The sequence below is a fragment of the Hemitrygon akajei genome, chromosome 2 (genome assembly GCF_048418815.1).
Source record: "Hemitrygon akajei chromosome 2, sHemAka1.3, whole genome shotgun sequence".
In the NCBI taxonomy this organism is placed as follows: domain Eukaryota; kingdom Metazoa; phylum Chordata; class Chondrichthyes; order Myliobatiformes; family Dasyatidae; genus Hemitrygon; species Hemitrygon akajei.
In genome coordinates this window covers 152,137,275-152,281,453 of record NC_133125.1, presented here as the reverse complement: position 1 = coordinate 152,281,453, position 144,179 = coordinate 152,137,275, and the positions used below count along the sequence as shown (strand labels likewise).

The window sequence follows — 144,179 nt, the reverse complement described above, 5'->3', positions numbered from 1 at the left end:
GTGGGGTTTGTTCGGTCCTGACCACCGGCATCGTCCGTGTGTGGGGTTTGTTCAATCCCGGCCACCGGCATCGTCCGTGTGGGCGGTTTGTTCAGTCCTGACAACCGGCATCGTCCGTGTGTGGGGTTTGTTCAATCCCGACCACCGGAATCGTCCGTGTGTGGGGTTTGTTCGATCCTGGCCACCGGCATCGTCCGTGTGTGGGGTTTGTTCAATCCCGGCCACCGGCATCATCCGTGTTTGGGGTTTGTACAGTCCTGACCACCGGCATCGTCCGTGTGTGGGGTTTGTTCAATCCTGACCACCGGCATCTTCCGTGTGTGGGGTTTGTTCAATCCTGACCACCGGCATCGTCGTGTGTGGGGTTTGTTCGGTCCAGACCACTGGCATCGTCCGTGTGTGGGGTTTGTTCAATCCCGGCCACCGGCATCATCCGTGTTTGGGGTTTGTACAGTCCTGACCACCGGCATCGTCCGTGTGTGGGGTTTGTTCAATCCCGGCCACCGGCATCATCCGTGTTTGGGGTTTGTACAGTCCTGACCACCGGCATCGTCCGTGTTTGGGGTTTGTACAGTCCTGACCACCGGCATCGTCCGTGTGTGGGGTTTGTTCAATCCTGACCACCGGCATCTTCCGTGTGTGGGGTTTGTTCAATCCTGACCACCGGCATCGTCGTGTGTGGGGTTTGTTCGGTCCAGACCACTGGCATCGTCCGTGTGTGGGGTTTGTTCGATCCTGACCACCGGCATCGTCCGTGTGTGGGGTTTCTACAATCCTGACCACCGGCATCGTCCGTGTGTGGGGTTTGTTCAATCCTGACCACCGGCATCGTCCGTGTGTGGGGTTTGTTCAATCCTGACCACCGGCATCGTCCGTTTGTGGGGTTTGTTCAATCCTGACCACCGGCATCGTCCGTGTGTGGGGTTTGTTTGGTCCTAACCACCGGAATCGTCCGTGTGTTGTGTTTGTTCAATCCTGACCACTGGCATCGTCCGTGTTTGGGGTTTGTACAGTCCTGACCACCGGCATCGTCCGTGTGTGGGGTTTGTTCAATCCTGACCACCGGCATCGTCCGTGTGTGGGGTTTGTTCAATCCTGACCACCGGCATCGTCCGTGTGTTGGGTCTGTTCAATCCTGACCACCGGCATCGTCCGTGTGTGGGGTTTGCTCGATCCAGACCACCGGCATCGTCCGTGTGTGGGGTTTGTTCAATCCTGGCCACCGGCATCGTCCGTGTGTGGGGATTGTTCGATCCTGACCTCTGGCATCTTCCGTGTGTGGGGTTTGCTCAATCCTGACCACAGGCATCGTCCGTGTGTGGTCTATGTTCGACCCTGACCACCGGCATCGTCCGTGTGTGGGGTTTCTTCAATCCTGACCACCGGCATCGTCCGTGTGTGGGGTTTGTTCGATCCTGACCACCTGCATCGTCCGTGTGTGGGGTTTGTTTGGTCCTAACCACCGGCATCGTCCGTGTGTTGTGTTTGTTCAATCCTGACCACCGGCATCGTCCGTGTGTGGGGTTTGTTCAATCCCGGCCACCGGCATCGTCCGTGTTTGGGGTTTGTACAGTCCTGACCACCGGCATCGTCCGTGTGTGGGGTTTGTTCAATCCTGACCACCGGCATCGTCCGTGTGTGGGGTTTGTTCAATACTGACCACCGGCATCGTACGTGTGTGGGGTCTGTTCAATCCTGACCACCGGCATCGTCCGTGTGTGGGGTTTGTTCGGTCCTGACCACCGGCATCGTCCGTGTGTGGGGTTTGTTCGATCCAGACCACCGGCATCGTCCGTGTGTTGGGTTTGTTCGGTCCTGACCTCCGGCATCGTCCGTGTGTGGGGTTTGTTCAATCCTGACCACCGGCATCGTCCGTGTGTGGGGTTTGTTCAATCCCGGCCACCGGCATCGTCCGCGTGTGGGGTTTGTACAGTCCTAACCACTGGCATCGTCCGTGTGTGGGGTTTGTTCAATCCCGACCACCGGCATCGTCCGTGTGTGGGGTTTGTTCGGTCCTGACCACCGGCATCGTCCGTGTGTGGGGTTTGTTCGATCCCGACCACCGGCATCGTCCGTGTGTGGGGTTTGTTCGATCCTGACCACCGGCATCGTCCGTGTGTGGGGTTTGTTCGATACCGACCACCGGCATCGTCCGTGTGTGGGGTTTGTTCGATCCTGACCACCGGCATCGTCCGTGTGTCAGGTTTGTTCGATCCAGACCACCGGCATCGTCCGTGTGTGGGGTTTGTTCGATCCTGACCACCGGCATCGTCCGTGTGTGAGGTTTATTCGATCCTGACCACCGGCATCGTCCGTGTGTGGGGTTTGTTCGATCCTGGCCACCGGCATCGTCTGTGTGTGGGGTTTGTTCGATCCTGACCACCGGCATCGTCCGTGTCTGTGGTGTGTTCGGTCCTGACCACCGGCATCGTCTGTGTGTGGCGTTTGTTCGATCCTGACCACCGGCATCGTCCGTGTCTGTGGTGTGTTCGGTCCTGACCACCGGCATCGTCCCTGTCTGGGGTTTGTTCGATCCTGACCACCGGCATCGTCCGTGTGTGGGGTTTGTTCAATCCTGACCACCGGCATCGTCCATGTGTGGGGTTTGTACAATCCTGACCACTGGCATCGTCCGTGTGTGGGGTTTGTTCGGTCCTGACCACCGGCATCGTCCGTGTGTGGGGTTTGTTCGGTCCTGACCACCGGCATCGTCCGTGTGTTGTGTTTGTTCAATCCTGACCACCGGCATCGTCCGTGTGTGGGGTTTGTTCAATCCCGGCCACCGGCATCGTCCGTGTGGGCGGTTTGTTCAGTCCTGACCACCGGCATCGTCCGTGTGTGGGGTTTGTTCAATCCCGGCCACGGGCATCATCCATGTTTGGGGTTTGTACAGTCCTGACCACCGGCATCGTCCGTGTGTGGGGTTTGTTCAATCCTGACCACCGGCATCGTCCGTGTGTGGGGTTTGTTCAATCCTGACCACCGGCATCGTCGTGTGTGGGGTTTGTTCGGTCAAGACCACTGGCATCGTCCGTGTGTCGGGTTTGTTCGATCCTGACCACCGGCATCGTCCGTGTGTGGGGTTTGTACAATCCTGACCACCGGCATCGTCCGTGTGTGGGGTTTGTTCAATCCTGAACACCAGCATAGTCCGTGTCCGGGGTTTGTTCAATCCTGACCACCGGCATCGTCCGTGTGTGGGGTTTGTTCAATCCTGACCACCGGCATCGTCCGTGTGTGGGGTTTGTTCAATCCTGACCACCGGCATCGTCCGTGTGTGGGGTTTGTTCAATCCTGACCACCGGCATCGTCCGTTTGTGGGGTTTGTTCAATCCTGACCACCGGCATCGTCCGTGTATGGGGTTTGTTTGGTCCTAACCACCGGCATCGTCCGTGTGTTGTGTTTGTTCAATCCTGACCACCGGCATCGTCCGTGTGTGGGGTTTGTTCAATCCCGGCCACCGGCATCGTCCGTGTGTGGGGTCTGTTCAATCCTGACCACCGGCATCGTCCGTGTGTGGGGTTTGTTCGGTCCTGACCACCGGCATCGTCCGTGTGTGGGGTTTGTTCGATCCAGACCACCGGCATCGTCCGTGTGTTGGGTTTGTTCGGTCCTGACCTCCGGCATCGTCCGTGCGTGGGGTTTGTTCAATCGTGACCACCGGCATCGTCCGTGTGTGGGGTTTGTTCAATCCTGACCACCGGCATCGTCCGTTTGTGGGGTTTGTTCAATCCTGACCACCGGCATCGTCCGTGTGTGGGGTTTGTTTGGTCCTAACCACCGGCATCGTCCGTGTGTTGGGTTTGTTCGGTCCTGACCTCCGGCATCGTCCGTGTGTGGGGTTTGTTCAATCCCGGCCACCGGCATCGTCCGTGTGTGGGGTTTGTACAGTCCTAACCACCGGCATCGTCCGTGTGTGGGGTTTGTTCAATCCCGACCACCGGCATCGTCCGTGTGTGGGGTTTGTTCAATCCTGACCACCGGCATCGTCCGTGTGTGGGGTTTTTTCAATCCTGACCACCGGCATCGTCCGTGTGTGGGGTTTGTTCAATCCTGACCACCGGCATCGTCCGTGTGTGGGGTTTGTTCAATCCTGACCACCGGCATCGTCCGTTTGTGGGGTTTGTTCAATCCTGACCACCGGCATCGTCCGTGTGTGGGGTTTGTTTGGTCCTAACCACCGGCATCGTCCGTGTGTTGTGTTTGTTCAATCCTGACCACCGGCATCGTCCGTGTGTGGGGTTTGTTCAATCCCGGCCACCGGCATCGTCCGTGTGTGGGGTCTGTTCAATCCTGACCACCGGCATCGTCCGTGTGTGGGGTTTGTTCGGTCCTGACCACCGGCATCGTCCGTGTGTGCGGTTTGTTCGATCCAGACCACCGGCATCGTCCGTGTGTTGGGTTTGTTCGGTCCTGACCTCCGGCATCGTCCGTGTGTGGGGTTTGTTCAATCCTGACCACCGGCATCGTCCGTGTGTGGGGTTTGTTCAATCCCGGCCACCGGCATCGTCCGTGTGTGGGGTTTGTACAGTCCTAACCACCGGCATCGTCCGTGTGTGGGGTTTGTTCAATCCCGACCACCGGCATCGTCCGTGTGTGGGGTTTGTTCGGTCCTGACCACCGGCATCGTCCGTGTGTGCGGTTTGTTCGATCCAGACCACCGGCATCGTCCGTGTGTTGGGTTTGTTCGGTCCTGACCTCCGGCATCGTCCGTGTGTGGGGTTTGTTCAATCCTGACCACCGGCATCGTCCGTGTGTGGGGTTTGTTCAATCCCGGCCACCGGCATCGTCCGTGTGTGGGGTTTGTACAGTCCTAACCACCGGCATCGTCCGTGTGTGGGGTTTGTTCAATCCCGACCACCGGCATCGTCCGTGTGTGGGGTTTGTTCGGTCCTGACCACCGGCATCGTCCGTGTGTGGGGTTTGTTCGATCCCGACCACCGGCATCGTCCGTGTGTGGGGTGTGTTCGATCCTGACCACCGGCATCGTCCGTGTGTGGGGTTTGTTCGATCCCGACCACCGGCATCGTCCGTGTGTGGGGTTTGTTCGATCCTGACCACCGGCATCGTCCGTGTGTCGGGTTTGTTCGATCCAGACCACCGGCATCGTCCGTGTGTGGGGTTTGTTCAATCCTGACCACCGGCATCGTCGTGTGTGGGGTTTGTTCGGTCCAGACCACTGGCATCGTCCGTGTGTGGGGTTTGTTCAATCCCGGCCACCGGCATCATCCGTGTTTGGGGTTTGTACAGTCCTGACCACCGGCATCGTCCGTGTGTGGGGTTTGTTCAATCCCGGCCACCGGCATCATCCGTGTTTGGGGTTTGTACAGTCCTGACCACCGGCATCGTCCGTGTTTGGGGTTTGTACAGTCCTGACCACCGGCATCGTCCGTGTGTGGGGTTTGTTCAATCCTGACCACCGGCATCTTCCGTGTGTGGGGTTTGTTCAATCCTGACCACCAGCATCGTCGTGTGTGGGGTTTGTTCGGTCCAGACCACTGGCATCGTCCGTGTGTGGGGTTTGTTCGATCCTGACCACCGGCATCGTCCGTGTGTGGGGTTTCTACAATCCTGACCACCGGCATCGTCCGTGTGTGGGGTTTGTTCAATCCTGACCACCGGCATCGTCCGTGTGTGGGGTTTGTTCAATCCTGACCACCGGCATCGTCCGTTTGTGGGGTTTGTTCAATCCTGACCACCGGCATCGTCCGTGTGTGGGGTTTGTTTGGTCCTAACCACCGGAATCGTCCGTGTGTTGTGTTTGTTCAATCCTGACCACTGGCATCGTCCGTGTTTGGGGTTTGTACAGTCCTGACCACCGGCATCGTCCGTGTGTGGGGTTTGTTCAATCCTGACCACCGGCATCGTCCGTGTGTGGGGTTTGTTCAATCCTGACCACCGGCATCGTCCGTGTGTTGGGTCTGTTCAATCCTGACCACCGGCATCGTCCGTGTGTGGGGTTTGCTCGATCCAGACCACCGGCATCGTCCGTGTGTGGGGTTTGTTCAATCCTGGCCACCGGCATCGTCCGTGTGTGGGGTTTGTTCGATCCTGACCTCTGGCATCTTCCGTGTGTGGGGTTTGCTCAATCCTGACCACAGGCATCGTCCGTGTGTGGTCTATGTTCGACCCTGACCACCGGCATCGTCCGTGTGTGGGGTTTGTTCGATCCTGACCACCTGCATCGTCCGTGTGTGGGGTTTGTTTGGTCCTAACCACCGGCATCGTCCGTGTGTTGTGTTTGTTCAATCCTGACCACCGGCATCGTCCGTGTGTGGGGTTTGTTCAATCCCGGCCACCGGCATCGTCCGTGTTTGGGGTTTGTACAGTCCTGACCACCGGCATCGTCCGTGTGTGGGGTTTGTTCAATCCTGACCACCGGCATCGTCCGTGTGTGGGGTTTGTTCAATACTGACCACCGGCATCGTACGTGTGTGGGGTCTGTTCAATCCTGACCACCGGCATCGTCCGTGTGTGGGGTTTGTTCGGTCCTGACCACCGGCATCGTCCGTGTGTGGGGTTTGTTCGATCCAGACCACCGGCATCGTCCGTGTGTGGGGTTTGTTCGATCCCGACCACCGGCATCGTCCGTGTGTGGGGTTTGTTCGATCCTGACCACCGGCATCGTCCGTGTGTGGGGTTTGTTCGATACCGACCACCGGCATCGTCCGTGTGTGGGGTTTGTTCGATCCTGACCACCGGCATCGTCCGTGTGTCAGGTTTGTTCGATCCAGACCACCGGCATCGTCCGTGTGTGGGGTTTGTTCGATCCTGACCACCGGCATCGTCCGTGTGTGAGGTTTATTCGATCCTGACCACCGGCATCGTCCGTGTGTGGGGTTTGTTCGATCCTGGCCACCGGCATCGTCTGTGTGTGGGGTTTGTTCGATCCTGACCACCGGCATCGTCCGTGTCTGTGGTGTGTTCGGTCCTGACCACCGGCATCGTCTGTGTGTGGCGTTTGTTCGATCCTGACCACCGGCATCGTCCGTGTCTGTGGTGTGTTCGGTCCTGACCACCGGCATCGTCCCTGTCTGGGGTTTGTTCGATCCTGACCACCGGCATCGTCCGTGTGTGGGGTTTGTTCAATCCTGACCACCGGCATCGTCCATGTGTGGGGTTTGTACAATCCTGACCACTGGCATCGTCCGTGTGTGGGGTTTGTTCGGTCCTGACCACCGGCATCGTCCGTGTGTGGGGTTTGTTCGGTCCTGACCACCGGCATCGTCCGTGTGTTGTGTTTGTTCAATCCTGACCACCGGCATCGTCCGTGTGTGGGGTTTGTTCAATCCCGGCCACCGGCATCGTCCGTGTGGGCGGTTTGTTCAGTCCTGACCACCGGCATCGTCCGTGTGTGGGGTTTGTTCAATCCCGGCCACGGGCATCATCCATGTTTGGGGTTTGTACAGTCCTGACCACCGGCATCGTCCGTGTGTGGGGTTTGTTCAATCCTGACCACCGGCATCGTCCGTGTGTGGGGTTTGTTCAATCCTGACCACCGGCATCGTCGTGTGTGGGGTTTGTTCGGTCAAGACCACTGGCATCGTCCGTGTGTCGGGTTTGTTCGATCCTGACCACCGGCATCGTCCGTGTGTGGGGTTTGTACAATCCTGACCACCGGCATCGTCCGTGTGTGGGGTTTGTTCAATCCTGAACACCAGCATAGTCCGTGTCCGGGGTTTGTTCAATCCTGACCACCGGCATCGTCCGTGTGTGGGGTTTGTTCAATCCTGACCACCGGCATCGTCCGTGTGTGGGGTTTGTTCAATCCTGACCACCGGCATCGTCCGTGTGTGGGGTTTGTTCAATCCTGACCACCGGCATCGTCCGTTTGTGGGGTTTGTTCAATCCTGACCACCGGCATCGTCCGTGTATGGGGTTTGTTTGGTCCTAACCACCGGCATCGTCCGTGTGTTGTGTTTGTTCAATCCTGACCACCGGCATCGTCCGTGTGTGGGGTTTGTTCAATCCCGGCCACCGGCATCGTCCGTGTGTGGGGTCTGTTCAATCCTGACCACCGGCATCGTCCGTGTGTGGGGTTTGTTCGGTCCTGACCACCGGCATCGTCCGTGTGTGGGGTTTGTTCGATCCAGACCACCGGCATCGTCCGTGTGTTGGGTTTGTTCGGTCCTGACCTCCGGCATCGTCCGTGCGTGGGGTTTGTTCAATCGTGACCACCGGCATCGTCCGTGTGTGGGGTTTGTTCAATCCTGACCACCGGCATCGTCCGTTTGTGGGGTTTGTTCAATCCTGACCACCGGCATCGTCCGTGTGTGGGGTTTGTTTGGTCCTAACCACCGGCATCGTCCGTGTGTTGGGTTTGTTCGGTCCTGACCTCTGGCATCGTCCGTGTGTGGGGTTTGTTCAATCCCGGCCACCGGCATCGTCCGTGTGTGGGGTTTGTACAGTCCTAACCACCGGCATCGTCCGTGTGTGGGGTTTGTTCAATCCCGACCACCGGCATCGTCCGTGTGTGGGGTTTGTTCAATCCTGACCACCGGCATCGTCCGTGTGTGGGGTTTGTTCAATCCTGACCACCGGCATCGTCCGTGTGTGGGGTTTGTTCAATCCTGACCACCGGCATCGTCCGTGTGTGGGGTTTGTTCAATCCTGACCACCGGCATCGTCCGTTTGTGGGGTTTGTTCAATCCTGACCACCGGCATCGTCCGTGTGTGGGGTTTGTTTGGTCCTAACCACCGGCATCGTCCGTGTGTTGTGTTTGTTCAATCCTGACCACCGGCATCGTCCGTGTGTGGGGTTTGTTCAATCCCGGCCACCGGCATCGTCCGTGTGTGGGGTCTGTTCAATCCTGACCACCGGCATCGTCCGTGTGTGGGGTTTGTTCGGTCCTGACCACCGGCATCGTCCGTGTGTGCGGTTTGTTCGATCCAGACCACCGGCATCGTCCGTGTGTTGGGTTTGTTCGGTCCTGACCTCCGGCATCGTCCGTGTGTGGGGTTTGTTCAATCCTGACCACCGGCATCGTCCGTGTGTGGGGTTTGTTCAATCCCGGCCACCGGCATCGTCCGTGTGTGGGGTTTGTACAGTCCTAACCACCGGCATCGTCCGTGTGTGGGGTTTGTTCAATCCCGACCACCGGCATCGTCCGTGTGTGGGGTTTGTTCGGTCCTGACCACCGGCATCGTCCGTGTGTGCGGTTTGTTCGATCCAGACCACCGGCATCGTCCGTGTGTTGGGTTTGTTCGGTCCTGACCTCCGGCATCGTCCGTGTGTGGGGTTTGTTCAATCCTGACCACCGGCATCGTCCGTGTGTGGGGTTTGTTCCATCCCGGCCACCGGCATCGTCCGTGTGTGGGGTTTGTACAGTCCTAACCACCGGCATCGTCTGTGTGTGGGGTTTGTTCAATCCCGACCACCGGCATCGTCCGTGTGTGGGGTTTGTTCGGTCCTGACCACCGGCATCGTCCGTGTGTGGGGTTTGTTCGATCCCGACCACCGGCAACGTCCGTGTGTGGGGTGTGTTCGATCCTGACCACCGGCATCGTCCGTGTGTGGGGTTTGTTCGATCCCGACCACCGGCATCGTCCGTGTGTGGGGTTTGTTCGATCCTGACCACCGGCATCGTCCGTGTGTCGGGTTTGTTCGATCCAGACCACCGGCATCGTCCGTGTGTGGGGTTTGTTCGATCCTGACCACCGGCATCGTCCGTGTGTGAGGTTTATTCGATCCTGACCACCGGCATCGTCCGTGTGTGGGGTTTGTTCGATCCTGGCCACCGGCATCGTCTGTGTGTGGGGTTTGTTCGATCCTGACCACCGGAATCGTCCGTGTCTGTGGTGTGTTCGGTCCTGACCACCGGCATCGTCCCTGTCTGGGGTATGTTCGATCCTGACCACCGGCATCGTCCGTGTGTGGGGTTTGTTCAATCCTGACCACCGGCATCGTCCATGTGTGGGGTTTGTACAATCCTGACCACTGGCATCGTCCGTGTGTGGGGTTTGTTCGGTCCTGACCACCGGCATCGTCCGTGTGTGGGGTTTGTTCGGTCCTGACCACCGGCATCGTCCGTGTGTTGTGTTTTTTCAATCCTGACCACCGGCATCGTCCGTGTGTGGGGTTTGTTCGGTCCTGACCACCGGCATCGTCCGTGTGTGGGGTTTGTTCGGTCCTGACCACCGGCATCGTCCGTGTGTTGTGTTTGTTCAATCCTGACCACCGGCATCGTCCGTGTGTGGGGTTTGTTCGGTCCTGACCACCGGCATCGTCCGTGTGTGGGGTTTGTTCCATCCCGGCCACCGGCATCGTCCGTGTGGGCGGTTTGTTCAGTCCTGACCACCGGCATCGTCCGTGTGTGGGGTTTGTTCAATCCCGGCCACCGGCATCATCCGTGTTTGGGGTTTGTACAGTCCTGACCACCGGCATCGTCCGTGTGTGGGGTTTGTTCAATCCTGACCACCGGCATCGTCCGTGTGTGGGGTTTGTTCAATCCTGACCACCGGAATCGTCGTGTGTGGGGTTTGTTCGGTCCAGACCACTGGCATCGTCCGTGTGTGGGGTTTGTTCGATCCTGACCACCGGCATCGTCCGTGTGTGGGGTTTGTACAATCCTGACCACCGGCATCGTCCGTGTGTGGGGTTTGTTCAATCCTGAACACCAGCATAGTCCGTGTCCGGGGTTTGTTCAATCCTGACCACCGGCATCGTCCGTGTGTGGGGTTTGTTCAATCCTGACCACCGGCATCGTCCGTGTGTGGGGCTTGTTCAATCCTGACCACCGGCATCGTCCGTGTGTGGGGTTTGTTCAATCCTGACCACCGGCATCGTCCGTTTGTGGGGTTTGTTCAATCCTGACCACCGGCATCGTCCGTGTGTGGGGTTTGTTTGGTCCTAACCACCGGCATCGTCCGTGTGTTGTGTTTGTTCAATCCTGACCACCGGCATCGTCCGTGTGTGGGGTTTGTTCAATCCTGACCACCGGCATCGTCCGTGTGTGGGGTTTGTTCAATCCCGACCACCGGCATCGTCCGTGTGTGGGGTTTGTTCGGTCCTGACCACCGGCATCGTCCGTGTGTGGGGTTTGTTCGATCCCGACCACCGGCATCGTCCGTGTGTGGGGTTTGTTCGATCCTGACCACCGGCATCGTCCGTGTGTGGGGTTTGTTCGATCCCGACCACCGGCATCGTCCGTGTGTGGGGTTTGTTCGATCCTGACCACCGGCATCGTCCGTGTCTCGGGTTTGTTCGATCCAGACCACCGGCATCGTCCGTGTGTGGGGTTTGTTCGATCCTGACCACCGGCATCGTCCGTGTGTGAGGTTTATTCGATCCTGACCACCGGCATCGTCCGTGTGTGGGGTTTGTTCGATCCTGGCCACCGGCATCGTCTGTGTGTGGGGTTTGTTCGATCCTGACCACCGGCATCGTCCGTGAGTGGGGTTTGTTCAATCCTGGCCACCGGCATCGTCCGTGTGTGGGGTTTGTTCGATCCTGACCTCTGGCATCTTCCGTGTGTGGGGTTTGCTCAATCCTGACCACAGGCATTGTCCGTGTGTGGTGTTTGTTCGACCCTGACCACCGGCATCGTCCGTGTGTGGGGTTTCTTCAATCCTGACCACCGGCATCGTCCGTGTGTGGGGTTTGTTCGATCCTGACCACCTGCATCGTCCGTGTGTGGGGTTTGTTCGATCCTGACCACCGGCATCGTCCGTGTGTGGGGTTTGTTCAATCCTGACCACCGGCATCGTCCGTGTGTGAGGTTTGTTCAGTCCTGACCACCGGCAACATCCGTGTGTGGGGTTTCTTCGATCCTGACCACCGGCATCGTCCGTGTGTGAGGTTTGTTCAATCCTGACCACCGGCATCGTCCGTGTGTGGTGTTTGTTCGATCCTGGCCACCGGCATCGTCCGTGTGTGGGGTTTGTTCGATCCTGACCACCGGCATCGTCCGTGTCTGTGGTGTGTTCGGTCCTGACCACCGGCATCGTCCGTGTGTGGGGTTTGTTCGATCCTGACCACCGGCATCGTCCGTGTCTGTGGTGTGTTCGGTCCTGACCACCGGCATCGTCCGTGTGTGGGGTTTGTTCGATCCTGACCACCGGCATCGTCCGTGTCTGTGGTGTGTTCGGTCCTGACCACCGGCATCGTCCGTGTGTGGGGTTTGTTCGATCCTGACCACCGGCATCGTCCGTTTCTGTGGTGTGTTCGGTCCTGACCACCGGCATCGTCACTGTGTGGGGTTTGTTCTATCCTGACCACCGGCATCGTCCGTGTGTAGGGTTTGTTCCATCTTGACCACCGGCATCGTCCGTTTGTGGGGTTTGTTCAATCATGACCACCGGCATCGTCCGTGTGTGGGGTTTGTTCAATCCTGACCATCGGCATCGTCCGTGTGTGGGGTTTGTTCGGTCCTGACCACCGGCATCGTCCGTGTGTTGGGTTTGTTCGGTCCTGACCTCCGGCATTGTCCGTGTGTGGGGTTTGTTCAATCCTGACCACCGGCATCGTCCGTGTGTGGGGTTTGTTCAATCCCGGCCACCGGCATCGTCCGTGTGTGCGGTTTGTTCAGTCCTGACCACCGGCATCGTCCGTGTGTGGGGTTTGTTCAATCCCGGCCACCGGTATCGTCCGTGTGTGGGGTTTGTACAGTCCTGACCACCGGCATCGTCCGTGTGTGGGGTTTGTTCGATCCTGACCACCTGCATCGTCCGTGTGTGGGGTTTGTTCGATCCTGACCACCGGCATCGTCCGTGTGTGGGGTTTGTTCGCTTCTGACCACCGGCATCGTCCGTGGGTGAGCTTTGTTCAATCCTGACCACCGGCATCGTCCGTGTGTGAGGTTTGTTCAGTCCTGACCACCGGCAACATCCGTGTGTGGGGTTTCTTCGATCCTGACCACCGGCATCGTCCGTGTGTGAGGTTTGTTCAATCCTGACCACCGGCATCGTCCGTGTGTGGTGTTTGTTCGATCCTGGCCACCGGCATCGTCCGTGTGTGGGGTTTGTTCGATCCTGACCACCGGCATCGTCCGTGTCTGTGGTGTGTTCGGTCCTGACCACCGGCATCGTCCGTGTGTGGGGTTTGTTCGATCCAGACCACCGGCATCGTCCGTGTCTGTGGTGTGTTCGGTCCTGACCACCGGCATCGTCCGTGTGTGGGGTTTGTTCGATCCTGACCACCGGCATCGTCCGTGTCTGTGGTGTGTTCGGTCCTGACCACCGGCATCGTCCGTGTGTGGGGTTTGTTCGATCCTGACCACCGGCATCGTCCGTTTGTGGGGTTTGTTCAATTATGACCACCGGCATCGTCCGTGTGTGGGGTTTGTTCAATCCTGACCATCGGCATCGTCCGTGTGTGGGGTTTGTTCGGTCCTGACCACCGGCATCGTCCGTGTGTTGGGTTTGTTCGGTCCTGACCTCCGGCATCGTCCGTGTGTGGGGTTTGTTCAATCCTGACCACCGGCATCGTCCGTGTGTGGGGTTTGTTCAATCCCGGCCACCGGCATCGTCCGTGTGTGCGGTTTGTTCAGTCCTGACCACCGGCATCGTCCGTGTGTGGGGTTTGTTCAATCCCGGCCACCGGTATCGTCCGTGTGTGGGGTTTGTACAGTCCTGACCACCGGCATCGTCCGTGTGTGGGGTTTGTTCAATCCCGACCACCGGCATCGTCCGTGTGTGGGGTTTGTTCGGTCCTGACCACCGGCATCGTCCGTGTGCGGGGTTTGTTCGGTCCTGACCACAGGCATCGTCCGTGTGTGGGGTTTGTTCGATCCCGACCACCGGCATCGTCCGTGTGTGGGGTTTGTTCAATCCTGACCACCGGCATCGTCCGTGTGTGGGGTTTGTTCGATCCCGACCACCGGCATCGTCCGTGTGTGGGGTTTGTTCGATCCTGACCACCGGCATCGTCTGTGTGTCGGGTTTGTTCGATCCAGACCACCGGCATCGCCCGTGTGTGGGGTTTGTTCGATCCTGACCACCGGCATCATCCGTGTGTGAGGTTTATTCGATCCTGACCACCGGCATCGTCCGTGTGTGGGGTTTGTTCGATCCTGGCCACCGGCATCGTCTGTGTGTGGGGTTTGTTCGATCCTGACCACCGGCATCGTCCGTGTCTGTGGTGTGTTCGGTCCTGACCACCGGCATCGTCTGTGTGTGGCGTTTGTTCGATCCTGACCACCGGCATCGTCCGTGTGTGGGGTTTGTTCAATCCTGACCACCGGCATCATCCATGTGTGGGGTTTGTACAATCCTGACCACTGGCATCGTCCGTGTGTGGGGTTTGTTCGGTCCTGACCACCTGCATCGTCCGTGTGTGGGGTTTGTTTGGTCCTAACCACCGGCATCGTCCGTGTGTTGTGTTTGTTCAATCCTGACCACCGGCATCGTCCGTGTGTGGGGTTTGTTCAATCCAGGCCACCGGCATCGTCCGTGTTTGGGGTTTGTACAGTCCTGACCACCGGCATCGTCCGTGTGTGGGGTTTGTTCAATCCTGACCACCGGCATCGTCCGTGTGTGGGGTTTGTTCAATACTGACCACCGGCATCGTCCGTGTGTGGGGTCTGTTCAATCCTGACCACCGGCATCGTCCGTGTGTGGGGTTTGTTCGGTCCTGACCACCGGCATCGTCCGTGTGTGGGGTTTGTTCGATCCAGACCACCGGCATCGTCCGTGTGTGGGGTTTGTTCAATCCTGGCCACCGGCATCGTCCGTGTGTGGGGTTTGTTCGATCCTGACCTCTGGCATCTTCCGTGTGTGGCGTTTGCTCAATCCTGACCACAGGCATCGTCCGTGTGTGGTGTTTGTTCGACCCTGACCACCGGCATCGTCCGTGTGTGGGGTTTCTTCAATCCTGACCACCGGCATCGTCCGTGTGTGGGGTTTGTTCGATCCTGACCACCTGCATCGTCCGTGTGTGGGGTTTGTTCGATCCTGACCACCGGCATCGTCCGTGTGTGGGGTTTGTTCGATTCTGACCACCGGCATCGTCCGTGGGTGAGCTTTGTTCAATCCTGACCACCGGCATCGTCCGTGTGTGAGGTTTGTTCAGTCCTGACCACCGGCAACATCCGTGTGTGGGGTTTGTTCGATCCTGACCACCGGCATCGTCCGTGTGTGAGGTTTGTTCAATCCTGACCACCGGCATCGTCCGTGTGTGGTGTTTGTTCGATCCTGGCCACCGGCATCGTCCGTGTGTGGGGTTTGTTCGATCATGACCACCGGCATCGTCCGTGTCTGTGGTGTGTTCGGTCCTGACCACCGGCATCGTCCGTGTGTGGGGTTTGTTCGATCCTGACCACCGGCATCGTCCGTTTCTGTGGTGTGTTCGGTCCTGACCACCGGCATCGTCCGTGTGTGGGGTTTGTTCGGTCCTGACCACCGGCATCGTCCGTGTGTTGGGTTTGTTCGGTCCTGACCTCCGGCATCGTCCGTGTGTGGGGTTTGTTCAATCCTGACCACCGGCATCGTCCGTGTGTGGGGTTTGTTCAATCCCGGCCACCGGCATCGTCCGTGTGTGGGGTTTGTTCGATCCTGACCACCGGCATCGTCCGTGTCTGGGGTTTGTTCGATCCCGACCACCGGCATCGTCCGTGTGTGGGGTTTGTTCGATCCTGACCACCGGCATCGTCCGTGTGTCGGGTTTGTTCGATCCAGACCACCGGCATCGTCCGTGTGTGGGGTTTCTTCGATCCTGACCACCGGCATCGTCCGTGTGTGAGGTTTATTCGATCCTGACCACCGGCATCGTCCGTGTGTTGGGTTTGTTCGGTCCTGACCTCCGGCATCGTCCGTGTGTGGGGTTTGTTCAATCCTGACCACCGGCATCGTCCGTGTGTGGGGTTTGTTCAATCCCGGCCACCGGCATCGTCCGTGTGTGCGGTTTGTTCAGTCCTGACCACCGGCATCGTCCGTGTGTGGGGTTTGTTCAATCCCGGCCACCGGTATCGTCCGTGTGTGGGGTTTGTACAGTCCTGACCACCGGCATCGTCCGTGTGTGGGGTTTGTTCAATCCCGACCACCGGCATCGTCCGTGTGTGGGGTTTGTTCGGTCCTGACCACCGGCATCGTCCGTGTGCGGGGTTTGTTCGGTCCTGACCACAGGCATCGTCCGTGTGTGGGGTTTGTTCGATCCCGACCACCGGCATCGTCCGTGTGTGGGGTTTGTTCGATCCTGACCACCGGCATCGTCCGTGTGTGGGGCTTGTTCGATCCCGACCACCGGCATCGTCCGTGTGTGGGGTTTGTTCGATCCTGACCACCGGCATCGTCTGTGTGTCGGGTTTGTTCGATCCAGACCACCGGCATCGTCCGTGTGTGGGGTTTGTTCGATCCTGACCACCGGCATCATCCGTGTGTGAGGTTTATTCGATCCTGACCACCGGCATCGTCCGTGTGTGGGGTTTGTTCGATCCTGGCCACCGGCATCGTCTGTGTGTGGGGTTTGTTCGATCCTGACCACCGGCATCGTCCGTGTCTGTGGTGTGTTCGGTCCTGACCACCGGCATCGTCTGTGTGTGGCGTTTGTTCGATCCTGACCACCGGCATCGTCCGTGTCTGGGGTTTGTTCAATCCTGACCACCGGCATCATCCATGTGTGGGGTTTGTACAATCCTGACCACTGGCATCGTCCGTGTGTGGGGTTTGTTCGGTCCTGACCACCTGCATCGTCCGTGTGTGGGGTTTGTTTGGTCCTAACCACCGGCATCGTCCGTGTGTTGTGTTTGTTCAATCCTGACCACCGGCATCGTCCGTGTGTGGGGTTTGTTCAATCCCGGCCACCGGCATCGTCCGTGTTTGGGGTTTGTACAGTCCTGACCACCGGCATCGTCCGTGTGTGGGGTTTGTTCAATCCTGACCACCGGCATCGTCCGTGTGTGGGGTTTATTCAATACTGACCACCGGCATCGTCCGTGTGTGGGGTCTGTTCAATCCTGACCACCGGCATCGTCCGTGTGTGGGGTTTGTTCGGTCCTGACCACCGGCATCGTCCGTGTGTGGGGTTTGTTCGATCCAGACCACCGGCATCGTCCGTGTGTGGGGTTTGTTCAATCCTGGCCACCGGCATCGTCCGTGTGTGGGGTTTGTTCGATCCTGACCTCTGGCATCTTCCGTGTGTGGCGTTTGCTCAATCCTGACCACAGGCATCGTCCGTGTGTGGTGTTTGTTCGACCCTGACCACCGGCATCGTCCGTGTGTGGGGTTTCTTCAATCCTGACCACCGGCATCGTCCGTGTGTGGGGTTTGTTCGATCCTGACCACCTGCATCGTCCGTGTGTGGGGTTTGTTCGATCCTGACCACCGGCATCGTCCGTGTGTGGGGTTTGTTCGATTCTGACCACCGGCATCGTCCGTGGGTGAGGTTTGTTCAGTCCTGACCACCGGCATCGTCCGTGTGTGAGGTTTGTTCAGTCCTGACCACCGGCAACATCCGTGTGTGGGGTTTGTTCGATCCTGACCACCGGCATCGTCCGTGTGTGAGGTTTGTTCAATCCTGACCACCGGCATCGTCCGTGTGTGGTGTTTGTTCGATCCTGGCCACCGGCATCGTCCGTGTGTGGGGTTTGTTCGATCATGACCACCGGCATCGTCCGTGTCTGTGGTGTGTTCGGTCCTGACCACCGGCATCGTCCGTGTGTGGGGTTTGTTCGATCCTGACCACCGGCATCGTCCGTTTCTGTGGTGTGTTCGGTCCTGACCACCGGCATCGTCCGTGTGTGGGGTTTGTTCGGTCCTGACCACCGGCATCGTCCGTGTGTTGGGTTTGTTCGGTCCTGACCTCCGGCATCGTCCGTGTGTGGGGTTTGTTCAATCCTGACCACCGGCATCGTCCGTGTGTGGGGTTTGTTCAATCCCGGCCACCGGCATCGTCCGTGTGTGGGGTTTGTTCGATCCTGACCACCGGCATCGTCCGTGTCTGGGGTTTGTTCGATCCCGACCACCGGCATCGTCCGTGTGTGGGGTTTGTTCGATCCTGACCACCGGCATCGTCCGTGTGTCGGGTTTGTTCGATCCAGACCACCGGCATCGTCCGTGTGTGGGGTTTCTTCGATCCTGACCACCGGCATCGTCCGTGTGTGAGGTTTATTCGATCCTGACCACCGGCATCGTCCGTGTGTGGGGTTTGTTCGATCCTGGCCACCGGCATCGTCTGTGTGTGGGGTTTGTTCGATCCTGACCACCGGCATCGTCCGTGTCTGTGGTGTGTTCGGTCCTGACCACCGGCATCGTCTGTGTGTGGCGTTTGTTCGATCCTGACCACCGGCATCGTCCGTGTCTGTGGTGTGTTCGTCCTGACCACCGGCATCTTCCCTGTCTGGGGTTTGTTCGATCCTGACCACCGGCATCGTCCGTGTGTGGGGTTTGTTCAATCCTGACCACCGGCATCGTCCATGTGTGGGGTTTGTACAATCCTGACCACTGGCATCGTCCGTGTGTGGGGTTTGTTCGGTCCTGACCACCGGCATCGTCCGTGTGTGGGGTTTGTACAATCCTGACCACCGGCATCGTCCGTGTGTGGGGTTTGTTCAATCCTGAACACCAGCATAGTTCGTGTCCGGGGTTTGTTCAATCCTGACCACCGGCATCGTCCGTGTGTGGGGTTTGTTCAATCCTGACCACCGGCATCGTCCGTATGTGGGGTTTGTTCAATCCTGACCACCGGCATCGTCCGTGTGTGGGGTTTGTTCAATCCTGACCACCGGCATCGTCCGTTTGTGGGGTTTGTTCAATCCTGACCACCGGCATCGTCCGTGTGTGGGGTTTGTTTGGTCCTAACCACCGGCATCGTCCGTGTGTTGTGTTTGTTCAACCCTGACCACCGGCATCGTCCGTGTGTGGGGTTTGTTCAATCCCGGCCACCGGCATCGTCCGTGTTTGGGGTTTGTACAGTCCTGACCACCGGCATCGTCCGTGTGTGGGGTTTGTTCAATCCTGACCACCGGCATCGTCCCTGTGTGGGGTTTGTTCAATACTGACCACCGGCATCGTCCGTGTGTGGGGTCTGTTCAATCCTGACCACCGGCATCGTCCGTGTGTGGGGTTTGTTCGGTCCTGACCACCGGCATCGTCCGTGTGTGGGGTTTGTTCGATCCAGACCACCGGCATCGTCCGTGTGTTGGGTTTGTTCGGTCCTGACCTCCGGCATCGTCCGTGTGTGGGGTTTGTTCAATCCTGACCACCGGCATCGTCCGTGTGTGGGGTTTGTTCAAACCCGGCCACCGGCATCGTCCGTGTGTGGGGTTTCTACAGTCCTAACCACCGGCATCGTCCGTGTGTGGGGTTTGTTCAATCCCGACCACCGGCATCGTCCGTGTGTGGGGTTTGTTCGGTCCTGACCACCGGCATCGTCCGTGTGTGGGGTTTGTTCGATCCCGACCACCGGCATCGTCCGTGTGTGGGGTTTGTTCGATCCTGACCACCGGCATCGTCCGTGTGTGGGGTTTGTTCGATGCCGACCACCGGCATCGTCCGTGTGTGGGGTTTGTTCGATCCTGACCACCGGCATCGTCCGTGTGTCGGGTTTGTTCGATCCAGACCACCGGCATCTTCCGTGTGTGGGGTTTGTTCGATCCTGACCACCGGCATCGTCCGTGTGTGAGGTTTATTCGATCCTGACCACCGGCATCGTCCGTGTGTGGGGTTTGTTCGATCCTGGCCACCGGCATCGTCTGTGTGTGGGGTTTGTTCGATCCTGACCACCGGCATCGTCCGTGTCTGTGGTGTGTTCGGTCCTGACCACCGGCATCGTCTGTGTGTGGCATTTGTTCGATCCTGACCACCGGCATCGTCCTTGTCTGTGGTGTGTTCGGTCCTGACCACCGGCATCGGCCCTGTCTGGGGTTTGTTCGATCCTGACCACCGGCATCGTCCGTGTGTGGGGTTTGTTCAATCCTGACCACCGGCATCGTCCATGTGTGGGGTTTGTAGAATCCTGACCACTGGCATGGTCCGTGTGTGGGGTTTGTTCGGTCCTGACCACCGGCATCGTCCGTGTGTGGGGTTTGTTCGGTCCTGACCACCGGCATCGTCCGTGTGTTGTGTTTGTTCAATCCTGACCACCAGCATCGTCCGTGTGTGGGGTTTGTTCGGTCCTGACCACCGGCATCGTCCGTGTGTGGGGTTTGTTCGGTCCTGACCACCGGCATCGTCCGTGTGTGGGGTTTGTTCAATCCCGGCCACCGGCATCGTCCGTGTGGGCGGTTTGTTCAGTCCTGACCACCGGCATCGTCCGTGTGTGGGGTTTGTTCAATCCCGGCCACCGGCATCATCCGTGTTTGGGGTTTCTACAGTCCTGACCACCGGCATCGTCCGTGTGTGGGGTTTGTTCAATCCTGACCACCGGCATCGTCCGTGTGTGGGGTTTGTTCAATCCTGACCACCGGCATCGTCGTGTGTGGGGTTTGTTCGGTCCAGACCACTGGCATCGTCCGTGTGTGGGGTTTGTTCGATCCTGACCACCGGCATCGTCCGTGTGTGGGGTTTGTACAATCCTGACCACCGGCATCGTCCGTGTGTGGGGTTTGTTCAATCCTGAACACCAGCATAGTCCGTGTCCGGGGTTTGTTCAATCCTGACCACCGGCATCGTCCGTGTGTGGGGTTTCTTCAATCCTGACCACCGGCATCGTCCGTGTGTGGGGTTTGTTCAATCCTGACCACCGGCATCGTCCGTGTGTGGGGTTTGTTCAATCCTGACCACCGGCATCGTCCGTTTGTGGGGTTTGTTCAATCCTGACCACCGGCATCGTCCGTGTGTGGGGTTTGTTTGGTCCTAACCACCGGCATCGTCCGTGTGTTGTGTTTGTTCGATCCTGACCACCGGCATCGTCCGTGTGTGGGGTTTGTTCAATCCCGGCCACCGGCATCGTCCGTGTTTGGGGTTTGTACAGTCCTGACCACCGGCATCGTCCGTGTGTGGGGTTTGTTCAATCCTGACCACCGGCATCGTCCGTGTGTGGGGTTTGTTCAATACGGACCACCGGCATCGTCCGTGTGTGGGGTCTGTTCAATCCTGACCACCGGCATCGTCCGTGTGTGGGGTTTGTTCGGTCCTGACCACCGGCATCGTCCGTGTGTGGGGTTTGTTCGATCCTGACCACCGGCATCGTCCGTGTGTTGTGTTTGTTCAATCCTGACCACCGGCATCGTCCGTGTGTGGGGTTTGTTCGATCCCGGCCACCGGCATCGTCCGTGTTTGGGGTTTGTACAGTCCTGACCACCGGCATCGTCCGTGTGTGGGGTTTGTTCAATCCTGACCACCGGCATCGTCCGTGTGTGGGGTTTGTTCAATCCTGACCACCTGCATCGTCGTGTGTGGGGTTTGTTCGGTCCAGACCACTGGCATCGTCCGTGTGTGGGGTTTGTTCGATCCTGACCACCGGCATCGTCCGTGTGTGGGGTTTGTACAATCCTGAACACCGGCATCGTCCGTGTGTGGGGTTTGTTCAATCCTGAACACCAGCATAGTTCGTGTCCGGGGTTTGTTCAATCCTGACCACCGGCATCGTCCGTGTGTGGGGTTTGTTCAATCCTGACCACCGGCATCGTCCGTTTGTGGGGTTTGTTCAATCCTGACCACCGGCATCGTCCGTGTGTGGGGTTTGTTTGGTCCTAACCACCGGCATCGTCCGTGTGTTGTGTTTGTTCAATCCTGACCACCGGCATCGTCCGTGTGTGGGGTGTGTTCAATCCCGGCCACCCGCATCGTCCGTGTTTGGGGTTTGTACAGTCCTGACCACCGGCATCGTCCGTGTGTGGGGTTTGTTCAATCCTGACCTCCGGCATCGTCCGTGTGTGGGGTTTGTTCAATCCTGACCACCGGCATCGTCCGTGTGTGGGGTTTGTTCAATCCCGGCCACCGGCATCGTCCGTGTGTGGGGTTTCTACAGTCCTAACCACCGGCATCGTCCGTGTGTGGGGTTTGTTCAATCCCGACCACCGGCATCGTCCGTGTGTGGGGTTTGTTCGGTCCTGACCACCGGCATCGTCCGTGTGTGGGGTTTGTTCGATCCCGACCACCGGCATCGTCCGTGTGTGGGGTTTGTTCGATCCTGACCACCGGCATCGTCCGTGTGTGGGGTTTGTTCGATGCCGACCACCGGCATCGTCCGTGTGTGGGGTTTGTTCGATCCTGACCACCGGCATCGTCCGTGTGTCGGGTTTGTTCGATCCAGACCACCGGCATCGTCCGTGTGTGGGGTTTCTTCGATCCTGACCACCGGCATCGTCCGTGTGTGAGGTTTATTCGATCCTGACCACCGGCATCGTCCGTGTCCGGGGTTTGTTCGATCCTGGCCACCGGCATCGTCTGTGTGTGGGGTTTGTTCGATCCTGACCACCGGCATCGTCCGTGTCAGTGGTGTGTTCGGTCCTGACCACCGGCATCGTCTGTGTGTGGCATTTGTTCGATCCTGACCACCGGCATCGTCCGTGTCTGTGGTGTGTTCGGTCCTGACCACCGGCATCGTCCCTGTCTGGGGTTTGTTCGATCCTGACCACCGGCATCGTCCGTGTGTGGGGTTTGTTCAATCCTGACCACCGGCATCGTCCATGTGTGGGGTTTGTAGAATCCTGACCGCTGGCATCGTCCGTGTGTGGGGTTTGTTTGGTCCTGACCACCGGCATCGTCCGTGTGTGGGGTTTGTTCGGTCCTGACCACCGGCATCGTCCGTGTGTTGTGTTTGTTCAATCCTGACCACCAGCATCGTCCGTGTGTGGGGTTTGTTCGGTCCTGACCAACGGCATCGTCCGTGTGTGGGGTTTGTTCGGTCCTGACCACCGGCATCGTCCGTGTGTTGTGTTTGTTCAATCCTGACCACCGGCATCGTCCGTGTGTGGGGTTTGTTCGGTCCTGACCACCGGCATCGTCCGTGTGTGGGGTTTGTTCAATCACGGCCACCGGCATCGTCCGTGTGGGCGGTTTGTTCAGTCCTGACCACCGGCATCGTCCGTGTGTGGGGTTTGTTCAATCCCGGCCACCGGCATCATCCGTGTTTGGGGTTTGTACAGTCCTGACCACCGGCATCGTCCGTGTGTGGGGTTTGTTCAATCCTGACCACCGGCATCGTCCGTGTGTGGGGTTTGTTCAATCCTGACCACCGGCATCGTCGTGTGTGGGGTTTGTTCGGTCCAGACCACTGGCATCGTCCGTGTGTGGGGTTTGTTCGATCCTGACCACCGGCATCGTCCGTGTGTGGGGTTTGTACAATCCTGACCACCGGCATCGTCCGTGTGTGGGGTTTGTTCAATCCTGAACACCAGCATAGTCCGTGTCCGGGGTTTGTTCAATCCTGACCACCGGCATCGTCCGTGTGTGGGGTTTGTTCAATCCTGACCACCGGCATCGTCCGTGTGTGGGGTTTGTTCAATCCTGACCACCGGCATCGTCCGTTTGTGGGGTTTGTTCAATCCTGACCACCGGCATCGTCCGTGTGTGGGGTTTGTTTGGTCCTAACCACCGGCATCGTCCGTGTGTTGTGTTTGTTCAATCCTGACCACCGGCATCGTCCGTGTGTGGGGTTTGTTCAATCCCGGCCACCGGCATCGTCCGTGTTTGGGGTTTGTACAGTCCTGACCACCGGCATCGTCCGTGTGTGGGGTTTGTTCAATCCTGACCACCGGCATCGTCCGTGTGTGGGGTTTGTTCAATCCTGGCCACCGGCATCGTCCGTGTGTGGGGTTTGTTCGATCCTGACCTCTGGCATCTTCCGTGTGTGGGGTTTGCTCAATCCTGACCACAGGCATCGTCCGTGTGTGGTGTTTGTTCGACCCTGACCACCGGCATCGTCCGTGTGTGGGGTTTCTTCAATCCTGACCACCGGCATCGTCCGTGACTGGGGTTTGTTCGATCCTGACCACCTGCATCGTCCGTGTGTGGGGTTTGTTCGATCCTGACCACCGGCATCGTCCGTGTGTGGGGTTTGTTCGATTCTGACCACCGGCATCGTCCGTGGGTGAGCTTTGTTCAATCCTGACCACCGGCATCGTCCGTGTGTGAGGTTTGTTCAGTCCTGACCACCGGCAACATCCGTGTGTGGGGTTTGTTCGATCCTGACCACCGGCATCGTCCGTGTGTGAGGTTTGTTCAATCCTGACCACCGGCATCGTCCGTGTGTGGTGTTTGTTCGATCCTGGCCACCGGCATCGTCCGTGTGTGGGGTTTGTTCGATCCTGACCACCGGCATCGTCCGTGTGTGGGGTTTGTTCGATCCTGACCACCGGCATCGTCCGTTTCTGTGGTGTGTTCGGTCCTGACCACCGGCATCGTCCCTGTGTGGGGTTTGTTCTATCCTGACCACCGGCATCGTCCGTGTGTAGGGTTTGTTCGATCTTGACCACCGGCATCGTCCGTTTGTGGGGTTTGTTCAATCCTGACCACCGGCATCGTCCGTGTGTGGGGTTTGTTCGGTCCTGACCACCGGCATCGTCCGTGTGTTGGGTTTGTTCGGTCCTGACCTCCGGCATCGTCCGTGTGTTGGGTTTGTTCAATCCTGACCACCGGCATCGTCTGTGTGTGGGGTTTGTTCAATCCCGGCCACCGGCATCGTCCGTGTGTGCGGTTTGTTCAGTCCTGACCACCAGCATCGTCCGTGTGTGGGGTTTGTTCAATCCCGGCCACCGGTATCGTCCGTGTGTGGGGTTTGTACAGTCCTGACCACCGGCATCGTCCGTGTGTGGGGTTTGTTCAATCCCGACCACCGGCATCGTCCGTGTGTGGGGTTTGTTCGGTCCTGACCACCGGCATCGTCCGTGTGTGGGGTTTGTTCGGTCCTGACCACCGGCATCGTCCGTGTGTGGGGTTTGTTCGATCCTGACCACCGGCATCGTCCGTGTGTGGGGTTTGTTCGATCCCGACCACCGGCATCGTCCGTGTGTGGGGTTTGTTCGATCCTGACCACCGGCATCGTCCGTGTGTCGGGTTTGTTCGATCCAGACCACCGGCATCGTCCGTGTGTGGGGTTTGTTCGATCCTGACCACCGGCATCGTCCGTGTGTGAGGTTTATTCGATCCTGACCACCGGCATCGTCCGTGTGTGGGGTTTGTTCGATCCTGGCCACCGGCATCGTCTGTGTGTGGGGTTTGTTCGATCCTGACCACCGGCATCGTCCGTGTCTGTGGTGTGTTCGCTCCTGACCACCGGCATCGTCTGTGTGTGGCGTTTGTTCGATCCTGACCACCGGCATCGTCCGTGTCTGTGGTGTGTTCGGTCCTGACCACCGGCATCGTCCCTGTCTGGGGTTTGTTCAATCCTGACCACCGGCATCATCCATGTGTGGGGTTTGTACAATCCTGACCACTGGCATCGTCCGTGTGTGGGGTTTGTTCGGTCCTGACCACCTGCATCGTCCGTGTGTGGGGTTTGTTCGATCCTGACCACCGGCATCGTCCGTGTGTTGTGTTTGTTCGGTCCTGACCTCCGGCATCGTCCGTGTGTGGGGTTTGTTCAATCCTGACCACCGGCATCGTCCGTGTGTGGGGTTTGTTCAATCCCGGCCACCGGCATCGTCCGTGTGTGGGGTTTGTACAGTCCTAACCACCGGCATCGTCCGTGTGTGGGGTTTGTTCAATCCCGACCACCGGCATCGTCCGTGTGTGGGGTTTGTTCGGACCTGACCACCGGCATCGTCCGTGTGTGGGGTTTGTTCGGTCCTGACCACCGGCATCGTCCGTGTGTGGGGTTTGTTCGATCCCGACCACCGGCATCATCCGTGTGTGGGGTTTGTTCGATCCTGACCACCGGCATCGTCCGTGTGTGGGGTTTGTTCGATCCCGACCACCGGCATCGTCCGTGTGTGGGGTGTGTTCAATCCCGGCCACCCGCATCGTCCGTGTTTGGGGTTTGTACAGTCCTGACCACCGGCATCGTCCGTGTGTGGGGTTTGTTCAATCCTGACCTCCGGCATCGTCCGTGTGTGGGGTTTGTTCAATCCTGACCACCGGCATCGTCCGTGTGTGGGGTTTGTTCAATCCCGGCCACCGGCATCGTCCGTGTGTGGGGTTTCTACAGTCCTAACCACCGGCATCGTCCGTGTGTGGGGTTTGTTCAATCCCGACCACCGGCATCGTCCGTGTGTGGGGTTTGTTCGGTCCTGACCACCGGCATCGTCCGTGTGTGGGGTTTGTTCGATCCCGACCACCGGCATCGTCCGTGTGTGGGGTTTGTTCGATCCTGACCACCGGCATCGTCCGTGTGTGGGGTTTGTTCGATGCCGACCACCGGCATCGTCCGTGTGTGGGGTTTGTTCGATCCTGACCACCGGCATCGTCCGTGTGTCGGGTTTGTTCGATCCAGACCACCGGCATCGTCCGTGTGTGGGGTTTCTTCGATCCTGACCACCGGCATCGTCCGTGTGTGAGGTTTATTCGATCCTGACCACCGGCATCGTCCGTGTCCGGGGTTTGTTCGATCCTGGCCACCGGCATCGTCTGTGTGTGGGGTTTGTTCGATCCTGACCACCGGCATCGTCCGTGTCAGTGGTGTGTTCGGTCCTGACCACCGGCATCGTCTGTGTGTGGCATTTGTTCGATCCTGACCACCGGCATCGTCCGTGTCTGTGGTGTGTTCGGTCCTGACCACCGGCATCGTCCCTGTCTGGGGTTTGTTCGATCCTGACCACCGGCATCGTCCGTGTGTGGGGTTTGTTCAATCCTGACCACCGGCATCGTCCATGTGTGGGGTTTGTAGAATCCTGACCGCTGGCATCGTCCGTGTGTGGGGTTTGTTTGGTCCTGACCACCGGCATCGTCCGTGTGTGGGGTTTGTTCGGTCCTGACCACCGGCATCGTCCGTGTGTTGTGTTTGTTCAATCCTGACCACCAGCATCGTCCGTGTGTGGGGTTTGTTCGGTCCTGACCAACGGCATCGTCCGTGTGTGGGGTTTGTTCGGTCCTGACCACCGGCATCGTCCGTGTGTTGTGTTTGTTCAATCCTGACCACCGGCATCGTCCGTGTGTGGGGTTTGTTCGGTCCTGACCACCGGCATCGTCCGTGTGTGGGGTTTGTTCAATCACGGCCACCGGCATCGTCCGTGTGGGCGGTTTGTTCAGTCCTGACCACCGGCATCGTCCGTGTGTGGGGTTTGTTCAATCCCGGCCACCGGCATCATCCGTGTTTGGGGTTTGTACAGTCCTGACCACCGGCATCGTCCGTGTGTGGGGTTTGTTCAATCCTGACCACCGGCATCGTCCGTGTGTGGGGTTTGTTCAATCCTGACCACCGGCATCGTCGTGTGTGGGGTTTGTTCGGTCCAGACCACTGGCATCGTCCGTGTGTGGGGTTTGTTCGATCCTGACCACCGGCATCGTCCGTGTGTGGGGTTTGTACAATCCTGACCACCGGCATCGTCCGTGTGTGGGGTTTGTTCAATCCTGAACACCAGCATAGTCCGTGTCCGGGGTTTGTTCAATCCTGACCACCGGCATCGTCCGTGTGTGGGGTTTGTTCAATCCTGACCACCGGCATCGTCCGTGTGTGGGGTTTGTTCAATCCTGACCACCGGCATCGTCCGTTTGTGGGGTTTGTTCAATCCTGACCACCGGCATCGTCCGTGTGTGGGGTTTGTTTGGTCCTAACCACCGGCATCGTCCGTGTGTTGTGTTTGTTCAATCCTGACCACCGGCATCGTCCGTGTGTGGGGTTTGTTCAATCCCGGCCACCGGCATCGTCCGTGTTTGGGGTTTGTACAGTCCTGACCACCGGCATCGTCCGTGTGTGGGGTTTGTTCAATCCTGACCACCGGCATCGTCCGTGTGTGGGGTTTGTTCAATCCTGGCCACCGGCATCGTCCGTGTGTGGGGTTTGTTCGATCCTGACCTCTGGCATCTTCCGTGTGTGGGGTTTGCTCAATCCTGACCACAGGCATCGTCCGTGTGTGGTGTTTGTTCGACCCTGACCACCGGCATCGTCCGTGTGTGGGGTTTCTTCAATCCTGACCACCGGCATCGTCCGTGACTGGGGTTTGTTCGATCCTGACCACCTGCATCGTCCGTGTGTGGGGTTTGTTCGATCCTGACCACCGGCATCGTCCGTGTGTGGGGTTTGTTCGATTCTGACCACCGGCATCGTCCGTGGGTGAGCTTTGTTCAATCCTGACCACCGGCATCGTCCGTGTGTGAGGTTTGTTCAGTCCTGACCACCGGCAACATCCGTGTGTGGGGTTTGTTCGATCCTGACCACCGGCATCGTCCGTGTGTGAGGTTTGTTCAATCCTGACCACCGGCATCGTCCGTGTGTGGTGTTTGTTCGATCCTGGCCACCGGCATCGTCCGTGTGTGGGGTTTGTTCGATCCTGACCACCGGCATCGTCCGTGTGTGGGGTTTGTTCGATCCTGACCACCGGCATCGTCCGTTTCTGTGGTGTGTTCGGTCCTGACCACCGGCATCGTCCCTGTGTGGGGTTTGTTCTATCCTGACCACCGGCATCGTCCGTGTGTAGGGTTTGTTCGATCTTGACCACCGGCATCGTCCGTTTGTGGGGTTTGTTCAATCCTGACCACCGGCATCGTCCGTGTGTGGGGTTTGTTCGGTCCTGACCACCGGCATCGTCCGTGTGTTGGGTTTGTTCGGTCCTGACCTCCGGCATCGTCCGTGTGTTGGGTTTGTTCAATCCTGACCACCGGCATCGTCTGTGTGTGGGGTTTGTTCAATCCCGGCCACCGGCATCGTCCGTGTGTGCGGTTTGTTCAGTCCTGACCACCAGCATCGTCCGTGTGTGGGGTTTGTTCAATCCCGGCCACCGGTATCGTCCGTGTGTGGGGTTTGTACAGTCCTGACCACCGGCATCGTCCGTGTGTGGGGTTTGTTCAATCCCGACCACCGGCATCGTCCGTGTGTGGGGTTTGTTCGGTCCTGACCACCGGCATCGTCCGTGTGTGGGGTTTGTTCGGTCCTGACCACCGGCATCGTCCGTGTGTGGGGTTTGTTCGATCCTGACCACCGGCATCGTCCGTGTGTGGGGTTTGTTCGATCCCGACCACCGGCATCGTCCGTGTGTGGGGTTTGTTCGATCCTGACCACCGGCATCGTCCGTGTGTCGGGTTTGTTCGATCCAGACCACCGGCATCGTCCGTGTGTGGGGTTTGTTCGATCCTGACCACCGGCATCGTCCGTGTGTGAGGTTTATTCGATCCTGACCACCGGCATCGTCCGTGTGTGGGGTTTGTTCGATCCTGGCCACCGGCATCGTCTGTGTGTGGGGTTTGTTCGATCCTGACCACCGGCATCGTCCGTGTCTGTGGTGTGTTCGCTCCTGACCACCGGCATCGTCTGTGTGTGGCGTTTGTTCGATCCTGACCACCGGCATCGTCCGTGTCTGTGGTGTGTTCGGTCCTGACCACCGGCATCGTCCCTGTCTGGGGTTTGTTCAATCCTGACCACCGGCATCATCCATGTGTGGGGTTTGTACAATCCTGACCACTGGCATCGTCCGTGTGTGGGGTTTGTTCGGTCCTGACCACCTGCATCGTCCGTGTGTGGGGTTTGTTCGATCCTGACCACCGGCATCGTCCGTGTGTTGTGTTTGTTCGGTCCTGACCTCCGGCATCGTCCGTGTGTGGGGTTTGTTCAATCCTGACCACCGGCATCGTCCGTGTGTGGGGTTTGTTCAATCCCGGCCACCGGCATCGTCCGTGTGTGGGGTTTGTACAGTCCTAACCACCGGCATCGTCCGTGTGTGGGGTTTGTTCAATCCCGACCACCGGCATCGTCCGTGTGTGGGGTTTGTTCGGACCTGACCACCGGCATCGTCCGTGTGTGGGGTTTGTTCGGTCCTGACCACCGGCATCGTCCGTGTGTGGGGTTTGTTCGATCCCGACCACCGGCATCATCCGTGTGTGGGGTTTGTTCGATCCTGACCACCGGCATCGTCCGTGTGTGGGGTTTGTTCGATCCCGACCACCGGCATCGTCCGTGTGTGGGGTTTGTTCGATCCCGACCACCGGCATCGTCCGTGTGTGGGGTTTGTTCGATCCTGACCACCGGCATCGTCTGTGTGTGGGGTTTGTTCGATCCTGACCACCGGCATCGTCCGTGTCTGTGGTGAGTTCGGTCCTGACCACCGGCATCGTCTGTGTGTGGCGTTTGTTCGATCCTGACCACCGGCATCGTCCGTGTCTGTGGTGTGTTCGGTCCTGACCACCGGCATCGTCCCTGTCTGGGGTTTGTTCGATCCTGACCACCGGCATCGTCCATGTGTGGGGTTTGTTCAATCCTGACCACCGGCATCGTCCATGTGTGGGGTTTGTACAATCCTGACCACTGGCATCGTCCGTGTCTGTGGTGTGTTCGGTCCTGACCACCGGCATCGTCAGTGTTTGGGGTTTGTTCGATCCTGACCACCGGCATCGTCCGTTTCTGTGGTGTGTTCGGTCCTGACCACCGGCATCGTCCCTGTGTGGGGTTTGTTCTATCCTGACCACCGGCATCGTCCGTGTGTAGGGTTTGTTCGATCTTGACCACCGGCATCGTCCGTTTGTGGGGTTTGTTCAATCCTGACCACCGGCATCGTCCGTGTGTGGGGTTTGTTCAATCCTGACCACCGGCATCGTCCGTGTGTGGGGTTTGTTCGGTCCTGACCACCGGCATCGTCCGTGTGTTGGGTTTGTTCGGTCCTGACCTCCGGCATCGTCCGTGTGTGGGGTTTGTTCAGTCCCGGCCACCGGCATCGTCCGTGTGTGCGGTTTGTTCAGTCCTGACCACCGGCATCGTCCGTGTGTGGGGTTTGTTCAATCCCGGCCACCGGTATCGTCCGTGTGTGGGGTTTGTACAGTCCTGACCACCGGCATCGTCCGTGTGTGGGGTTTGTTCAATCCCGACCACCGGCATCGTCCGTGTGTGGGGTTTGTTCGGTCCTGACCACCGGCATCGTCCGTGTGTGTGGTTTGTTCGGTCCTGACCACCGGCATCCTCCGTGTGTGGGGTTTGTTCGATCCCGACCACCGGCATCGTCCGTGTGTGGGGTTTGTTCGATCCTGACCACAGGCATCGTCCGTGTGTGGGGTTTGTTCGATCCCGACCACCGGCATCGTCCGTGTGTGGGGTTTGTTCGATCCTGACCACCGGCATCGTCCGTGTGTCGGGTTTGTTCGATCCAGACCACCGGCATCGTCCGTGTGTGGGGTTTGTTTGATCCTGACCACCGGCATCGTCCGTGTGTGAGGTTTATTCGATCCTGACCACCGGCATCGTCCGTGTGTGGGGTTTGTTCGATCCTGGCCACCGGCATCGTCCGTGTGTGGGGTTTGTTCGATCCTGACCACCGGCATCGTCCGTGTGTGGGGTTTGTTCAATCCTGACCACCGGCATCATCCATGTGTGGGGTTTGTACAATCCTGACCACCGGCATCATCCGTGTGTGGGGTTTGTTCGATCCTGACCACCGGCATCGTCCGTGTGTCGGGTTTGTTCGATCCAGACCACCGGCATCGTCCGTGTGTGGGGTTTGTTCGATCCTGACCACCGGCATCATCCGTGTGTGAGGTTTATTCGATCCTGACCACCGGCATCGTCCGTGTGTGGGGTTTGTTCGATCCTGGCCACCGGCATCGTCTGTGTGTGGGGTTTGTTCGATCCTGACCACCGGCATCGTCCGTGTCTGTGGTGTGTTCGGTCCTGACCACCGGCATCGTCTGTGTGTGGCGTTTGTTCGATCCTGACCACCGGCATCGTCCGTGTCTGTGGTGTGTTCGGTCCTGACCACCGGCATCGTCCCTGTCTGGGGTTTGTTCGATCCTGACCACCGGCATCGTCCGTGTGTGGGGTTTGTTCAATCCTGACCACCGGCATCGTCCATGTGTGGGGTTTGTACAATCCTGACCACTGGCATCGTCCGTGTGTGGGGTTTGTTCGGTCCTGACCACCGGCATCGTCTGTGTGTGGGGTTTGTTCGATCCTGACCACCGGCATCGTCCGTGGGTTGTGTTTGTTCAATCCTGACCACCGGCATCGTCCGTGTGTGGGGTTTGTTCAATCCCGGCCACCGGCATCGTCCGTGTGGGCGGTTTGTTCAGTCCTGACCACCGAGATCGTCCGTGTGTGGGGTTTGTTCAATCCCGGCCACCGGCATCATCCGTGTTTGTGGTTTGTACAGTCCTGACCACCGGCATCGTCCGTGTGTGGGGTTTGTTCAATCCTGACCACCGGCATCGTCCGTGTGTGGGGTTTGTTCAATCCTGACCACCGGCATCGTCGTGTGTGGGGTTTGTTCGGTCCTGACCACCGGCATCGTCCGTGTGTGGGGTTTGTTCGATCCTGACCACCGGCATCGTCCGTGTGTGGGGTTTGTACAATCCTGACCACCGGCATCGTCCGTGTGTGGGGTTTGTTCAATCCTGAACACCAGCATAGTCCGTGTCCGGGGTTTGTTCAATCCTGACCACCGGCATCGTCCGTGTGTGGGGTTTGTTCAATCCTGACCACCGGCATCGTCCGTGTGTGGGGTTTGTTCAATCCTGACCACCGGCATCGTCCATGTGTGGGGTTTGTTCAATCCTGACCACCGGCATCGTCCGTTTGTGGGGTTTGTTCAATCCTGACCACCGGCATCGTCCGTGTCTGGGGTTTGTTTGGTCCTAACCACCGGCATCGTCCGTGTGTTGTGTTTGTTCAATCCTGACCACCGGCATCGTCCGTGTGTGGGGTTTGTTCAATCCCGGCCACCGGCATCGTCCGTGTTTGGGGTTTGTACAGTCCTGACCACCGGCATCGTCCGTGTGTGGGATTTGTTCAATCCTGAACACCGGCATCGTCCGTGTGTGGGGTTTGTTCAATACTGACCACCGGCATCGTCCGTGTGTGGGGTCTGTTCAATCCAGACCACCGGCATCGTCCGTGTGTGGGGTTTGTTCGGTCCTGACCACCGGCATCGTCCGTGTGTGGGGTTTGTTCGATCCAGACCACCGGCATCGTCCGTGTGTGGGGTTTGTTCAATCCTGGCCACCGTCATCGTCCGTGTGTGGGGTTTGTTCGATCCTGACCTCTGGCATCTTCCGTGTGTGGGGTTTGCTCAATCCTGACCACAGGCATCGTCCGTGTGTGGTGTTTGTTCGACCCTGTCCACCGGCATCGTCCGTGTGTGGGGTTTCTTCAATCCTGACCACCAGCATCGTCCGTGTGTGGGGTTTGTTCGATCCTGACCACCTGCATCGTCCGTGTGTGGGGTTTGTTCGATCCTGACCACCGGCATCGTCCGTGTGTGGGGTTTGTTCGATTCTGACCACCGGCATCGTCCGTGGGTGAGCTTTGTTCAATCCTGACCACCGGCATCGTCCGTGTGTGAGGTTTGTTCAGTCCTGACCACCGGCAACATCCGTGTGTGGGGTTTGTTCGATCCTGACCACCGGCATCGTCCGTGTGTGAGGTTTGTTCAATCCTGACCACCGGCATCGTCCGTGTGTGGTGTTTGTTCGATCCTGGCCACCGGCATCGTCCGTGTGTGGGGTTTGTTCGATCCTGACCACCGGCATCGTCCGTGTCTGTGGTGTGTTCGGTCCTGACCACCGGCATCGTCCGTTTCTGTGGTGTGTTCGGTCCTGACCACCGGCATCGTCCCTGTGTGGGATTTGTTCTATCCTGACCACCGGCATCGTCCGTGTGTAGGGTTTGTTCGATCTTGACCACCGGCATCGTCCGTTTGTGGGGTTTGTTCAATCCCGGCCACCGGTATCGTCCGTGTGTGGGGTTTGTACAGTCCTGACCACCGGCATCGTCCGTGTGTGGGGTTTGTTCAATCCCGACCACCGGCATCCTCCGTGTGTGGGGTTTGTTCGATCCCGACCACCGGCATCGTCCGTGTGTGGGGTTTGTTCGATCCTGACCACAGGCATCGTCCGTGTGTGGGGTTTGTTCGATCCCGACCACCGGCATCGTCCGTGTGTCGGGTTTGTTCGATCCAGACCACCGGCATCGTCCGTGTGTGGGGTTTGTTCGATCCTGACCACCGGCATCGTCCGTGTGTGAGGTTTATTCGATCCTGACCACCGGCATCGTCCGTGTGTGGGGTTTGTTCGATCCTGGCCACCGGCATCGTCTGTGTGTGGGGTTTGTTCGATCCTGACCACCGGCATCATCCGTGTCTGTGGTGTGTTCGGTCCTGACCACCGGCATCGTCTGTGTGTGTCGTTTGTTCGATCCTGACCACCGGCATCGTCCGTGTCTGTGGTGTGTTCGGTCCTGACCACCGGCATCGTCCCTGTCTGGGGTTTGTTCGATCCTGACCACCGGCATCGTCCGTGTGTGGGGTTTGTTCAATCCTGACCACCGGCATCATCCATGTGTGGGGTTTGTACAATCCTGACCACCGGCATCATCCGTGTGTGGGGTTTGTTCGATCCTGACCACCGGCATCGTCCGTGTGTCGGGTTTGTTCGATCCAGACCACCGGCATCGTCCGTGTGTGGGTTTTGTTCGATCCTGACCACCGGCATCGTCCGTGTGTGAGGTTTATTCGATCCTGACCACCGGCATCGTCCGTGTGTGGGGTTTGTTCGATCCTGGCCACCGGCATCGTCTGTGTGTGGGGTTTGTTCGATCCTGACCACCGGCATCGTCCGTGTCTGTGGTGTGTTCGGTCCTGACCAGCGGCATCGTCTGTGTGTGGCGTTTGTTCGATCCTGACCACCGGCATCGTCCGTGTCTGTGGTGTGTTCGGTCCTGACCACCGGCATCGTCCCTGTCTGGGGTTTGTTCGATCCTGACCACCGGCATCGTCCGTGTGTGGGGTTTGTTCAATCCTGACCACCGGCATCGTCCATGTGTGGGGTTTGTACAATCCTGACCACTGGCATCGTCCGTGTGTGGGGTTTGTTCGGTCCTGACCACCGGCATCGTCCATGTGTGGGGTTTGTACAATCCTGACCACTGGCATCGTCCGTGTGTGGGGTTTGTTCGATCCTGACCACCGGCATCGTCCGTGTGTGGGGTTTGTTCGATTCTGACCACCGGCATCGTCCGTGGGTGAGCTTTGTTCGATCCTGACCACCGGCATCGTCCGTGTGTGAGGTTTGTTCAGTCCTGACCACCGGCAACATCCGTGTGTGGGGTTTGTTCGATCCTGACCACCGGCATCGTCCGTGTGTGAGGTTTGTTCAATCCTGACCACCGGCATCGTCCGTGTGTGGTGTTTGTTCGATCCTGGCCACCGGCATCGTCCGTGTGTGGGGTTTGTTCGATCCTGACCACCGGCATCGTCCGTGTCTGTGGTGTGTTCGGTCCTGACCACCGGCATCGTCCGTTTCTGTGGTGTGTTCGGTCCTGACCACCGGCATCGTCCCTGTGTGGGGTTTGTTCTATCCTGACCACCGGCATCGTCCGTGTGTAGGGTTTGTTCGATCTTGACCACCGGCATCGTCCGTTTGTGGGGTTTGTTCAATCCTGACCACCGGCATCGTCCGTGTGTGGGGTTTGTTCGGTCCTGACCACCGGCATCGTCCGTGTGTTGGGTTTGTTCGGTCCTGACCTCCGGCATCGTCCGTGTGTCGGGTTTGTTCAATCCTGACCACCGGCATCGTCCGTGTGTGAGGTTTATTCGATCCTGACCACCGGCATCGTCCGTGTGTGGGGTTTGTTCGATCCTGGCCACCGGCATCGTCTGTGTGTGGGGTTTGTTCGATCCTGACCACCGGCATCGTCCGTGTCTGTGGTGTGTTCGCTCCTGACCACCGGCATCGTCTGTGTGTGGCGTTTGTTCGATCCTGACCACCGGCATCGTCCGTGTCTGTGGTGTGTTCGGTCCTGACCACCGGCATCGTCCCTGTCTGGGGTTTGTTCAATCCTGACCACCGGCATCATCCATGTGTGGGGTTTGTACAATCCTGACCACTGGCATCGTCCGTGTGTGGGGTTTGTTCGGTCCTGACCACCTGCATCGTCCGTGTGTGGGGTTTGTTCGATCCTGACCACCGGCATCGTCCGTGTGTTGTGTTTGTTCGGTCCTGACCTCCGGCATCGTCCGTGTGTGGGGTTTGTTCAATCCTGACCACCGGCATCGTCCGTGTGTGGGGTTTGTTCAATCCCGGCCACCGGCATCGTCCGTGTGTGGGGTTTGTACAGTCCTAACCACCGGCATCGTCCGTGTGTGGGGTTTGTTCAATCCCGACCACCGGCATCGTCCGTGTGTGGGGTTTGTTCGGACCTGACCACCGGCATCGTCCGTGTGTGGGGTTTGTTCGGTCCTGACCACCGGCATCGTCCGTGTGTGGGGTTTGTTCGATCCCGACCACCGGCATCATCCGTGTGTGGGGTTTGTTCGATCCTGACCACCGGCATCGTCCGTGTGTGGGGTTTGTTCGATCCCGACCACCGGCATCGTCCGTGTGTGGGGTTTGTTCGATCCCGACCACCGGCATCGTCCGTGTGTGGGGTTTGTTCGATCCTGACCACCGGCATCGTCCGTGTGTCGGGTTTGTTCGATCCAGACCACCGGCATCGTCCGTGTGTGGGGTTTGTTCGATCCTGACCACCGGCATCGTCCGTGTGTGAGGTTTATTCGATCCTGACCACCGGCATCGTCCGTGTGTGGGGTTTGTTCGATCCTGGCCACCGGCATCGTCTGTGTGTGGGGTTTGTTCGATCCTGACCACCGGCATCGTCCGTGTCTGTGGTGAGTTCGGTCCTGACCACCGGCATCGTCTGTGTGTGGCGTTTGTTCGATCCTGACCACCGGCATCGTCCGTGTCTGTGGTGTGTTCGGTCCTGACCACCGGCATCGTCCCTGTCTGGGGTTTGTTCGATCCTGACCACCGGCATCGTCCATGTGTGGGGTTTGTTCAATCCTGACCACCGGCATCGTCCATGTGTGGGGTTTGTACAATCCTGACCACTGGCATCGTCCGTGTCTGTGGTGTGTTCGGTCCTGACCACCGGCATCGTCAGTGTTTGGGGTTTGTTCGATCCTGACCACCGGCATCGTCCGTTTCTGTGGTGTGTTCGGTCCTGACCACCGGCATCGTCCCTGTGTGGGGTTTGTTCTATCCTGACCACCGGCATCGTCCGTGTGTAGGGTTTGTTCGATCTTGACCACCGGCATCGTCCGTTTGTGGGGTTTGTTCAATCCTGACCACCGGCATCGTCCGTGTGTGGGGTTTGTTCAATCCTGACCACCGGCATCGTCCGTGTGTGGGGTTTGTTCGGTCCTGACCACCGGCATCGTCCGTGTGTTGGGTTTGTTCGGTCCTGACCTCCGGCATCGTCCGTGTGTGGGGTTTGTTCAATCCCGGCCACCGGCATCGTCCGTGTGTGCGGTTTGTTCAGTCCTGACCACCGGCATCGTCCGTGTGTGGGGTTTGTTCAATCCCGGCCACCGGTATCGTCCGTGTGTGGGGTTTGTACAGTCCTGACCACCGGCATCGTCCGTGTGTGGGGTTTGTTCAATCCCGACCACCGGCATCGTCCGTGTGTGGGGTTTGTTCGGTCCTGACCACCGGCATCGTCCGTGTGTGTGGTTTGTTCGGTCCTGACCACCGGCATCCTCCGTGTGTGGGGTTTGTTCGATCCCGACCACCGGCATCGTCCGTGTGTGGGGTTTGTTCGATCCTGACCACAGGCATCGTCCGTGTGTGGGGTTTGTTCGATCCCGACCACCGGCATCGTCCGTGTGTGGGGTTTGTTCGATCCTGACCACCGGCATCGTCCGTGTGTCGGGTTTGTTCGATCCAGACCACCGGCATCGTCCGTGTGTGGGGTTTGTTTGATCCTGACCACCGGCATCGTCCGTGTGTGAGGTTTATTCGATCCTGACCACCGGCATCGTCCGTGTGTGGGGTTTGTTCGATCCTGGCCACCGGCATCGTCCGTGTGTGGGGTTTGTTCGATCCTGACCACCGGCATCGTCCGTGTGTGGGGTTTGTTCAATCCTGACCACCGGCATCATCCATGTGTGGGGTTTGTACAATCCTGACCACCGGCATCATCCGTGTGTGGGGTTTGTTCGATCCTGACCACCGGCATCGTCCGTGTGTCGGGTTTGTTCGATCCAGACCACCGGCATCGTCCGTGTGTGGGGTTTGTTCGATCCTGACCACCGGCATCATCCGTGTGTGAGGTTTATTCGATCCTGACCACCGGCATCGTCCGTGTGTGGGGTTTGTTCGATCCTGGCCACCGGCATCGTCTGTGTGTGGGGTTTGTTCGATCCTGACCACCGGCATCGTCCGTGTCTGTGGTGTGTTCGGTCCTGACCACCGGCATCGTCTGTGTGTGGCGTTTGTTCGATCCTGACCACCGGCATCGTCCGTGTCTGTGGTGTGTTCGGTCCTGACCACCGGCATCGTCCCTGTCTGGGGTTTGTTCGATCCTGACCACCGGCATCGTCCGTGTGTGGGGTTTGTTCAATCCTGACCACCGGCATCGTCCATGTGTGGGGTTTGTACAATCCTGACCACTGGCATCGTCCGTGTGTGGGGTTTGTTCGGTCCTGACCACCGGCATCGTCTGTGTGTGGGGTTTGTTCGATCCTGACCACCGGCATCGTCCGTGGGTTGTGTTTGTTCAATCCTGACCACCGGCATCGTCCGTGTGTGGGGTTTGTTCAATCCCGGCCACCGGCATCGTCCGTGTGGGCGGTTTGTTCAGTCCTGACCACCGAGATCGTCCGTGTGTGGGGTTTGTTCAATCCCGGCCACCGGCATCATCCGTGTTTGTGGTTTGTACAGTCCTGACCACCGGCATCGTCCGTGTGTGGGGTTTGTTCAATCCTGACCACCGGCATCGTCCGTGTGTGGGGTTTGTTCAATCCTGACCACCGGCATCGTCGTGTGTGGGGTTTGTTCGGTCCTGACCACCGGCATCGTCCGTGTGTGGGGTTTGTTCGATCCTGACCACCGGCATCGTCCGTGTGTGGGGTTTGTACAATCCTGACCACCGGCATCGTCCGTGTGTGGGGTTTGTTCAATCCTGAACACCAGCATAGTCCGTGTCCGGGGTTTGTTCAATCCTGACCACCGGCATCGTCCGTGTGTGGGGTTTGTTCAATCCTGACCACCGGCATCGTCCGTGTGTTGGGTTTGTTCAATCCTGACCACCGGCATCGTCCATGTGTGGGGTTTGTTCAATCCTGACCACCGGCATCGTCCGTTTGTGGGGTTTGTTCAATCCTGACCACCGGCATCGTCCGTGTCTGGGGTTTGTTTGGTCCTAACCACCGGCATCGTCCGTGTGTTGTGTTTGTTCAATCCTGACCACCGGCATCGTCCGTGTGTGGGGTTTGTTCAATCCCGGCCACCGGCATCGTCCGTGTTTGGGGTTTGTACAGTCCTGACCACCGGCATCGTCCGTGTGTGGGATTTGTTCAATCCTGAACACCGGCATCGTCCGTGTGTGGGGTTTGTTCAATACTGACCACCGGCATCGTCCGTGTGTGGGGTCTGTTCAATCCAGACCACCGGCATCGTCCGTGTGTGGGGTTTGTTCGGTCCTGACCACCGGCATCGTCCGTGTGTGGGGTTTGTTCGATCCAGACCACCGGCATCGTCCGTGTGTGGGGTTTGTTCAATCCTGGCCACCGTCATCGTCCGTGTGTGGGGTTTGTTCGATCCTGACCTCTGGCATCTTCCGTGTGTGGGGTTTGCTCAATCCTGACCACAGGCATCGTCCGTGTGTGGTGTTTGTTCGACCCTGTCCACCGGCATCGTCCGTGTGTGGGGTTTCTTCAATCCTGACCACCAGCATCGTCCGTGTGTGGGGTTTGTTCGATCCTGACCACCTGCATCGTCCGTGTGTGGGGTTTGTTCGATCCTGACCACCGGCATCGTCCGTGTGTGGGGTTTGTTCGATTCTGACCACCGGCATCGTCCGTGGGTGAGCTTTGTTCAATCCTGACCACCGGCATCGTCCGTGTGTGAGGTTTGTTCAGTCCTGACCACCGGCAACATCCGTGTGTGGGGTTTGTTCGATCCTGACCACCGGCATCGTCCGTGTGTGAGGTTTGTTCAATCCTGACCACCGGCATCGTCCGTGTGTGGTGTTTGTTCGATCCTGGCCACCGGCATCGTCCGTGTGTGGGGTTTGTTCGATCCTGACCACCGGCATCGTCCGTGTCTGTGGTGTGTTCGGTCCTGACCACCGGCATCGTCCGTTTCTGTGGTGTGTTCGGTCCTGACCACCGGCATCGTCCCTGTGTGGGATTTGTTCTATCCTGACCACCGGCATCGTCCGTGTGTAGGGTTTGTTCGATCTTGACCACCGGCATCGTCCGTTTGTGGGGTTTGTTCAATCCTGACCACCGGCATCGTCCGTGTGTGGGGTTTGTTCGGTCCTGACCACCGGCATCGTCCGTGTGTTGGGTTTGTTCGGTCCTGACCTCCGGCATCGTCCGTGTGTCGGGTTTGTTCGATCCAGACCACCGGCATCGTCCGTGTGTGGGGTTTGTTCGATCCTGACCACCGGCATCGTCCGTGTGTGAGGTTTATTCGATCCTGACCACCGGCATCGTCCGTGTGTGGGGTTTGTTCGATCCTGGCCACCGGCATCGTCTGTGTGTGGGGTTTGTTCGATCCTGACCACCGGCATCGTCCGTGTCTGTGGTGTGTTCGGTCCTGACCACCGGCATCGTCTGTGTGTGGCGTTTGTTCGATCCTGACCACCGGCATCATCCGTGTCTGTGGTGTGTTCGGTCCTGACCACCGGCATCGTCCCTGTCTGGGGTTTGTTCAATCCTGACCACCGGCATCATCCATGTGTGGGGTTTGTACAATCCTGACCACTGGCATCGTCCGTGTGTGGGGTTTGTTCGGTCCTGACCACCTGCATCGTCCGTGTGTGGGGTTTGTTCGATCCTGACCACCGGCATCGTCCGTGTGTTGTGTTTGTTCGGTCCTGACCTCCGGCATCGTCCGTGTGTGGGGTTTGTTCAATCCTGACCACCGGCATCGTCCGTGTGTGGGGTTTGTTCAATCCCGGCCACCGGCATCGTCCGTGTGTGGGGTTTGTACAGTCCTAACCACCGGCATCGTCCGTGTGTGGGGTTTGTTCAATCCCGACCACCGGCATCGTCCGTGTGTGGGGTTTGTTCGGACCTGACCACCGGCATCGTCCGTGTGTGGGGTTTGTTCGGTCCTGACCACCGGCATCGTCCGTGTGTGGGGTTTGTTCGATCCCGACCACCGGCATCATCCGTGTGTGGGGTTTGTTCGTTCCTGACCACCGGCATCGTCCGTGTGTGGGGTTTGTTCGATCCTGACCACCGGCATCGTCCGTGTGTGGGGTTTGTTCGATCCTGACCACCGGCATCGTCCGTGTGTCGGGTTTGTTCGATCCAGACCACCGGCATCGTCCGTGTGTGGGGTTTGTTCGATCCTGACCACCGGCATCGTCCGTGTGTGAGGTTTATTCGATCCTGACCACCGGCATCGTCCGTGTGTGGGGTTTGTTCGATCCTGGCCACCGGCATCGTCTGTGTGTGGGGTTTGTTCGATCCTGACCACCGGCATCGTCCGTGTCTGTGGTGTGTTCGGTCCTGACCACCGGCATCGTCAGTGTTTGGGGTTTGTTCAATCCTGACCACCGGCATCGTCCGTTTCTGTGGTGTGTTCGGTCCTGACCACCGGCATCGTCCCTGTGTGGGGTTTGTTCGATCCTGACCACCGGCATCGTCCGTGTGTAGGGTTTGTTCGATCTTGACCACCGGCATCGTCCGTTTGTGGGGTTTGTTCAATCCTGACCACCGGCATCGTCCGTGTGTGGGGTTTGTTCAATCCTGACAACCGGCATCGTCCGTGTGTGGGGTTTGTTCGGTCCTGACCACCGGCATCGTCCGTGTGTTGGGTTTGTTCGGTCCTGACCTCCGGCATCGTCCGTGTGTGGGGTTTGTTCAATCCTGACCACCGGCATCGTCCATGTGTGGGCTTTGTTCAATCCCGGCCACCGGCATCGTCCGTGTGTGCGGTTTGTTCAGTCCTGACCACCGGCATCGTCCGTGTGTGGGGTTTGTTCAATCCCGGCCACCGGTATCGTCCGTGTGTGGGGTTTGTACAGTCCTGACCACCGGCATCGTCCGTGTGTGGGGTTTGTTCAATCCCGACCACCGGCATCGTCCGTGTGTGGGGTTTGTTCGGTCCTGACCACCGGCATCCTCCGTGTGTGGGGTTTGTTCGATCCCGACCACCGGCATCGTCCGTGTGTGGGGTTTGTTCGATCCTGACCACAGGCATCGTCCGTGTGTGGGGTTTGTTCGATCCCGACCACCGGCATCGTCCGTGTGTCGGGTTTGTTCGATCCAGACCACCGGCATCGTCCGTGTGTGGGGTTTGTTCGATCCTGACCACCGGCATCGTCCGTGTGTGAGGTTTATTCGATCCTGACCACCGGCATCGTCCGTGTGTGGGGTTTGTTCGATCCTGGCCACCGGCATCGTCTGTGTGTGGGGTTTGTTCGATCCTGACCACCGGCATCATCCGTGTCTGTGGTGTGTTCGGTCCTGACCACCGGCATCGTCTGTGTGTGTCGTTTGTTCGATCCTGACCACCGGCATCGTCCGTGTCTGTGGTGTGTTCGGTCCTGACCACCGGCATCGTCCCTGTCTGGGGTTTGTTCGATCCTGACCACCGGCATCGTCCGTGTGTGGGGTTTGTTCAATCCTGACCACCGGCATCATCCATGTGTGGGGTTTGTACAATCCTGACCACCGGCATCATCCGTGTGTGGGGTTTGTTCGATCCTGACCACCGGCATCGTCCGTGTGTCGGGTTTGTTCGATCCAGACCACCGGCATCGTCCGTGTGTGGGGTTTGTTCGATCCTGACCACCGGCATCGTCCGTGTGTGAGGTTTATTCGATCCTGACCACCGGCATCGTCCGTGTGTGGGGTTTGTTCGATCCTGGCCACCGGCATCGTCTGTGTGTGGGGTTTGTTCGATCCTGACCACCGGCATCGTCCGTGTCTGTGGTGTGTTCGGTCCTGACCAGCGGCATCGTCTGTGTGTGGCGTTTGTTCGATCCTGACCACCGGCATCGTCCGTGTCTGTGGTGTGTTCGGTCCTGACCACCGGCATCGTCCCTGTCTGGGGTTTGTTCGATCCTGACCACCGGCATCGTCCGTGTGTGGGGTTTGTTCAATCCTGACCACCGGCATCGTCCATGTGTGGGGTTTGTACAATCCTGACCACTGGCATCGTCCGTGTGTGGGGTTTGTTCGGTCCTGACCACCGGCATCGTCCATGTGTGGGGTTTGTACAATCCTGACCACTGGCATCGTCCGTGTGTGGGGTTTGTTCGATCCTGACCACCGGCATCGTCCGTGTGTGGGGTTTGTTCGATTCTGACCACCGGCATCGTCCGTGGGTGAGCTTTGTTCGATCCTGACCACCGGCATCGTCCGTGTGTGAGGTTTGTTCAGTCCTGACCACCGGCAACATCCGTGTGTGGGGTTTGTTCGATCCTGACCACCGGCATCGTCCGTGTGTGAGGTTTGTTCAATCCTGACCACCGGCATCGTCCGTGTGTGGTGTTTGTTCGATCCTGGCCACCGGCATCGTCCGTGTGTGGGGTTTGTTCGATCCTGACCACCGGCATCGTCCGTGTCTGTGGTGTGTTCGGTCCTGACCACCGGCATCGTCCGTTTCTGTGGTGTGTTCGGTCCTGACCACCGGCATCGTCCCTGTGTGGGGTTTGTTCTATCCTGACCACCGGCATCGTCCGTGTGTAGGGTTTGTTCGATCTTGACCACCGGCATCGTCCGTTTGTGGGGTTTGTTCAATCCTGACCACCGGCATCGTCCGTGTGTGGGGTTTGTTCGGTCCTGACCACCGGCATCGTCCGTGTGTTGGGTTTGTTCGGTCCTGACCTCCGGCATCGTCCGTGTGTCGGGTTTGTTCAATCCTGACCACCGGCATCGTCCGTGTGTGGGGTTTGTTCAATCCCGGCCACCGGCATCGTCCGTGTGTGCGGTTTGTTCAGTCCTGACCACCGGCATCGTCCGTGTGTGGGGTTTGTTCAATCCCGGCCACCGGTATCGTCCGTGTGTGGGGTTTGTACAGTCCTGACCACCGGCATCCTCCGTGTGTGGGGTTTGTTCAATCCCGACCACCGGCATCGTCCGTGTGTGGGGTTTGTTCGGTCCTGACCACCGGCATCGTCCGTGTGTGGTGTTTGTTCGGTCCTGACCACCGGCATCCTCCGTGTGTGGGGTTTGTTCGATCCCGACCACCGGCATCGTCCGTGTGTGGGGTTTGTTCGATCCTGACCACCGGCATCGTCCGTGTGTGGGGTTTGTTCGATCCCGACCACCGGCATCGTCCGTGTGTGGGGTTTGTTCGATCCTGACCACCGGCATCGTCCGTGTGTCGGGTTTGTTCGATCCAGACCACCGGCATCGTCCGTGTGTGGGGTTTGTTCGATCCTGACCACCGGCATCGTCCCTGTGTGAGGTTTATTCGATCCTGACCACCGGCATCGTCCGTGTGTGGGGTTTGTTCGATCCTGGCCACCGGCATCGTCTGTGTGTGGGGTTTGTTCGATCCTGACCACCGGCATCGTCCGTGTCTGTGGTGTGTTCGGTCCTGACCACTGGCATCGTCTGTGTGTGGCGTTTGTTCGATCCTGACCACCGGCATCGTCCGTGTCTGTGGTGTGTTCGGTGCTGACCACCGGCATCGTCCCTGTCTGGGGTTTGTTCGATCCTGACCACCGGCATCGTCCGTGTGTGGGGTTTGTTCAATCCTGACCACCGGCATCATCCATGTGTGGGGTTTGTACAATCCTGACCACTGGCATCGTCCGTGTGTGGGGTTTGTTCGGTCCTGACCACCTGCATCGTCCGTGTGTGGGGTTTGTTCGATCCTGACCACCGGCATCGTCCGTGTGTTGTGTTTGTTCAATCCTGACCACCGGCATCGTCCGTGTGTGGGGTTTGTTCGATCCTGACCACCGGCATCGTCCGTGTGTGGGGTTTGTTCGATCCTGACCACCGGCATCGTCCGTGTGTGGGGTTTGTTCGATCCTGACCACCGGCATCGTCCGTGTGTGGGGTTTGTTCGATCCTGACCACCGGCATCGTCCGTGTGTGGGGTTTGTTCGATTCTGACCACCGGCATCGTCCGTGGGTGAGCTTTGTTCAATCCTGACCACCGGCATCGTCCGTGTGTGAGGTTTGTTCAGTCCTGACCACAGGCAACATCCGTGTGTGGGGTTTGTTCGATCCTGACCACCGGCATCGTCCGTGTGTGAGGTTTGTTCAATCCTGACCACCGGCATCGTCCGTGTGTGGTGTTTGTTCGATCCTGGCCACCGGCATCGTCCGTGTGTGGGGTTTGTTCGATCCTGACCACCGGCATCGTCCGTGTCTGTGGTGTGTTCGGTCCTGACCACCGGCATCGTCCGTTTCTGTGGTGTGTTCGGTCCTGACCACCGGCATCGTCCCTGTGTGGGGTTTGTTCTATCCTGACCACCGGCATCGTCCGTGTGTAGGGTTTGTTCGATCTTGACCACCGGCATCGTCCGTTTGTGGGGTTTGTTCAATCCTGACCACCGGCATCGTCCGTGTGTGGGGTTTGTTCGGTCCTGACCACCGGCATCGTCCGTGTGTTGGGTTTGTTCGGTCCTGACCTCCGGCATCGTCCGTGTGTCGGGTTTGTTCAATCCTGACCACCGGCATCGTCCGTGTGTGGGGTTTGTTCAATCCCGGCCACCGGCATCGTCCGTGTGTGCGGTTTGTTCAGTCCTGACCACCGGCATCGTCCGTGTGTGGGGTTTGTTCAATCCCGGCCACCGGTATCGTCCGTGTGTGGGGTTTGTACAGTCCTGACCACCGGCATCGTCCGTGTGTGGGGTTTGTTCAATCCCGACCACCGGCATCGTCCGTGTGTGGGGTTTGTTCGGTCCTGACCACCGGCATCGTCCGTGTGTGGTGTTTGTTCGGTCCTGACCACCGGCATCCTCCGTGTGTGGGGTTTGTTCGATCCCGACCACCGGCATCGTCCGTGTGTGGGGTTTGTTCGATCCTGACCACCGGCATCGTCCGTGTGTGGGGTTTGTTCGATCCCGACCACCGGCATCGTCCGTGTGTGGGGTTTGTTCGATCCTGACCACCGGCATCGTCCGTGTGTCGGGTTTGTTCGATCCAGACCACCGGCATCGTCCGTGTGTGGGGTTTGTTCGATCCTGACCACCGGCATCGTCCCTGTGTGAGGTTTATTCGATCCTGACCACCGGCATCGTCCGTGTGTGGGGTTTGTTCGATCCTGGCCACCGGCATCGTCTGTGTGTGGGGTTTGTTCGATCCTGACCACCGGCATCGTCCGTGTCTGTGGTGTGTTCGGTCCTGACCACTGGCATCGTCTGTGTGTGGCGTTTGTTCGATCCTGACCACAGGCATCGTCCGTGTCTGTGGTGTGTTCGGTGCTGACCACCGGCATCGTCCCTGTCTGGGGTTTGTTCGATCCTGACCACCGGCATCGTCCGTGTGTGGGGTTTGTTCAATCCTGACCACCGGCATCATCCATGTGTGGGGTTTGTACAATCCTGACCACTGGCATCGTCCGTGTGTGGGGTTTGTTCGGTCCTGACCACCTGCATCGTCCGTGTGTGGGGTTTGTTCGATCCTGACCACCGGCATCGTCCGTGTGTTGTGTTTGTTCAATCCTGACCACCGGCATCGTCCGTGTGTGGGGTTTGTTCAATCCCGGCCACCGGCATCGTCCGTGTGGGCGGTTTGTTCAGTCCTGACCACCGGCATCGTCCGTGTGTGGGGTTTGTTCAATCCCGGCCACCGGCATCATCCGTGTTTGGGGTTTGTACAGTCCTGACCACCGGCATCGTCCGTGTGTGGGGTTTGTTCAATCCTGACCACCGGCATCGTCCGTGTGTGGGGTTTATTCGGTCCTGACCACCGGCATCGTCCGTGTGTGGGGTTTGTTCGGTCCAGACCACCGGCATCGTCCTTGTGTGGGGTTTGTTCGATCCTGACCACCGGCATCGTCCGTGTGTGGGGTTTGTTCGATCCTGACCACCGGCATCGTCCGTGTGTGGGGTTTGTTCGATCCTGACCACCGGCATCGTCCGTGTGTGGGGTTTGTTCGATCCTGGCCACCGGCATCGTCCGTGTGTGGGGTTTCTTCAATCCTGACCACCGGCATCGTCCGTGTGTGGGGTTTGTTCCATCCTGACCACCGGCATCGCCCGTGTGTGGGTTTGTTCGATCCTGACCACCGGCATCGTCCGTGTGTGGGGTTTGTTCGGTCCTGACCACCGGCATCGTCCGTGTGTGGGGTTTGTTCGGTCCTGACCACCGGCATCGTCCGTGTGTGGGGTTTGTTCCATCCTGACCACCGGCATCGTCCGTGTGTTTGTGTTTGTTCGATCCTGACCACCGGCATAGTCCGTGTGTGGGGTTTGTTCCATCCTGACCACTGGCATCGTTCGTGTGCGGGGTTTGTTCAATCCTGACCACCGGCATCGTCCGTGCGTGGGGTTTGTTCGGTCCTGACCACCGGCATCTTCCGTGCGTGGGGTTTGTTCAATCCTGACCACCGGCATCGTCCTTGTGTGGGGTTTGTTCGGTCCTGACCACGGCATCGTCCGTGTGTGGGGTTTGTTCGGTCCTGGCCACCGGCATCTTCCGTGTGTGGGGTTTGTTCGATACTGACCACCGGCATCGTCCGTGTGTGGGGTTTGTTCGATCCTGACCACCGGCATCGTCCGTGTGTGGGGTTTGTTCGATCCTGACCACCGGCATCATCCGTGTGTGGGGTTTGTTCGATCCTGACCACCGGCATCGTCCGTGTGTCGGGTTTGTTCGCTCCTGGCCACCGGCATCGTCCGTGTGTGGGGTTTGTTCAATCCTGACAACCGGCATCGTCCGTGTGTGTGGTGTGTTCGGTCCTGACCACTGGCATCGTCCGTGTGTGGGGTTTGTTCGATCCTGACCACCGGCATCGTCCGTGTGTGGGGTTTGTTCGATCCTGACCACCGGCATCGTCCGTGTGTGGGGTTTGTTCGATCCTGACCACCGGCATCGTCCGTGTGTGGATTGTTCGATCCTGACCACCGGCATCGTCCGTGTGTGGGGTTTGTTCGGTCCTGACCACCGGCATCGTCCGTGTGTGGGGTTTGTTCCATCCTGACCACCGGCATCGTCCGTGTGTTTGTGTTTGTTCGATCCTGACAACCGGCATCGTCCGTGTGTGGGTTTGTTCGATCCTGACCACCGGCATCGTCCGTGTGTGGGGTTTGTTCGGTCCTGACCACCGGCATCGTCCGTGTGTGGGCTTTGTTCATTCCGGACCACCGGCATTGTCCGTGTGTTGGGTTTGTTCGATCCTGACCACCGGCATCGTCCGTGTGTGGGGTTTGTTCAATCCTGACCACCGGCATCGTCCGTCTGTGGGGTTTGTCCAATCCTGACCACCGGCATCGTCCGTGTATGGGGTTTGTTCAATCCTGACCATTCGCATCGTCCGTGTGTGGTGTTTTGTTCAATCCTGACCACCGGCATCGTCCGTGTGAGGGGTTTGTTCGATCCAGACCACCGGCTTCGTCCGTGTGTGGGGTTTGTTCGATCCTGACCACCGGCATCGTCCGTGTGTGGGGTTTGTTCGATCCTGACCACCGGCATCGTCCGTGTGTGGGGTTTGTTCCATCCTGACCACCGGCATCGTCCGTCTGTGGGGTTTGTTCAATCCTGACCACCGGCATCGTCCGTGTGTGGGGTTTTTTCAATCCTGACCACCGGCATCGGCCGCGTGTGTGGTTTGTTCAATCCTGACCATTCGCATCGTCCGTGTGTGGGGTTTGTTGAATCCTGACCACCGGCATCGTCCGTGTGTGGGGTTTGTTCCATCCTGACCACCGGCATCGTCCGTGTGTGGGTTGTTCGATCCTGACCACCGGCATCGTCCGTGTGTGGGGTTTGTTCGGTCCTGACCACCGGCATCGTCCGTGTGTGGGTTTGTTCGATCCTGACCACCGGCATCGTCCGTGTGTGGGGTTTGTTCGGTCCTGACCACCGGCATCGTCCGTGTGTGGGGTTTGTTCCATCCTGACCACCGGCATCGTCCGTGTGTTTGTGTTTGTTCGATCCTGACAACCGGCATCGTCCGTGTGTGGGGTTTGTTCAATCCTGACCTCCGGCCTCGTCCGTGTGTGGGTTTGTTCGATCCTGACCACCGGCATCGTCCGTGTGTGGGGTTTGTGCGGTCCTGACCACCGGCATCGTCCGTGTGTGGGGTTTGTTCGGTCCTGACCACCGGCATCGTCCGTGTGTGGGTTTGTTCGATCCTGACCACCGGCATCGTCCGTGTGTGGGGTTTGTTCGGTCCTGACCACCGGCATCGTCCGTGTGTGGGGTTTGTTCCATCCTGACCACCGGCATCGTCCGTGTGTTTGTGTTTGTTCGATCCTGACAACCGGCATCATCCGTGTGTGGGGTTTGTTCAATCCTGACCTCCGGCATCGTCCGTGTGTGGGTTTGTTCGATCCTGACCACCGGCATCGTCCGTGTGTGGGGTTTGTTCGGTCCTGACCACCGGCATCGTCCGTGTGTGGGCTTTGTTCATTCCGGACCACCGGCATTGTCCGTGTGTTGGGTTTGTTCGATCCTGACCACCGGCATCGTCCGTGTGTGGGGTTTGTTCAATCCTGACCACCGGCATCGTCCGTCTGTGGGGTTTGTCCAATCCTGACCACCGGCATCGTCCGTGTATGGGGTTTGTTCAATCCTGACCATTCGCATCGTCCGTGTGTGGGGTCTGTTCAATCCTGACCACCGGCATCATCCGTGTGTGGTGTTTTGTTCAATCCTGACCACCGGCATCGTCCGTGTGAGGGGTTTGTTCGATCCAGACCACCGGCTTCGTCCGTGTGTGGGGTTTGTTCGATCCTGACCACCGGCATCGTCCGTGTGTGGGGTTTGTTCGATCCTGACCACCGGCATCGTCCGTGTGTGGGGTTTGTTCCATCCTGACCACCGGCATCGTCCGTCTGTGGGGTTTGTTCAATCCTGACCACCGGCATCGTCCGTGTGTGGGGTTTTTTCAATCCTGACCACTGGCATCGGCCGCGTGTGTGGTTTGTTCAATCCTGACCATTCGCATCGTCCATGTGTGGGGTTTGTTCAATCCTGACCACCGGCATCGTCCGTCTGTGGGATTTATTCGATCCTGACCACCGGCATCGTCCGTGTGTGGGGTTTGTTAAATCCTGACCACCTGCATCGTCCGTGTGTGTGGTGTGTTCGGTCCTGACCACCGGCATCGTCCGTGTGTGGGGTTTGTTCAATCCTGACCACCGGCATCGTCCGTGTGTGGGGTTTGTTCGATCCTGACCACCGGCATCGTCCGTGTGTGGGGTTTGTTCCATCCTGACCACCGGCATCGTAAGATGCCATAAGATATAAGAGCAGAGGTAGGCCACTTAGCCCATCGAGTCTGGTCCGTCATTCAATCATGGGCTGATCCAATTCTTCCAATCATCCCCACTCCCCTGCCTTCTCACAATACCCTTTGATGCCCTAGCTAATCAAGAACCTATCTATCTCTGCCTTGAATACAGCCAATGATTGGGCCTCTGCAGCAGCTCATGGCAACAAATTCAATAGATTTACCACCCTCTGACTAAAGTAATTTCCCCGCATCCTGGAATCATTCTTGTGAACCTTCTATGAACCCTCTCCAATCTCAGTATATCCTTTCTAAAATAAGGAGCCCAAACCTGCACACAATACTCCAAGTGTGGTCTCACAAGTAGCTCTCAACATCACATCCCTGCACATATTCTATACCTCTAGAAATGAATGCCAACATTACATTCACCTTCTTCACAAGCAACTCAACCTGGAGGTTAACCTTTAGGGTATCCTGCACAAGGACTCTCAAGTCCCTTTGCATCTCTGTATTTTGAATTCTCACCCCATCTAAATAATAGTCTGCCTGCTTAGGTGCTTGACCATACGCTTTCCAACATTGTATTTCATTTGCCACTTCTTTGTCCATTCCCCTAAACTATCTAAGTCTCTCTGCAGGCTTGCTGCTTCCTCAACACTACCCACTCATCCACCTATCTTTGTATCATCAGCAAATTTAGCCATCAATCCATTAATCCCATGCTCCAAATCATTGACATACATCGTAAAAAGCAGCAGTTCCAACACCAACCCCTGTGGAACTCCACAGGTAACTGGCAGCCAGCCAGAATAGGATCCCTTTATTCCCACTCTCTGTTTTCTGCCGATCAGCCAATGCTCCACCCATGCTGGTATCTCCCCTGTAATCCCATGGGCTCTTATCTTGCTAAGAAGCCTCATGAGTGGCACCTTGTCAAAGGCCTTCTGAAAATCCAAGTACACCACATCTACTGCATCTCCTTTGTCTACTCTGCTTGTAATTTCCTCAAAACATTGCAGTAGGTTAGTCAGTCAGGATTTTCCTTTCAGGAAACCATGCTGGCTTTGGCCAAACCTGTCATGTGCCTCCAGGTACTCCCTAATCTCATCCTAAACAATCAATTCCAACATCTTCCCAACCACTGATGTCAGGTCTATAGTTTCCTTTCTGCTGCCTCCCACCTATCTTAAATAGTGGAGTAACATTTGTAATTTTCCAGTCATCCGGTACAATGCCAGAATCTATCAATACTTGAAAGATCATTGTTAATGCCTCCGCAATCTCTCCAGCTAATTCCTTCAGAACCCAAGGGTGCATTCCATTAGGTCCAGGAGATTTATTCACCCTTAGACCATTAAGCTTCCTGAGCACCTTCCAGTCATAATTTTCACTGCATATACTTCACTTCCCTGACACTCTTCAATGTCCAGTATACTGCAGATGTCTTCCACTGTGAAGACTGAAGCAAAATATGCATTCAGTTCCTCTGCCAGCTCAGTGTCTTTCATTACAATATCTCCAGCTTAATTTTCTATTGGTCCTATATCTACCCACGACTCTCTTTTACCCTTTATATACTTAAAAAAGCTTTTAGTATCTTTTTTGATATTAGTCGCCAACTTCCTTTCATAATTCATCTTTTCCTTCCTAATGATTTTCTTAGTTTCCTTCCGCAAGTTTTTGAAAGCTTCCCAATCCTCTATCTTCCCCCTAGCTTTGGCTTCCTTGTATGCCCTCTCTTTTGCTTTTACTTCGGCTCTGACTTCACTTGTCAGCCACAGTAGTGTCCTTCTTCCATTCAAAAATTTCTTATTTGGAATACATCTGTCTTGCACTTCCCTTATTTTTCACAGAAACTCCAGCCATTACTGCTCTGCTGTCCTTCCTGCTCGTGTTCCTTTGCAGTCAACCTTGGCCAGTTCCCCTCTCATGCCATTGTAATTTCCTTTATTCCACTGAAATACCAACACATTGGAATTTAGTTTCTCCTTCTCAAATTTCAGAGTGAACTCGATCATATTGTGATCACTGTTCCCTAAGGGTTCCTTAACATGAAGCTCTCTTATCACGTTCAGATCATTACACAACACCCAATCCAGCACAGCTGATCCCTTAGTGGGTTCAACAACAAGCCGTTCTGAGAAGCCGTCACTTAGACATTCTACAAATTCTCTCTCTTGAGGTCCAGTACTGGCCTGATGTTCCCAATCCACTTTCATGTTAAAATCCCCAACAATCATGACCTTGCCTTTCTGACACGCCTTTTCTATCTCCTGCTGTAATTTGTGATCCACATCCCGGCTGCTGTTTGGAGGCCTGTATACAACTGCCATTAGGGTCCTTTTACCCTTGCCATTTCTTAATTCAACCCATAGAGACCCTACACCTTCCAATCCTATGTCATCCCTTTCTAATGATTTAATATTATTTCTTATACACAGGACCACACCTCTCTTAATATTATTTCTTATATACAGTCCTACTAACTTATCTTACCTATACACCGTATATCCTTGGATGTTCAGCTCCCAATGACAGCCGTCCTTTAGCCAAGTTTCAGAGATGGCCACAACGTCATACTTGCCAATCTGAAGCTGAATTTCAAGATCGTCCATTTTATTTCTTATGTTGTGAGCATTCAAATATAACATTTTCAGTCCAGTATTTGTTGCTTTCTGTTTCAACTGCACCATGCCTCTATTGTCCAGTAAATCATCCCACTGGCTGTGATTATGCCTCATCTCCTGCCTGTCCTTTCTGACATCTCTGTTGCCCGCTATCTTTGATTTATTTCTGTTTTCCCCTTCCTCAGCCCTATCACTCCGGTTCCCATCCCCCTGCCAAATTAGTTTAACCCTCCCTAACAGCTCTATTAAATTTGCCTGCTAGAATATTGAACCCCTTTGGGTTCAGGTGTAACCTTTTTGTACAGGTCGTACCTGCCCCAGAAGAGGCCCCAATGATCCAGGAATCTGAAGCCCTGCCCCCTACACCAGTCTCTTAGCCACACATTAATACACCTGATCATGCTATTCTTGCACTATTTAGCACGTGGCACAGGCAGCAATCCTGAGATCACTACCCTGGAGGTCCTGCTTTTCAGCTTCCTACCCAACTCCCTGAATTCTCTCATCAGGACCTCCTCCCTTTTTCTACCTATGTCATTGATACCCACATGTACCAGGACTTCTGGCTGTTCACCCTCACTTCAGAATACTCTGCACCCAATATTAGACATCCTGTACCCTTCTCCCTGGGAGGGAACACACCATGCAGGTATCTCTGTCAGGCTGACATAACCTCCTGTCTGTTCCCTTCACTCTGGAATGCCCTATGACTACCACATTCCTCATCTTCCTCTTTCCCTTCTGCACTATGGAACCAGGCTCAGTGCCAAAGACCCGATCGACATGGTTGCCCTCTGTCAGGTCAACCCCTCAACAACATTCTAAACAAGATAACAATTACTGAGGGGCATGGCCACAGGGGTGCTCTTCCCTTCCCTGACAGTCACCCACTTATCTAACTCCTGCAGCCTCTGGGTGACTAACTCCCTGTAGTTCTTATCTATCTCCTGCTTACTTTCCCTGATAAGCTGTAGGTCATCAAGCCACAGCTCCAGATCCCTAACACGGTCTCTCAGGAGCTGCATCTCGGTGCACCTGGTGCAGATGTGGCCATCTGGGAGACTGGAAGATTCCCAGGATTCCCACATCTGACACCCAGAGCAAAGTACTAACCCTACAGACATGCTCTCTATTCCTCAAGAAATGCAAGGAAAAACAAATTCCACTTACCCACTTCCCTCACCAAAGCCCGCTTTTACGGAAACTCAAATGAGCCAAAGCCCTACCACTCTGACTCGGACCACTCCGACGATGACCGCTCCACTAGGCAGTGTCTCCCTTTTATGCCGGAACCTTCCCTGCTCTCCAACACATGACTGGTGCTCCAATTATAGCTGAGTTCCCACACAGCTTTCCCCTTTCAAACTTCGCTCCTGGACCTGTGCGTCACCTCCTCTGTCGTAGCTCTCCAACTCACAAGTTTCCTACCCTTGTTATCATTATCATTCAATCTGACAGGCACATACAAGCGCTGTACCCTCAATTGTTCACTTTAGAAGGCCTCCCACTTACCAAGTACACCTTTGCCAGAAAACAGCCTATCACAATCCACACCTGCCAGAACACTTCCGAAACCATCAAAGTTGGCATTTCTCCAATTTAGAATCTCAGTGTCTTTCTATATTTATTTTGAAACTAATGGCACTGTGATCATGGGATGCAAAATGTTCCCCTAGATAAACTTACGCTGACCGCCCTGTCTCATTCTTTAATAGCAGATCAAGCATAGCATGCTCTGTCATTGGGACTTCGATGTACCGATTCAGGAAAGTTTCCTGAACACATTTGACAAACTGTATCCCATCTAGTTCTTTTACAATACGGGAGTCCCAGTCAATATGTGGGAAGTTAAAATCACCTACTCTATCAACCTGGAAGAACTCAGCAGTCCAGGCAGCATCTGTGGAAAAGACTAAACCATTGCTGTTTCAGCTGAGACTCTTCATGAAGGGTCTTAGCCTGAAATGTCAACTGTTTAATATTTTTCACAAGTGCTGCCTGGCTCACTGAAATCCTCCAGCATTTTGTATGTTGTTGGGATTTCCAGCATCTGCAGAATTTCTCTTGCTTGTACTATAAGAATCTTATGTTTCCTGCAATCTCTCTACAAATTTGTTCCTCTAAATCCCTTGAACCATTGGGTGGTCTGTAATGTAGCCCCATTAACATGGTCAAACATTTCTTATTTCTCAGTACCACTCATAACGCCTCACTAGACGGGTTTGCCAGTCTGTCCCGACAGAGCAGTGCTGTGACATTTTCCCTGACTAGTCAGCCACCCCTCTTTCTTTAATCCCTCCCACTCTGTCATGTCTAAAACAAGACCCTGGAATATTGATCTGCCAGTCCTGCCCCTCCTGCAATCAAGTCTCAGTAATGACTGCAATGTCATAATTCCACATGTTGATGCATGCCCTGAGCTCATCTGTCTTTCCTATGATACTTCCTGCATTGAAATATACACAGCTCGGGACATTAATCACATCATCATCAACCTTTTAATTCCTGACCTTGTCAAAGTCACTTAGATCGCATTGTTTCCCCATTTGATCTGAACAATAACCAAAGCTCTTGACCATGTCTGTATGCTTTTATGATTGGCTGATTAGATATTTGCGTGCCTGATAAAATGGCCATTGAGGGAAGGAGCAGACAACCCAGCCCAGTGTGAGGTGCTGTACTCTGGAAGATCCAATGTAAAGTGACAGAATAGAATTTATGTCAAGACTCCGAACAGTGTTGCAGGACCCTCTCGTGGGTCTGAGTCCACAGGTTCCTGCAAGGCTGCACAAATTGACAGGGTAGTGAAAAAGGCAAATAGTATGCTTCCCTTTATCATTTAAAGCACTGAGTTCAAAAGTCAAGGAACTGTTTTAAGCAACAACAAAATGCTGAAGGAACTCAGCAGGGAGACAGCAAACAGCTGACATATCAGGTTGATGAAGGGTCTTGGCCCGATACATAGATCAGGGTGTAGAATATAGAGATTTACAGCATGTTACAGGCCCTTCGGCCCACAATGTTGTGCTGATCATGTAACCTGCTCTAGAGACTGCCTAGAGTTTCCCTAGTGCAGAGCCCTCTATTTTTCTAACCTCCATGTACCTATCTGAGAGGCTCTTAAAAGACCCTATTGTAGATATGTTGACTGTTTACTCTTTTCCACAGGTGCTGACTTCCTCCAGCATTTTGTGCAGATTGCTTTGGACTTCCAGCAAGAAGATATTTTGCTGCTTTATAAAACTGGTTTGGCCACATCAGGAGCATTGTATCCAATTGTGGTTACACCCTTGTGGGAAGAAGGTAGAGGCACAGACAGAATCAACGGTAAGTATTTTTTCCCCAGAATCGAAAGTAAAAGGCATGCATTTAAGGTGAGAGGCATTAAGTTCAAAGGAGATTGGTCAGGTAAGATTTTTTTTACACAGAGTGCTGGATGCCTGGAATGTGCTTCCTGATGTGGTGGTGGAAGCAAATATGATCAATAGAGATGTTTATGAGGCTCCTAAATAGACCAATGAATGTGCTGAGAATGGATCTTGCAGGCAGAAGTGATTGGTTTAGTTTGGTGTCTAAAATGAAGAAGGTTACCAAACAACCAAAAGTGACCCTAGTAAAGGTTATTTTAATGGACTCAAGAGACTCTGGCGGGGAGAAGGAGGAATAGATTCAGTTGCAGTGCAGAGAAAGAGCTGGATAAAAAATCTGGAAGAACTTGCAGGTTACCAAAAGTCATTAAAAAAAAAAGCACCAAAGACAAATAATGGGGTAGTGCTTATGGGTTCATGGACTCTTTAGGAATCTGGTGGCAAAGGAGAAAAGCTGTTCCTGAATTTCTGAGTGTGGGTCTTCAGTCTCCTGCATCATTAATGTGTGTTGGCTTGGTTTGTGTCGACTTGTCTGTGCTACTGTATAAGCCACAATAGTCTGTTCGGATCAGAACTAGGTTTATCATCACTGACATATAAACTAAGTAGTGCAAAAAAGAGCCTTCTGAGGCTAGGTGGCAACTCTCAGACACTTCATCATAACTATTCCTTGACAATCGCCGTACCATCAGAAATCTGACCCCAACATCATCACCGACCTCTTAACACTGGAGAACTCCCATCCACTGCCACCAAATTCATAGTTCCCTTACCCCACACTGCTTATTTCTACCTCCTACCCAGGATCCACAAACCTGTCTGTCCCGGTAGATCCATCATCTCTGCCTGCTCCTATCCCACTGAACTTGTGTCTTCATACCTCAACTCTATTCTGTCGTCTTTGGTTCAGTCCCTTACTACCGACATCGGCAACACTTCTCATGTCCTCGATCTCCTCAGTAATTGCCTGGTTCTCATTTTCACTATGGATGTCTCGCCCCTGTACACTTACATCCCCCAACAAGAAAGTCTTAAAGCTCTCTGCTTCTTAATAAGGAGCAGGTGCATTCCTCTACCTCCACCCTCCTCCAAAAGGCAGAACTGACCCTCACCCTCCTCCCACTTTCTCCAGACTCGAGGGGTAGCCATGGGCACCACATGAGCCCTGTGATGTCTGCCTCTTCGTTAGCTATGTAGAACAGTCCATGTTCCAAGCCATCCCCGGTAATGCTCCCTAACTCTTCCTCTGCTACACTGCCAACTGCATTAGTGCTATTTCATACACCCATGCTGAGCTCGTCAATTTCAAAACCTTTGTCTCCAATTTCCACCCTGCCCTTAAATTCACTTGATTCATCGCTGACACCTCCTTTCCCTTTTTCATTCTCTCTGTCTCTATATCTAGAGACAAACTGTTGACCGGCATCTTTTACAAACCTACCGATTCCCGTGTTTATCTAGACTATACCTCTTCTCACCCTGCCTCCTGTAAAAAAAGCTGTTCCCTTTTCTCAGTTCCTTTGCCCCCACCACATTTGCTCCCAGGATGTGGCTTTCCATTCCAGGACGTCAGCGATGTTCTCCTTCAAGGAATGGGGCTTCCTTTCCTCCACCATTGCTGGTGCATCCGCATCTCCTCCATTTCTTGAACATCTGCACTCACCCCATCTATCCGCTGCTTTAACAGTGATAGAGTTCCTCTTGTCCTTACCTACCGCCCCGTGAGACTTTGCATCCAACATATCACCCTCCACAACTTCTGCCACCTCAAAGGGATCCTACCACCAATCATGTCTTTGCCTCCCGCCATCCTCCACTTTCCTCAGGATTACCCTGTCCATTCGGCCCCCCCCCACTTAATCTCCCTCCTGGCACCTTATCCCTGCCAGTGGCCAGAACGCTACACCTGCACCTGCCCATTCCCCTCCTCCCTCACCTCCATTCAGGGCCCCAAACAGTCCTTCTGGATGAGGCAACACTCCACCTGCAAATCCACTGCTGTTGTTTACCATGTCGGGTGCTCCTGATGCAGCCTCCTCTACACCGCCATAAATTGGGGGACTGTTTCATCGGGCACCTCCGCACCATCTCTGAGTTTCCCATCGGCCATTTTCATTTTGCATTCCATTCCCATTTGTGGGTTCATGGCTTCCTCTTGTGCCAAGGTGAGGCCACCGTCAGTGTGAAGGAGCAACACTTTATATTCCATCTGGGTAGCCTCCAACCTGATGGTATGAATATCAAGTTCTCCTTTTGGTAAAATAAATTTTCCCTTCCCCCTCCTCTTTTCTTCTATTCCCCACTCTTACCTGCCTACCACGTCCTCCTGGGTCCCCTCCTCCTTCTATGATCCACTCTCCTCTCCTTTCAGATTCCTTCCCTTCCAGCCTTTACCTTTCCCACCCGCCTGGATTCACCCATCACCTTCTAGCTACCCTCATTTCCCCCTCCCCGTTTTTATTCGGCAGTCCTCCTTCGTTTCCAGTCCTGAAGAAGGGTCTCAGCCTGAAACATTGACCGTTTATTCATTTCTATCGATGCTGCCCGACCTGCTGAGTCCCTCCAGTATTTTGTTTTAGGTGGTGGATATGGGTTCAGTGTCTGTCGGAACTGCAGCAAGCGCCCCGTCACCGGCCGGCCTACACCTGCTCAGAGTAAATGATGCGACTGACACCGGCTCGGCTGTGCCCCTCCCATTCGATCAGTTTCCTTTTCCCAGCGCGGTTGAGTTTCAATGTGCACCCCACACCCCCGCCAACGCGGTAGTTTCGTTTCCACCGCGCTGGTGAGTTTCACAGCTTTCGTTCCCTCTTTTCTCAGCCCAACCCCTTTCCTCAGAGCCGAAACGGTCGCAGAACCCGGCCTGCAGCAGTCCGGCGTTTTATCTCTCTCTCTCTGCGCCAACATATCGCTCTTCCTTCTGTCTCTACCGCTTATTGTTTCAAGTCTGTTCCATTCACACCATATTCAATCGCAGTCGAGGGCCTTCAGCCCATCGAGTCAATGCCAGCTCACAAAGCAAACCCATTTCCCCAATAATTTCCCCAGTAATATATACTGCGCTCCTCCCCCATTCCCATCACTTCCCGCCAGAGCTAAAGAGATGGTCGCCCTGCTATAAGAAACGTTATTAAACTGCAAAGAGGCCAGAAAAGATTTACAAGATATCAGCATCAGAATCAGTTTTATTTTCACTGTCTTAATGGCGTGAAATGTGTTGCTTTGTGGCAAGCACTACCGTGCTAGGATATGTAATTGCCAAAACCCGAGATTGCCTGTTGCCTCTTTGTCTGAAGGCCTGTGACTGGTGGAGCGCTGCAGGGATGGGCACTGGGTTCATTCACGTTGGACATTTATATCAACGATCTGGATGATAATATGGTTACCTGGAACAGCAAATTTCCAGATGTGACAAAGATTGGGGGTGTAGTGGACAGTGAGGAAAACTATCAGAGCTTGAAGCAAGATCTGGACCAACTGGAAACCTGGACTAAAAAATGGCAGATGGAACTTAATGCATATAAGAGTGAGGTGTTGCATTTCTGTGGGACCAGCCAGGGTAGGTCCAACACAGTGCACAGTAGGGATTTAGGATTGCTGTAGAACAAAGTAATCTGGGTTTACAGGTCTCTAATTCATTGAAAGTGGGTGTCACAGGTAGATAGAGTCATAAAGAAAGCTTTTGGCACTTTGGCCTTCATTAATCAAAGTATTGGGTACAGGAGGTGGGTGGTTATGTTGAAGCTGTAGAAGACATTGGTGAGGCCTAATAAGGATATTGTGTACAGTTTTGGTCAGCTACAGAGAAGGAATATGTAAAGACGGTTGGAGTACAGAGAAAATTTACAAGTATGCCACCGGGTCTGGAGACCTGGGTCACAAGAAAAGATTGAAAAGGTTGTGACTTTGATCCTTGGAATGTTGAAGAATGAGGGGATATTTGATAGAGGTACAAAATTATGAGGGTTATAGGTTATGTAAATTCAATAAGGCTCTTTCCACTGATTGGGTGGGACTACAACTCGAGGTCATGGGCTAATGGTGAAAGGTGAACAGTTTAAGAAGAACATGAGGGGAAATTTCTTCACTCGGAGGGTTGTGAGAGTATGGAGTGAACTGACAGCGCAAGTGATGCATGCAATGTCTATTTAGATGTTAAGGAGATGTTTGGATGGGTATATGGATGGTAGTGGTATGGAAGGCTATGGTCCCGGTGCAAGTTGATGGGAGTAGGCAGTTTGATTGGCTCGGCATGGATTAGATGGGCTGAAGGGCCAGTTTCTTTTCTGTGACTCTGTGTGATATATGTAATGAGTTTTGCGCCTTGGTCCCAGAGGAACATTGTTTTGAATGCCAATACACTTGAACTTGCTCTGTAGAGTGGGTCTCAGTGAGGGAGAGGGAGAGGGAAAAGTCAGGGGAAAGTAGAAAACAGGAACTATAGGGAAGTTGATTTGAAACCAGCTGTGGGGAATTTATTGCTAAGGCAGAATAAGAAGAATAAGAGGAGCAAGAAGCATGCAACAGGTCAGGCAGCAGGTGAGGTAAACAAATTGGGTCAGGGATCATACATCAAAACGAAACAAGTGGAGGCCAGTAACAAGGAAAGTGACGAGGGACATCCGTGGATGTTAGACTATCTGAAGTCGGTGGGTCCCAGGATCAGATGTCTGTGTGAGCAGGAGGCAGGAGGGTCGGTGGGTCTGTGAACTCAGAGTCTGAGGCCTGGATACCAGGGTCCCTTCGTCAGGTAGTTCAGGGGTGATGACAAAGATCAAAGCCTGAAGGCTGTTCATACGTTTGGAGGTCGTAGTCTGATGGATGAAACCTGGGGACTGAAGAGCCGGAGGGTTGTCCTCGGACTGGAGGATTGTCCGTGTGTGGTGGGTGGAAGGTTTGCAGTCGGCATTTTGTTGCTCGTTGTGTTTACATGACTGCCATTGGAGAGAAAGTACAGGAGCTGAAAGACCAACACTCAGTGTTTTAAGAACAGCTTCTTCCTTCCTACTTTGATGAATATTCGCTTTTCAGGCCCTAAAGTGCTTATTACTAACCTCGGTATTTTTTAGCACAGCAGAACAAATTGGCTAACATTCAAGATGTCTGTTGTCTAGTGACCATTAGACTATAAAATGGAGCTGCAAAATCAGGCCATTTAGTCCACTGAGTTTGCTCCTCTATTCCATCATAACTGATTTATTATCCCTCTCAACCCCATTCTCCTGCCTTCTCCCTGTAACCTTTGACACCTTATCAATCAAGTACCTGCCAACATCTGCTTTAAATATACCCAATTACTGGGGCTCCATAGCCATCAGTGGCAATTAATTCCACAGATTCACCACCGCCTGGTTGAAGAAATAACTCCTCATTTCTGCTCTAAATATTATTCTGAGGCTGTGCTCTCTGCTCCTAGATGACTCCATTATAGGAAACATCCTAGTCTGTCTCAGCCTTTAAATATTCACTAGTTGTCAAAAGAACACGTTCAAAAACAGCGCCACCTGCAGCTTCCCCTCCACCACTGCAGAACATTCTGACTTTGCTTATTGTCCCTGGTTTTAAATCCCAGAATTACCTCTCCAACAGTAACACGAGACTGTCTTCAGCAGATGGATTGGATTGAGCAGGAAGGTGACTCACTGCTGCCTTCTCAGGGGCAATAAACACTGGCCTTTCCTGTAACTCCACATTCTGTAAGTAAATGAAACAAAACTGCAAGAACGTTAATGACGTTTTTAAAGAAAGTTTGTTTTAATGCCCAATTCTGTGCAGAATTTGCAGAGGTCACAAGATTTTGCATCAGTGTAAATTGATGTCACAACTGCAGTAGTTTAAGAAAGATTATTTTGAAAATGGACAGAAATGACTCAAATTCTTGCTTGATGCCACATTAAGCAGTTTACCATTAACATTATTTACCCTTGAACTTGTGAACAGAAAGGGTTCAACCCATTCCATTTTTTATTTAAATAAAATTTCCTTATGCCAAGTGCTTGCGGGAACCCGCTTTGTGGAATTGACCCAAAGCCAATGAAGTGTTTGTGTTTGTTTTGTGTTGTAATGCTGAGTTTACACCAACTTTATGTGGGACACTGAAGCAACAGGTATCTGTCTGCACGAATACAGGTGAGAGGGGTACAGCCCGCATAATCAAGGGCCTCACGCACATTGGACATGACATTCTCTTCTCTCCTGTCCCATCAGGCAGAAGATACTAAAAGTGGAAAATGTGTCATCAGGCCAAAGGATACCTTATCCCCACTGTTATTAGACTTGTAAACTATTTCCTAATATGATAAAATGGACGCTTGACCTCTCAATTTTGAGGGGTGGAGCTACGATGGCATTTAACAGTGATTCCTTTGAGCTCATCTGCAGAAACAACTTAACTTCTACGTTTAATGTTTCTTTTTTTCCATTTCAAGGTGGATGGGGTTCTGTCAGAGACCCTGACGTAGAGTAACAGTCAGACTTTGGGTTATTGCGCTGGTGGGACCTGTTGGTAGGGGCTTACGACTAGCCATTTTCTGATATCGCAAGGACATGGCTTACAAGATGACCACACTTTTGGGGGTGTCTCTGTCTTCTCTATTTTCTCCCCACCTCCCCCTCCCCTGCCTCCTTTGTGATAATCTTGCCCTTTATTGTCTACCTGCACTGCACTTTCTCTGTAGCTGTTACACTTTATACTGCAGTCTTTTACTCTCATTGGCCACTTTATTAGGTATACCTGGACACCTGCTCTTTAGTGCAAGTATCTAATCAGCCAGTCATCTGGCAGCAACTCAATGCATAGAAGTATTCAGACATGGTCAATAGGTTCCTTTGCTGCTCAGACTGAACATGGGAATGGGGAAGATATGTGACTTTGATCAGGAAGCACACACAAAATGCTGGTGGAACACAGCAGACCAGGCAGCAACTATAGGAAGGAGTACAGTCGACATTTCCGGCTGAGACTCTTCATCAGGACACAGGACTGTCAGCCGGAAATGTCGACTGTACAACTTCCTATAGATGCTGCCTGGCCTGCTGCGTTCCACCAGCATTTTGTGAGTGTTGCTTGAATTTCCAGCATCTGCAGATTTCCTCGTGTTTGCGTTTTTGATCAGGAAATGTTTGATCATGCTAGATGGTGTGGTTTGAGCGTTTCAGAAACAGCTGATCTCCAGGATTTTCACACACAGCAGTCTCTAGTGTTTACACAGAATGGTGTGAAAAACAGGAAAAAAAAACATCCAGTAAATGGCAATTCTGTGGGCACAAAAGCCTTGTTAATGAGAGAGGTCAAAGGAGAAAGACCAGATTGAAAAAGCCAGCGTGGCCTGTCAGGACTTATCTGCAGAGTGCAAGATTGTTTGGGCTAATATTGACTAGGGATTATTAGCCAGGGTCAATAAAAGGAAGTGGGATGTGAGTGGAGCGGCTATTGTGTGAATGGACAATGTTAGACTGGTCAGGCTTTGGCTCCACAGGCTAGGGTGAGGACAGACACAAACTAGAACTTATGTTTGAGAAGTCAGAGGCATAACAAGTGTAGGCAGGATGGTAGTTCAGGCAGTGGAAAGCTCCTCCAGTGGGATGTAGGATTCCAGGGTACCTAACAGTTTTCACAATGACTACATCTGCAGGAAGTGCACCCACCTTCGGCTCCTGACTGATGAGGTCAGTAAACTGAAGCTGGAGCTGGGTGCAGTCAGGACTCTCTGGGAGGCTGAAAACTTCATAGATGAGTTACTGAGATGATCATACCCAGAGTGCAGGCTTCGGATTGTGAATGGGTAACCACCAGGAGAAGTAAGGAGAGCAGCAGTCAGTGCAGGCTTCCCCTCAGCAACAAGTATACCCCTTTGGATATGCTGGAAGGAGGATGACAATTCAGGGCACAGCAGCAACAGCCAGGCCCGCAGCCCTTGGGCTGGCTCTGAGACTCAGAAGGGAAGGTTAAAGTCAGGCAGACTGATCGCGATAGGAGGTGAACTGGAGATTCTCCGGCCACAAAAGAGACACCACGATGGTGTGTTGCCTGCCAGGGTGTCTCAGAGCAGCTGCAGAAGATTCTCAAGAGGGAGGGTGAGCAGTCAGAGGACATGGAGTATTTTAGCACCAATTGCATAGGTAGAAATGGGAAAAGATCCTGTGTGGTGACTATATGTAGTTAGGAAGGAGGCTGAAGAACAGGACCTCCAAAGTACTAAACCCTGGATTACTCCCAGTGCCACGTGCAAGTCAGGGCAGGAATATGGATGATGGTCCAGATGAATGAGTGGCTGAGGAAGTGGGGGCAGGGTTTCAGATTTCTAGATCATTGGAATCTTATCTGGGGAAGGTATGACCTGTGACCTGTACAAAGAGTGGACAGGTCACACCTGAACTCCAGGGGGGGACCAATATCCTTGAAGGCATGTTTGCTGTGCACTGAATTACTCTGTTTGGTTGCTTGTGGTTCCAGATTCCAGCCTCAGCTGTCTCCCGTGACTGTGCATTTATTTCACTCTTTCCATTTGCTACTTCACAGTATAATCAATTTTCCAGTAATGCCGGTGAGATTAAAGGGGATGGAAAATATGTAACATGTGTAATTTTTGTTTACCCTGTGAATGTTGTGTATCTGATGCAATGATGCTGCAAGTAAGTTTCTCATTGTTATACTGCATATATGTGCTGGTGCATATGACATTAAACTAGACTTTGATGGGGGTTTTTTTTTGATAACTACACCATCCAAAAGATGAGAATCACTAGAGCCCCAGGGGAGGTCACACAGACTGTCAGAAGGAGGCCCAGATCACTCACCATCAACATCGATTGCTAATTCCTTCAATGTCTGGAGGAAATGAATCAGAATCAGGTTTAATGTTACCGGCATATGTTGTGATGCCAATGATGCCGACATTTGATGAACGCTTTGCAATAGCTGCAAACGCATTCAGGCTTCCCACCCCTGGTGCTTTCGATCCAGCCCCAGCTCTGGCTCCACGCCCCAGTGGCACCCAGGACCCCCAGTCCACATGCTCCACGTCATTGTGTAGTGAGCCATTGGAGCTTTATATGCTTGCATGAAGCATGCCTGTCTTCACTCCTGGGAGCACAGAGGATAAGAGTCAGGAAGCTATGCTGGAGCTGCTTAAAATTTTTTATTAGTACACACTTGGAGAATTGCGTGCAGTTCTAGTTGCGTCATTGTAGGAAAAATGTGGATGATTTGGAGAGGTTCATCAGGAATGTTTATTCAGTGAAACATTGGGGTTGGCCCTAACTGCCCTTCAAACCGACAAACCTAATTAAGGGCCAATGTATCTACTCGACACATCATTGGATTGTGCGAAGAGGGGAGTGTAGGACAAGAGGGCACAACTTCAGGATTGAATGACGTCCATTTAGAACAGAGATGTGGAAAAATTACTTTAGTCAGAGGGTGGTAAATCTGTGGAATTTGTTGCCACAAGAGGCAGTCAATTGGCGTTATTTAAGGCAGAGGCAGATAGGTTCTTGATCAGTCAGAGCAGGTATGGGAGAGTGGGGATGACTGGAAAAATTGCCATGATTGAATGGCAGAGCAGACTTGATGGGCCAAATGGCCTACTTCTGCTCCTATATCTTATGGTCTTATGGAAAATGGAGGACCTGAAGAAAGCCTGTGCATTTCAGGGGGAAGACATACAGCGATCAGCACCATTATTTAACTCTGGAACGCCCTGAGCTATAATAGCTAACTGCTATGCCACCATGGTGCCTGGGTGCTGCTGGATTAGAGGGCATGAGCCATGAGGAGATTTGGGAAGGTGCAGAAGTTTATCAGAGGCACAAATAGTGTAGACAACCAGAATCTTTCCCCCAGGTAGAAACGTTGAACACAAAAGGGCATAATGTTAAGATGAGAGGGGGAGGTTTAAAGAGTACATACAGGGCACCTTTGTTTTTCACACAGGGAATGGTAGGTGCCTGAGATGCAGGAGTGGTGGTGGAAGAAGATGAGTATGTGGTGTCAAAAGGCCTTTACATAGACACATGAATGGAGAGATATGCACCATTTGCAGGCAGAGGAAATAAGTTTAATTTAGTATCATGTTTGGCACAGGATATTGTGGGGCAAAAGTCCTGCTCCTGATCCGTACTGTTCCATGTTCTTGAATCACGGAAGTAGTTCTTGCAGTAAATCACAAGCACTACTGTGGATTCAGAAGACGAGGAGCTGCCGGTGTTGATGAGGGATCAGTGATCTGTGCTCAAGTCAGTTTGGTGTTTAGCTTAGAGAGGATCCTGCCTGAGGTGGTGTTCACTGCATCTGCTGCCCTCTCCCTTCATTATGGTGAAGGTCATGGGTTTGGGAGGTGCTGTTGGAGGAGCCAGGGCAAGGAATCAGTGCATTTTGTAGACAGTGCACATTGCGCACAGCCACTGTGAGCTGGCGGTAGACAGGTGCAAGTCACAAAAGCATGTTACACCAAGCTCAGCAGGAGCTGCTGTCTCTCTGATATAAGATTATTGAGTTGTGTCCCACCACAATGAAATGGACTCTTGACCTCACAATCTACCGCATTATGATCCTGTACAATATTGTTTGCCTCTGTAGCTGTTACACTTTATTTTGCATTGTTATTGTTTTACCCTCCACTATTTCAATGTTTGATCTGCACGTATGCAAGACTTCACTCCATCTCAGTGCATACAACAATAACAAACCAATTCCAATTCAAGCTCTCCTGGCTGGATCAAACTTCTAGAGAGTTGTGGGAGTTGGTCCCATCCAGACCAGTAGAGTGTACTGCATCACCCTTCTGACTTGTGTCCTACAAATGGCAGGTGTTCTTTCTGGAGTCAGATGAGTCACTTGATCCGGACACCTAACCTCCGACCAGCCTTTGCAGTCACGAGGTTTGAGTAGGTGGTCCAGTTGAGATTCTGCTCAGTAGTTAAGAGGTCTAGAGCACAAAATAAGCCCTTCAGCCCATCATACCCACATCAATCATCTAATCACCCATTTACACTAATTCTACAATAATTATAGTATTTTTATTCTCCCCACATTCCCATCAACTCCCCCCAGCTTCTACCATTCACAGGGGCAATTTACAGTGGCTAATGGACCCATCAAACCTACACTGGAGCACCTATGGGAAACCCACACAGTCACAGGGAGAACAAACAAACTCCACACTGAGACAAGAGGTCACAATTGAATCAGTTCCTTGAGGGCATTGAGACCATGCCCTCTACTCACTCCGTGGCTAGTGAATGTCTAGAGTGGTCATTGAACTGTCTATCTAGTTGGAGATGGCTAATGCCTGACGCTTTGGTGAATACGACGTTACTTGTGACTTGTCAGTCCATGTCTTGCTGCTTCATTTGCTGAGAAGCTATGAATAATTCAGTGTAAGCACTGGTGAATGTCCCCATGTCTGAACATCTGATGAAGCTGGGATACTATTTTGGGGAACTCCTACTGTCCTGAGCTCTAATGATTGATCTCTAACCACTACAACCATGCATGGACCAATGCAGACATAAGAGAGTCTTCCTCTCAATTCCTCAGGTTGATTGTTTTGCTAAAGTGCATCAAATAGGATCAAGAATAAACCTTGAGCAACCTTTGCTGCCCCTCCCATTTCCCAAATCCCACATCCCCATCGACCACATAACAACTACTGGTATTTATCTAGATTGGCCATACCTTCTTCGGCTAGAATTCCAGATATTTGTGGCCATCAGAGTGAACGTGTTCCCAAATCCCAACTGAGTTCCAGACAGCTGGCACCTGGTCCTCAAGAGTAACCTCCAGTTTTGGCTCAGCAGCCGGTTGCTCAGAGATGCAATGAAGAAGAAGGCACACTGGTGCCTCGGCTTCTGAAGGAGGTTCGGCTTGACACCAAACACACTAACAAGCTTCTCCTGCTGGAAGTATTCTGACGGTTACATTGTTGTCTGGAGCAGTAATTCCGATGCACAGGAATACAAAGCTGCAGAGAGTTCTCAATACAGTCCTCACCACCACTGACAGCATCTACAGGAGGTGCTGCCACAAGAAGAGTCATGCCCTCTTCTCAATGCTACAGTCAAGCAGGAGGTACAGAAGACCAAAGTCCCACACACGAGGTTCAAGAACAGCAATTTTCCTACAACCATCAACATCCTGCACAATCCTGACTCTACTTCATCAATAGAACACTACAGGCACCTCTTACACCCCCATGGATGTCCTGGGGTGTGTCATTGCTTGGCCTGCGGCCTTGTTTTGCACACAGTCTGTCTGTCTCTCACTTCATTTTGTGTAACTTAATATGCATTTACCATGTGTTGTCCAGACCTACTTGCCTGTGATGCAGCTGCTGCAATTTTTCATTATTCCTATACCTCAACCTACTTATGCACATGACAATAATCTTGACTTGACCTTCTTGAAGCTCTCCAGAGGCAATTTGTCCCTTTGTTGGGCATTCACGTGCCCATTTCTTAACAATGCAATGAAAAGAGTTTTTTTTTTAATGTGAGAGTTAAATCAGAAAGCGAAGAGTTTTCATTGAACGTTCTCTGAAACTGGAAGAATAAATCCTCTCAGGTATCCTTGGCTTGCACAAGGACCCATTTCAGAAAACACCAACTTTATTGCCTGGTTCTCAATAGTCTGAGGAGTCAATTGTTAACCTTAAATAACCCCAAGGCATTCTATAAGTATGTGAAGAGCAAAAGGATGAGCTGTGTGAGAATAGCACCAATCAGGAGCGATAGCGGAAACATGTGCATGGCGTCGGAGGAGGTAGTGGAGGTAATTAATGAATACTTTGCTTCAGTATTCACCAGTGAAAAGGACCTTGGCAATTGTAGGGATGACTTACAGAAGATTGAATCGCTTGAGTGTATAGACATTAAGAAAGAGGATGTGCGGGAGCTTTTGAAAGGTATAAAATTAGGTAAGTAGCTGGGACCAGGCGAGATACACCCCAGGCTGCTGTGGGAAGCAAGGGAGGAGATTGCTGAGCCTCTGACGATGATCTTTGTATCATTATTAGGGATGGGAGAAGGACCAGAGTATTGGAAGGTTGTAAATGTTGTTCCCTTGTTCAAGAAAGGGAGTAGAGATATCCCAGGAAATTATAGACCAGTGAGTCTTTCTTCAGTTGTGGGCAAGTTGTTGAAGAAGATCCTGAAAGGCAGGATTTATCAGCATTTGGAGAGACATAATCTGATTAGGGATAGTCAGCGTGGTTTTGTCAAGGGCAGTTTGTCCCTTACAAGCCTGATTGAATTCTTTGAGGATGTAACAAAGCACATTGGTAAAGGTAGAGTAGTGGATGTAGTGTATATGGATTTCAGTAAGGCATTTGATAAGGTTCCCCAGACAAGGCTCATTCAGAAAGTAACGAGGCATGGGATCCAAGGAGACCTTGCTTTGTAGATCCAGAATTGGTTTGCCCACAGAAGGCAAAGGGTGATGGTAGATGGTTTATATTCTGCATGGAAGACAATGAGTAATTGTGTTTTTCAGGGATCTGTTTTGGGATGCAGCCTCTTTGCAATTTTTATAAATGACCTGGATGAGGATGTGGAGGGATGCATTAGTAAATTTGCTGATGACACAAAGATTGGGGGTGTTGCGGAGAGTTTGGAGACCTGTCAGAGTTTACAGCAGGACATCTATAAGTTGCAGAACTGGGCTGAGAAGTGGCAGATGGAGTCCAACCCAGGTAACTGTGACGTTCATGGTAAGACTCTTGGCAGTGTGGAGGATCAGGGAGGTCTTGGGGTCCACGTCCATAGGACACTCAAAGCTGCTGCACAGGTTGAGAGTGTTGTTAAGAAGGCGAATGGTGTGTTGGCATTCATCAATCGTGGGACTGAGTTCAAGAGCCGTGAGGTAATGTTGCAGTTACATAAGACCTTAGTTAGACCCCATTTGGAGTACTGTGTTCAGTTCTGGCCACCTCACTACAGGAAGGATGTGAATACTATAGAGAGAGTGCAGAGGAGACTTACACAGATGTTGCCTGGATTGGAGGGCGTAATTTATGAGAATAGATTGAGTGAGCTTGACCTTTTCTCCTTGGAGCGACAGAGAATGAGAGGTGACCTGATAGAGGTGTATAAGATGATGAGAAGCATTGATCGTGTGGATAGCCAGAGGCTTTTTCCCAGGGCTGAAATGGCTAATATGAGGTGATATAGTTTTAAGGTGCATTGAAGTAGGTGCAGACGGGAAGTCAGGGGTAAGTTCTTTTACACAGAGAGTGGTGCATGCATGGAATGCACTGCTGACAACAGTGGTAGAGGTGTATAAAAAAGGGTCTTTTAAGAGACTCTTAGACAGGTAAACAGAGCTTAGAAAAGTAGAGGGCTATGCGGTAGGTAAATTCTAGACCGTTTCTAGAGTATGTGACATAATGGGCACAATTTTGTGGGATGAAGGGCCTGTAATGTGCTGTAGATTTCTATGTTCTAAAACAGCAATGTTGACATTGTGCTCAACTGGACCAACTTAACAAAGTTGACACTGCAGTTATGCTGGTTCCCTCTTCAACAATAGAAGTTGCAATGTTTGTCTCACACTTGAGGATCATTTCCTCCACACACTGTGTTTTGCAATGTTGGGATCTGGTCCAGCATTGGACACTCATCACATTGCCCCAAGGAGACTGGCTCACACAAGCACTTTAGATGGCTACTTTGATTCAAACTGGATGTGGTCGAGTCACCAGAATTGGAAAACGGGTCTCAATCTCTCAAAGTTCAGTAAATCAGTTTGGACTCAACAATTTTGACACCAGATTTATCAATCCTGTTTTTACTTGTCAACATACATAGAAGGCTGTTTGGTCCATGGAATCTATGCTAGTTCTCAAAATAATCTCATCAATCCGCACCTTCACGACTATTATCGCAAATGCCCACCACTATCCTGATCAACTCATCAACTCTCCCACTACCCCAGTTAACCCTTTGAGTGGATAACTTCTACTACTTATTCCCACAGTAATGCTGGTCTCACCCTAATTCAGATATTACTTCTGATATTTTTATACCTTCCCCCAACCACATTTTCTGCAACTTAAAACTAACTTCTTTACTTCCCCAGTTCTGATGAAAGATCTTTGGAGCTTTAACTCTTTGATTCTCTCCCCACAGATGCTGACAGACCTGCTAAGTGTTTCCACCTTTTACCTGAAACATTAAATCTTCTTCTCTCTCCTCAGACCTTGATTGACCTGCTGGAACTTTGATGCTGATTCCTCACTCACAGATGTTGACTGGCCTGCTGTGTTTCCAGCATCTTCTTCTTTTATTTAAGAATTCTGGCATCTCCATTTTCTGTGTTCCTTTTATTTCCAACTCTCCACACTGGAACCAAATTTAGAGTAACTATCGAATCTACTAACCAATATGTCTCTGGGATGTGGAAGGAAACTGGAGCACCCGGGGAAAGCATTGTGGTCATGGGAAAACATGTGTAAACTCCAGAGTACAGGATCAAACTGGGGTCACTGGCATCTATGAGCCAGCAGTACCGCTTTCATTTCTCCACAGAACCACAACCTCAAACCATAGAGTTACGAAGCAACTTGGACTCCAGCCTGGCAATGAACTGTTGCACTAACATTTCCCTTGGTGTTAACAGGCCTTTCCAGCCATGCCACCTTGCTCTATCAGTGCATAGGAGAGGGCTGGACAGTCCCTGATTGTCATTGGAGTTGTAGCCAATACTAATTCAGCTTTGATTCCATCCAATACCTTCAAAAACAAGAGCAAATAGCTGCCTGCCAGCAATAATGCCGATTCCCTTGACTTTAAACAAAAATGCAACATAAAAATCCCGCTTCTGTTGCACTTTTCCTGGTACATTTTCTGTCACTCATTCATCCACAGAAAATTTATTATACATCCTTGGAAAGGTTTCTTTCTTGAACCTCACCATCCTTCTGGTGAAGATGCTGTTGGGGAGAGAGTCCCAGGATTAGACCCAGCTGCTGTGAAGTGACAGTGATATGTTGGCAACACATGACCTGCTGGAGGAACTCAGTAGGCCAGGCAGCATCTGCGGAAAAGAGTGAACAGTCAATGTTTCGGGCTGAGACACTTCATCAGTCCTAAACGTTGAAACGTTGGCCCGAAATGTTGACTGTTTATTCTTTTCCACAGATGCTGCCTGTTCGCTGAGCTCCTCCAGCATTTTCTGTGTGTTGCATGGATTTACAGCATCTGCAGATTTTCGCTTGTTTGTGCTGAGGAACTCGGCAGATTGACCAGTATCTGTGGGAGGAAAATAATTGTCAAGATTTTGGGTTGAAGCCCTACATCAGGACCAGTCGACCGACAGAGAGTTTTGGACGTTTTCTAATTCCTTTTCCTGCACAGGTACTGCTCGACTCACTGAGTTCCTCCAGCAGATCATTTGTTGCTCCAGATTCTAGTGACTGCAGTCTCTGATATCTCTATCATACGTTAGTGATTCATTATGGTTTATAACCATCCAGGGAATCTATAATGCTCTCGGTTTTAATTTGACATCAAAGTAGCAAAGTTTTTTTTCAAAAACTAATCAGTCTCAGCTCAGAGTTTGAAGAATATTTATTTTTTACTCAGCTGACTCACCAACACATTAAGAAGAACTTGATATTAATGTCACTGTCATTTGAAAGTCACAGAGGGCTGTCAGGGAACTAAACAGATGGTCGTCGTGATGACATGGCACCGAATTGACTACCGCAGTTTGGATAAGGAATTCACTCCCTTCGATGGGCTGTGTTCCCGTCGTCATTTATCTTAACCATCAGCGGTTTTGCAACGCATAGCTCTTAAAATGTAAAAGAAAATATCAGTAAGTTCTCCTTAGGGAAACATACTTAAAAACAATTTAAGATTCTCAAATGACTTTCAGAAAATAATCTAATCCCTCTGACTTTAATCATTTAATCTGAATCACTTACACTGTGGTGAAATACGATCAATTGGAATGTTTTCTAATTGCCTCTTGGAGTCATACAGGACACAAACAGGCCCTTCAGCCCCACTGAGTGTGTGCTGGCAACCAAGTATCCATTCAAACTAATCTCATTTTACTCTCCCGTCGTAAAGGGAGGTGGGGTGGTGAAGAAGGAATTTAGCTGCTGGCCTTCATCAGTCAGCAAGCACAGGAGTTAGGACTGCAGCTGCGCAGATATCGGTGAGGCCACAGTGTACAGCTTCAGTCGTCCTGTTGTAGGAGGTGCATGATTAAACTGGAAAGGGAAAGGGTATGAAGATTTAGGAAGACACTAGCGGCAGTCAAGAGCTTGTTATAGGGAGAGGTTGGGCTGACTACGACTTTTCCTTGGCATGTAGGAGACTAAGGACTGACCTTATACATGTGTATAAAATGACGAGGGAGAATGCACATATTCTCTTCCCCGGGGTTGGAAAATCAAGAGCTGCGGGGCATAGGTTTCAGGTGAGAGGGGAAAGCTCTAAAGGGGGTCAGGGAGAAGCTTCTTCCTGCAGAGGTCAGTGTGTATACAAGCTGCCAGAGGAAACAGGTACAATGACAAATACAAAAGACATGTGAAAACATTGGATAGGAAGGTTTTAGAAGATTATGTGCTAAATGAGAGCAGGGTCAACGTGGATGGGTTGGGCATGTTGCATTACTCGATTATGCTTAGAGTCTATAACTCCCCACGCCCCAGACTTTACAACTCATCTACACACAGAGCAGTTTACAGTGGTCCGTCAACGCACCTCTCCTCTGCTATTTTATCCTACCCTAACCCATAGTGAGTCTGATTTATAACCACTGGGGTTTAAGTGAATGAGAAGGGATCTGATTTGAGACTCTGAGAGGCTGTCTCCTTGGACTGAAAGTCCACAGCTGGAGTTTCTCAACTCAGGATAAGGGGTTGATGACTCCAGATTGGAGAGAATGCTGCACAGAGGCTGTAGATGTTGGGAATTTAGACCCAGATGGTGCAGATGTGCAGTCAACGAGCACTTTCAAGTCTGGGCAGCTGTGTTGCCCATATTGGGTAGGCTGTAATTGTTTTGCTAGGAAGGAGGCTGAGGGAAGACGTCATTTATGAGAGGCTGCCTACACACTAGGAATTGTTACAGGAAGAGGTTGGGTAGACTAGGACCTTTTCCTTGGAAAGTAGGAGATTGAGGAGTGACTTTATAAAAGCGTATAAAACTATGAGGGTATGGATGGGATGACTGCATATATCGTTTTTCCCAAGGTTGGGAACTCAAGAGCTAGAGGACATAGGGTTAAGGTGAGGTTTTAGGTTTAAGTTGATAAGAGTATGAGAGGGATCAATAAAGTAGGTGTTGAAAACCTTTTAGCAAAGACAGGAGGATCAAAAAAACAGGTTTAAGATGGGAAGAAGGATGCAGCATCAATCTAGAAGTAATAGAGCCTGCAGGGATGATATTGAACAAGTGGTGACCAATATTAATGCCACACAGCTCCAGTGAACCTAGTTCAATCTTGACATCTGGTGCTGTTTGTGTGGAGTTTACACATGCTCCCTGCGACCACGTAGATTTCAACCGGACACTCCAGTTTCCGTGCACGATGTTAAGAGAAGATGTGCATCAATTGACTGGTAAATTTTACCCCTCCCCACTGTGTGTAGGTGAGGGGTAGAATATGAGGGGAATGTAGGAAGTATAAATGAGATTACAGTAGGTTTAGCATGGCCGATAGTTGGCTACTCTCATTGGGCCAAGGAGCCTTCTACCATACTAACTCTCCATGGCTCTATGAAATAGAGAAATAGCAGAGATTCATGGTAGAAAACACAAAAGAAACAGCAACAATATTTTTTTTAAAAGGGACTGCAGCAATAAAGGAATTCAAGTTACTTTCTATCTTATATATTGCAAATAGCATAAATTGAGATGAACTTCTGGGACCTACATCCCAGTCTTTTAAAGGAATTGGTTGCAGAGACAGTGCATATGTTGGTTGCAATGTTCAAACATTCCCTAGGTTGTGGAGAGGTCCCAGAGGGTTGAGAAACTGTAGATGCAACACCAGAGCTGAGAAAAGGAGGTGATCAGAAGGCAGGGAATTTAGATAAGTTAATCCAATGTCAGCTGATGGGAACCCTTTGTAGTGAAGGTAATGACGTGTCATTTAGCGAATCATAAGAGGATCAGAGTCAGTATGGTTTTGTGGCAGAAACTTTGTGGAATAAATTTAGTGGAGCTCACTGAGGATGGGTCAGACAAGGTGCATTAAAGTGATAAGCGCAAAGAGCCGCAAAGAGCATTCAATAACGGTGTAGCTGATTCCATTCCTGAATGCAGATGCTCTTACACAGTCTGGACAAGCACTTAGCTCTGAAAGATGATGGACCAGAAGTTGGTAAAGGAGCTTGAAAGCTGGAATATAAAGGGGCTGAATTGACTGACAGGAGATCATTCCACTTCATTGAACTGATTAGAGACAGGTGAGAACTTTTTAAATATTTTAGAAAATATTTAAACCATCCTTTAAATACACATAGATAAATAGATGTCAAGGCACTACTAGGTGTGGCTGGGCATTGAGGGGTCAGGTGTGAAGCGCATCCTTCTCTGGCTTCGGCATCCTTTACAGTGTCCATGGACTACGTACTCATGGGCAGGAGGAGAGCCAGTCGGGCTTTCCCGACTCGTGCTTCTCCATCTCCTGCTTCTGTGTGGATGGCTTCCATGTGTTCTGCAGTTGGCTGGCAGGCCCTTACAGTCCCACCACATTCCCATCCACGCAGTTCAGGAGCTCCCCAGAATGCAAACTAGGAACATCAGAGACCTTAAGCCAAGTGAAAAGGATCACACACATACACATTCCCCCCAATGCTCTTCCCGAGCAAGAATGGCTGAACTCAAAGTTATCAAAAGGTCATTTTCTGACACAAAATACTTACCCCCGTCTTCTAGAATACTAAATGCAGAAATTTCCCACAACTTTGGTAAATTGATATCCAATGTTAATCTGCAGGGAGAGAGAAACAGATTGTAATATTCCATTCATATTTTATCTGTCCTGGAGACCATATTTCCACAAAAATATCTGTACTGTGTATTTTCCCATAAATGCACAGACATGAGTGCTTTGTTTCTGGCTTCCCTGTGAAGCTGCAAATGACTCACTAAGCAATTCCAGGTGGGAATACAGGAGAAATTATCTCTCCCATTGGAACGTCGGACTCAGCCCATGGAAGAAGGGAATGATCAATCAAAGGAGGAACAGAAGTGTCAGACCCTAAAGCTCTTCCTTCTGTGACACTATCATCCAGTAGGTCACACAGAATTATATTATCATTCATTTGTTCTAACACAGAGGCTGGTGCTGCGTGAGATTAACCCCTTGCCAGCTTCCAGTAGTGCAATCTGGAATTTCCCCTCCTCCACACCTTTCCCACAACCCTTGCTCCCACCCTTAAGCAATTCCATTTTAGAACCTAGAGTCCGAGAGTACAACACAGAAGGAGGCCGGGCAGACTTTCTGCTCCACGGTAACCTGATCTTCTGCCTAGTTCCATCTACCTGCAGCTGGATAATATCCCATCCATCCATATACGTATCCAAACTTCTCTTAAATGTTACAATAGATCCCTCATCTACCACTTTACTGCCAGTTAATTCCATACATTCACCACCCTCCGAGTAACAAAGTTTCCCCTCCTCAGATTGCCCTTAAATATTTCACCTTTCACCATAAACCTATGACCTCTAATTCTAGTCTCACCACAACCTCAGGTGAAAATGCCTGCATGCACACATCCTATCCCTCATAATTTTATATACCTCTGTAAGATCTTCCCTGATTTCCTTCTGTTCCAGAGAATATGGTACAAATCTATTCAACATGTTTCTATAACTCAGGTCCTCAAGTCCAGGCAACATCCTTGTAATTTTTCTCTGTACTCACTTTCAAGATTATTGATACCTGTCATGTAGGCATTTTGTACTCTAGGTATGAATGCTATGCCTTTCATCCTGAAACCAACTTTCCCTTCCAATTGTCAGTCCAAACCTGAAACAATCTTTTAAGCCAAATCACTTCCCAAGTGTTCCAATGAGAATGACCTGAACTACTTTAGTACGTGATCCCAAATAATCCTTTAAGAGTGAATGAGAATGAAAGGGTCAATGTGTGAGAAGCATTTGATGTCTCTGGCCCTGCACCCAGTTGACAAAAGGGATTCTCACTGAAGTCCACTGGATACTGAAGGGATTGGATAGAGTGCTCATTGAGAGGGTGTTTCCATCAATAGGAGAGTTCAGTGGGATATTCTTTAGGGATGATATGAGGAGCAATTTCTTCAGCCAGAGGGTGGTGGATCTGTGGAATGGTTTGCCATGCAGTACTGTGGAGTCCAAGTTACTGGGTGTATGTAAGGCAGAGATTGATTGGTAAGGGTGTTAAAAATTATGGGAAGTAGGTGGGGGAAATGAGGTTGAGAGAGAAAAACAAATCAGCCAACTTTGATTGATGGAGCAGACTTGATGGGCCAAATGGCCTAATTATGCTCCTACATCTTATGGCATATGGCATATAATTGTAGCTTCCAGTTTCAAGGCATGTACCACCACCATCATTACCGAAATGTGTTTGTCCCTGTAGTTTCTTGTATCTCCCACATCCAAGCCTGCTTGAACAAAGGCTGTAGTCTAGGAAATGTGCTTGTGACTGTAATATCTATACGCAAAGAGGAAAGCACAAGACACATTATCAGCAAATGTCCAGCAATTATCTGTTACAATTGGCCTCTTGAGGTGTGCAGAGGAAGCCTGGTTTGGCCGAGTTGGTGTGCATTGCCCTTGGCATATCACTGTTGACCCACTCAGCAAAATCAATCTGCACAACGGATTATGCTGAAACCATCTTTGGAAAACTAAATATTGCAAAGGAACCAGTTGTTGCATATCACAAGTCCTGGTTATGTGACCACTGACGCCAGGCAGTCTCTGACGGGTATTGATAATGGCTGGAGTCACCCGTCTTGGAAAGACACGGCTCAGAAGAAGGTGATGGCAAACCACTTCCACAGAAACCTTTGCCAAGAACAAGCATGGTCATAGAAAGACCACGATTGCCCACATCATTCAGCACGGCACATAATGGACAAAGGAAGCAGTTGTTCCTATGGTATGGATGGTGTAATCATGGGATGCTTAAAGACAAGATGGATATTTGAGAACGATTGGGAGGTTGGGAGCCGTGGGGAACAGCACAGTGGAGGAATGAGGCCTATGACAGACTATATTGAACAATGAGGTAGGCTGGAAGGGCAGAGTGGCATTCTCCTATTCCTACTAAACCCGATTCTGAGTCTGTTGTTCTCCTGCCTTTGGACAGCTAGACGTTCTAAACGCAAGAGGTTACAGTGTTAGTGACTGTTCTGGATCATAGCGTGGTACGGCACGAAAGCAGTGACCCAGTGAGTGTGTTGATCCTATTTTATCCTCCTCACATTGCAATCAACTCCAGCCAGGTTGTATCCCACACCTACGGTGCCATGATGGCATAGCAGTTACTGGGACGCTATTACAGCTCGGGGCGTCGGAGTTCAAAGTTCAAGTGCGCCGTTCCTCATAATGAAGTTTGTGCGTTCCTCTCTGGCTTCCTTCCACAGTCCGAAGTAGGTTAGCTGGGCATTGTAAATTGTCTGGTGATTAGGCTCAGGCTGGTGCGCAGCACAGCTCAGTAGGCCAGAAAGCCTGTTCCACACTGCATCTCCTAATAAAATCCAGTTAATCATTTATTGAGATACACCACAGAACAGGCCCTGCTGGCCCTTCGAGCCACAGCAGCAAGCAACCCTCCAATTTAATCCGAGCCTAATGAGGTCACAGGGAGGATGTGCAGACTCCTCACTGACAACACCAGAGGTCGGGATTGAAGCCAGTCTCTGAAGCTGTGATGTGGCAACTATTTATACAATAAAATACAATAAGAATAATTTTAAATAAGAAATATCGACTTACAAGGATGTTGACTGGATTGGAGAGCATGCCTTATGAGAATAGGTTAGAGTGAACTTGGCCTTTTCTCCTTGCAGCGATAGAGGAGAGGTGAGCTGATAGAGTGTATAAGGTGATGAGAGGCATTGATCATGTGGATAGTCAGAGGCTTTTTCCCCAGGGCTGAAATACCTAGCATGAGGGGACATAGTTTTAAGGTGCTTGGAACTAGGTACAAGGGGAATGTCAGAGGTCAATTTTTTTACACAGTGGTGGGTGTGTGGAATGCGCTTGCAGCGAAGGTGGTAAGGGTGGATACAATAGGGTCTTTTAAGAGATTCTCAGGTACACGAAGCTTAGAAAAATAAAGGGTTATGCGATAAGGTAATTCTAGGCAGTTTCTAGAGTAGGTTATACGGGTGGCATAATATTGTGGGCCGAAGGGCCTGGAATGTGCTGTAGATTGCTATGACTCTATAGGTATTTTGAATTATAACACAATAAAATACTATCAAGTAATTTAAAAAAATAATGCCACTGCCTCACGGTTGCAGATCTCCGGCACTGTCTGTGTGTGTGGAATTTGCATGTTCTCACTGTGACTGTGGGGGTTTTGCCCGAGCTCTCCAGGCTCCAGGTTCCTCCCACATCCCAAACATGTGCCGGTCTGTGGGTTAAGTGACTGCTGCAAATTGCCCGTCATGTGAAGTTGAAGAGTAAAATCTAGAGGGAGGGGGAATTGGAACAAATTGAAATGGGATCAGTATAGTGTTAGTGCGTGCCAGCACACACTTGATGGGCTGAAGGTCCATTTCTCCTGCTCCCTGGCTCTTGTGCGTTTCTCACCCTTCCTGGTGGATTGCATTATCGTGCCACTCATTGGCGTTGCACTTTCCCTCATCCGTCCGGTAGCTGCTCGTTTGATGCCATGTGCCTGTGATGTTGCAAGTTTTTCATTGCATACACGTGGCTTTCAACTTAACTTTAACTTTGTTGTGCTCGTTCATGCCTTGTAGCGCATCAGGTGGCATTCTTGCCGTTTCTGCATTTTCTGACGGTTTTTTTATGAGGCCGAGTTGTTACCTCAATCCCAGCGCAGATGGAAAGCGTGCAAGGAGCCAGCTGGATTCGAACTCGGGACTACTTGTCTCGAAGCCTGGTGCTGATGCCATTACACCACCCGCCAACAAATTTTGACATTGATTTGATTTTTTAAGACGTGTGGAAGTTATTTCTTACCATTTCTCTGTGGCTGCAACGGACTCCTCTGCCATGGAATGGTTGCCGGCTCTGCAAACAATTCAATCATTTCATTCAATTAGTTTGTTGCAGGCAACTCTCAGAGATGGGCTGAAGGATGAGGAGCGTTAGCAACCTGCATTTCCGGAGCATCACATTAAATATCAACCATATTATTCTGGCAACAGCTCTCTGAATGGCCCTGATTTACAGCAGCTCAGCTCAATCCACAAGGAAAAGAGGCCTCCCCTTCACTGACTTTGCCTACACTTCCCGCTGCCTCAGGAAACTTTACTGCCCATTATGCCACCGGTGTTTAGGGCAGCAATGAAGTTCCTTCAGTGTTCAGGGTGTCTTTCATCATGTCAGTAGCTTCCGCTTGGTTTTCAGTACTGTCAATCAAGCAAGTCCCAGGTGGGGACTCAGAGATAACATTGCACTCAGATGTTGAAGTTCATTGTTGTTTCCATAACAACTTTGTTTTACCGGTCAGGATTGTTGGCCTTGAGCTGAACCCCCGAACATGGAGGAATGGTGGATCACTCTTGGCCTGGCCTCTACCTTTTGACCTGTTTGGCCTGGGTGACCCTACCGGGAACCAAAGAATAAAGCCCTGACTCCAGCCAACTTAGCTCTCCAGGTCACTGAAGCATGCAAGCCTCCAAACCCAACGACAAGTTTGTGATCCTCTTGGAGGTCTTGGGAAAAACAGCCAACATAATCAAAGGCCCCACCCACCCCAGACATTCTCTCTGTTCTCCTTCTATTTGGCAGAAGATACAAAAAGTTTGAGAAGACGTAGCCCAAAGACTGATCTATCCCACTGTTATAAGACATTTGTATGGTTAAGTTGAACTCTTTTTCTCCCAATGCTTACCTGCATTGTCCAGCTGCACGTTCTCTGTAACTGTAAAACTACATTCTCCATTCTATTACTGACTTTTCTTTTTGTACCATGATGTACTGATGTATGGAGTGATCTGTCTACCCGGCATGCAAATCGGAATCAGAGTCAGCTTGACTATCACCAGCATATGTCGTGAAATTTGTTGTTTTACGGCAGCAGTACATTACAATACATAATAATTTTTAAAAACTAAATTACAATAATATAAAAATTAAATTAAATAAGTAGGACAAGCAGGAGCAAAAAAAAAGGTAGTGAGGTACATGGGTTCATTGTCCATTCAGAAATCTCATGGTGGAGGGTAAGAAGCTGTTTCTAACACATTGAGTATGTGTCCTCAGGCTCATGTAGCTCCTCCTTGATGGTAGCAATGAGAAGAGAACATGTTCAGAACAATGTCTGTGTCAAACACAATGCTAAATTAAACTAAACTTCTGTCTCACTATGCACATTCACATGCGACCTAAAAGGCTCTTAATTGAGACTATTGCATATGCTCCAACAAAACCTCTGGCAGCTTGTTCCAGCCACCCACAGTCCTCCACATAAGAACAGCTTTGCTACATGTCTCCTTTAAACTTTCAAAGTTACGAAGTTTAAAGTTTACCATTTTAAAGTTATGTTCTCCAGTACTTGAGATTTCTACCGGGAAAAAGATTCTGACTTCCTGCCCTATCTGCACCTCACATAATTTCATAAACTTCTATTATGTCTCTCCTCAGTTTCTGGTGCTCCAGTGAAAACAACCCAAGTTTATCCAACCTCTCCTTATAGTTCATGCCCACTAATATAGGTAATATCCTAGAGAACCTCTTCTGCACCCTTTCTAAAACCTCCACATACTTCCTGTAAATGGGCTGACTGGAAAAGCATCTCAGGATCCTCTGTTTCATTCAATTCCTCTCTTCCGCTTCTCCACTGACACAGAGTCAGGAATACCAAAGAAGTGATGTGAACTTCAGAAAGTTGGGAAAACACACAACAGTCCACACTGAGGAGTCAGCGGTGGAAAGGGTGAGCAGCTTTAAGTTTCTGGTCATAAATATTTCAAAGGATCTACCCTGGGCTCAACACACTGATGCAATCATGACAAACGTACATCAGCAGCTCCACTTCATTAGGTGTTTGAGGAGATGTGGTATGCCTCAAAAGTCTCTTGTTGCAAATTTCTACAAGTGTATGGTGCGAGCGTCGCAGCATGGTATGGAAGCTCTAATGCAAAGGATCACAAGAGGTTACAGAGGGTGGTGGATTCAACTAGCTCCATTATGGGCACAATCCTCCCCACCATTGAAGACGTCTTCAAAAGCTGGTGCCTAAAGAATGCAGCATCCATCCTCACCATTGAGAAATGCCCTCTTCTCATTACAACTATCAGGGAGGAGGTACAGGAGCATGAAGACCCACACTCAACATTTCACAAACAGTTTCTTCCCCTCCACCATCAGATATTTCAACAGTCCATAAACCTGTGAACATTATATCGGTATTCCTCTTTTCCTCTATCGATTTAGTTTTGTTTTTCATTAGTTATACAAACTACTGGTACTTTTTTATATCTTTCACCATACTATAACTGTAAAAAAAAACAAATTTTGTGATATTTGTTATTGGCAGTAAACCTGAACACAAGAGATTTTGCAACACACACAAAATGCTGGAGGAGCTCAGCAGGCCAGGCGGGATCTATGGAAAAGAGCACAGTCGAGGATTTGGGCTGAAACCCTTTAGCAGGACTGGAGTAAAAAAGCTGAACGGTGCAGGGAGGGGAGAGAGAAACACCAGATGATAGGCAAAACCTGAAGGGGAAGGGATGAAGTAAAGAGCTGGGAAGTAAATTGGTAAAAGAGACAGAAGGTCCCCTACACCTCCTCCCTCACTATCATTCAGGGCTGGGGGCGTCACGTGATGACGTAGGGTCGAGACGTTGGGAATCCAGCTCCCTCGTAAAAAGTAATGAAATAGGGTTTAAATGAAGAAGAGTTAACAAATATCTACTAGAAACTATTTATAAGCAAAATTGATAATTTTCCTGGATAACGAAGAAAGAAGATTTTTCGTTGACTACCGGAAAGCGGAGAAATTTGTACAAAAATTACCTGATGTCCACGAAGAGGAGTAAAGAATTATAGAAATGAAATGGACTAATGATGAAGACTGAAACAAGGTTGGACTTGACGGACATTTATAAGAAGAAAAAAATAGTCGAGGAGTATTAATTGGGAGTAGAGACATTAATTATTTTCTTTTTTTTTCTTCACTAATATATTTTCTTTTTTTTTTGCTTTTGCGGGGGAGCTGGAGGAGCTCCTGATCAATGGCTGCGAGTTTCACATGTACAATCATGGCGATTGCCATGACCCGTAAAATGGGGGGGGGGGGGGGTAATGTTGTGTTCTTTTTATTCACAACATCAGTGGGGGGGTATTTTGTTTTTTTTTCTTATATATTAGTTATCTTTTTTATATTTTTCTTCTTTTTTGCCTGGATGGTTGGGGAGAGACTCATAGCAAAATGGAGAATTTTAAAGAGTTCCCAAGGTACTATGAATGATTAATTTGCTTAATTTATTAAGTTTTAATGTTAATGGAATTAATGGACTTGTGAAAAGAAAAAGGGTTTTAACATATATTAAGAAAATGAAAGGAGACATAGCTTTTTTACAAGAAACGCATTTAACAGAAACAGAACATAAGAAATTAAAGAGAGATTGGGTTGGAAATGTTATTGCAGCTTCATTTAATTCAAAATCGAGAGGGGTTGCAATTTTGGTTAATAAATCTTTACCAATTAAAATACAAAATGTAATAATTGATTCTGGGGGGAGATATGTAATTATACATTGTCAAATTTTTTCAGAATTATGGACTTTTATAAACATTTATGCACCAAATGAAAATGATGCAAAATTCATACAAGAAGGTTTTTTGAAATTGGCTGATGCACATGATAAAATATTAATAGGTGGAGATTTTAATTTTTATTTGGATCCAGTTTTGGATAGGTCAACTAAAGTTGCTACAAAATCAAAAGTAACAAAATTAACTTTATCATTAATGAAAGATTTAAACCTGATTGATATATGGAGAAAAATTAATCCAAGAGAAAGAGATTATTCATTTTATTCAAATAGACATAAAACTTACTCAAGGATTGATTTTTTTTTACTGTCAAAAAATATTCAAGATAGAGTGAAAAGTGTGGAATATAAAGCAAGAATACTGTCAGATCATTCTCCCTTGATAATGACAATGATAATGATGGATAAGGAGGAATCGATTTATAGATGGAGATTTAATTCAATTCTATTAAAACATCAAGATTTTTGTGATTTTATGAAAAAACAAATTCAATTTTTTTTGGATACAAATTTACATTCAGTAGAGGATAAAATTGTATTATGGGAAGCGATGAAAGCATATTTAAGGGGTCAGATTATAAGTTATACATCTAAAATTAAGAAGGAATACACAGCAGAAATAGATCAGTTGGAAAAAGATATTATAAAGTTAGAAAAAGAATCTCAAAGACACATGACAGAAGAAAAACGAAGACAACTTGTTAACAAAAAACTACAATATAATACACTCCAGACATATCGTACAGAAAAAGTAATTATGAGAATTAAACAGAAATATTATGAATTAGGTGAAAGATCACATAAAATTCTTGCTTGGCAGTTGAAAACAGAACAGGTTTCTAAAACAATAAATGCAATTAGAACAAGTGTAAATAAGGTTACTTATAAGCCTTTAGAAATTAATGAAACTTTTAAAAAATTTTACACTGAACTATATCAATCAGAATCAAAGAATAAGATTGCTGAGATAGATAAATTTTTATCACAAATAACCCTTCCAAAATTAAATTTGGAAGAACAGAAAGGATTAGATATGCCCTTTACATTAAAAGAGGTTGAAGAAGCTTTAGGATCACTTCAGAGTAATAAATCTCCAGGAGAAGATGGTTTTCCTCCTGAGTTTTATAAAAAATTTAAAGATTTATTAATTCCTCCTTTTATGGAATTAATATATCAAGTGGAAAGAATGCATAAACTCCCACAATCTTTTTTAACAGCGATCATAACTGTACTGCCAAAAAAAGATAGAGATCCTTTAAAACCAGCATCATATAGGCCTATTTCTTTGTCGAATGCAGATTATAAAATAATAGCAAAAATTTTATCTAATAGAATATCTAAATATTTACCAAAATTAATACATATGGACCAAACAGGTTTTATTAAAAATAGACAATCAATGGATAATATAACCCGGTTAATTAGTATAATTCATTTGGCACAAAAAAGAGAGGAAATGAGTGTGGCAGTTGCTTTGGATGCAGAAAAAGCATTTGATAGATTGGAATGGGATTTTTTATTTAAGGTATTAGAAAAATATGAATTAGGAAAATCTTTTATACAATGGATTAAAATTTTAAATACTAATCCTCAAGCTAAAGTAGTTACAAATGGTCAGATTTCAACACCATTTTGTTTAACGAGGTCAACTAGACAAGGCTGCCCATTATCACCTGCTTTATTTGTATTGGCAATAGAACTATTAGCTGAATTAATTAGAACAGATTCAGATATTGGGGGCTTTAGAGTTAATCAAGAAGAATATAAGATTAACTTATTTGCTGATGATGTTTTGATTTACTTAACAAACCCATTGCAATCTTTGCAAAGATTATCTTTTAGATTGGAAGAATATGGGGAAGTATCGGGTTATAAAGTAAACTGGGATAAAAGTGAAATTTTACCCCTTACCAAAGGAAATTATAATCAATGTCGAATAGCAACTCAATTTCGATGGTCAATAAATGGGATAAAATATTTAGGTATTAGAGTTAATAATGATGTAAAAAAATTATATAAACAAAATTATTTGCCATTATTAAAAAAAAATAAAAGAGGATCTTGATAAATGGATGATGTTACCAATAACATTAATAGGTAGAGTTAATGTTGTAAAAATGAATATATTTCCTAGATTGCAATATTTATTTCAAACTTTACCAATACAATTACCTCAGAAGTTTTTTCAAGAACTGAATAAATATGTAAGGAAATTTCTTTGGAAAGAAAAGATGTCAAGAATATCATTGGAAAAATTGACATGTAAATTTGATTTAGGAGGGTTACAACTTCCAAACTTTAAGAATTATTATAAAGCAAATCAACTTAGATTTATTGTGTCTTTTTTTGATGAAGAAAAACCGGCATGGATTAGAATAGAATTAGATAAGATAGGAGAAAATACACCAGAAGATTTTATATATAAATGGGAATCCAAATGGATACGGGAAAAAAAAGAATCTCCTGTATTAAGACATTTGATTGTTTTATGGAATAAGGTAAATATGGACGATGAGATAAAGAAATCTTTATTAGCAAAAAGGACTTTAATTCAAAATAGGCTTACTCCTTTTAAAATGGATAATAAACTTTTACATAATTGGTTTCAAAAGGGGATTAAATATATAGGTGACTGTCTTGAAGGAGGTATATTGATGTTGTTTGATCAATTAAAAAATAAATATCAAATATCAAATAACACTCTTTTCTGTTATTTTCAATTAAAAGCTTATTTACGAGAAAAGCTGGGACAAACAATGTTGATACCAAAACCTAGTGAAATAGAAATATTAATTCAGAAAGGAAAAATTAAAAAATTTACATCTTGTATGTATAATTTGATTCAAAAGCAGACAATTAAATTAGGAATTCATAAATCAAGACAAAAATGGGAATCTGTTCTGAATGTTAAAATTGATGGAAAAAATTGGTCAAGATTATGTTCTGATAGTATGAGAAATACAATAAATGTTTGACTTAGATTAATGCAATATAATTTTTTACATCAATTATATATAACACCACAGAAAATAAATAGATTAAATTCAAATATGTCTGACCAATGTTTTCGATGTAAACAAGAAATTGGTACTTTTTTACATTCTACTTGGTCTTGTTTTAAAATTCAACCATTTTGGATTAATTTAAGACTTTTATTGGAACAAATTATTGGAGTACAACTCCCACATAGTCCATTATTATTTTTATTAGGAGACATTGAAGGGACAATAACAAAATTTAAATTGAATAAGTATCAGAAAAATTTATAAAAATTGCATTGGCAGTAGCCAAAAAAGTTATCGCAGTTACTTGGAAATCTGATTTAAATTTAACTATGGATCGTTGGAATAATGAAATACATAGTTGTATTCCACTTGAAAAAATTACGTATAATCTAAGAAATGAATATGATATATTTTTGAAAATTTGGTCCCCATACTTACAAAAGATAGGATTAGATACATAGGTCCTTTGAAGATAAAATTATAGTAATTGGGGAAAGTGAAAATAAATATTAAAATTATTTTGAACTCCATGGAGCATGTGGGGATCCTCCGATATCCAGGCAATCTTTCTTTTCTTTCTTTAGATAAGGGTTAAGGGGAGGGGAGAGGGTTAACATCATTTTTCTTACTATTTTATCACCACATTTATTCTTTGTAATCTCTAAAATTTAATAAATAAATAATATTTAAAAACTATCATTCAGGGCCCTAAACAGTCCTTTCAGGTGAGGCAACACTTCACCTGTGAATCTGTTGAACCTATTCTGTGTCCAGTGCATCCAGTGTGGCCTTCTGTATATCAGTGAGACCCAACATAGATTAGGAGACCAGTTCGCCAAGCACCTACCTTCCGCCTGCCTGAAAAAGCAGGATCTCCCAGGGGCCACTCATTTTAATTCCCCTTCCCATTCCCATTCCAATATGTCTATCCATGGCCTTTTCCATAGTTGTGATGAAGCCACACTTAAGTTGGAGGGACAACACCTTGTATTCTGTTTGTGTAACCTCTAACCTGATGGCATGAATGTCGATTTCTCGAACTTACAGTAATGCCTCCCTTCATCAATTCCCATCCCTTTGTCCCTCTCTCATCTTATCTCCTTGCCCGCTGGTCTCCCCCCTTTTTGGCCTGCTGTCTCTTTTACCAATTTACTTCCCAACTTTTTACTTTATCCCTCCCTCTTCAGGTTTCACCTATCACCTTGTGTTTCTCTCTCTCCTCCATTTACCTCTTAAATCTACTCTTCAGTTTTTGTACTCCAGTCCTGTCAAAGGGTTTCAGCCCAAATCATTGACTGTACTCTTTTCCATAGATGCTGCTTGACCTGCTGAGTTTCTCCGGCAGTTTGTGTGAGTAGCTCGGATTTCCAGCGCCGGAGGGTTTTCTCTGGTTTGTGACAAGAGATTCTGTGGTCGCTGGAAATTCGGAGCATCAAACCCACATAAGATGCAGGAGGAAATCAACAGGCAGATAGCAGCCATGCAGAGGAATAAATAGTCGACATTTTAGGCTGAGACACTTCATCAGGATTAGAAAGGAAGAGCGAAGAAGCCAAAAGCAGGATACTATCCACTTTCCTGTTCTGAAGGGTCTTGACCCAAAACTTTTACTATTTCCCTCTATAAGTGCTGCCTGACTTGTTAATTTTCGCCAGCATCGTGTGCATGATTTTGTCCAACTGTTTTAGATAATTCAGGGATCCATCAAGTAAGATCTGTGTGGTAGATAATTTTGAATATAAGGTTAAAAGAGCTGTAACTATTGCTAAAGGCTTGGTGTCCTTGAGAACATGCTGTTTTTATAATTAAAATTTCTAGACTACGTAACTAAGATTACAGTTCTGGCCAAATCCCTCATTAAAGTGATAAGACAGCTGTAGAAATAGCAGGCAGATAAAGCCCAGATTAACTCTTTATCTTGCTGATTGGAGTTGGTTTTGCTCATTTGTCTGATACTAGATATAAAGACAAGCTTTTCCTTTGTACCTCAGAGTTCACATTGAACTCTCCATGATATGATGCTAAAATAAAAGATTCTCCACTTGAAGTCTAGCATTGAGCTTTGTGTTAAAAATTCCCTGACCCTGTGTCTCTTCTACTTCTATTTTTGGCCTTCCTTGAACAAGCACTAGTCACAATACTCCAGATGTGGTCTCACCAATACCATATATAACTAAATTACTCAGCTGTTTCTGTACTCAGCTCCCACAAACAGTAAATGACAAGACCGTGGAGACTGTCAAAAGGCACTGGACAACTAAGCTGGTGTAGTTCAGGGGTCTCAACATGAAGTGGTGATTGTCCGTTTCCCTCCACAGACACTGCAAGACCCTGAGTTCCTCTGTGTTTTTGTGCGTTCCAGCATCTGTAGTCTCCTGTGTCTCAATGGTATCATTCCGTCAGCTTTCCAGATTACTTCTGCTACTTGCACACAAGCCTTTTCCAAACTGTGCATGGGGATGCTGGATTCCTTTGTACCACAGTGCCCTCAGTGTCTGGATAATCTGCTTCTGCAATAAAGTGGAGATGTTTGTTATCCCCCCCACCCCCCATTACTTGTCTGGTCTTTACTCACTTACCTGTCATCAGTTGTAACTCTGGCATCAGATCAGAGATGAATCGCAGCCCAGAATCCTTGAAGACCTCAGCCGTGTTTCGGCCCCCGCCATAGGAGCTGCCAAAATCATACAAGTCCTTTCTGTAGAACACCTGCACGGTCAGAAGAAAAAGCCATCACTTTCAACAGACTTGGCCTCTGTTAAAGGGGGTTGGACCATCTCTACACTCACAATACCACCATAGGTCAACTACATTGAGGTAGAGCATTAGATTAGCAATTAATGCTGCTTCCAATTTACACTCCTCCCAGTACCCATTCCCTCTAAAGTCAAAGAATAGAGGACAGGAGAACAGAAAACGACTAAAAAGTACATTACAGGGACCAGCTCATTGGTCCACAGTGTCTGTACTGAACGTAATGAACTTACCATATTAGATCGATTGCGAGAATACAGCGAGTGTGCATGCGGCCAATCTATTGTGCCTTCTACATGTAGGAGTAGGTGTGAGCTTTCTGGTGTGCATGCTTTCATCTTGGCGTGCCTGTTTTGTACCTCTTACATTGTAAGTGTCTGTGTCTACTGTTACTAATGTGACTCAGTAAAAATGTTTAATCCTATTACTCCATGGTTGTTCTTGCTCCATGTATATAGAACACCAACTAGTTCCATGTGCCCATATATGATCCAAATCCCTCCATTCCATGCCTGTTCAAATTCCTTGTAAATGCTTTCCTCACAAATCTCCTTGAAACCTTTCCCTTTCCACCTTCAAACTATACCTGTGGAGTATGCAAGGAGGAGTCAAGGTTTTTTGATCTGTTCATCACTCTCGGCCAACTGTGATGTCTACCTGGGGGAGAGAGGATGACCATTCAGCCTGGAAAGGCCAAGGAGGTTATCTGGGAATTGGAGGGGCGTTCAGGTCTGGGTGTTAGACGTGATATCGAGCAGGTCACTGTGAAGTGATGACTGAATGGTGGTGGGAAGCTCCTACTCCCAGTTGAGGCATCGGGATTTAGGATGGTGGCACCAGATCTAGTAAGCCCCTTGAACCCATTCTGCCATTCATCAGTAAAATGGCAGGTCATCTGTCTCAGCTCCACCTTCTTGAACTGTCTGCACACCGGGAATAAGTCTGCTCCCTTCCTTGACCGAATCCACTGGTGTGGCAGCAAAGTCTAAAGCTTCACAGCCCTCCTGGCAAAGGGGTTTCCACTCGCTTCATTCCCTCCCATCTTTGGGGCTGAAATTCCACCACCTCACGCTGGTCACTGGATCGCTCAAGGAAAATCAGGGTTCCTGGGGCAACTGCTGGGAGGAGGCATGGCTACAGTGTCAAACCTGGGTAAAGGCATGGGCTTTGATTCATTGGTGAGGACCAAACTGTACCCAGAGCAGAGCCGAAGAATATTATTATCCCAGAGCTCTCACTGGGGAAAAAAATTTCACAAGTGCACAACCCTCTGGCAGAAGAAATTCCTCCTCATCTCAGTTATAAAGTAACATCCTTTTAATCTGAGGCTGTGCTCTCCCACTAATCCTTTCTATGTTCACCCTATCTGGGTCTTCCAGATCCGGTAGATTTCAGTAAGACCGTACACCAGCCCTTTTGCATGAACATTGCCCAGTGGAGCTTCTCACCTGCTGGTAGGTGCCAAGGCCCACGTGAGCTCTCGAGAGCTGCCCATCCACCGCCTTCACGTGGACGCTCGCCGTACTGTTGGTGAAAACGGACAGCAGCAGGTCTTTCTGGTCCTTCTCCTCCAGAAACCTGGGCACCATCTGGAACTGTAAAGGGTCGGAATGAATGCCAGCACTTCAGTCCCTGTCCCCGACTCATCGCCCAGTCCCCAATGGCCGGTTTACATCAGACAGCTCTTGATAGAGACCAAGGTCAAAAACAAACTAACATCCATATCTAAAAACACAAAATGCCGGCAGAACTCAGCATCTATGGGAGGAGGTAGTGATGACGTTTCGGGCCGAAACCCTTCATCAGGAGTGAAGTAACATGGGATGGTCGAAGGGGGATAAGAAGTGGGGGGAGGGATGAAGTAGAGAGCTGGGAAGTGATAGGCTGGAGGGAAATGGGCTGGGGGAAGGTGGAGAAATATGGGAAATAAAATAGAAAGAAAGGTAAAGCCAGGGGGAGATTGTAGTAGGGGGGAAAGAGAAAGAGAACCAGACCAAAATTATAGATAGGGATGGGGTAAGGGGGGAGCAGGGGTTTCAATGGAGGTCTGCGAGTTGAATGTCCATGCCAGCAGGCAGGAGGCTATCTAGGTGGGAGATAAGGTATTGCTCCATCGATGATATGAGGAGCAATTTTCTTCAATCAGAGGATAGTCAATCTGTGGAGTTTGTTGCCACAGTTGGCTGTAGACACCAAGTCATTGGGGTATTTAATACAGAGATTGATAGGTTCCTGATTGTTGAGGGGGAGAGGGTTGGATTGGGAGTAACAGGGAGAAAGTCGGACAATGGGGTTGAATAAAAAATAACCATGATTGAATCGCAGAGAAGCTCTCATGGCTAAATGGCATAATTATGCTCTTACGTTCTGTGGCCACAGAAGGATGTCACCCACTCTGTTGAGTCAATGCCGACTCTCGGAGCAATTCATCAGTCGTACTCCCCCACCTCTTAGTATATACAACAGGACATCACAGGAATAGGCTCACCAGTCTACAGTGTTTTACCAAACTACTTAAACTTATGTCTGCTCATGGTCTATGTCTTCCCATTCTCTGCATATTCAGAACCAGAATCAGGTTTAATAAGCTTGTTAACTTTATGGAAGCAGTACCGTGCAATACATAATAATCGATAAAAATCTGTGAATTACAGTATATATAGTTAAATGAAATAAATAGTGCAAAAATAGAAATTTAAAAAAGTAGTGAGGTAGTGTTCATGGGTTCAATGTCCATTCAGAAATCGGACGGCAGAGGGGAAGAAGCTGTCCTGAATCACTGAGTGTGTGCTTTCAGGTTCAGTAACTGATGGTAGCAATGAGAACAGGTCATGCCCTGGGTGAGGGGTGTCCTTAATGATGGATGCCAGCTTTTTGAGGCATTGCTCATTGAAGATGCTACAGAGGCTAGTGTGCATGATGGAGCCGGCTAAGGTTACAACTCTCTGCAGCTTACTTCAGTCCTGTACAGTAGACCCACCACCCGCCCACCCATACCAGACAGGGATGCAGCCAGTTAGAATGTTCTCTATGGTACATCCGGAGAAATTTCCTTAGCTAAGAGCCTCTTAAACAGCCCCATCATACTTCCTCCAGCGCCACCCCTGGCAGTGGATTCCAGACACCCACCTCCCTCCGTGTCAATTATCTAGACTCGAGCATCTCCTTTCAACTTTCCCCCCTCACCTTAACTGGTATTAGACATTTTAACCCTGACACAGAAATACCAGCTGCTTACACTATCTATGCATCTCATAATTTTATAAACTTATGTCAGGTCTCCCGTGCTGCAGAGGAAACAACCCTATTCTATCTCACTTGCCCATAAATGTTCCAACTCTCGTAATGTGGATGTTGGTCCAGCAGCAGTTGCCCCTGACGGAGTTAAAGGCAAATGGACTTCAGGATGGAAACACCAAGAAACCTTAGTGTGTGGTCTTCCAGACATCCAGATCTTCCAGTGATGAACTTCCAAAGTAACCTGACATTTACATCAGATGATAGGCAAGAAGGATATTGTGCCCAATGAGTCTATGCAAAATCTATGCCATCCTATGTCCCCACTAATTTCCCTCAGCATTATTCTCCCCACCTTCCCATCAACTGACCCTTCTACTCCAACCCACACTCTAGCAACAAATTACATGGGCCAGTTAACACTCTGACCCACATGCTGGAGGAATCTGGACCACCAGGGAAACACACCTTGTCACAGGGAGAACATACAAACTCTACACACACACACACACACACACACACACACACACACACACACACACACACACACACACACACACACACACACACACACACACACAGAGATGGAGATCTAGATTGAACACCATGGATTCAGAAGAATGAGGGGTGATCTAATTGAAACCTATCGAGTTGTAAAAGGCCTTGATAGAATGGATGTTGGGAGAATATCTCCTGTGGTGGTAGAGTCTAAGAGCAGAGGACACAGCTTCACAATAGAGAGGCGTCCTTTCAAAATGGAGATGAGGAGGAAATTTTTTTAGCCAGAGAGATGGTGAATCTGTGGAATTCATTGCCACGGGCAGCTGCTGAAGCTGCCTTTATGTATATTTAAGGCAGAGGTGGATAGATTCTTGATTGGTCAGGGGATGAGGGATATGGGGGGGGGAGGAAGGCAGGAGAGTAGGGCTAAGAGGAAAAATGGATCAGCCATGATGAAATGGTGGAACTGACTCGATGGGCCAAATGGCCTAATTCTCTTCCCATATTTTATGGTCTTATAGTCTGTAGGGCTGTGAGGCAGTGGTACTACCTGCTGCATCATTGGGCCATCTTCAATCAGGGCAGGGAACCAAGGCTCCAACACCCAACCCCATCAATTCCCTGAGAGGAAATTAGTGAAATGTTGTCCCCTCAGGATGACTTCAGATGTTCAATAAAAAATAATTTGCATTAATCTAATTCTGATTTGATTTGACACAAATGATGCTTCACTGCATGGTTCAATGTGCAGAGACAGTGACAGCTAATCTCTGTCTTCCTTGAATTCACTATGCTCAAACAACAGCACAAAACCTTTGCAGATTGTGGGGTCTTGCTGTTTGAAAATGGGCTAACATCTTTCCAATGACAGCCATTCCCCAGAAATATTTTGTTGATGCAAATGGAAGTATGGAGCCTGTGATATACCTGTGATGTCTGGCTAACACTGCAAGATCCACAAATAGCAAAATATTTTTTGTCATGTCATTTGAGGGGCAAACATTAGTTAGGACATCATGTCAATAAGTCTGTTTAAACTAGAAAGCATGGTTTCACACAACCAACGATAGGGACACAAACTCGGGGCAATTTGAACCCAGTCCAGACTTTCTGGCAAGGAACTAACATAAAGAGATATTGTTCCATGTCCATCTCCTGTCCCATACCTGTACGTGGGCCCGCCACACTGATGCAATCACAAGGAAGCTGGGCCAGTATCTGCTTTCTTAGAAGGTTTGGGATGTCACTGAACGCTCTAACAAATTTCGGCAGATTTAAAGGATTCTGTGGATGCTGGGAATCTTGAGTGACATATACAAAATGCTAGAGGAACTCAGTAGGTCTGGCAGCATCGAGGGAGGGGACTAAGCTGTCGAGGTTTTGGGCCAAGACCCTTCATCAGGACTTATTCCAAGCTTCTACAGATGTGCCGATGAAAGTATGCTGTCTGACTGCATCATGGCCTGGCACGACAATTCAAATGCACGGGAAAGTAAGGAGCTGCAGAGTAGTGGACTCAGCACCATACATCACCGTGCATCTCTCCCCTCCATCACTAGTACCTCCAGGAGGTGCTGCCTCAAGAAGGGATCGTCTATCCGCAAAGATACCTGACATCTTTTTAGATCTATCATCGGGCAGGAGGCAAAGAAGCCTGAAGTCCAACGCCATCAGGTTCCCTTTAACCATTTAGTTCTTGAACCAACCTTCATAACTTAATCACAATCTCAGTAGAGAGACACTATGGCTACATTGACAATTTCACAATACAATGAACTTCACATGTTCTTATTGTCCGCTTTCTTGCATAATTTGGTATTATTTATGTATAACATGTTTTTCTTGTAAACGTTGTGTATCAGATGCAATATATGATGATTCTGTTGCAAGTAAGTTTTTCACTGCACCTGCGTACATGTGTGTTTATACATAAACCACAGAGATTTGTGGACACAGCCAGCACATCATGAGAAACAACCTCCCCTCTATGAATTTTAACTTCTCTTCTGACTGCTTTGGAAAAGCAGTCATCATTATCAAAGACCCCCTTCTACACCCAACTTCCTCTCTTCTCCGCTCCCCCATTGGGCAGAAGATTCAACACCTGATAGCAGGTACCACCAGGCTCAAGGGTAGCTTGGACCCTGCAGTTATAAAATAATTGGAATGGACCTCTCATACAATGAGATGGACTCTTGACCTCACAATCTAGCTGTCCAATGCCTTCTATCTTACTTTATTCTGCATTCTGTTATTGCTTTGTCCTTGTAATACCTCAGGAGACTGTGTGCTGGCTCATCGCTGTTTTGGTGGCTTGCCGTGCCTGGAGGCCAGGCCTCTGCATTTGAGTGGTGTCCCTCTCTTTTGATGATGTCGGAGGTTGTTACTGAGCTTCTGCGTTTCTGGATTTTTGGACTATGGACTTTTTCCAGAGTTATGGTTTTTATATTCTGTGCCTTCACTCATTCTTTCTCATTTTTTTTGTGGGGGGAGGAAGGTTTGGAGTCAATGTTCTTATGGTTTGTACAGGGGAGGGGGGTTTCCAGGGAGGGGTTTATTTTTTGTGCAGATGCGTAGGTTTGCTGTTTCTCTTTGAACAACTACCATGGTATTCTTTGTTTCATGGCTTTCTGGAGAAGACAAATCTCTGAGATGTGTACTGCATGCATACTTTGATAATAAATGAACCTTTCAACCTTTGAACTGATGTGGTGGAACGCTGCGTATGGATGACATACAAAGTAACATTTGTCATTGTAGCTTATTACCAATTACCAATCTGACAATAAACTCAATTTAACTTGAGGCTGTTAACAACCAATAAAAAAGGTTCAGATGTCTCACATATGGGGTCTGCTTATTAATGCAAGTCTTACACTTGCCAAGCATCAATTAGCAGAGTAATTAACAGACCCTCAAAGTATAAAGAAAACCACCACATACCTTCATGTCACATAGGTCCTCCACCTCCAAACGCACTGAGTCTGAGACCAGCTCTCTAACGCCGTTGATGTCAGCAAAATAATAGGCCACAATGCGGAAGTAAGGTATCATGTCTTGTGTGATGTTAACCAGGAATGAAGAGTTGGTGGACCTCTCAACTGTGTCATACTGTAGCAGATGCCCTTTGTTCAAGATCTAGGAAGAATTAGCATCTTGGATAGGAGCATTGAAAATGTGACTTCAGAAATGGGAAACTCTGGTGTTCTTCCAGAGACCCACTTCAGAAGTAACCTGACATCCAGAGATGAAGTTATACAGTACTTCCTTCCTTTCCTATAACGCAGCCGGTCAGTCACATTCCCCATCGATTCTCCTCCTTAGATCCAACCACAGCACCCAACTGTCTCAGGAGCCGACTGTGCTACCAATCATAATACTGGAAACAGTAAATTGCTTTTCTCTGTTTTAGAAAAGGGTATCACTGAAAGACCCCGTCGCAGTATTGTGGACCAATATAGAAACCAATAAATCTTTTCTGTTAATGTAGCAGATCAACCCACTTATGCATCTAAACTGTATGTGAGTTGTTGGCACTTGTAGCCTTGTCTGCCTTTCTGTCTGTCTATCTATCTGTCTGTGTGTCCACCTGTTCACCTGTCCAGTTTCTCCACCATTTTGGTCTGCCCATCTCACTGTCAGATGTGTTTCTGTCTGCCTGTCCCTTTGTTCATTTGTACAGGCATCCATTTCTCCACCTGTTCATTCTCCTCCTGTATCTCTCTGGTCGGTGTCCCTCTGCACACTTGTACATCCATCCACCTGTCTATCTGTCCGCCTATCTATTCTTGGCCCATTTCTTCCTATTGATCTATACCCCTGTCCCTCTGCTTGCCTGTCCCTCCATCCACATGTCCATCTCCCCCCCGTCCCTCCGTCCATATGTCCATCTCCCCCCCGTCCCTCCATCCACATGTCCATCTCCCCTCATGTCCCTCCGTCCATATGTCCATCTCCCCTCCTGTCCCTCCGTCCACATGTCCATCTCCCCTCCTGTCCCTCCATCCATATGTCCATCTCCCCTCCTGTCCCTCCATCCATATGTCCATGGTTCTATCATATTTTTTATTTATTCATTTCTTTGGGGTCGAGCCACCTTTTTGAACTTCTACAGACCTTCTGGTGAAAGTGCCCCACCCTGCTTTAGCGAAGAGAATTTTCCACATTCCAGTAAATTTGCCAAGGTTGTTGGAGTTGATCCCAGTATCAACAGGCCTCAATCACATTGAAGGACATTGCAAATGCAAGGGGCCTGCTGGCCAATTCCTGCTCCACTTCCTTCTGGTGTGCTTGATACTATGAACCTGTTGTTACTGTACACTCCACCCCTGAGTGCATTAACCCACAGTAAGTGATCATTGACTACTGAGAAGGGGGCAGTACATATGCTCTTGTTTGCATCAACAGTGCTGAGATTCAAAGCATTGAAAGCTGCAAGGAATGAACATCACCAATATCCTGTCCTGCTCCAACCAATGCTTCTACTTCTTCAGGATGCTGTCCAGGGTGACCCTCACCAACTTTTATTGCTGCACCATAAAATGCCTTGTATCTGGATGCATCATGGCTTGGGGTGGCAACTGTTCTCCCATGACTGTGAGAAACTGCAGGGAGTTATGAACACAGCCTAGCACAGCATGGAAACCAACCTCTCCTCTATGGAGTCTGTCTACAACCTCCCCTCTATGGACTCTGTCTACAACCTCCCCTCTGTGGACTCTGTCTACAACCTCTCCTCTATGTCTACAACCTCCCCTCTATGGACTCTGTCTACAACCTCTCCTCTATGGACTCTGTCTACAACCTCCCCTCTATGGAGTCTGTCTAGAACCTCTCCTCTATGGAGTCTGTCTACAACCTCCCCTCTATTGGGTCTGTCTACAACCTCCCCTCTATGGACCCTGTCTACAACCTCCCCTCTATGGACTCTGTCTACAACCTCTCATCTATGGATTCTGTCTACAACCTCCCCTCTATTGGGTCTGTCTACAACCTCCCCTCTATGGAGTCTGTCTACAACCTCCCCTCTATTGGGTCTGTCTACAACCTCCCCTCTATGGACCCTGTCTACAACCTCTCCTCTATGGACTCTGTCTACAACCTCTCCTCTATGGAGTCTGTCTAGAACCTCTCCTCTATGGAGTCTGTCTACAACCTCCCCTCTATGGAGTCTGTCTACAACCTCCCCTCTATTGGGTCTGTCTACAACCTCCCCTCTATGGACCCTGTCTACAACCTCCCCTCTATGGACTCTGTCTACAACCTCTCCTCTATGGAGTCTGTCTAGAACCTCTCCTCTATGGAGTCTGTCTACAACCTCCCCTCTATTGGGTCTGTCTACAACCTCCCCTCTATGGACCCTGTCTACAACCTCTCCTGTATGGAGTCTGTCTACAACCTCTCCTGTAAGGAGTCTGTCTACACATCTCTGTATCTACAATCTCCCAATGGCGTGTGACTCAAATTGCCTCTGAGAACCCAAGTCCAGCTCCTGGTCTTCAGGTATGGCTGATCTACTCAGCCCAGAGGAACTGTTTCTACGGACAGGAAAAGGGGCAAAGGCAAGTTACTGGTACCTTAAAACCAGTCACTTCAGTAGGATGGCAGCTCATCTAAGGGAAGGAAAACTCTGATCTCTAAGCTCTGCTGCCTTGCGGCTATGCCCTCTCATGGGGAAGGCTTCGGGAGTGAACCCCGAGGGAAAAATCCACAGCTGGAGTCCTTAAGGCAGTCTTACGTTGAGTTCAATGCTGACTGGAAACTCCTGCAAAACTGTTGCTACCAAACTGCATCTATCTCTGCCATTCCTTTGGGTTCACCAGATGCGTGGAGAGGGGGAGTTTGCTACATGGGCAACAGCTCCCTCTCCATATTGTACTGCCCCGTCTTGTGTACCTGGACAGCTAGGATGCAACATTCATAATCGACCCTGAACGACAGAGGCCTCATGGTAGTCTACCTGCTCCGTACTTCCCCTGTAGCTGTTACACCTTATTCTGCATTGTCATTGTTTTCCCTATTTCAACCTCAGTGCACTGTGGAATGAACAGTATACTTTGCACAATATGTCAGCGCCTGTGACAATTCCAATTTCAAAGGTAAAATGACGTCGTTAACTCACCATGTAGTAATAGTGATCAACATTGCTGCCGTCAGTCAGACCCAGAGCTGTCAGAGTCACCTCGATGCTGTCACCAGGATAGAGTAGAACGTTGGGTGCTTCGATATACATGAAGGCCTGGCTACTCTGATGGGATTTTATAGCAATCTCACTCTTTCCTTCTGTGCCAGTGGCTTTGGTCCCAGCAGTTACCTGGGGAGAAACAACAAACAAATAGAACGGAAAAAGTACCTGAGCAAGGACAGTCTGTCTATCAGCCCCTTAAATAGCTCAATTGTATCTGTTTCCACCAATCCACCTGGCAGCCTGTTCCAGGCACTTAATGTTCTCTGTGTTAAATAACCTGTACAACACCTCTTTAAAATTCCCCCCTCTTGCTTTAAAAGCAACGTTCTCTGATATCCAATCTTTGTATTTCAGAAAAATTCATTGAGGTTTCAAATGAGCTTATTGAACACGGTTAGGTCTTGGGATGCAAGGGGAGGCTGACAGCAGAGTGAAGCAGCAAGCGGGATGTCTTCAGGGACCTTCATACGGCCATGCGTCCAGCCCACTTTGAACATGCTGACTGTGTTGCCCAGCGAGCCTGTCCCATCTGGCCCATGGACCTCTCCTGTCCATGTACTTATCTCGATGGCTTTTAAATGTTGCTATTGTGTGCACCTCAACCACTATTTCTGGCAGCTCATTCTGTTTCTGTACAAAAAAGGTGCATATGAAGTCCCTTTTAATTCTCCTACCTCTGACTTTAGATCTATGCCTTCTTGTTCTTAGCACCCTCACAGGGTAAATGTCTATATTCTTTCTCCCTGTCTGTGCCCCCTCCTACATTTATACACCTTTTTCAGGCTATCCCTCAATCTTATGTATTCCGGAGAGTTAAGTCCTAGGCTATACAACCTCAGACCCCGGTATTCACTCAACATCTTCTCAGCACTCTTACTAGTGTTGTCATGTTTGTCCGATAACGGGGGGTGACCAAATCTGCACACGTTGTTCCAGTTGAGGCCTCACCAACATGTTATGTAACTGTAAAATAACTTCCCTACCACTATCGACACACACAAGATGCCAGAGGAACTCAGGAGGCCAGGCAGCATCTACAGAAAGGAGTACAGTTGACGTTCCAAGCAGAAACCCTTCGGCAGGACTGGAGAGAAAAAGCTGAGGAGTAGCTTTAAAAGGTGGGGGGGGGGGGGGAGGGGACAGAGAAGCACAAGGTGACGGGTGAAATCTGGAGGGGGAGGGATGAAGTAAAGAGCTGGGAATTTGATTGGTAAAAGAGACAGAAAACCATGGAAGAAAGAAAAAGGAGGAGGAGCATAGAGGGAGGAGATGGGCGAGCAAGGGGGTAAGGTGAGAGAAGGAAAAGGGGGTGGGAAATGGTGAAGGAAAGATGACATGGAGGGGGGCAACGGAAGTTAGAGAAATCCATGTTCATGCCATCAGGTTGGAGGCTACTCAAATGGAATATAAGGTGTTGTTCCTCCAACCTAAGTGTGGCCTCATCACGACAGTGGAGGAGGCCATGGATGGACATATCTGAATGGGAAGTGGAATTAAAATGGGTGACCACTAGGAGATCCTGCTTTATGTGGTGGATGGAACGTAGGTGCTCGATGAAGTAGTCTCCCAATCTATGTCACGTCTCACAGATATACAGGAGGCCACACTGGGAGTACCAGACACAGTATATGACCCCAACAGACTCACAGGTGAAGTGTCACCTCACCTGGAAGGACTGTTTAGGACCCCGAATGGTAGTGAGGGTGGAGATGTAGGGACAGGGGTAACACTTGTTCCACTTGCAAGGATAAGTTCCAGAAGGAGATCAGAAGGGAGACGAATGGACAAGGGAGTCGCATGGGGAGCGATCCCTGCAGAAAGCAGAAAGTGGGGGCCGGGGAAGATGTGCTTGGTGGTGGAATCCCATTGGAAATGGCAGAAGTTTCAGAGAATTATCTGCTGGTGGTGGAGGCTGGTGGGTTGGTAGGTGAAGACAAAAAGAACCCTATGGTAGGGTGGCGGGAGGATGGGGTAAGAACAGACGTGGGTGAAATGGAAGAGATGCGGTTGAGGGCAGCGTTACAGTGCCCTGACTGATGAAAGTAGGAATGCCTTTTTCACCACCTTGTCTACCTGTGATGCCACTTTCTGCAAACTGGGCAGTTGCACCCTTAAGTCCCTCTATTTCCGAGTCACATGCTCTCAGAATATCATATGCTTCAATGAGTTTGTGCCTCACTCTAGTCTTTATCGCTTTCTCTGTTTCTGGAAGCATACACACCGTGACGTATATCTCGCTGGCATCTTCAGGGACATCGAAGATAAGACTCATCTCGCCGATGTTGTCTGTAAATCCTCTCTGAGAAGCCTGTATAGTTTTCGTCTCCTTGATCATTACAGAAATCTCGATGGGTGCCTTCGCAACTGGTGAAAAATCCTGGTATGTCACAATTGCCTGTAACACAGCACAAGTGTATGAGTAAGCTGGTCTCTCTCTACATCAACATGAGAACAGCAAACTTTAGAATCCTTGTATCTCCTGTAATTAAAACTTTCAAGAGAAAAGATAAGTTGGGATGGTCCACATGTCCTAAATGTTATAACAACATAATTGGTTTAGTACTGTCACATGTACTGAAATACAGGGAAAATCTTTGTTTTACATTCTATTCATACAGATAATTTGAAAACAAAAGTACATCTAGTGCAGGGAGAAGTAATCATAGAAGACAGAATGGAGTGTAAAAATTTCAGAGAAATGGTAATGAGGGAGAAAATAAGATGCATAGGCCAGGATGAGGTAGATCATGAGGTCAAGAGGTCATCATTATTGTCAACATTGGGACAGAACTCTCACTGAGCTAGATGGTATGTGTTTTAAAGTCTTTGCATTGGAAGCCTGATTGGATAGAGGAGAAGAGAGAATATCCAGGGTTGGTACAGTCTCACGAGAACTAAGCAGACTGAGAGACTTTGCTTATGTTGGCTGCTTTATTGAGGCAATGAGAAGTGTAGATGGAGAGGAGGCTTGATTCTGTGATGGACCAAGGGGTTTGCAATTTCTTCTGGTCTTGACTGTGACGCATCCAGATAGGATGTTCTCAATAAGAATTAACAAGGATCAGTGGGAGCATGCTGAATTTCTGTAGCCTTCTGAGGAAGGCCCATACTCTCTTGGCCTGGATTCTGTTTCTATGGAAGTGACTAGTTTCCCAGATACCATCTACTGAATCAACGTATTTGCAAAGACTCGAAAGAATGTGCTTGTCCCTCACACTCTCTCACCTACTTGTTTGCAAGGTTAGACTAGGACTGAAAATGGGTCGAATATTTATGTGCAAAGGAAACAGAATTTATGACAGGAGTTACAGTAAGTTCTTCCAGTAAAAGCCAATTAATTTCAGCAGGACAGACAGTGAACAGGAGGTGGCTAGAGTTACTGTAGTATAACTGACAGAGCTAATGCCTCAAAGCTCCATCAATCCGCATCAAAGCTCAAAAGTTCAAAGCAAATTTATTATCAAGTATATATGCAACCCACAGATACATTTTTGTGGGCATACTCGATAAACCTATAGAATAATAGCCTTAACAGGATCAATGAAAGATCGTCCAACTTGGATGTCCAAACTGAGTGGAGAAGACAACAAACTGGGCAAGTAGGAAAAGAAAGAAATAATAATAAATAGATATCAAAAACAGGAGATGAAGAGTCCTTGAAAGTGAGTCCATTGGCTGTGGGAACATTTTTGAGCAAGTGAAGATATGCCGTTCGGTTCAAGAGCCTGATGACTGAAGGGTAACAACTATTCAATCCCAACCTCTGGTGAGTCTATGTGTGGAGTTTGCACTTTCTCCCTCTGAATGTGTGGGTTTCCCCTGGGTATCCAGTTCCCTCCGACAAGACAGGTAGGTTGGTGGATTAATTGGCTGCTGTAAGTTTACTGTGGGCAAGGACGGAAACTGGAGCAAGGGGGTGATGGGAATGTGGGGAGATTTTAAATGGGATAGGTGTAGGATGAGTGTAAGTGAATGCTAAAAGGTCAGTATGATCTCAGTGGATTCAAGGGCCTGCTTCTGTGCTCTAGGATGCCCTGACTTCATTGTACAGTATATCAGGAATTTACCTCCATCACCTTTGCCTGTATGGAACTGGAGTTACACAGTGATCGTCACTTTAACTGAGCAGTATCATTTTATGCAGGTTAAGAACAATGACGTTCAGTTCACTTGAAGTCATTGCAATGATGAGGATGGCATTGACCTTAGGAATAGGTCCCTTGAACTACAGTATCTGTCCGGACCCTGTGTACGTACACTGTCCCCCCGCCCATCCACCATCTCACGCCATCCACACAACTCCTCTATAACCTCATAGCCACCTGAATTCGGAAGGGAGCTCCAGGTATAAAGAAGCGTCTCATCTTTGACAAATTGACAACGTAGGGTCTAACCTCAGTGTTGTTTCTTCGACTTCCTTCCTCACCTGTAAAGGATGAGACAAGGAAACATTACTTTGTTGATTAACGAGGAGAGAACATACCTTGGAATTTTCCTGAGTCGACCATCTCAGGACTTTTAGACGCTGTCATATTCCAAGCTGCTCCAAAAGAAAATACAGAACATAAAACAGAACAAAGATGTCACGTTGTCACGATATAAACCCACTCCATGGAGGAACCTAAAGACCCACACTCAAGTGATTGATGGCAGAATAGTTTCTTCCTCACTGTAATCAGATATCTAAAAAATTCTTGAACTCAGGAACACCACCTCACTATCCCTCTTTTACACTCATAGTAACTTGTTACACCCACACTGTACTGCTGCCACAAAATATCACATTTCAACACTTATGCCAGTGACAAGGAGTCCGATTCTGGTCAATCTAATCCTTCCCTCCCACACATCCCATAACCTTCCATTTTTCTTTCATCTATGTGCCTGTCTAGAAGAGTCTTAAACGTTCCAGATGTATCAACCTCTACCAGTACATCCCAGAAGTGCATTCCAGGCACTTACAGACACTCTGTGTGAAAGTGAAAAACCCACCTTGGGCGTGTCTGCTAAACTTCCCTCCACTCATCTTAAAAGAATGGCTGGTATTAGCCATTTCCGCCCTGAGAAAAAGAGAATTCCAGAGGAAGAGAAGATGTCTCTGGGATCCATCACCCCCTCTTGGGAACCATTGGCCCCTAGAAAATCTATATGCTCAGCAGGATGGAGAATTTTGACATGCTCCATTTGACACCCACAAACTTTCATTGATGCACCGTATCTGGATGCATCCCAGCTTGGTATGTCAAATGCTCTGCGTGTGACCACAGGTAACTGCAGAGAGCTGTGGATACAACTCAACACAACATGGAAACCAGCCTCACCTCCATGGACAATCTCACTGCCATAGTAAAGTAGCTAGCATAGTAAGGAATTAGGGGTTATGGGGAAAAGGTGGGTAGGTGGAGATGTGTTCACGGCCAGATCAGCCATAACCTTATTGAATGGCGGAGCAGGCTCGACAGGCCAGATGGCCAACTCCTGCTCCTATTTCTTCTGTTCTTATTGTAACATGCTGTAAGGTTTCACTGATAATGTAATGGTTTCTCTGTAGCAGCAATGTCTGGGTTATGACTAGAGATAACGGGGTTTGGAATGCTGTTGTTCTTTCTTGTGAGTGGAAGAGAAATTTTTGTGGTCTTTGGTCTGCAAGAGGAGAAGAAGGAAGAAGCGTGTGGAGAGAGCTGGAGACGGAGTGGATCGGGAGCAAGAGTCCGAAGGTCAGCGATGCTGGGAGGAGGTCGATGATTGATGAATGGCCGTATTAGTGAGCTCCAACGTGCACTTCTGACTTTTCTCTCAAAATGGGCCCGTTTTTCTTTTTATTTTCTTTACTAACCCTATATTCAGGTTAAGATTTATAAAGTTCAGTCAGTTAATTGCATCTGGCGTACTGTCTGATATTTTGTGGTGCGGGTTTGTACCCGGGCAACACATCACGCAGCATCCACACAAACGAGATTTCTCAGTTTGGCGGGGCCAGAAGTTGTCTTCCCCTAGACAAACACGTTGCTGGTTGAGCCTGAGGGTTACGTTATAATCAAAGATCCTACAGACGATGGGGGTATAAATACCACCAGACATCATCCCTGATGAAGTTGGCAGAGTTTGTTATCAAAGTGTTGGTTACAATGACATCTGCACCGGCTGGAAGCCCAAGAGGAGTTTATTCATCATATATGCCATGAAAGCACTAGATCCTTTTTCCTGCTAACAGTTCACAAAACTACTTCTTACAAATGTGATTGTATGACTAAGCTGCCTGTGATTGGAACCTGTGGTTTACATTTTGGTGTTGTGATTTGGGGCCGATTGAGTGCCCTGGCGCTTTGCTGTCTCCGAGGGCGTTTGGCGAGGTTTAGTGCAGTGGGTGAGTCCTGAGGGTCTGGAGGCCTGAAGACAGGACACAAGCCTATGATCAACTAAATTGCCTCTCTCTCCAATTGAGGCATCGAGTAAAGCTGAAGCCACCGAGGACTGGTGTGTGCTCAACGCTATCCGCCTGTGTTTGACTAGTCTTACGCGCTCTCACTAGCTGCTGTCGGTGGAATGTGAAGGAGCCTTGGGATCTATGTCCACCCGGATTGATCAGAAAATCTGTGGACTCTGTTGGGGGACTTTGAGGATCATGTCACATATGTTCCTGGATTCTGGTTACCTTTTTTTTCTGCTGATCTTGAGCGGTTTGATCGATGCAGGCTGGGGCGCGTTGATGAAGAATGGCCCTGCGACCTGCATTGGCTAGCGGTGTGGTGCTGAACTGACCTAAACTGAACGTGACTGGAATCCTGGTTTGGTATTTGATATTCCATGTGTTTTTCACTCGCTTTCTGCCGTTTGCGCAAATTGTTCTTTTTTCTCACTCGGTGGGTGTGTGATGGTTTCATGAACAGCTTGAATGGTTGTTCTTTGCTTTGGCTGCCTACCCGGATGACGGATCTCACTGTTGTATCCTGTATACATACTTTGATAATAACTGTACTTTGAATCTTTGGAATCAATTTTGTGTCTGTTGCACAAGATTTTCAGCATCTGCGAAATATTTTCTTTCCCTCAACTTCCTATTCTCGTTTCTGCCTTCTTTCTTTCCAGTCCTGATAAAAAGTTTCAGTTCAAAATACCAATCATTTGTTTCCCTCCGCAGGTGCTGTCTGATCTGCTGACTCCCTTCAGCATTTTGTTTGTGGGCTATCCTTTATTTACTGATCTACTGGGGTCTTAAATACATTCAAAGTCAACAGGAAATACAAACCAGAACCTTAGACCTCTCAGAAACTGGTGTTTCCTATCTGTTCAGTTACAAAGTCATACAATACAAAAACACACCTTTCAGCCCGAGCATCAAGCACCCATCTAGACTAATCCTAGTTGCCAGCACTTGGTCAACGCCCTGGCGATGAGGTGCTCATTCAGATATTTTTCAGAGTCACCTCTAACACCCTGTAAGGCAGGGTGTTCCAACTCCCAGCACCTCTGGGTGAAGGTATTCCTCAAACGGGCCACGGGTAGGTAGGAATAACAACTTTGAAGTTGTACTCACCTGCAGCCTTAAACCGGAACTTCCTGTGACCGTTGTATTCCGCATATTCTTTGGTAACAGCCTGAATTTCAAAGTCTCCAACCCTTTAAACAGAATGAGATCCAATTATAATGCAAGTCAACTTGAGTTTTTTTATAAATTAATATCCCAAGATATTACTACACCTGTAACTACTCTTTGATCTTTCTTGTAACTTGGAAATAGCTTAATCCTTTGATCATTCCTAAAATGTAGAGTGTTCGTTTGTGGTTCTTTCACATTTAACAAATAATTAACCCCTTCACCAGCACCATTGCTTTATACTGCTTTGGTAAGAGCTCGTACCTGGAGCCCTTTCTGTGAGAGAGGGAGAATAGATCAGAAGTACCATCTGTTATGAAGCAGAACATATGGATGAGAACAAATTTCCCATGGATGTAACTTTGTTGCATCTGATGAATGGGTCATAGTCTCATAGAGAGGTACAGCAGGGAAACAGACCCATTGGCCCAACTCTTACATGTTGAACAAGGTTCCAACTGAAGCCAGTCTCATTTGCCTACATTGGGCCAAAGCCTTTCCTAGCCATTTACTTATCCAAATATCTTTTAAATGTTGCTATTGTACCTGCTTCAACCAACTCCTCTGGGAACTTCATCCATATATGGACCACCTTTCTGGTCCCTTTGAAATCCTTCCCCTCTCACCTTTAGCCTCTGCCTTCTAGTTTTTGGTTTCCTTCCCCTAGGACAATAGTCTGAGTACATTCACCATTTCCATGTCCCTCATGATTTCATATGCCTCTATAAGGTCACCACTTAGTCTCCAACACTCCAGGTAGTTTTGGGGAACAGAGGAGATGCTCAGAAGACTTCTTATCCCTCCATCTGCCTTTGCTTTGTATTGCTGGTGTATGTTACAAGAAAAGAAGGGTCACATTGGTACAAGGCAGCAGAACATCCCAAAGTATTTCACAGGCTACCACAGAAAGTGTCTTGCAGCACTGACAAAGTCTGGGATTTGAAACATGAACTGTTCCTCTCTCTCTTCACAGATGCTGTCTGGCCTGCTGAGTGTTTCCAGTATTATCTGGTCACATTTCCCATTCCCAGTCAACCAGGCTAGGCTAAAGATATTTAGGGTCAACATTTGGACTGGAGTCACACAGGAGCCAAGCCTGAGAGCCTTGCACTACAGCCTGGTAGTTACAAGGTCACTGGTAATATCTCAAACTTTTATCTCATTTTTTTTATTGACACACCATAGAAAACAAACTGTGTGTATCACTGATTGGTAAGGCAACTGCTCAGCAAAGGATAAGGAAAGGCACGGAATTTTGGACATGGCCCCACACCCCCTCCATTGACTCTGGCTACTCCATGGAAATATGCACATTGCAATACACAATAATAGAAGAAAAATGTATATTACAATCAGAAATATATATAAATATTAATTTAAGTAATAGTGCAAAAGGAGAGCAAATAATTGTAAGATAGTGTCCATTCAGAAATTTGATGGCAGAGAGGAAAAAAAACTGCTCCCAAAACTTTGAACGTGTGTCTTCCAGCTTCTAGATCTCCTCCTAGATGGTAGCAATGAGAGGAGAGCATGTCCTAGGTGATGACGGATGATGCCACCTTGAGGCCACGCCTTCTGAAGATATCCTCAATGATGGGAAGGCTAGTGACCATGACAGAGCTGGCCGAGTTTGCAAATTTCTGCAGCTTTTTCCGATCCTGTGCAGTGGCCCCCTCCATACCAGACAGTGATGCAACCAGTTGAATGCTCTCCATGGTACATCTGTAGAAATTTGTGAGAGTCTTTGGTGACTTATCAAGTCTTCTCCATCTCCTAATCAAATATAGCTGCGACCGTGCCTTCTTTGTAATTGTATTAATGTGTTAGGCCTAGTATAGGTCTTTACAGATGTTGACACACAGGAACTTGAAACGTCAGCCTTTCCATTGCTGATCCCTTGATGGGGACCAGTGTGGACTTCTCCTTCCTGAAGCCCATAATCAATGGTCTTAGTGATGTTGAGTGCAAGGTTGTTGTTGTGACACCACTCAACCAGCAGATCTATCATACTCCAATATACCTCCTCTTCCTCCTGCTGCCTCAAAAAAGCAGTCAGCATAGTCAAAGATCTCATCCACTGCAGACCTTCTCTCATCTACCTTCTTCCATCAGGCAGAAGATACAAAAGCCTGAAAGCACACACTACCAGGCTAAAGGACAACTTTAACTACAATGTTAAATATTACTGAATGGTTCAATAATAAGACAAAATGGACACTTGACCTCACAATCTACCTCGTTATTATCTTGCACCTTATTGCCTACTTGCACTGCACTTTCTCTGCACTTAATTCTGCATTGTAATTGTTTTACCTTGTTCTACCTCAACGCACTGTGTAATGAGTTGACCTGCACGTACAGCATGCAAGACAAGCTTTTCACTGTTCCACAGTTCATATGACAATGATAAACCAGTTTCAATTCAAATTCCAAATCCCAGGCCACGCTCTCTTCTCGCTGCTGCCATCGGGAAGCAGGCACAGAAGCCAGAGGACTCACACCACCAAGTTCAGGAACAGTTATTACCCCTCAACTGAACCAGAGGGGATAACTTCATTTAACTTCACTTGCCCTATAGCTGAACTATTCCCACAACCAATGGGCTCACTTTCAAGGACTCTTCATCTTATCTGCCTGATATTTATTATTTATTTATTTCCTATTATTATCATCTCTTTTTTCTTTCTTTTTGTATTTGCACAGTTTGTTGTCTTTTGCACACTAATTGTCCATCCTCATCCTTCATTCTATTATGGATATTGGATTTATTGTGTATGCCCGCAAAAACATGAATCTCAGGGTTCTTTACGGTGACATATATACACTTTGGCAATAAATGTGCATTGAATTTTGAAGTCTTCATACTGTCTTCAGTAATATCAATCCAACCTTCTCCACTATCTGCACTGAAGGCCCATTGCAGCACCAAATGTTCAAAAAGTGGTGGTGGTGGGATTTGAATATCGAGCCACAGCTTTTTAATTCACATTTATTTAAATTTCCCAGTTACCACAGTAAGATCTGTGCTCGCATCTCCAGATAATTAGTTAGGGGCTTGGAGAGTGACCACCGTGCTGTGGCGGGTAGAGTCTGAACTCTGATCCTGCCTATGTGTGGAGTTTGCATGTCCTCTCTGTACCCTGTGTCTCCCCCCAGGATACCGTCACATCGCGGAGACTGCATGTCAGTGGTTTAATTGGCCACTAGTGAGTAGGTGTGTGTTAGAAATTATTTTGGTGGGGGGGGGGGTGAATTCAAGATGAAGAATTGGGGAAGACAAACTGGGTGAGGGTAGGATTAGTACCGATTAGTGCTTTGTGGTGGGTATGAACCAATGGGCTGAATGGTCTGTGGCCCTATTACATCCTCCCACAAATGCCCTACCAGACCCACAGTGTTTGGGAGAACCAGACTTACATTGATGGTCTGATACTTATTTCACCTCTGCAGACCTGGCCTGAGCCCTCTCTTTGACTCTCAACTTCCATGAACAAGGCACCTGCTTTCTGGAAGGGAAGAAGACACAACCTTGAGTTATCAACAGCTTCAGCAAGGAGCAGGCGAGTGGGACTGTCAGAACAGTATAACCAAAGAGGCAGTACAGAGCAGAACGGCCTCCATCTGTACCAAATTGACGTGTGAAGTGATACCCTTTAAACGTCTGAACTTGAAGGCAGAATACAGGGTTAATGGTAGCTTTCTTAACAGTGTGCAAGAACAGAGGGATCTCATCCCTCAAAGTTGCCGTGCAAGTTGACAAGGTGGTTAAGAAAGTGTATGGTGTGTTGGCTTTCATTAGTCGGGGTTGTGTTCAAGAGTTGCATTGTAATGTTGCAACTCTGTAACACTCTGGTCCGACCACGGTCAGAAAATTATGTTCATTTCTGCTCATCTCATTATAGAAAGGATGAGGACACTTTAGAGAGGGTGCAGAGGAGATTTACCAGGATGCTGCCGGGATCAGAGAGCATGAATATAAGGAAAGGTTAACCAAGCTAGAGCTTCCCTCTGTAGAGCAAAAGAGGATAAGGGGCAACATGATAGAGGTATTAAAATGATGAGGGGCATATATAGAGCAGGTCACACTTAGTGGCGCAATAATATCAGCGCCAGACTCCGGAGTGAAGGTTCCCGAGTTCAAATCCAAGTTGCGTTGAGCGTCGAGCTAGCAACTCGGCCTCATAAAAACAAGAATAGCTTGCTGCGGAAACACGGTCATGACAGTGCCCCGATAACTCCACTGCTGAGTTAAGGGCTATTCTTTATATATAGAGTAGACCTTTTTCCCAGGCTGGCAATGGCCAATACAAGAGGACACAGTTTTAAGGTGATTGGAGGGAAGCATAGGAGGTAGTTTCTTTTACACAGAGAGCGGTAAGTGTGTGGAATACACTGCCCCGGATGGTGGTAGAGTCAAATATATTAGGTCCCTTTAAAAGACTCATAAACACATGGATGAAAGGAAATAGAGAAATATGTAGAAGGAAGGGTTGGAGTGGTTTAAAAGTTCAGCACAACACTGTGAGCTGAAAGGCCTGTACTGATCCACATTCTATGTAATGTTCCCATTATAGACTGAAGATGTGCCAATGTATCGGATGCTGTGGATTGCAGAAGAGAAATCTCTCTTGGATATGGTGGTAGACCCTTGCAGGGGATTGCTCTGATCTCTCTGCTAGAGGACAGAGGTTCTGATCACCACACACAGTATTGCTGTGGAGAAAATCAGTGGAGGCTGGCAGGAGAGAATTACTTGACCAGAGCAACAGAAATTCTGCTGGAGGAACTCAAATGGTTGCACAGTATCTGTGGGGAGAAAAGGAACTCTCAAAGTATTGGATCAAAAAATGCATCAGGGCTGAGAATGGAGGTAGGAGATTCTACCTGATGAATGGGTGAAGAATAGTGTGACAGGGGCCAGAATATACATCATACAACACAGGAATGGGTCCTTCAGCCCATAGTGTTGTGCTGAACTAAATAACCAAGTAGTTAAATGTTGAGTTAAGCTAATCCATGTGGTTTGTGGTTGTTTGAAGTGAAAAATTCTATATTCCGACTTTCTGACATTGTTGGAATATTTCAAGCTTCTAGTGATGACTGCAAACATAGATCTGGTCTTATAAATTCAATAAAATATAAATCAAGAAACAGACTAGAAGTGGAACATTTGGATAATCTAATGAGGATTTAGACATATCTTCTATCTGGATCTGAAATTAATCTGGACAGTGTTTACAGACAATGGATATCTAATAAAGGCAGATGAGAAAAAGTTTATGAAACATGATATTTTCTTGTTTTACCGTATTTCACTATACCCTTCAATTAATCAATAAAATCAAAAGTACGTGATTTTTCCATTTTCATTCTAAATATTCATGGGAAATTCATGGTGTCTATATATACACACACATAAAAAATGAAAAAAACTTTTGAAATGCTGCAGAGTTTTCAGGTTGTGTTAGAACTTCCTGCTCAGAGCAATGGCTGGTCTGCACAGCTTGGTGGTCAGCATGGATGTGATGAGCCTGTTCCCGCGCTCTGTGATTCGATGCAGAGATCATTAACTCTGTGAGCTATCCAGAGTTACAACAGTGACAATACTACAGTGAAGCAAAGAGATAGTCACTCACCAAGATCTGCAGTCTGGCCTCACAATCTGTGAGCTTCAAATTGTGGTCCAAGGTAAAACTTCGGAAATAGACTGGAAGGGGGAAGTTTGATAATCAGGATGTTAGTTGAGATAGACAAAATGCCATCAATTAATAATGCCTTTTTCTTTTCTCTGATAACTGGCATTGTTAGTAACCCAGCTCATCTTTCCCCACCATTGGTAATATCGACAGGGGGCGCTGCCTCAGGAAGGCAACATCCATCGTCAGAGGTCTCCACCATCCGGCCCATGCCATTCTCTTTGCAGCTACCGTCAGGCAGGAGGTACAGAAGCCTGAAGTCCTACACTACCAGGTTCAAGAACAGCTACTTCCCCTTCAGAATTTTGACTCTTGAATCAACACGCGTAATCTTATTCACTACAATTATCAAAGCCTCTTTGATTACTTTTCACTAAAATGGACTTGTTATTAGACTGTGTTGTAAATATTGTGTGTAATGCATGTTTAATTTATGGTGTTTTTCTTGTGAATGCTGCTTATAGGGGTTATCATGCTGCTGTAAGTTCTTTTTATTGTACCCATGCGTACATTTATTGACACACAGCGTAGAATAGGCCCTTCAGACATGCTGCCCACCAACCCTCTGATTTTAATCCTAGCTCATTCACGGGACAATTTACAATGACCAATTAACCTAACCAATGAACCTACCAACTGGTACGTTTTTGGACTGTGGGAGGAAACCCCCGTGGTCAAGGGGAGAATGAACAAACTCCTTACAAGCAGTGGCGGGTCTCGGGTCGCTGGTATTGTAAAGCATTGCGCTAACTCCTTGGACTTCAGTACATTGCAACAAAGTTGACTCTGACAATGGAAACTTCCTTTGAGAAATTAAAATAGTAGGGCCCCAGGATGCCTGCAAAAGTCATAAGATTGATAGTAAAGTCCCAACTCCCTCACCATCAACAAGGAGTGGCAATTCGCCATCCCGCTAACTGTGCGGACTAACAGCACATGGTCCTTTGAAAGTCTCCCTGTGGTGACAGGAGATTTTGCAGTCAGCACAGAAGCTGCAGGAGTGTAAGAGGCCAAATTTTCTAGCTGCTGCAGTGCCACGCTGGTGCTCTGGGAGGTGGTTACAGAGGATTTTGCTAGCATGCAGGCTACAGTGATGATTGCTGGGTAGCAGGTCATTGTGCTGAGCCAGCAATGTCTCAATCCCTTTCAGTAAAGTTGGGAAAATAAGATAGATAGCCCAAGACTCTTTTCTACACCAATGTTCACTACAGATTTTATCGGACAGAGCGCGCTGCTGAACAAGATTATTTTTAACTAAGCGCTATGAGAGGCTTTAGTTGGTGAACAAGTATAAGTTCTGCGCTGAAAATCCTGACTAATGAAACACTGTTGGTGTAAGTGGTGCCTCAGAGCACCAGAGAATTGGGTTTGATCCCGACCACCGGAGCTCTCACTTTCTCCCTGAGTCTGCGTGGGTTTCCCCCAGGTGACCGGTTTCCTCCCAAACCCACAAAGACATGTGCACAGGGAGGTTAGCTGGCTGTTGTAAATTATCCTCAGTGCATGGGTGAGCGGCAGAGTCAGGGGGAGGAAGTGGGAGTTGATGGGAATGTGAGAAGTATAAAAACTCAGAGTGGGAGACAGTCGATCAGAAGGTGGGAGATAGGTGAAACTGGAAGAGGGTGAGGAGTTGAAGTATAGAGCTGCAAAGCCAATTGGTGAAAGAGTTGGGGGAATCTAACAGGAGAGGGCAGAAGTCCCATAATGAGATGCTAATCTATATAAACCTACTCCACAATCAACCTAGGGCATTCCTTCTACATAGCCAATAACACATTTTTCTTTCATTCATATGCATAGCTAACAGTCTCTTCACAGCTGACGGTGCATTCCAGGAACTTGCCTGCCGCTCTCCATGTAAGAAACTACCTGACTTCTCCCCTAAGCTATCATCCTCTCACTCCTTTGGTATTGGTCATTCCCACGGCCCACCCACTCTATCTTTTGAATTTTTTGAGGATGTGGCTAAACACATTGATGAAAGAAGAGCAGTAGATGTAGTGTACGTGGATTTCAGTAAGGCATTTGATAAGATATCCCATGCAAGGCTTATTGAAAAACTGAGGAGGCATGGGATCCAACGGGACATTGTTTTGTGGATCCAGAACTGGCTTGTCCACAGAAGGCAAAGAGTGGTTGTAGATGGGTCATATTCTGCATGGAGGCCGGTGACCAGCGGAGTGCCTCAGGGATCTGTTCTGGGACCCTTACTCTTTGTGAACTTTATAAATGACCTTGATGAGGAAGTGGAGGGATGAGTTAGTAAGTTTGCTGATGACACAAAGGTTGGCGCTGTTGTGGATAGTGTGGAGAGCTGTCAGAGATTACAGCGGGACATTGATAGGATGCAAAACTGGGCTGAGAAGTGGCAGATGGAGTTCAACCCAGATAAATGTGAAGTGGTTCATTTTGGTAGGTCAAATATGATGGCAGAATATAGGATTAATGGTAAGACTATTGGTAGTGTGGAGGATCAGGGGTAACTTGGGGTCCGAGTCCATAGGATGCTCAAAGCAGCTGCGCAGGTTGACTTGTGGTTAAGAAGGCGTACAGTGTATTGGCCTTCATCAATCATGGGATTGAGTTTAAGAGCCAAGAGGTAATGTTGCAGTTCTATTGGACCCTGGTCAGACCCCACTTGGAGTAATGTGCTCAGTTCTGGTCGCCTCACTACAGGAAGGCTGTGGAAACCATTGAAAGGGTGCAGAGGAGATTTACAAGGATGTTGCCTGGATTGGGGAGCATGCCTTATGAAAACAGGTTGAGTGAACTCGGCCTTTTCTCCTTGGAGCAACAGAGGATGAGAGGTGACCTGATAGAGGTGTATAAGATGATGAGAGGCATTGATCATGTGGATAATCAGGGGCTTTTCCTGGGCTGAAATGGTTGCCACAAGAGGACACAGGTTTAAGGTGCTGGGGAGTAGGTACAGAGGAAATGTAAGGGGTAAGTTTTTTACGCAGAGACTGGTGAGTGCGTGGAATGTGCACGCATTGGTGGCAGAGACTGGTGAGTGCAGCAACGGTGGTGGAGGCAGATACAATAGGGTCTTTTAAGAGTCTTTTGGATAGGTACATGAAGCTTAGAAAAGTAGAGGGCTATGGGTAAGCCTAGTAATTTCTAAGGTAGAGACATGTTCGGCTCAACTTTGTGGGCCGAAGGGCCTGTATTGTGCTGTAGGTTATCTATGTTTCTATCTATGCCTCTTATAATCCTGAACACACCTATCAAGTCATTTCTCATTTTCCTTCATTCCAAAGACAAAAGTCTTGGCTCGCTCAACCTTTCCTCATAAGACATGTTCTCTCCTCCAGGTGGCATCCTGGCAAATTTACCTTGCACCCTCTCTAAAGCTTCCACATCCTTCCTATAATGAGGTGACCAGAACTGAACACCATACCCCATGTGCTCTAACAGGAATTTTGTGGAGCCGCAATATTACCTCGCAGATCTTTAACTTAATCCCTCCAGCTAACTGTTCCAGCATGCCACATGCCTTATTAACCACTCTGTCAACTTGAACGGCAAATTGAGGGATCTAATGACTCGAAACCCAAAAGCCCTCTGTTCTTCCGTACTGCTAAGAATCCTGCCATTAACTCTGAACTCTCCCTGCATTTTCAACCTTCCAAATTGTGTCACCTCACAGTTTTCCAGATTGAAGTCCATCTGCCACTTCTCAGCCCAGAGACATGGGCATCCAGTCTATGTCCCAATGTAACCTAAGACAGCCTTCTCCTTCATCCACAGCACCATAACCTTCATGTCTCCTGCAACATTACTAATCTGCTTTTCCAAGTCAGACACGATGTGCTGAAGGACCTGTTTTTGTGCAGTACCCTTCCAGGACTGGGTGTCACAGTAGCTTAGGGTTTAATGCCAAGCCATTACAGCTCATGACATTACATTAAACTACATTACAGTTCCAGAGCTTGGTGTTCAATTCCGACACCGTCTGTAAGGAGATTGTACGTTTTCCCCATAAGTGCATGGGTTTCCCCTGGGTGCTTCAGTTTCCTCCCACAGTCCAAAAACGTACCGGTCAGCAGGTTGATTGGTTATTGTAAATTGTCCTGTGATTAGGCTAGGGTTAAACAGATGGGTTGCTGCATGGTATAGCTCGTTGAGGTAGAGGGCCTGTTCCATGCTTTAACCCTGAATTTAAAATAAATATCACACTAATGCTCCCAGTAAGATTAGTAGCGAGCAGCACCTCATCTTGTCTTGAAGACAGTGTGAGACTGCTCTTCACTACCAAAAGGACAGAAGGTTAATGCTCTTTCACTACTAGTGTCAGAGGAGATGGCTGGTTCAGTAGTCTGACCTCACTGGCTCCAGCTCCCATCTCAGGAAGGTCTGGTAATTTACGCTATATCGTCCAACATGAGTCCAATGGATCCTTCTCTGCCTCCTCTATGTTAAATTGTAGCTTGAGGAGTCATAGCAGGGAGACAGACCCTTTGGCCCACTAAGTCAATGTTGACCATCAACCAACACACACAAAATGCTGGAGGAACTCAGCAGTCCAGGCACCATTTATTCCCCATTTACACTGACTCAATTTTATTCTCCCATCACCTACTTCTGCACCCCTCCCGAACATATTCTACCTCACCCATACAGTAATGGAAATTTACAGTAGCCAGTGAACCCAGTGTCACTGGGATGTGGCAGGAAACCAGAGCATCTGGGGGAAACCCCAAGCCATCACAGGGAGAACGTGCAAACTCCACACGCAAACAGCTCTACCCACCTCCCCGCCGTACACCAGAATTTTATTAAGATAAATCCGCAGCCCTCACTTACCTGTCTCTCCGAGCCTGTATATCGGCTTGTTGGTTTCGATAAAGATGAAGTAAGGCTTGGGCCGAAGGTACAGTTGAGTTATCTTCCGGTTGGGGAAGAGCTCTGGCATCTCTGTCGCCATGACAATGTATGACATCCTTCTGCGTAGTTTGCACTCCTCCACTTTTTCTGGAAGGATCTGTGATGGTGAGATCCCAGCATAGTAACTAGAGTAGCAATAATAACTTTGAAACAGCTTCTGGAACACATTGACATTGAACTGGGTGAGTAGTGACGTGGGGAAAATCAGTAATGTGTGCAGTTGTGATTGGCTTGCTTTCGGAATGATGTGGGAGTGATGTAAAGAGGGCAGAAGAAATACCCCAGTATGTTGTCTGGACAGGAGGGCTGCAGTTTTCAGCAGAGATTGGACAGACTGGGAACATTCCTACCACTGGAATGCAGGAAGCTGGGGGATGATCATCAGGAGGTTTATAAAACTATGAGGGCTGAGAATTAGAGTCTTTAGTCCAGGGCAGGGGAGCTTAGAACAGGAGGCTCAGGTTTAGTATGAGAGGGGAAGAATTTAAAGTGGACCCAATCATCACTCTGAGGGTGGTGATTATCTGGTGGTGAGGAAAACTTGAATGTTTACAAAGTACTTAGCTGGGTGTTTGGATGGAAAGGCATAGAGGAGTTAATGCAGGCAAATGGTTTAGTGGAATGAGTGAGTGAGTGAGTGTGTGTGTGTGTGTGTGTGTGTGTGTGTGTGTGTGTGTGTGTGTGTGTGTGTGTGTGTGTGTGTGTGTGTGTGTGTGTGTGTGTGTGTGTGTGTGTGTGTGTGTGTGTGTGTGTGTGTGTGTGTGTGAGAGAGAGAGAGAGAAATTGAGAGAGTGCGAGGCAGAGAGAGTGAGAAAGTGAGAGAGCAAGACGGAGAGAGTGGGAGAGAGAGTAAGAAACTCAAAGAGGGAAAGTGCAGAGCAAGAGCCAAGTCAAGTCTATTTATATAGCACATTTAAAAGCAACCCACGTTGACCAAAGTGCTGTACAGATCAGAGCAGATAGCTAAGATCACAAATACAAGAAACACAGACATAACCAACAAGGCAAACAGCTTATAGGCACAAAAGAAACAACACAAGGGCCAAGGCACAAGGCAAAAATCAGCCACATCAGGAGGATTCAAACGCTAGTGGATAAAAGTAAGTTTTGAGCTTGGATTTAAAAGAGTTGATGGAGGGGGCAGATCTGATAGGGAGGGAAATGCTGTTCCACAGTCTGGGGGCTGCAACATCAAAGGCGCGGTCACCCCTTAAGTTTAGATCACAGGACAGCCAGGATCCCCAAGTCAGCTGACCTGAGGGACCTGGGAGTAGAATAAGGGGTTAGAAGGTCTGCGGTATAAGGGGGGGGGCAGCCCATTTAGGGCTTTATAAACAAACAGGAGAATCTTAAAATCTATTCTGAACCATACTGGCAGCCAGTGGAGGGAGGCCAGGATGGGAGTAATATGGTCCCTCTTCGGTACCTGTCAGGAGCCTGGCTGCGGCGTTCTGGACCAGTTGCAGACGGGACGGGGACGACTGACTAACCCCAGTATACGGGGAGTTGGAGTGGTCCAAGCGGGAGGATATAAGGACGTGGATGACTTTCTCAAGATCTCTGAAAGAGAGAAACTGCTTGATTTTGGCAATAGTACGAGAGAGAGAGAAAATGAGCAAGAGATAAGGGGCATGTTGAGTATATTTCACAATCGTACACAATCACAGTTCCTTTTCTGGTTTCTGATGCAGACAATGCTGACAACATGGAGTTGACATCTTTAAATGTTAAGGCTTGGGGCTGTGGAAGGGAAGTTGAGCACCTGGTGAGGTGACCCACATGGTCACAGGGAGAATGTGCAGTCTCTACACACAGATGAACACGGGATTGAACCGGGGTCTCTGGGGTTGTGAAGCTGCAGCTCTACCCACTGTATCACCGAGTCACACACAAAGTGGAGCGTGACAGAACTACAATGCAGAAAATCTTATAAATGGGAGTCAGGGAGCAACTTAAACCAGAGAGCACTGGACAATTTACCTGGACAAGGAGATCTTGAGTGAATTTGTTTGTGTGGTTCAGCTGCACTCTGTACTTGTCTGAACACAACCTTAGGGTTTTTTGGTTGATAAAGTACACAGTGGCATTAACATTGCTCTGCGCCTCGAACACTTGAACGGTGATGGACTCTTTCACATCAATGCGGATTACTTTTGGAGCCGTAATCAAATAACTGCAGGAGGAGAGAGGGAGAAAGTTATTACTTAGTGCTTTATTGAGTCACAGAGTCATGCTGCACACTGGAGGTACTCAGCAGGTCAGGCAGCATCTGTGGAGGGAAAAGGACAGCCGACATTTTGGTCGAGACTTCATCCAGGGAAATGATCAGTATAAAATAGAGGGAAGGGGTGGAGCAAGCTCTGCCAGGTGATGGACGAATCCAGTTGACAAGCGGGTGTGGGAGAGGGGCAGTGTGCAAATGACAACAAGAAGCTGCGAGCTGATAGGTGGAGGTGGGAGAGGTCTGAAGAAGATGGAAGCTGATAGGAGAGGAAGGTAGAGCATGGAATGAAGGGAAGGAGGTGGAGAGGGGAATCAGTGGGAAAAGTAAGTGGACGATTGTCAGATGAAGAATGCAGGGGAGAGGAAAGGGATAAGTGGTGAGGGCCAGAAGGATCAGGAGTAGTTAAGAAAGAGAGAAAGCACAGAGGAAGAGTTGTTACTGGACCTGAGGACCTGAGCTACTGGGAAAGGTTGAATAGGTTAAGGCTTATGTTCCACGGAGCGCAAGAGAATGAAGAGAGATGTTGTAGATGTATGCAAAACTGTGAGGGGTATAGACAGGGTGAATGGATGCAGGCTTTTTCTCCTCAGGTAGGGTGAGACAGGACTAGGGATTGTAGGTTTAGTGTGAAAAGAGAAATATTTAAATATTTCAAGTGAAACCTGAGGGGGAATTATTCACTTAGAAGGCTTGTGAGTGCTGAACAAGCTGCCAGCAGAAGTAATGGAGGTGGGTTCAATAACCACATATCAGAGAAGTTTGGATAGGTACATGAATGGAGGGACAACGTCTGAGTGCAGAAGATGGGATAAGGCAGAAGATCAGGCTGGCACAGACTATATGGGCTGAAGGGCCTGCTTCTGTTCTGTAGGACTCTAAGAAGTTGAGGGGTAACTTTTTTTCACAAAAGGTAGCATGGACGTGGAGCGCCCCAGAGGAAACATTTGGGGTGGGTTCAATAACATTTAAAAGACAATTGCACAGATACATGGATAAGAAATGTGTAGAAGGACAATGCTGGCAAGTGGGACTACCGTGGTTGGAGATTTATGGTCAGGGTGCAGAAAGTAAAGTCTGATGTAGCAGTATTTCACTGGAGTAAGGGAAATTACGGTGATATGAGAGAGGAGTTGGCCAAAGTAAATTGGAAGGAGCTGCTGGCAGGGATGTCTGCAGAGCAGCAATGGCGTGAATTTCTGGGGAAAATGAGGAAGATGCAGGACACATATACTCCAAAAATGAAGAAATGCTCTAATGGTAAAATAGTACAACCATGGCTGACAAGGGAAGTCAAAGCCATTGTAAAAGAAAAAGAAAGGGCATACAACAAAGCAAAAATTAGTAGGGAAATAAAGGATTGGGAAGGTTTTTAAAACCTACAGAGAGAAACTAAAAAAATCTTTAGAAGGGAAAAGATGAAATATGAAAGTAAGCTAGCAAATAATAGCAACGTGGATAATAAAAGCTTTTTCAAGTATGTTAAAAAATAAAAGAGAAATGAGAGTGGATATAGGACTACTAGAAAATGAGGCAGGAGGACAAATAACAGGGAACAAGGAGATGGCAGATGAACTAAATATTTTATATCACTCTTCACTGTGGAAGACACTAGCAGTGTGCCCGATGTTGTAAAGTGTGAAGGAAGACAAGTGGCTGCAGTTACTGTTACAAGAGGTGCATAAGTCACCTGGACCAGATGAACTGCATCCTACGGTTCTGAAAGAGGTGACGTTAGAGATTGTGGTGGCATTAGAAATGATCTTTCAAAAATCATTGGACTCTGGCATGGTGCCAGAGGACTGGAAAATTGCAAATGTCACTCCACTCTTTAAGAAAGGAGGGTGGCAGCAGAAAGGAAATTATAGACCAGTTAGCCTGGACTCAGTGGTTGGGAAAATGTTGGAGTCAATTGTTAGGATGAGGTGATGGAGTACTTGGTGACACAGGACAAGACAGTACAAAGTCAGCATGGTTTCCTTCTGGGAAAATCCTGCCTGACGAACCTGTTCAAATTCTTTGAAGAGATTACAAGTAGGATATATAAAGGGGATGCAGTGGATGTTGTATATTTGAACTCTCAGAAGGCCTTTGACAAGGTGCCACACATGAAGCTGCTTACCAAGTTAAGAGCCCATGGTATAACAGGAAAGTTACTAACATGGTTAGAGCATTGGCTGATTGGTAGGATGGAGCGAGTGGGAATAAAATAATCCCTTTGGGACCACTTCTTTTTATGCTGTATATCAATGATTTAGGTGATAGAATAGATGGCTTTGTTGCCAAGTTTGCAGATGATATGAAGATTGGTGGAGGGGCAGGTAGTGTTGAGGAAACAGGTAGGATGCAGAAGGACTTAGACAGATTAGGAGAATCGGCAAGAACATGGCAAATGAAATATAATGTTGGAAAATGCATGTTACACACTTCAGTAGTAGAAATAAATGTGCAGACTATTTTCCAAACGGGGAGAAAATCCAGGAATCTGAGATGCAGAGGGACTTGGGAGTCCTTGCTGAGAACACCCTGAAGGTTAACTTGCAGTTTGTCTGTGGTGAGAAAGGCAAATGCCATGTTAGCATTCATTTCAAGAGGTCTAGAATACAAGAGCAGGGATGTGACATTGAGGATTTATAAGGGACTGGTGAGGCCTCACCTTGAGTATTGTGAACAGTTTTGGGCCCCTCATCTTAGAAAAGATGTGCTGGCATTGGAGAGGGTCCAATGTACACAAGGACGATTCCAGGAATGAAAGGGTTATCATATAAGGGACATTTGATTGTTCTGGGTCTGTACTCGCAGGAATTCAGAAGGATGAGGGGGATCTCATTGAACCCTTTCGAATATTGAAAGGCCTAGACAGTAGATGTGGAAAGGATGTTTCCCATGGTGGGAGAGTCTAGGACAAGAGGGCACAGCCTCAGGATAGAGGGGTGCCTATTCAAAACAGAGATGCACAGAAATATCTTTAGCCGAAGGGTGGTAAATTTGTGGAATTTGTTGCCAGCTGCAGCTGTGGAGGCCAGGTCGCTGGGTGTATTTAAGGCAAAGATTGATGGGTTCTTGATTGGACATGGCATCGAAGGTTATGGTGAGAAAGCCGGGAACTGGGCTTGAGGAGGAGAAATAAAAGGATCAGCCATGATTGAATGGCAGAGCAGGCTCGATGGGCCAGATGCTGCTCCTATGTCTTGTGATCTTATAGATGAAGCTGGACAGGAAAACAGGTCGGCATGGAGTAGATGGGATGAAAGTCCTGTTTCTGTACTAGTCCTCTATGACACAGTGACTAAGCTAGTGAATTCAGTGGTTCTGCTGCCAGTTTAGAGGCTGCCCAGGGGAAATGATGAGAGGCATTGATCGTGTGGATAGTCAGAGGCTTTTCCCCAGGGCTGAAATGGTTAGCACGAGAGGGCACATTTTTAAGGTGCTGGGGAGTAGGTACAGAGGAGATGTCAGGGGTAAGTTTTTTTACACAGAGAGTGGTGAGTGCGTGGAATGGGCTGCTGGTGACGGTGGTGGAGGTAGATATAATAGGGTCTTTTAAGAGACTGCTGGATAGGTACTTGGAGCTTAGAAAAATAGAGGGTATGGGTAACCTAAGTAAGTACATGTTCGGCACAGCATTGTGAGCCAAAGGGCCTGTATTGTGCTGTAGGTTTTCATGTTTCTGTGTTCTAAATGTAGTGGGTTACTCCTCCAACTTGCACTTAGCCTCGACCAAATAGCGGTGGAGATCAGGGACAGATGGTCAGTGTGGTATGGGAAGGAGAACTAAAACGTCTGATTACCCGGAGATGCGGGTGGCCATGGGTGATGGAGTGAAGCAGTCATCCACCCTGTGTAGAAGCAGGTCTTTGAGGCCACGGAATAACTCAAGCATCCATTCTCGCCAGTCCTACACTAATCCCTTTTTCTTCTGTCCTCATTCCTATCAACTTCCCCCCTCCAAGTTCCATCATTCCCCTACAATACACCTGTTCACTTACCAATCGGCACGCCATTAAATTGCCTCAAAGTGCTCCCCTTCCCTCCCGCATCCCACAGATGTTCAAGTCAATAAGTTAAGTGCCTGCTGTAAATTGCCCCTGCAAGTGCGTCACTGGGGGCGGGGCAGGGAATATGAGGGGTAACAAATAGAATTAATCAAAAGTAGGTGCTTGACTTTAGCACAGCCTTGATGGGCCAAGGGTTCTGTCTATCAGTTCTGTGATCCATGAGCTGGGAAGTTTGACAGCAAAACCAGAGCAGGGAGCCATTGGAAAAGTTAAGCAACACACTGTTTTACTGGTGATCAGGGGATCCGGTTACTGCTAAGGATTGTTAAAAGAAAACATAACTTAAAGGGTTAAAATATAGGATGTACACTGACCATGAATTGCAGGATGCTGGGAAATATGAAGGAACTGTGGGAAGTTATTTTGAGTTACAGAGTCATACAGCACAGAAACAGGCCCTTCTGTCCAACGTGTCTGTACCTGCCTACACTTAGTCCATAGCCTTGGCAGTTCAAGAGCTCGTTCAGACATCGGAAATGCTGTGATCTGAACCACCCTCAGTCAGTGCGTTCCCGATTCCAGCCACTCTCTGGCTGAAAAAGAAACTGCTCAGATGCCCTCTTAACCTCTTGGCCCTCACTGTAACCCTACAGATCCTTGCCGTCGTAGCAGGCCCTGCTTCTAGGAAAAGAGGTACTTACGAAGGCTTTGGCTCAGCGAATGAAACGCACGCAGAGATCAAAAGCAAAACCGTTAGGGGTTCCATAGCTGAGATGGTGGGCGTCAGCACTGCCAGTGTTGGATGGCCTGTTCCTCAAATGCCAAACCTCGTCTGCTTTCATGACCAGTATTAGGATTACGTTACTCATTAATTGTGGACAGATTTCAACATTTCATGTAAACAGTAGATTTAACTATTTGTTCCCAGGTGTCTTAACCTGGCATGAATTTCCCCCAGGACCAAGGAAGAGGATATCCGGCCCACTGATTCTGTGCTGGCACCTCCTTGTCTTCCTTGTAACCCAGTCTCCACATTTTCCTGTCAGCTCCCCCCACCAAACCTGACTGCTCACCCATACACCTGGGGGCAACTTACAGTGATCAATTAACCTACCAACCTGCATGCCTTTGGGATGTGAGAGGAAACCCACACAGTCACTGGGAGAAACTCGAAATACAGACAGCGGCAGAGGTCGGGATTGAACCTGTATGTCAGGAGCTGTGAGGCATCGGCTCACTGCACAACTGGCAGAGGACCACATTCCAAATATCAGTCCCCTCTCCATGTGTGGGTCTGTTCCTCAGCTTTGCTCCTGGGAGGTTATTCAAAGTAGATTATGAGAGTCACAGTGAGCAACAGAGCTGGAACAGGCCTTTCAGCCCATTGAGTCCATGCTAACTGATACTGATCTTGTCGACCCTCAGTTCTCCTATCATTCACCATAGGCACTTTACAGTGCCGATTAACGTCACCTCCTGTGATTTTGGGATGTGGGCAGAAGCCGGAGCACTCAGTGGGAAACAACGCATTCGCAGGGTGAGCATGCGGACTCCTCCTGGACAGCTGCCGAGGTCAGGAGTGAACCCAAGTCTTCGCTGCGGTAAGGCATCGTACCGCTATGCCACCAGCCACATATTTGCTCCATAAGCTCCCTCAGTGCAGGGGCAGCAGAGCAGTACAGCAGTGAGTTTCATGCTGTTACAGAGCTAGCGGTCGGTATTCAGGGTTCGATTCCCATCACTGTCTGCAAGGAGTTGGTACATTCTCCCTTGACCACGGGGGTTTCCTCTAGATGCTCTGGTTTCCTCCCATATTCCAAAGACACATGGGCTATTAGTAAGTTGTGGGGTTGTTACACTAGTGCCAGAAGTGTGACGACACTTGTGGGCTGCCCCCAGCATAATGCTGGTACTGAGTTGGTTGTTGACCCTGTATGCTTTGATGTTTCAATGTTCACGTGACAGAAAGGCAGCTAATCTTTAAGAAAAATTGTTAATCTTTTTACTGCACATATTGATAGGGTCTTCAAGAAGGCATGTGGTGAGTTGGCCTTCATTAATCTGGGTACTGCGTATAATAGCGGCAAGGTAATGTAACTCTGAAATATCTGGTCAGATCACACTTGGAGTGCTGTGTTTTGTTTTGGTCACCTCATCGAGGAAAGGTGTGGGAAGCCTCAGAGGGGTCTACCAGCAATCTATCAGCGTGCTGCCCAGATAACGGGATGAGCAAGCTAGGGCTTTTCCTTCAGGGCAGAGGAGGGTGAGAGGTGACTTGATAGAGTACAACAAAACGATAGGAGTCATGGATAAAGTGGACAGTCAAACATTTCCCAGGGTGACAACAGCAAATATCACAGAGGACATAGAGTGCTTTTAAGCTGAGCAGAGGAACGTACGGGGAGATGCCTGAAGTATTTTTTAGACAGTGGTAAGTGCCTGGAGCGCTCTGCTGGGGATTCTAGTAGAGGTTGATACGTTCAGGATATTTAGAAACACAGGAAAACCTACAGCACACTTACAGGCCCTTCGGCCGTATAACCTACTCTAGAAACTATCCAGCACTTCCCTACCACGTAGCCCTCTATTTTTCTAAGCTCCATGTACCTACCTAAGAGTCTCTTAAAAGACCCTGTTGTATCCACCTCTACCACCTTTGCTGGCAGTGAATTCCATGCACCCACCACTCTCTGTGAGAAAAACTTATCTCTGACATCTCCATTGTACCTACATCTAAGCACCTTAAAACTATGCCCCCTCTTGTTAGCCATTTCAGCCCTGGGAAAAAGCCTTTAGCTATCCACACGATCAATGCCTCTCATCATCTTATACACCTGTATCAGGTCACCTCTCATCCTCCATTGCTCTAAGAAGAAAAGGCCAAAGTTCGCTCAACCTATTCTCATAAGGCATGCTCTCCAATCTAGGCAACAGCCTTGTAAATCTCCTCTGCACTCTCTATAGTATTCCCATCCTTCCTGTAATGAGGTGACCAGAACTGAACACAGTACTCCAAGTGGGTCTAACTAAGCTCTTATATAGATTTAAGAGAATCTTAGGCACATGGATGAAAGGAGAGTTATGTTCTGTGTAGGAGGAAAGAGTTAGATTGATCATGGTGTAGGTTAAAAAGGTCGGTACAGCATTGCAGGCCAAACACCCATACTGGATGATCCTGTTATATAATGGAATATTGAACTCAATCAATGTGCACAGCAGAATATATAAACCCAGTTTGTGCCACTGAACCGTACAGAATCACCAGATATCCTATAAAATCCACCATGTCACGTGTGGGAATAAAACAAAGATATTGATGTGAGGGATGAGCATCATTATGAGGTTGAACCCAAACATTGTAACGTTTAAACTCATTCTTCTGGTGAAGTGTTGGCGATGTATCAGAATCAATGTCTCCAGTTTATTTTCTCCCTGAGAAGTGATAATCGTATCTGAGATGGGGGCTGGTGTGTTTGTTTGGTTTGTGCATGCTGTGTGTGTACTCACATTGTGTGCTGTCCAGATCAGGAATGAGCTGCTAGAAAGAGCGTCGGAGGCAAGCACATTAGCAAAATTAGACTGGAAGATGTCACCGGCAAGTGGCGATTCTTTAAGTGCAGTTCCAAAGGGAATCATCAAACACTCCCATTTAGGACTACTAAATCTACCAAAAAAAAGGTACACACAGTTGCTGAAGAGATGGAGGAAGTCTTTGTAGATTATGTACAGACCGCTGGTGCTGGTAAAACAGAATGGATTGTCCCAGTGAGTCTAAATCCATTCAAGCTTGACACCAGAGCTCAGGTAAATCTGTTATCTGTGGATAATTACACGATTCTCAAAATAAAGAGCAAAATTTACCCAGTGAAGGTAAAAGTGACAGGCTATACTGGAGAGAACGTTTCAGTAAAAGGAGGCTGAATGGTGACCTTAAAGTACCTAAAGACACAGTTACTGATTGCAGAAAAGAGAGTACAGCTAATATTAGGTCTGGCAGCATTCTTGGAAACGAACAGTCAACGTTTTGGGCCAGGACCCTTTGTCAGGGTCCTGATGAAGGGTCTCGGCCTGAAACATTGACTGTTCGTTTCCACCGATGCTGCCCGACCTGCTGATTTCCTCCAGCTTGTTGTACGTGTTGCTTTGACCACAGCATCTGCAGTATATTTTGTGTTTAATATTAGGTTTGAGTGCATGTGAAAAGCTCAGTCTGTTGAAAGAGTTTTTATAGTGGCATCACAGACCAAAGATGACCACACTTCCCTCACAGATGTCTTTGAGGGTCTCGGATGCTTACCTGGAATACACAAAATCCATATAATTGTCATAATTTCTACAGAGAGAACTATCTACAGGGGCATGATTGGGAGCAGCCTGACTGGCTGCATCACTGCCTGGTATGGGAACTGTACTGCCCTTAATCGCAGGTCTCTGCAGAGAGTGGTGCGGACAGCCCAGCGCATCTGTAGATGTGAACTTTCCACTGTTCAGAACATTTATAGAGACAAGTGTGTAAAAAGGGCCTGAAGGATCACTGGGGGACCCAGTCACTCCAACCACAAACTGTTCCAGCTGCTACTGTTATGAGTGATGAACAGACCTGATGGACAATGGGGTACAGAGTTAACCATCCCCCCCCCCCGAGAAACACGAACTATTACTGTTGTTATGCTGACCATGAGAAAGAGATGAAAAACAGGCAAGAACATCTGCGACAGATAAGAGAGAGGGGGAGTTTGCTGATTAACCGTATTGTGACTCCTTTTTGAATTATTTACTGTTTCGCTGCAAGGACAATAGTTTGCTCAATAACATTCCTCAGTGGACTGAAGGAGTGGTCTTATTTGATGGACACAGTCATTCAGGAGTGATGGATAGCTGAGTCCCTGTTAGTAGGGATAAAAGACAGGTCTGGAGAGACACCCTCCAGACACGCCAGTGGACACGGATTGAGTGTTGGAACCCACAAGAAAGGTGGGGGCTTCGAAGACCGAACCAGGAGGTCGGTCAGTAAGGATATCAGTGTAAAAGCAGGGCCGGTGGGGACTTGTGTGTGTGTGTCCACTCATGCCAGAGTGACGAGTCCACCACAGAAGGACGGAGAGGTCATAACTGAATGGCCACACCAATACGACGGATTAAGAAAGCAAAGGAAGGTTTGGCTGCTGTAGCTGTTATTTATATATATATATATATATATATATATATATATATATCTCTCTCTCTCTCTCTCTCTCTCTCTCTCTCTCTCTCTCTCTCTCTCTCTCTCTCTCTCTCTCTCTCTCTCGCTCGCTCGCTCTCTCTCTCTCTCTCTCTCTCTCTCTCTCACGATTACAATACAACAACCATAACTACATCAGCACTCATGAACTGAACTGAACTTTATACTTTTCTAAGACAATTTATTTACCCCTAGACATCGATAGAGCTTGTTTATTATTGATTATTATTATTCCTACACTTTTAGGTTTATTACTGCTACCTTGTGTTATATGTATATTTGCATTATTGATATGGTTTTGCTTATTTTTATTAATAAACACCTTTAGTTTGGTACCACCAGACTCCAACAGATTCTTCTTTCTCTGCTGGTTAGACACCCAGTTACAGAGTACGTAACACTACCATCCGGGAAATGGTACCGCAGCATAAAAGCCAGGACCAACGGGCTCTGGGACAGCTTCTTCCACCAGGCCATCGGACTGATTAATTCATGCTGATACAATTGTATTTCTGTTATATTGACTGTCCTGTTGTACATTCTATTTGTTACAAATTGCTATAATTTTCACATTGCACATTTAGACGGAGACATAACGTAAAGATTTTTACTCCTCATGTATGTGAAGGACATCTATTCAATTCAGTAGCTCCTGTTGTCCATGCCTGGAGGAACGTTCTGTTTGCACTTAGCGATAAACTTAAACAAAAATTAGCATGCGCAGAATGGATGAATGTCATACAGAAAACTGAAGAATCAACAGATTGTGTGAGCTCACTAGTCATTGCGCAAAAGATAAATGAAGCATTCTGGATATGTTTACACCCAAGAGATCTTAATAAAACCATCAAGAGAAAGCATTTTAAATTGCCAACATGGGAGGGGATCATGACCCGGTTTGTAGGAGTCAAGTGGTTTACAAACTCAACACATCGTCTGAGTTTTGGGAGATGTAGCTTGATGAGGTATGTTCGAGACTAGGTACTTTTAACACACCAGAGGGAAGATAATTACTTTCTTCATTTACTAATGGGATCCTGTCTACACCAGAAGTCTTTGAGAGCCTGGTGTTGAGACCATGATGGATGACATCTTCGTCTGGGGGTCCATCGAGGAAGAATATGTTGCACAACTGAGACAGATGCTCGATGTGACATGGAATGTCAATTTGAAATTAAATAAAGAGAAATGTGAGTTTGGCATTAAGATACTGACTTTTATAGGAGACATTATATTAGGGAATTATAATAATTCATTATAATTATAATAGGGAGTGAAGCCTGAACCAAGAAAGATGTCAGCCATTGAGAACATGAAGAAGCCCTAAAACAAAGATGAGGTGAGACGTTTCCTGGGTATGGTGACTTACCTGGCTAAGTTCATCCCTCGACTGTCTACTGTGTCAGTACCACTTAGGTCACTCCCTGATCAGCAAAATGAGTGGATTTGGTCCCATGAGCAAGAAGAATGTTTCCAGAGACTGAAAAGAATCCTAACTGAAGAGTGCATGCTTACGTTTAATGGTCCAGAGAGGGGTACTAGGATCTCGGCTGATGTGTCCAGATATGGCCGTGGAACAGCAGTATGATGACACATGACGACCTATGGCCTATGCATCAAGAGCTTGAACAAGTGCAGAAGCCAACTATACATAGAAAGAGGAAGAGCTTTTTTGCCAGCACATATGGACAAGCTTTTGCAGTGGAGACAGACCATAAACCACCGGACTCAATTATGTCCAAACCACTGAATGACTGTCCCATGAGGATACAGCACTTGTTGATAAGGCTGTAGAAATATAAAGTGAAGACGACCTACACACCAGGAAAATGTATGTTTGCTGCTGGTGCACTTGTTTGCGCAGTCAACAAGAATAGAAAGAGTAACCAAGAGATAGGCCTATGTTGGCATGATTGTCATCTTCATTCCAGTATATCCTGATAGAACAGATATAATAAGGACAACAGCAGGAACAGATGAAACAACAAAAGTACTCAAAGAAACAATACAGAAAGGATGGCCAGCAACTAAGAATAACTGTCCAATGTGTATTCAGAATTATTGGGCTTGTGATTCCAGTGTTGCTACACAAGGAAATGCTGCAGAAGATACATGAAAAGCATCTTGGTGAGGAAGAATGTAAATGAAGAGCTTATGAAGTGATGTACTGGCCAAGAATGAACCAAGAACACTACTTCATGTGAGATGTGTCTTACCTACAGACCAAAGCAGTAAGCAGAACTGCTTACACCACACTCTGTACCAGACAGGACATACTTCAAAGTTGGACTGGGTTTTGTATGATTGAAATGGAAAGAGTCACATTGTTGTAATGGACTACTTTTCTAATTACCCAGAGGTTGCAACACAGAAATCAACATCCAGAAAAGCAATCATCACCTTCCGTGTGAAGCAGTATCAGACAATGGCCCACAAATTTCGAGCTGTGAGTTTGAGTCCTTTGCTAATGTTTGGGGGCTTTCAACATATAACTTCAAGCCCACATCAACCAAAATCTCATGGCCTAGCAGAAAGTTCAGTCAAGACAGTGCAGGGTCTCAGGAGGAAAGCGCAAAATGGATGAAAGGATTTCCACAGAAGTCTAATGATTTACAGAAGCGCACCACTGCAGAACAGCCTTTCACTAGCCCAAACGTTGATGGATTGACGCATACGCACTAATCTTCCAGTGCATGGAAACCTGTTGACACCTAAAGCAGCACACAAGGTCAAATTGGCTAAAATAAAAGGGATCGAGAAACAGAAAGAATATCATTACAAGACCATGAAAAGCCTACCAGTCCTGAAACCTGGAGATCAGGTGCGAATCCAAGATCACAATTCTGCAACATGGTCCATGCAAGGATATGTGCAAGAGGAAGCTGATCCACATACTTACCAGATCCACATGGAGCAAGGAACAAGATCCAGATGGATCTACAAGCTCCAACCCATAGCTGTGACACTTCACCTGTTAGCAAACCAAAAAGGCCAACAGATGTAAAAAATAAATGTGTTGATCAAAATTCTCAGAAAGTCACAAATATTAATGCACCAAATACAAGCAATACACCTATGGAAACATACGGCAGAACAAAAAGGACCATTAAGCCACATCAGAGACTGATTGAAAGTTAATAAGTGATAAAGGGACTGGCTACAGAATGTAAATATCTTTCTTGCAAGGGATTATTGTTTCTTGCAGGTTTATGGGGAGCAGTATTGTGTTTGCTTTTCTTTAAAGGGGGAAGGTGTGTTATTATGTGTGCACATAATAAAAAACTTCAGTTCCCAGTCAACAATGTGGGTGGTTCACATGGAACCAAAAAGGACATGGGTGAGCTTGTTGCACATGCTGGGGCTAGAGCAAAAGCCGTTGCTGTATATCTGTAAATAAAAGTAGTTATAGTGCTTATCTTTACAAAGAAGAAACTTAACAGTTGGCATAGATGATTTGGGCCAAAGGGCCTGTTTCCATGCTGGACTGTGGCGCTTAGGTTTATTTGGTGATTTTCAGACATCCATTCTGGACTACATGTGACTCCAAACTCATTGCAAAATGGGTGAACCTCTGGACTGAGTTGATATGTTATTCAGAACTACTGCAGGAGTCCAACACAGGGGCTGCAGCCGTTTTTTTCTCTCTCTCTGCAAACTAAGGAAGACAAACTATGACACAAGCAAGCTCCCTGAAATTATTGAATTTGCATCCCAAAGGCCACAGTCTCTACAGATGAAAGATAACAGGACAGTGGTGTCAAGTACAAGCCCTTCAGTGCACATTGTCTACAGTGTTTCTGGGCTTAATGTTTGGCCTCCATTGAAACAAGATTGACTCCTGACTGCTGCTTCCATCCGTGGGTAATTAGGGATGGACAAGAAATGCTGGCATTCGGTCATGATGAAACGTCTTAGTCTGAAATATCCGCTGCTGATTTCCTTCAATAGCTGCTGCCTGACCTGCTGAGTTCTTCCAGCATTTTGTCTGTGTTCCTCACAAATTCCAGCACTTGCAGAATCATTTACATGTCTGAGGCAGTCCAATGATTTCCTTACTCTGAATACAAATAAAAACAGCAGTCATAGAGTCATAACACAAAGAAAGCAGCCCTTTGGACTGCAATGTTCATGCTAACCCATCTACATTAATTTCATTAATCCCTTTTTGCTGTAGCCTGCCAGCACTTAACAGGATTGGAGTTTGATTAGATATGTCTGAGATGCTGTAAGAATCTCTGCCTCCACCACCCACCCGAGAAACAGGTTCAATACTGCTGTGGCAATTCATCTCTCGTTAATCTTCTCCTTCATCTGCTTCTTAATCAAGCAGAATTTTTCTGCAAGTATATCAAAAGACCACCTTGGCCTTATCTTAGAAAGGAGGTGTTGAAACTGAAGAAGGTCCGAAGGAGGATCTTGAAAACGATTCCAGGATTGAATGGTTTGTCATATGAAGAGCATTTGATGGCTCCAGGCCTGTATTCACTGGAATTCAGAAGAATGAGGGGTGACCTCATTGAAACCTATTGAATGGTGAAAGGCCTTGACAGAGTGGATGTGGAGAGGACGTTTCCTATGGTGAGAGAGTCCAAGACCAGAGGACACAGCCTCAGAATAGAGGGGTATCCTTTTAGAATGAAGATAAGGAGGAATTTCTTTAGCCAGAGAGAGGTGAATCTGTGGATTTTTTTGCCATAGGCAGCTGTGGACATTTAAGGCAGAGAATGATAGATTCTTGATTGTTCAGGGGATAAAGGGATATGGGGAAAAGGCAGGAGATTGGGCCTGAGAGAATAGGATCAGCCATGATGAAATGGTGGATTAGACTCGATGGGCCAAATGGCCTAATTCTGCTTCTATATCTTATGGTCTTAAGGCCCGAAGAGTTCCAGACTGAATACAGACCAATTCCCCAGGGAAAGGGAGCCAAAAGCTGCTGAGCTTTGGTTTGAGAGTTACTGACTTGGCATGGGACTTGGATTGAAGCAGTTAGCAGAAGCTTGGTTTGGATGTCATGTCTGACTTTATTTGATTACAGTATGATGTGAATGCCATCAAAGTAGCCAGCCACATGGGAAACACGGCCCTTCTGGAGACCTCACTGACAGCACGGTGGGACATCTTTCTTTTGCATCTTCATCTGTCGAGTCAGACCAGTCAAAGACGTTAACCTGGAATGGAGATCAGAGACACCATCAATGGTGTAACAAGCTGCAGGAGCTGACTAAAATGCTCCACTTCTCCTACATTCGGCACCCCATCCCATCAGCACATACTCCTAGTCCAAGCGGATGGGAGAGAGACAGAAAACTGTCCTCCCATCCTGAGGCTGACATTTCTCACCCACACCACCTGCAGGGGTATGCGTCAGATGAGTGTCACTTCCCCATATCCCTATTTCCTTCCCCTTTTCCCTTCTCCCATCCCCTCTCTTCCTTCCCATTCCCCGTGTCTTTTCTCCTCCCCTCCTCAACTTCTCATCATCCAATCTTGTCCATTTCCCTCCATCTCTCACTCTCCCCATTCCATTCTGCTACCTTCCCCCTCCTATCCCCTCTGTAGCTTCCCATTCCTCTTCTCCCTTTCCCTTCCCTCCACACCAACACATTCCCTTTCCTCCTCTAATTCCCTCCCCTCCCTACTATCTTTGCATCTCTACATTTTGAATTCTCTCCCCAGCTAAATAATAGTCTGCCCATTTATTTCTTCCACCAAACTGCATGACCATACAATTTCCAACATTGTATTTCATTTGCCATTCTTTGCCCATTCCCCTAAACTAACTAAGTCTCTCTGCAGGCTCTTAACACCACCTGCTTCTTCACCTATCTTTGTATCATCAGCAAATTTAGCCACAAATCCATTAATTCCATAGTTCAAATCATTGACATACATCGTAAAATGCAGCCGCCCCAAAACCGACCCCTGTGGAACTCCACTGGTAACCGGCAGCCAGCCAGAATAGGATCCCTTTATTACCACTCTCTGTTTTCTGCCGACCAGACAATGCTCCTTACCTTCCCTCCTTTCCATTCTACCATCTCCTCCCTCCTTCCCATTTCCTTCTATATCTGCCACACCCACCTCATCTCTGGGATTAGCTCAGCGTTAGTAGCAGCTCACAAGGTGATCACTGACCACTAATGCCTCAACTCTAAATTAAAAATCTCTGTGACATCTCCCACTGAGACCGGTCATAGTCTTGAAGTCCCAAAGAAACAGACCCTTTGACCCACAAAGTCCATGCCAACTTAAAGTACCACCTCCACCAAACACATTTCCTGGCACTTGATCTGAACCTGTAAAGGATTCCTCGTGGTTTGTCGCACTTTCCAGCATTGGTGCAGCTTTGAATTGGGACGATGTTCTTTCTCTTTGAACCAGAATACGCTTCGCGAGACACAGCCCTTCAACAGACAGACAAAGCAAGGTGAGCACACAGGGCAGGAGTGGAAAATGTTGAAGGTTAGTGGCGTCTGTGAAGTGAGAGACCTGCCTTCCACCAAGGGGAAGGTTCACAAACATGTTCCAATGGTAACTGGTAGATTGGTTCATCCATTGAGGAACAGTCAACTTCGCTTTGCATGCCCGCCATATTGACCATTTCACTATTGAGACAGTACAAGGAAAAACAACAACGTAAACCAAAATAAAGTGTTACAGTCACAGAGGAAGGGCATTGCAGGCAGAGAATAAAGTGCAAGAGCTATGACAAGGTAGACAATAAGGTCAAGAATCCACCTTACCATACCAAAGGACTGTTCAAGGATCTTATAACAGTGGGAGAGAAGCAGTCTTTGAACCTGATAGTTCCCCATCGCTACCCCATCTACCATTCCCCCCACACCACCACCTCTGGAACTCTGAGCGTAGTTTGGTCATAAACCACAGAACTGTTTGGCCCAGCTCATCCATGCTGAGCAAGATGTCTGCTTGAACCAGTCACACCTCACCATGTTTGGTCCATGTCCTTCTAAATCTTTCCTATCCAAATAGCGGTCCTAATCACATTTGAACATTGTTGCATACCTGTCTCTACCACCACTTCTGGCAGCTCACCCCATATACCCACCACCCTCTGTGTGAAATGGCTACACCTCTGCCCCATCTTAATATATCCCCTCTCACCTTAAACCTATCCCCTCTAGTTTTAGACTCCATTACCCTGGGGAGAAAAAGCTGTGAACATTCACATTATCAACACCCCTCATGATTTTATAAACTTCGATAAGGTCACCACTCAGCTTCCTACACCCCAGCCTATCCAGTTTCTTATAGTTTAAGCCTTCCAGCCCTGGAATTTTTGTCCACAGTTTAATGTAACTGGGAAACCAGAACTGCATGTAAAACTCCAGTTGTGGTTTCCCCAACACTCAGGTACAGGGTACAGATATAATGTGATGCTCACAACTCTTGTATTCAGTGCACTGACCAATGGAGGTGAGCATATCAAGTGCTCTCTTCCTCACCCTGTCTACTTGTGACATCTCTTTCAGAGAACTATGTACCAGGGTTTCTTCATTCTACACCCACAGTGTAAATCCTGCCCTGGTTTAATTTACCAGTTAGCATTGGATTCCATAAGCCTTCTGCTCAAGTTGGTCAAGATCCTATTATCGATCACACACCTCACTGTCCACGATATCAACATGTCCACAGGCTCACCCTTAGCAGCATATTGCAAAGAAAGAAGCACAATCTGATCTTAACTGCGGTTAATTCTACACATATCTTAAATGTGGTTAATTCTACACATATCTGAGGAAAACTGAACAGCTTTGTCTCTTACTCAGCCCTTGAGTCAGTAGTATAGAAAGTAAATTCAATGTTAGAGTTAATTTTGAGAGGACTAGAATATAAAATCAAGGATGTACTACTGAGGATATTGAAAATCATTGGTTAGAATGGATTTGGAATACTGTGAGCAATTCTGGATCCCATTTCCAAGCAAGGGTGTGATGACCCTGCAGAGGGTCCAAAGCTGCTTCAAAAGAATGATCCCAGGAATGAAAGGCTTAATATATGAAGAGTGCTTAATGTCTCTGTTCAGAAGTATGAGGGGTGCTCTCACTGAACCCTACCAGATATACTGAAAGGGCTGCATAGAGTGGATGTGAAGAGGATATTTCCATTAATGGGAGAGTCGAAGATCTGAGGCAACAGCCTCAGAATAAAGGGATATTCCTTTAGAGCTGAGGTGGAAAGAAATTTCTTCAGCCAGGGGGTGTTGATTCTGGGGAATTCATTGCCACAGAGGGCTCTGAAGGCCAAGTCATTGGGTGCATTTAAGGGAGAGATTGATAGGCCCTTGATTGGTGAGGGGTCAAGGCTGAAATGGAGAAGGCCGGAGAATGGAGTTGATAAAAAAAATCTACCATGATGGAATGGTGGAGCAGAATAATGGACTGAATGGCATAATTCTGCTCCTATACCTTATGGCTTTGTTAAGTGCCTTCATCAGAAACATTAACCCATCTTCTCTCTCCACAGAGGCTGTCAACCTGCTAAGTTGTTTCAAATCTTTTCAGTCTTTATTTTCGATTTTCATGCCTGGCTTTTACTTTTTATCTCTGAGTATGAATTCTATTTCCCAGTTATTTATCTGTGGTAGCACTAACAGACAGGAGCAATGGTTCCTTGCTTTAACTGGAGCTAATCCAATTGCCCATTCATACATCCACGACAACCGAGTTGACTCACCATCATTCTCAGATATGCTGATGGCCTGGACCTCCCAAGATTCGGGTGGATGCATGACAGACACTAACCTGCAGGGACAAACAGTGAAAAGACAACCAAAATTAGGGTGCACAGTTGCACGGAGAGACATCTGAATCGGAAGATGGAGTCAGACCACTTGGCTCCTCAGTGACACAAGAAGTTTTGCGGATGCTGGAAATCTTGAGCATCACACAAAATGCTCAAGGGACTCAGCAGGTCAAGCAGCATCTATTGAGGGAAATGAGCAGTCGATACTTTGGGCTGAGACTGTTCAATGGATCTGGAAAAGAAGGGAGCCTTTTCTTCCCCTCTCCTGCCATTCTAACCTGCCCATCGGCTCCCTCTGTTTCCCCACCTCCTTCCATTTATTCCATGATCCACTGTCCTCTTGTATCAGATCCCATCTTCAGCCTTTATATCTTTTACCTAAGAGAGCAGAATTTGGGGACATAGTGGATAGTGAGGAAAGCTATCAAAGCTTACAGGGGGATCTGGACCAGCTGGAAAAATGGGTTGAAAAAATGGCAGATGGAATTTAATGTAGACAAGTGTGAGGTGTTCCAATTTGGGAAGACAACCAAGGTAGGACTGACACAGTGAACAGCAGGGCACTGTGGAGTGTGGTAGAACAGAGGGATATGGGAATACAGATTCATAATTCTTTGAAGGCTGCATCACATGTAGATTGGGGCAGAAGTGAGAGCTTTTGGCACATTAGGCTTCATAAATCAAACTATTGAGTACAGAAGTTGAGAAGTTATGTTGAAGTTGTATAAGATGTTGGCGAGGCCTAATTTGGAGTATTGTGTGAATTCTGGTCACCTACCAGTTGGAAAGATCTCAACAAGAGTCAAAGTGTACAGGGAAAAATAACAACCGTTGCTGGAAATTGAGGACCTGAGCTATGTAGTAAGTTTGAATAGATTAGGACTTTCTTCCTTGGAACATAGGAGAATGAGGAGAGATTTGATCAATGTATATAAAAGTGGTAGAGATAGGATAAATGCCAGCATGCTTTTTCCACCGAAGACTTGAACTAGAGGTCATGGGTTAAGGGTGAAAAGTGGAATGTTTAAGGGAAACATAAGAAGGAACAACTTCTTTCAGAAGGTGGTGGCAATGTGGACCAGCATAAATGATGGATGTGTGTTCAATTTCAACATTTACAAGAAACTTGATAAATGCATGGATAGGGCTAAAGTCCAGATGCAGGTCAATGGGATTAGCACAGACTAGATGGGCTGGTGGGCCTGTTTCAGTGCTGGCTGCTTTATGACTGTTCAGCTTCTCCCATCATACCCTTTCATCCCTTCTCCCCCACCCATCCACCTTCCCACTCTCCTATCTCCTGCCAGCTTGTACTCCTCCCCTCTCCACTCTCTTCCCTTATTCTGGCCTCTTTCTCCTTCCTTTAAAGTCATAATTCTTTGAAGGCTGCATCACATGTAGATTGGGTCAGAAGTGAGAGCTTTTGGCAATTATGCTTCATAGAATAGTCTTGGTCTGAAATTTCAACTGTTGTTTTCCCTCCATATATGCTGCCAGAACTGTTGAGTTCCTCCATCATTTTTCTGTGTCAACCCCTCAGTCTTGCCCTGCCTTTCAACAAGTTCATGGGTAACCTGAGTATGTCATGTTGCTTTAAGCAGGACCATGGCCTACAGCAATACTTCTGGAAAGCTGATTACTACGGATGTGATAATGGTGCTGAATCCTGAGCGATAATCAATAAACAGCAGCCAGCGTCCAGGTCCTCCAAAGCTGAGTACAGAGATTGCGCCCACTCTAAACCGTTGTGGTGGTAGGTGAACTTCAGTGAGTCCAGATCCCTGCTCAGACAGAAGTTAAATGCTGTGACTAACCTCCCACTGTAGATGTGAGTGCTGCCGGGCGGCAATGGTTGAGGCAGCTCACCCTGATCCTCTTGGACACCAGCATCTTTATGCCCTTTTGAATCAGGTGAGAGTCTCTGACTGCAGAAGTGAGAATTCCAGGGGTAGTCTCAAATTTACGCTTGGATACAGCTCATTGATTTTGTTTGAAAGCTCAAAGTAAATTTATTATCAAAGTACGTATAGGTCACCATAGTGACGTTGAGTGAAGTTTACCCCCTCTGGTTCAGAGGGGTTGAGGGGTAATAATTGTTCCTGAACCTGGTGGTGTGAGTCCTGAGGCTCCTGTACCTGGCTCCGAGAGGAGAGCATGGCCTGGGCGTGGAGCTGCTAATGTTGCTTGTGTGCACATCCCTGCACCCTGCCATGGACTCTTCCAGAGGTACAGGAAAGGTGGGCCTCCATCACGTGCTGTATAATTCAATAAGTTCATCACAGATCTGACTGTAAGAACAACTCTGCTGTCCCATGCACCCAGGATAATCTTTCCTCTCCTATGATCCTTTCCCACCTATAGATGCTGCTCGACGTCAAAGAAAGAATATCAAGAGTTGATGTTATTGAGGTAAATAAAATCATGAGATTCATGTGCACTTGGTCTTTTTCTAGTGGCTGCGGCATCAAAAACTCAAGGGTATAGAATAAGGGTGAGAGGAGAAAGATTTTATCAAAAATAATAGAGTGGAATAAAGGGTAAACACAAGAAAATCTGCAGATGCTGGAAATCCAAAGGTAAGTAAACTTGGGAATATAGATCCATAATTCCTTGAAAGTGGCATCACAGCCAGATAGGGTTGTAAAGAGCTTTGGGACATTGGCCTTCATAAATCAGGGCACCGAGTACAGGAGTTGGGATGTTACGATGAAATTGAACAAGACATTGGTGAGGCCGAATTTGGAGTATTGTGTGCAGTTCTGGCCAGCTACCTACAGGAAAGATATCAATAAACTTGAGAAAAGTGCAGAGAAAATTTGCAAAGGATGTTGCCTAGACTTAAGGAGCTGAGATATAGGGAAAGATTGAATAAGTTAGGACTTCATTTGCTGGACCACAGGAGAATGAGGGTAGTTCCTACAGTGATACGCAAAATTATGAGGGTAAAGATAGAATGAATACTTGCAGACTTTTACTCTTCAAACTGGCTGAGATTAAATCCAGATGTCATAGGTTTATGGTGAAAGGTAAAATATTTAAAGGGAATATGAGTGTGGAATAGGTCAGTTCAATGGTAATGTTCAAGGGAGGTTTGGATAGGTTCATGGCTAAGAGGGGTTTGGAGGGATATTGTTTGGATAGGTAGATGAAATTAGGGAGAAAATTAGGCTGACATGGACTAGATGGACTGAGAAGCCTTCTGAGCCATAGTACTCTAAGAACTTGAGGGGATAACATTTTTTTTTAACCATTTACCAGTTGGGCCAAGGAGCCAGTTTCCGTATTGTATGACGCTATGATTCTACTGTACCTGAAGGTATTGTTTCCTGAATTTACATCCACCCTCCACATTGAGCTTCCATCAAAGGTCGGCTGCACAGAGTCAGCTATGTAGTGGGGAGAAAACAGAGAGAGAATAGAAAAACAACTGAGGTTCAGCCTCCATTGACACTGCATAAATTCTTCTGCATCTGCTCCCCTTCACCCATTGAGTTTCTGCTGAGTTCCTGCATTAATATTCCTTGTTGTCCAATCTCCCATCAACTCCCCCCCTCCGATTTTACCACTCACCTACAAACTGGGAGGAACTGACAGGACCCTTCCACTGAGGGACCGCACAGTGACACAGTCAGTAGAGCTGCTGCCTTCCAGCTCCAGAAAGCCAGGTTCGATCCCGACCTTTGGCATTATCTGTGTGCGGAGTTTGCATTGTGGCAAAATGGGTTTCTTCCCATATCTTAAAGACACGGAGCTTGGTCAATGGCCCCTGGTGTGGGTGAGTGGTAGAATCTGGTGTAGGGGGCAATTGATTGGCAGGATGACATGGAAGCAAGGAGAGGCATGATGCGACAGGTAAGCAATAGCCTGAAGATGATGGGCTGAAAAGCCTCCTCCAGTGTTGCAGTGGAGAAGGCAAGATGTGGCACAGTACCGAGAAACCCTTTACACTCATCAGTGCAGAATGGGGAGGAATATCCTGGAAATGATCACATCCCAAAAACATGCATGTTGTTTGGCTACTTTTCCGGTGTAAATTTCCCTCAGTGTGTGGTGATGGCTCAAAGTCTGGGGACTTAGTGAGAACGTGTGAGGAAAGTAAGACAGCATGAAATAAGTGAGGAATGAAACTGATGGGATTGACTTGAGAGCTGGCACAGACTTGATGGGCTGAATGGTCTCCTCATGGTCCACTAAGATGGGTGCCGCGGTAATGTAGTGGCTAGCACGACACTATTACAGCTTGATATGTCGGCGTTTGGAGTTCGATTCTGGCACCATCTGTACAGAGTTTGTATGTTGTCCATGTGACTGTGTGGGTTCCCTGTGGGTGTTCCAGTTTCCTTCCACAGTCCAAAGACGTACTGGTTATTGGTTAATTGGTCATTGTAAGTTGCCCTGTGATTAGGCTAGTGTTAAATAGGGGGCTTGCTGGGTGGCACTGCTCATTGGATCAGAGGAGTCTGTGTTGTTTCTCTAAATTAAATAAATAAAAATAAGAATTGCATTTTCTTCCAGATTGCTTTCCCCTGGATATAGCATCATCTTCTACACAATTAAGCAAATTTTTAGAGATATATAGAGAAAGATCAATGGCAGAACATGTTTTACAAGCTGTTTATCCAACATTACCATTATTTCTGTGTGCTTCTGTGCTTTTCCATTTGATGGTCACCAGCGCATGTCTACTGCCTGGGGATCAGAGATGTTTGACATGAGTATATTATCCTTACTTAAAACTATTCTCTCAGTTCACTTCGGCCTGGCGCCAGTCACACAGAACCCCGTCAGAAAGGGCTGTTGTAGAGTGAACAGCTGATGGAACATCTACCCCACAGCTCCCAGATTCCCAGTTCAACCTCCACCCCTGGTCTTGTCAGAGTGGAGTTTGCACCTTACAGAGGAAATTGATAGGGAATGAAATTGCTTCAATCCAATGAGCTGATCGACCTCCTTCCACTTTGCAAGGAATTTGTGGAAACATATGATAGCTGGAAAAGTTTTGCACTATCCACTCTTTCTGTGCCCTCATAATTTTGTACGCCTCCCTCAGCCTCCACTCTAAGGAATCAAACCAGTCCATCCTCATAACAGAAACACTTCATCTCAGGTAACAACCTGGTGAATCTCTTCTGCACTGTCATCAGTGCTGTAACCTCCCAACTATAATGTGCCAACACAATACTCAAGTTACAGCCAGATTAATATTCTGTAATTTTGATCCATAGCATCTGTGACCACCCACCTCAGACGTCCCCTCTTCCCCCTCCTCCAGAAGGCATAGAAGTGTGAAAGCATGTACCACCAAGCTCTGCTTCTATCCTGCTGTTATAAAACTATTGAATGGTTTCCTAGTAAGATAAGGTAGACGCTTGAGTGGTGGGGATCTTTGATGGAAGCTGCTGCCTCCTGAGTAGACTTCTGATGTTAGGAAGCGATGTTCCCGTGATGTATTCACAACTCTCCACAGCTTTGCACATTAGTGCAAATAGAATTGCTGAATCAGAACCTGATGTAACTGGCTGGGACACTTTCAGCAGTACAACTGTATGAGCTTGTTGGAGTGCTTGGTGACAAGGTGAACCTCCTTGACCTCCTGAGAAAGTAAAGATGCGGACACACCTTCCCTATGATTATATCTACGTGTTGAGCACAGGACAGGTCATCTGACATGTACCTGTGATACTGCTCCAAGCAAACTTTTCATTGTAACTCCCTGTACTTGTCCTGAGGAAAATAACATTGCCCTAACTCACTACTTACAGCACCAATAACTTCTATGGCATCGGCATCTTACTAATTATAGCTCCTACATTAATGTCCAGTTTGTTAAAAGTACTGTCAGTAACAAACAGAAAGGGTCCCTGCTCCGATCCCTAAGCTACACACAGTCTTCCCATCACATAAACAACCCTCCTCTCTCATCCT

The 144,179-nt window shown here is 49.1% G+C and overlaps 2 protein-coding genes across 2 annotated transcripts in view; both read right to left on the bottom strand.

The window, feature by feature from the left end:
- Positions 1 to 72,800: 72,800 nt before the first annotated feature.
- On the bottom strand, positions 72,801 to 125,121 carry LOC140716960 (complement C3-like). Its single transcript, XM_073030154.1, has 16 exons — positions 124,966 to 125,121; positions 120,026 to 120,218; positions 117,965 to 118,142; positions 113,099 to 113,169; positions 110,880 to 110,968; positions 107,403 to 107,485; positions 104,188 to 104,291; positions 102,087 to 102,260; positions 99,800 to 99,991; positions 96,622 to 96,816; positions 91,389 to 91,535; positions 89,766 to 89,895; positions 80,415 to 80,465; positions 77,814 to 77,910; positions 76,133 to 76,200; positions 72,801 to 73,044 (listed from the first exon to the last, which is right to left on the bottom strand). The coding sequence occupies exons 1-16, from the start codon at positions 125,028 to 125,030 to the stop codon at positions 72,974 to 72,976; spliced, it is 1,908 nt and encodes a 635-aa protein (XP_072886255.1). The 5' UTR covers positions 125,031 to 125,121; the 3' UTR covers positions 72,801 to 72,973.
- Positions 125,122 to 134,489: 9,368 nt separating this feature from the next.
- Positions 134,490 to 144,179, bottom strand: part of LOC140716954 (complement C3-like) — a 61,895-nt gene continuing 52,205 nt past the window's right edge. The window contains exons 17-21 of the mRNA XM_073030142.1: positions 142,884 to 142,943; positions 141,565 to 141,640; positions 138,186 to 138,253; positions 135,785 to 135,892; positions 134,490 to 134,656 (exon numbers count right to left, since the gene is read on the bottom strand). Coding sequence (XP_072886243.1) covers positions 134,652 to 134,656; positions 135,785 to 135,892; positions 138,186 to 138,253; positions 141,565 to 141,640; positions 142,884 to 142,943 — 317 coding nt within the window. The 3' untranslated portion in view covers positions 134,490 to 134,651. The remainder of the gene's footprint in view (positions 134,657 to 135,784; positions 135,893 to 138,185; positions 138,254 to 141,564; positions 141,641 to 142,883; positions 142,944 to 144,179) is intronic.

What these genes read in the sequence shown, in the direction of transcription:
- LOC140716960 (XM_073030154.1), bottom strand. Translation starts at nt 125,030, where the DNA reads ATGGAACCCCTAACGGTTTTGCTTTTGATCTCTGCGTGCGTTTCATTC. An exon ending in TTCGCTGAGCCAAAGCCTTC is followed by an intron (nt 120,219 to 124,965) that starts GTAAGTACCTCT and finishes CTCCTCCTGCAG; the next exon opens with TTATTTGATTACGGCTCCAA. An exon ending in GTTCCGGTTTAAGGCTGCAG is followed by an intron (nt 104,292 to 107,402) that starts GTGAGTACAACT and finishes CATCCTTTACAG; the next exon opens with GTGAGGAAGGAAGTCGAAGA.